This window comes from Plecotus auritus, assembly GCF_963455305.1.
Source record: "Plecotus auritus genome assembly, chromosome: 10".
Classification (NCBI taxonomy): domain Eukaryota; kingdom Metazoa; phylum Chordata; class Mammalia; order Chiroptera; family Vespertilionidae; genus Plecotus; species Plecotus auritus.
Genome location: NC_137785.1, coordinates 15,561,269 through 15,705,447, shown reverse-complemented (window position 1 = coordinate 15,705,447; position 144,179 = coordinate 15,561,269). Strand labels below are relative to the sequence as shown.

The window sequence follows — 144,179 nt, the reverse complement described above, 5'->3', positions numbered from 1 at the left end:
GCGAACCAAGCAGCGCGGCTGCGTCCATCGGTAAGATGCGGGGCGAGTGGTTATCTCTGCGCTCTACGTCCCCCCTCGGCAATACAGCGGGGGGGAGAGCACCTCCTGGGGAGGGTGGTGATTAGAAGTAAAGGAGACAGCACGTGTCCATCGCTAAGGACCGTGGTGGCAGTTGATGACGGATACAGGTCATTCCCTCCCCACTGAAGGGAGAGCGAAGGTCGGGGCTCCGAGAGCGGGAGGCCGTGGCCCTTCTGCCCTCCCCGAGACCGCACTCCTTCCGAACTGGAGTGAGTTTTCATCTCTGTTTAGAGAGGCAGCGACTCTCCCCACGCTGGTGCCTGGACGTGCCCTCGTCGGGGAGGCAGACGTGATCTCACAGCCCCCCTTCAGCCTTGCCTTCACCCCTGAATTCGGCAAGGGGAGGAGGGGGGTACTTCGGGGTCCCTCACAGCACTGCCCCCGCCACACATCCAAGGACTTTCCTGGTCTGTCATCTCCGTTTTCAGTTAGAAGGTTTCCTTCACTCAGTAAATTACAACTAGGAAAATGTTCAGATATTTGTTGCATAAACCCGAGAATGTTCAATTTGCTTCTTAATATGTATGTGTGTATTGCTACCACACACATATTTCAAATATATATTTATATTTTATTTTTAAAAAATATATTTTATTTTTATTTATTTATTTTATTTACTTTTTTTTTTTACAGAGAGGTATGGAGAGGTAGAGGGATAGAGAGTTAGAAACATTGATGAGAGAGAAACATCAATCAGCTGCCTCCTGCACACTCCCTACTGGGGATGTGCCCCCAACCAAGGTAGTGCCCTTGATCAGAATCAAACCTGGGACCCTTTAGTCTGCAGGCCAATGCTCTATCCACTGAGCCAAACCGGTTAGGGCTAAACATACATTTATATTTTAAATTTACTACGTTTTGCATTTCTTTTGTTTTCTTGTCCTCAGTTCAGTTTATTTCCTTTTATTTGCTGTCAAGGGGTTTTGACATTATGGGCTTGGATTATTTTTTTAATTTTTAAAAATGATTACCTCACTCAACAAATACTAAATTAGCATGATTTTTCATTCTGAAAAATATAGAGACTAAAAGTGTACTTAAAATTTGATAAGGCTATCCACCACCTTTTTTTAACTGTAGGCTAAGTTAAAAAGGTTATAGATTTGTTTTTTTTTTGTTTTGTTTTGTTTTTTTTTTTTTACTATAACCACTCTTCAAATTTGTCTAATCATTTTTGGGCATTTAAAAAATATTACCAAATATATTTACAAATGTTTTCTTACCATTGCTTCTTTCAGAGTTCATTTAGTCATAAATTTTCTTCAATGATGTTCAGCTAAACTGTCATTGGCTGTTTCTCCCTCATGTAAATAATCATTTAGTTGAGTGTAGAACTTAAGGTTTACAGTTATCTTCTGCATTTTCAGGACATTAATTGTCTTAGATCTCCATTCTGTTTCCCTTTTTCAGTCTAATGGTCATTTCTGTTAGGTAAACTGTATTTTTTTAGGGAATTTTTAAGGATTTTTGTTGTTTTTAGGTTTATTTAGTCCTTTACATTCCCGAGTTTCACTATAACTTGTTTTGGAGTATATTTGTTTTTATTTGTACTCTTCAGGAGTTCTGTTTATGAACTCAGCAATTATCTCTTGAAATAAGACCTTCTGCCATTGTTTTCCATTCTCTCCTCACACTCCTGTTAGACACATGTTAGGGCCTCTCAATCTGTCTTCCATGTTTCTTGACTTTTCTTTCTCTTTGCTGTGTGTTTTTCTTCATCTCCATGCACATAGGATAAAAGTTTTTTTTTACCAATAGCCTTTTCTGGCTTCATGAACTAAACTGACCCGAAATGACACTTTTTAGAAAACTAATACCAGCATCAATAAAATGTTATTAGCTGGGCAATATATTATTAGGTAAGAAGAAATTTTAAGTGAGAATTAGGGCTTCCAGAGATTAAAGGCGACTTTCATAGGAGAGCCATAATAATGAAATTTCAGGTCTTTTTAGTTGTTATTTTTGTTGGGAAGAACATTTGCAAATCCAGGTAGTCCCCAACTTATGACGGTTCTACTTGGGATTTTTTTGACTTTACGATGGTACAAAAGCAGCATGCATTGAATAGAAACTATATTTTGAATTTTGATCCTTTCCTGGGCTAGCAATATGTGGCACAACACACTCTCACGGTGCTGGGCGGCCGCAGTAAGATACCGCTCCCCGTCAGGTGTGTTGCCAGCATTTTTTGGATGTTGTGTATTGTGTTTTCACATGTGACATATCTGCAAAACACCCATCTGTGTCTCCGAATGCAGTGACTCTTGAGATGAAACTCAAGGTAAATGCGCAACTGTAGCTTGTGTAAGTGTTCTGGGCACATTTAGGCTAGGCCAAGCTATGATGTTCAGTACATTTGGTGCATTACCTGCATTTAAATTTTTTAAAATTGATTTTTAAAGAGGGAGAAAAAGAGACAGATCAATTACCTGCATTTAAATATGTTTTTGTATTGATTTTTAGAGAGAGAGAGATGAAGATCAACCACTTATTTATGCATTCATTGGTTGCTTCTCTTCCTGTACGTGCCCTGACCGGGCATCGAATTGGAAACCTTGGTGTATCAGGACAATGCTCTAACCAGCTGAGCTCCCCAGCCAGGGCTTAACTGCATTTTTGACTTACGATATTTTCAAGTTTACAGAGTTTATCGGGACATAACTGCAACCTAAGTCGAGGATATCTGTACAGTTTATGATGCAAAGTTATCTGCCCTTTTTGTAGCTACAAGATTCCTGGTTCTTAGAACTTTCCATCTATTCATTTAGTCCTGGGAACTACTGTATGGGATGGATAGAATATATGATTCTTATCCTATCATAGCGCAGATGACCGAAGTGAGGTGCAGAGAGGTTTTGTTTTGTTTTGTTAACATACCCTGCAGTTACACAGATGGTAAGTATCATTTCCAGGATTTAAACCTAGGCCCGTAAATGTATAACAGAGTGGTTCCCAACGTGGGGCACAAGTTGCTCTCAGAGGGGAGCAATTTGATTTTTAAGGGGGACAATTTGAGAATGAGTTATTAACAGTGAAGTTTTTGTATTTCTTATGGTTCTAGGGGCCTCATATACAGTATATAAATATATATTGTGACATATTTATGCATTTCAGTTCTCTATTATATGTTTTGAAACTTTATTTGCTATTTTTTCACATCACTTCATATTATTTTTTTAAACAATTTCTTAGTGATTTCTTCTTCAACTGTCCTTTCATTCTTTTATTTTTCTCTTTCATGGATGCCATGTTCTTTGGAAGCTTGTTTAGACCAAGTTAATGGCCTTTTAGGCTTCCTCCACGTTAATAGGAGTTCACTTTTTGAATAATAAGAAGTATATGTCACAGGGGGCATCAGGATTTAGAGATGCTTAGGTGGGGCATGGCCAAAAAAAGGTTGGGGACCACTGGTATAACACAATTTGAGCTTGCTATAGCAACAAAGTCTAACTTACTCAGGTGCTCTCTCTTCTATGAGATAAGCCAATATATAGACTTAGATAGTATAATAAAGAATAAGAATATAGAAAATAGCCCTAACCGGTTTGGCTCAGCGGATAGAGCGTCGGCCTGCGGATTCAAGGGTCCCGGGTTCGATTCCGGTCAAGGGCATGTACCTTGGTTGCGGGCACATACCCGGTGGGGAGTGTGCAGGAGGCAGCTGATCAATGTTTCTCTCTCATTGATGTTTCTAACTCTCTATCCCTCTCCCTTCCTCTCTGTAACAATAAAATATATTTAAAAAAAAAAAAGAATATAGAAAATAGAATAAATAAATAAACCTAGGCCCCTGACTCCAGAGCCCACTTTTCTTTAACCCTTGTGTTGTTACAGTGCCTCTCATTTCTACTCTCCCCAGGATCAGAAGGCCTTGCAGTAGGGATACTGCATTTGCTTGTGCAGGTTGTTCACTACCCAGTGGTCCCTGGCTGACAAACCCGTTCGTAGCTGCTTATCAAGCCGGATGTGGCTGCAGCTGCCTGGACGTAGGAGTGCTCTTTTGTAATTTCTTCAAAGGTCCACATGGGCTTATGGGAGCCCCGACCTGTGGCTGATGGCTTCTTCTTCTTCTTTTTAAAATATATCTTTATTGATTTCAGTGAGGAAGAGAGAGAGAGAGAGAGAGAAGCATCTATGATGAGAATCATTGATTAGCTGCCTCCTGCACACCCCCTATTGGTGTTTGGACCCACAACTGGGGTATGTGTCCTTATGGGGAATCGAACCTCTTGGTTCATAGATCGACGCTCAACCACTGAGCCACACCAGCCAGGCTCATGGCTTCTTTGTCCTTCCCCACTGTGCCTTCTCAGGACTCTGATGTTCCCCAGAAGGAGCAGGAGAAAATGACCAAGTTTCAGGTAAGTAAGGCATTCCTTTCTGTCTCTAAGATGTGATTTTATTTCTCAGAGATTAGGCACATCTTTTTTCTCTTCCTCGGAAAGGTTCATGGAAATCAACCGATCTTGAGTGCATGTTGTGTGCCAGACTGTGTGTGTGTGTGTGTGTGTGTGTGCGCGTGTTTTGTTTTATTTTATCTTTATTATTTCACAAAGTAATCTGAAAAAGACAATACAAATCTGAAATAGGCAAAAATAATTTCCATTGTTACTACCCTGTTTTACAAACTAGCTGTTTTCACTTTCTCATATCTCTTTCTCACATGCACTCATACATTTGCAAAATTAGAATTGACAGGATATACTTATACATATTAAATAAAGGCTTACTATTGACAATTCTTATTAAGGTTAGTAAGATAAACTCAAGGGAATATGAACAAAAGAAATGAACAGAAGTGCCACACAAAAAATAAAAGTAAATTTTATGTAGAAAATAATGATCACTAATAACTAAATGTGTGTAAATGTTAATAAAAACTTTACTTCACTTAGGTTGTCAAATTTTTTTTTTAAAGGAATTAATGTCCTATTTGTCCAGAGTCTAGAGATTCAGGGACATTTGTATTCTCACATGAAAGGTGACTTGGGAAAACCTTTAGAAAGGGAAATCTGCTATTTGCCATTCTGCTTTCAAATTTGTAACTTCATATTCTATTCTATGACTTTGCAATCGCTACTTCTTAGCTAATATCTCTGTAAAAGGATCTTTGCAGCATTGATTATAAATAAAAAATCTGTAATTAATTATATATTTGTATTCATGAAAGGTAAATCATCACAACAACAACCACCACCAAAATAAAAAATAAAAAGCAAAGATAAACGGTCAGTTCTAAGGAGTACTATACTCTGCAATCCCAAAATAGAACGGAAGAGTCTTTAACGATACCAGTTGTTCAAATTTATTTAGTATTTGTTATGTGCTAGGCACCATTTTAACTACTTTACATATATTCACTCATCTAATCCTTTCAAACATCTTGCAATTTACACACCATTGTAGAGAAGAGGAAGTGGAGATTGTTAGAAGTTAAGGAATTTGTCCAACATCTTATAATTAATACCTTGGCGTTTGAACTCAGCCTGTTCCTTCATCAGCTGTGGCATGTGTCTTCAAAACACAGAGGAAGAGCTATAAGCTATAGACCTGTCTTGGAGGATTGCTGAAGGCCTGTGAACTTTGCAAACGTTAAAAACAGTGACAGAGCCCAAGATCTGTAGGGAGACAGAGGTAGTGAGAGAGGCAACTGTTGACTAAAAACTGCCTGGGGTCCTCCATCTCTGAAACAGTTTTTTGGTAACCCTCTTTAACTTGTCGATGCTGCCTTCTTTCCGTGGGCCTTTTTTGCAAGATTTAAGTGGAGTGTGTTTGGTGTTGTAGGAGGCAGTGACCTTTAAGGAGGTGGCTGTGGTCTTCACCGAGGAGGAGCTGGCGCTGCTGGACCCTGTCCAGAGGAAGCTGTACCGAGACGTGATGGTGGAGAACTTCCGGAACCTGGTCTCAGTGGGTGAGGACGGAGCCCTCTGACACTGGATCTCAGCCCCTTTGAGAGTCTCTGTGTCCTCAATTGTTCAGAGCATTGGACGTTTTGAAATAGTTCCCTGACCTTGAATACACAGTTTTTCTAACCCTGGGATTACAGGCAAAGGTTTTTCTGGTCTTCCTGCTCAGGGAAAATTCTTGTCACCCTCCCTCCTCCCCGCCCAAGGACATTTGGCAATGTCTGGAGACAGTTTTGATTGTCATGAACTGGGGAAGGATGCTAGCAATGCTGCTAAACCGCTTTCAATGCACAGGACAATCCCCACAGCAGAGAATTAGCCAGTCCAAATGATCAACAGTGTCTTGGCTGAGAAGTCCTAATTTAAATGAATTATAAATGGGCAGCTTAGCTTCTGTGCTTTGTCTTTCAATTACTTCATCTTTCAAATTATGGTTGTGACCCATTGATAGGTCATGGAATCAACTTAGCACATTGTACAGGGGTAGGCAAAAGGAAGTATACAGCTGTGAGTGACAGTCTTTTGATTTAAAGCTTTTCCAACTGTACACGTACTTTTGCCCACCCCTGTATTGGCATTACTTTTTTCCCCCCATGAAATAGTTCCTATCCTTATTCTATTTTATTCTATCAGTGTTCTTTATCAAGACCTGCCTGCTCACATTGCAGCCTATACTGTGTCCATTGGCAGTGAGTGATGTGAGCATGTGAGAAATTCAATGGAAACAGACAATGGCTAAGTCTAATTTTATCTATATATTAGAGGCCCGGTGCACGAAATTCATGCACTTGGCGGGGGTTCCCTCAGCCCGGCCTGCACCCTCTCTCAGTTCGGGAGCCCTCGGGGGATGTCCGACTGCAGCAGAGGTGGGAGAGGCTCCCGCCACCACCACTGCACTCGCCAGCCGTGAGCCCGGCTCAGGACTTCTGGCTGAGCGGCGCTCCCCCCATGCTCAGTGCATGTCGAGCGTCTGCCCCTTGGTGGTCTGCGCATCATAGTGACTGGTCGTTCCACCATCCGGTCAGTTTGCATATTAGCCTTTTATTATATAGGATAGACACGAACCAGGTCACGACATAAATTTCTTTATTATTATAGTTCATGATCAAAAAGTTCTTAAAAATACCACTTTACAGGTTCTGAGGATTATGGAATTTGAACAAAAATATATTTTAGCTCTCTGCGCATCTTACATATATATATCTGCCTTTTCATAGGACATCTTCCCTTCAAACCAGGTAAGGCAACCCAGTTGGAGGCAGAAGAAAACCTTTGGATGATGGAAAGAGAACCTCAAAGAAATGGGAATTCCAGGGAGAACCACATGGCTGTTCTTTCAGGTACTGGCGAATCTGCTCACTGCATCTGCGATTACCACTCCTATGGGAGTGCTGTCATCTCTTGCCTGGACTGTGACAATAGTCTCCACACAAGCGGAAGGGATAGATGCAGAGGGTGAGGTCTGGGTGGGTTCCCTCCTGCTCCCTCTTACAAGGGCACTTACGATTACTTTGGACCCATCAGATAATCCAGGATAACCTCCCTCTCAAGAGCTTTAATTTAATCATATCTATAGTCCCTTTTGTCAAGAATATTAACATATTCCCAGGTCCTAGGGATTAGGGTGTGGACATCTTTGAGGGCCATTCAATTAGCCTACCACACCCAGAACTGTATATATACCTGTTGAGGCTTTTTTAGCCTGTATTATTAGAATCTAACTTTCCAATAAATTTTTAAGGATTTGGTGCCCTTCTCCCCCACCTTAAACATTTTAAGCCAATGGCTTCCAACCATTTTTAGTCATGACCTTCATGACTAAATATTTTACATCTTGACTCAGCATAAATATAATGTATGTGCATATTTACATATGTGCCTGTAGCTGAAACAAGCATTTCACATAGTTGTGGTACCCTTAGCTTGTGATACACTTCTCATGTTTTTATTCTTTTTTTAAATATTTGTCACAATTATGGAATCGGGTTCACAGTTCACTAATACCTCTCAGCAATTTGAATAATTCTGTCGCAGTGGTGATAAAGCAGTAAAAAAAACTGCAGTTTTCCCTGTGACCATTACATTCTAGTGTGTCTAAAACAACAAGAAAAAATCAGGAAGTATATAGTCAATCAGGTAAGTGCTGTGGGGCAAAATAAAGCAGGAAAGGCAAATCAGAAGAATCAAAGGTGTATGGGGGTGAGGAGGAATTATTTTATATTGAGTGATAAGGAAGGCCTCACCCAATTGAGTGACAGTTGAGTAGAGACCTGAGGGAACGAGAAACAGCAAGGTACACAGCTCTCCCGAGAAAGCTTTCCAAGGCGAGGAGACCTCTTCCTCGTCAGGATTGCCTTTGAGAGTCTGCCCTGTGCCCTATTTCTTTCCTTCTCCCAAGTTCTTCCCAAGTTGTACCAGATTAGTTTTCCCTTTTCCACTTCTTACCGAGACCTGATTTACTTCCAGATTTAGAACAATGAATGTTACTAGTCCAACCATTTCCCAAATTTACTCTTAGAACGTAATTTCTACCAGGACCTAAAATCCTATTATATGCCTACAGTCTGAGCTTTTGTAGCCTAATGAGGTAGAATCCCACTGGTCATAAGACTATGGTGGACAAAGTGAGCAGGCTTTTAATTGATGTCACTGTAGGTTGGAATGGGGATTATCTTTGTTGCTCTGCAGCCATCTGATTCCAGACTTCAGCTCAGGTGTTAAATGTTAGATTTATGGTTCTGAATGGGTCACCTCTACACTTAGTGGGTAAGAGTCTGACGACTCCATTCTTTGCTTCAACTGCACAGGAAAGCAAGAAATGGACAAATGATGTTGTACAGAGATGACCCTCCCCTTGGTTTATTAAGGCCTTGTCACATGGTCTAAGTGTGAAATCCTGACATTTCTGAGCAAAGTGTTCACGTGTTGTCATCTTGGAATCCTGCTTTTTCTTACAGGCAGCAAGAATCAAAATGAGGTGGAGATTCTGCAGAAAGTTGCATTAAAGTACCTTTCACATGAAAAGCTATTCTGGCAAATCTGGAAACAGATTGCAAGTGATTCAACCAGGTGTCTTCAGAGAGAGAGTTCCCAGTTACTACAAGGCAGTTCTGATCAGACTTCTGAGAGTGGGAGCAGTGTAGTGAATTGTAAAGGAGATGGCGCCTGTTGTGTTGAAAATCAAGACTGTTTCAGTGTCGAGGATGCTCGTGGGAATATACACCTGAGTGAGTCACAGAATCGGAATGGAGGTAAGCAAAGTCAAGTGAAAGATATCCAGCATGCCTGTGAAGCCATGAAGAAATCACTACTTAGCGATCATATTAAAATTCACACAGAACAGAAACCCTACAAATCTAATGACTGTGGTAACAGTATGAGTGATGGCGTCAGTCAGCATTTATCCTGCAGAGAGGAACTGTATCTCTGTAGTGAGTGTGGGAAGGGCTTCAGTTATAGCTCACTGCTTTCAAGTCACCAGACTGCACACCCAGGAGGGAAATGCTTGGCTCAGAACTCACACCTGCAGGCTCATCAGAAGACTCACCCAGGAGAGAAACTCGATAAACGTCATGACTCCGGAGATTGTTTCAATAAGAGTTCCTTTCATTCTCATTCTAATCATGCAGGAGACAAGTCCTATAGATGTGACAGCTGTGGCAAGGGATTCAGTAGCAGCACAGGTCTCACCATTCACTACAGAACTCACACTGGAGAGAAACCATATAAATGTGAAGAGTGTGGTAAATGCTTTAGTCAGAGTTCGAACTTTCAATGCCATCAGAGAGTCCACACTGAAGAAAAGCCATACAAATGTGAAGAGTGTGGCAAGGGCTTCGGTTGGAGTGTTAATCTTCGTGTTCATCAGAGGGTCCACAGGGGTGAGAAACCCTATGTATGTGAGGAGTGCGGGAAGGGCTTCACGCAGGCCGCCCATTATCACATCCATCAGAGGGTCCACACTGGGGAGAAACCTTATAAATGTGATGTCTGCGGTAAGGGCTTCAGTCACAACTCACCATTAATATGCCATCGGAGAGTCCACACTGGGGAAAAACCCTACAAATGTGAGGTGTGTGGGAAAGGCTTTACTCGCAATACAGATCTGCACATCCATGTTCGGGTTCACACAGGAGAGAAACCCTACAGATGTAAGGAGTGTGGGAAAGGCTTCAGTCAGGCTTCAAATCTTCAAGTCCATCAGAATGTCCACACTGGGGAGAAACGATTCAAATGTGAAACTTGTGGGAAGGGCTTCAGTCAGTCTTCAAAGCTCCAGACCCATCAGAGAGTCCACACGGGGGAGAAACCCTACAAATGTGATGTGTGTGGAAAGGGCTTCAGTTATAGTTCAAATCTTAAACTGCACCAAGTAATTCACACTGGAGAGAAACCATACAAGTGTGAGGAGTGTGGGAAGGGCTTTAGCTGGAGATCAAATCTTCACGCTCATCAGAGAGTCCACTCAGGAGAGAAGCCCTATAAATGTGAGGAGTGTGATAAGAGCTTCAGTCAGGCCATAGATTTTCGGGTCCACCGGAGAGTCCACACCGGAGAGAAACCGTACACGTGTGGCGTGTGTGGGAAGGGCTTCAGTCAGTCCTCTGGCCTTCAGTCCCATCAGAGAGTCCACACTGGGGAGAAGCCATACACATGTGATGTCTGTGGCAAGGGCTTCAGGTACAGCTCACAGTTTATATACCATCAGAGAGGCCACACTGGGGAGAAGCCTTACACATGTGAGGAGTGTGGGAAAGGCTTTGGTAGGAGTTTGAATCTTCGCCATCATCAGAGGGTGCACACTGGAGAGAAGCCCCATAAGTGTGAGGAGTGTGGTAAGTCCTTTAGTCTCCCCTCAAATCTTAGAGTCCATTTGAGTGTTCACCTTAGGGAGAAACTATTTAAATGTGAGGAGTGTGGGAGGGGCTTCAGTCAGAGTTCACGTCTTCAGGCCCATCTGAGAGTCCACACTGGAGAGAAACCGCACATGTGTGACGTATGTGGTAAGGACTTCAGTCACCGTTCACGTCTCACGCACCATCAGAAAGTCCACTCTGGCAAGAATCTCTAAGAATGAGAAATGTGCTCATGCCTTCAGTCAGGTTGTACATCTAGTTTCTGGAGAGTCCATGCTGGGGATAAAACACTGTAATGTTTTGAGAGTGGAAAGGGTTTTCTTCACTTGGAATCTAATAAATTCAGGAATAGGACTGATATTGAGGGGAGAAATATGTTGTAACCCTCTTGGTAAAATCCAATTGATGTAAATGATCTTTCAAAATGAGTACATGCTAAAAAAGAATGTGTGAAAAGGATATTTGCCATATACAAGCTAGTTTGGGGAGGTTTTGGATTATTTTCTCATTAACTTCCAATTTATATGTACTTACAGTGACCATTATTTTTTTACTAAAGCTTAAAAGCTATGAAAAATGAATAAAATAACTGACTAAAAATTACCTGTAGTCAAGGACTCATAATATGATTGCTTTATTTCATACAGTATATTGGATTAAAATTAAGGAATGTATCCCCACAGGTGAATCTTTGCTCTTCAGAAGTGAATTTGTGTCTGCTGCAGATATATATATATATATATATATATATATATATATATATATATATATATATAAACATTAATTGCATTATTGATTATAAAAACACATATAGAAATAATCATTGACTGTCAAAGTGTTTTACAATTCATTGATCCAGGCAGGGGTCCTCAAACTACGGCCTGCGGGCTACATGCGGCCCGCCGAGGACATTTATCTGGCCCGCCGGGTGCCGCTGCCTGTCCTGATTAGCAGCCGACTCATCCCGGGCCCGCAGTGCGCATAGGAATTTGTTCATAGTTTTTTTTAAAACTATAGTCCGGCCCTCCAACGGTCTGAGGGACAGTGAACTGGCCCCCTGTTTAAAAAGTTTGAGGACCCCTGATCCAGAGGAACACTGCAAACATCAAATGGGAGGAGGTAAATTTGTAGTAAAAGATGTTGGATGATGTCCAGAACATATTCATTTGGAAAACAAATCTTGGGATTTTCATGTGATCACATTTTTTTTTAAAAAAGGTATAGATGCATTAGCTAGGTATTCTAGTTACCTCTAAATGGGTTTTTGCATTTTTTTGTGTTTCAATAAAACTTTATTATGGACACTGAAATTTGAATTTATTATATATTTTTCAGGTGTCATGAAATATTCTTTTCATTCCCCCCCACCACACCTGTTAAAAATGTAGAATCCATTCTTGGTTATTTTTGTGGGGTATTTTTGTTGTTAATTCTCACCTGAGGATATTTTTCCATTGATTTTTAGAGAAAGAAAGAGAGCAACATTGATGTGAGAGAGACACAATGATTGGCTGCCTCCTGCACATGCCCTGACTGGGGCCAGGGATTAAACCTGAAACCAAGGTATGTGCCCTTGACTGGAAATTGAACCCACAACCCTTCATGCCAAGGCCGATGCTCTAACCACTGAGAACACCAGCCAGGGTATACTCAATGAGATGGCAGGCTGGATTTGGCCCACAAGCTATAGTTTGCCAACTCCTAATGTAGTTGATCATATTTAAAATTTTTTTTAAATTACAGTCGACATTCAATATTATAGGAAATATTATAGCAGTACAGCATAGTGGTTAGACATATAAGTTAAGAAGTGATCCCCAATAAGTCTAGTATCACCTGACACCACATGTAGTTATTAAAATATTAGAGGCTCAGCGCACAAAATTGCGTGTGGTAGCCCGCCACTGCTGGCAGCACCACTCACCCGCCCGCCGCTGCTTGCTGCACTCGCTGCCCCGCCCGTCCGCTGCCCACCTTGCTGTGATCGAAGCCTGTGGGCTGCGGGGGAGGGACTGAGGTGCTCAATGCACCTCATGGTGACCAGTCGTTTGGTCGTCCTGGTTGTCACAGACACTGGCTTTTTATATATTTATATAGATTATCAACTATACTAGAGGTCTGATGGACGAAAATTGTGCTCTGGTCGGTGGGGGGGGGGGGGGGGGGCGTCCCTCAGCCTGGCCTGCGCCCTCTTGCAGTCTGGGACCCCTTAGTGCTGCTGCAGAGGCAGGAGTGGCTCCCGCCACCACCGCTGTGCTCGCCAGCCGTGACCCTGGCTTCTGAGTGGCACGCCCCCTGTGGGAGCACACGGACCACCAGGGGCAGCTCCTGCGTTGAGCCACATGGGCTGGGCTTATTCATTTTTTTCAGAAAGAATAGTTTATGGGTGGTTAAGCCCAGCCATGTGGCTCAGTGGTGGTCAGTGCGCATCATAGTGACTGGTCATTCTGGTCGTTCTGCCGTAACGGTCGCTTAGGCTTTTATTATATAGATCCCCCATGCTGTACTTTACATCCCCAAGACTACTTTGTAACTGCCATTTTGTACTTCTTTCACCCAGCCTCCCAACCCCTGCATTTCTTTAAACATTTTTGAAATAATTTAAACCTTCCTGTAAAAATTATATAAAATCTCATATACTCTTTATTAAGAATTACCAGTGGCCCGATGTACAAAATTCGTGCACGTTAAAAGGGGATTAGAGAAAATAATTTAATATTGCTATTGGCCCTTTATAATAGAAGTGTCAGAGATGAAAGAAAATTAGTAAAATGTATATGAAAACCTTCCTCCTGTCAGAGACTGGGGCTCACCATGGGACCCAGAGTGAAGTCCCCGCCCACCCACATGCGTCTCAAAATTGTGTGAGACCCAGACCCAGCTGGCCCCCCCATTGGGCTAGATCCAGACCCGGCCAGTCCCACCCTTGTCAAGCCCTGCTGGGCAGGGGTTGTAGCCTCAGGTACCCTGGCCCGGCGCCAGGACAGGCAGGACACAGCCTGAGATCCCCTGTCAAGCCCCGCTGGATGGGGGGCATGGCCTGAGGTCCCCCATCAACCCCCGCCAGGCGGGGGGGGGCGCAGCCTCAGGTCCCCTGGCCCAGCACTGGGAGGGGGGTGCAGCCTCAGGTCCCACATCAAGCCCCACTGGGCAGGGGTGCAGCCTGAGTTCCCCTGACCCAGGACTGGGGGTGCACCTTGAGGTCCCCCGTCAAGCCCCGCTGGGTGGGGGGCATGGCAGGAGGTCCCCTGTCAAGCCCAGCCAGGCAGGGGGGCCCAGCCTCAGGTCCCCTGGCCCAGTGCTGGGGTGGGGGGTGTGGCCTGAGGTCCCTTGTCAAGCCCCACCGGGTGGTGGGTGTGGTCTGAGGTCCCTGGCCTGGTGCTGGGGTGGGGGGAGCAGCCTGAGGTCCCCTAGCCCAGCACCAGGATAGATAGCGCACCTTGAGGTTCCCCGTCAAGCCCCACCGGATGGGGGGTGCGGCCTGAGGTCCCCTGTCAAGCCCTGCCGGGTGGGGGGTGCGGCCTGAGGTTCCCTGTCAAGCCCTGCTGGGTGGAGGGCATGGCCTGAGGTTCCCTGTCAAGCCTTGCCGGGTATGGGACATGGCCCGAGGTCCCCTGGCAAGCCTGGCCAGGCAGGGGGGTGCGGCCTGAGGTCCCCGGGCCTGGTGCCGGGGTTGGGGGTGTGGCTTGAGGTCCCCTGGCCTTGTGCTGGGACAGGGGGTGAGGTCTGAGGTCCCCTGTCAAGCCCCATGGGGGCAGGGGAGGGTGTAGCCTCAGGTCCCTGCTGATTGCTCGTTAAGGCTCCTTAAGGGAACTTGGCCTCAGCTGTGGGTGCAGCCATCTTTGTGATGGAGTGATTGTCAATTAGCATATTCCCTCTTTATTAGATAGGACTAGTTGGCAATGTGTTTGAGTCATTATTCTATGCAAGTGAATTTGTACATACATTGATACTTCTGTGTACATGCACATTTTTTTAAAACTTCCTTCCCTTTCTTTTTTGAAATTTATTTTTTGGTAAGTGATGGAATTAAAATCAACTTATGGGATCTTCAAGATGTATATTGACTCTGTCAGAATTTAATTATTCTTCATAGGAATATATAGTTCTTCCTATGCCAGTTACCAAAATTTTTCCTCATTCCCACTACTTTGTAGTACCATGTTTAAAGAAAACCAGTAATCTATAATAATAAAAGGGTAATATGCTAATTAGACTGGACATCATTCCGGACGTCCTTCCTGACGAAACTGGGGCCAGAGGGAAGCCAGCCCATCCTGGGTGCCTGCGGGCAGCCCGAGGGAAGCCAGCCCAGGTCAGCAGGGGGAAGGAAGGCCTACTCTTGCACGAATTTTCGTGCATCGGGCCTCTAATCTATACATAATTATAGGTCTGTTTTGGCTTGCAATTTCCTTTGGTTGATCTATTTTTCAATACTTTTACCAAAACCACAGTACTTTAGTTACTATAGCTTTGCAATGAGTCTTTTTTTTTTTTAAATATATTTTATTGGTACTTCACAAAGAGGAAGGGAGAGGGATAGAGAGTTAGAAACATTGATGAGAGAGAAACATCGATCAGCTGCCTCCTGCACACCCCCCACCGGGGATGTGCCCGCAACCAAGGTACATGCCCTTGACCGGAATCGAACCCGGGACCCTCCAGTCCGCAGGCCGACGCTCTATCCACTGAGCCAAACCGGTTTCGGCGCAATGAGTCTTTTTTTTTAAATAAATTTTTATTGGTTTCAGGAAGGGAGAGGGAGAGATAGAAACATCAATGATGAGAGAGAATCATTGATTGGCTGCCTCCTGCATGCCCCCTACTGGGGATCAAACCTGCAAGCTAGCATGTGCCCTGATGGTGAATCGAACCATGACCTCCTGGTTCATAGGTCGACGGTCAACCACTGAGTCACGCCAGCCAGGCTTGCAATGAGTTTTGATATTTAGTAGAGGATGTGTTCTTATCTTGTTGTCTTTTAGGATATCTTGGCAGCTTCCAGGAGATACAAACAGAACCACCCATAAACTATTCTTTCTGAAAAAAATGAATAAGCCCAGCCCATGTGGCTCAGTGGTTGAGTATTCATTTCCTAATCAGGGCACATGCCCGGGTTGCATGCTCGATCCCCATTAGGGGGTGTGTAGGAGGCAGTGATCAATGATTCTCTCATCATTGATGTTTCTATCTCTCCCTCTCCTTTCTCTGAAGTCAATAAAAATATATATTTTAAAAAATGAATCAAATTGAGCCTCTAACTCTAATCATTGTTTTATAGGCAATATGGAGAAATATTTGCAATAACATGAATGTAACTGGAGGGCATTATGTTAAGTGAAATAAGCCAGAGAAAGACAAATACTGCCTAGTAGAATTATATGTGGAATCTAAGGGGGTGGGGGGAGAGTCAAACTCATAGAAACAGAGTAGAATGGTGGTGGTTGCCTGGGGGATGCAGATGGGGGTGGGGGAAGTGGGGTGCAAACCTTCAGTTATAAGATGATTAAGGCCTGAGGATCTAATGTATTCCATGTTGACTACAGTTGAAATTTGCTGAGAGTAGATCTTAAAGGTTCTCACCACAAAGTTAGCAGTGTGAGTTGATGGATGTGTAAGTTAAATTGTAAGTACATTCACAATGTACTTACTATACATATATCAATTCATAGCATACACTTTAACAAAAAATTTATTGATTGACTTTAGAGAGTGAGGAGAAGGCAGAGAGAGAAACATTGACTTGTTGCTCCACCCATTCATGCATTCATTGGTTGCTCCTTGTATGTGCCATGACCGGGAATCAAATCTGCAACCTTGGTGTATCAGGGCAAAACCAACTGAGCTACCTGGCTAGAGACTAAATAAAGGGTGTCCCTCCAAAATGTATACACACACTTTGAATAATTACAAAGGCAGTGTTTGTTAAAATACATTCCATTTTCAAAATTGAGCTATCAGTGCTCACTTCAGCAGCACATATACTAAAATTGGAACAATACAGAGATTAGCATGGCCCCTGTGCAAGGATGACATGAAAATTCGTGAAGCGTTCCTTATTTAAAAAACAAATTGACCCCTAACTGGGTTGGCTCAGTGGATAGAGCATTGGCCTGCGGACTGAAGGGTCCCAGGTTCGATTCCGGTCAAGGACATGTACCTTGGTTGCGGGCACATCTCCAGTAGGGGGTGTGCAAGAGGCAGCTGATTGATGTTTCTCTCTCATTGATGTTTCTAACTCTCTATCCCTCTCCCTTCCTCTCTGTAAAAAATCAATGAAATATATAAAAAAAAAATTGAGCTATCAGCTGTTAAAGTGTATACATTTTTGAGACACCCTAGCATACCTCAATAAATGTGCCCTAAAAAAGTTGAATTTGTTACAGTTACTTGAGTGCGATCCCATACATCCACACCTATTTTTTGAATAATCATGGTTCTTGTAGAACAATAAAACATCCTATCATATTTATGATGTCAAGAGCAGGCTGTATATAGATTATGAGACGTTTGAAGGTGAGCTAAAGAAAGAAACATTTTCAACATACATTCTAGGCTTTTCCAACTTACAGTATTTCCTTCACTTTCTTGACTGTATTTTCTTTTACTTGCCAGAAACTAATTTAAAAATGAATATTTAAAGCCAAGATACATGGGAAACTTTTGGTATTTGTTCTGTGGGGTGGTGAGAGATCACTTTTCCTTTTTGTGTGGCCAGCATTTCTGAATGAATAGCTCACACAAGATAAACTGTCAGAGATTTAGGGGCACCCAGGGACTACCAAACAGACTTTGAGAGCCTTTAACTTTGTATCCTATTCATCTACTTTTACTTTTCAGTCACACTTATTAATACTGTGATTTTTTTTAATTTAGAAAAAAGAAAAGGGAAAAAAAAAAGTCAAGCTCTAATAGTGCCTAAGAACTGACTGAACTGAACCATCTTAATGTATTGTTTTTTTGTTTTGTTTTGTTTTTTGGAAGTGGCAACCTAATAGAAGCGCTACCTTGTGGAGGATTCTGGGAAATGTAGTCCAGAGGCGCTGGGCGGTGCGATCCACTTCCGCTCTGGGAGGGAGGAGCTGTAGCCCTTGTTTCCCTCCGGGATTCTGGAGTGGGATGGGCGCGAGTCACCACGATCTCCTAGAGGTGAGTGAGGGAGTGAGAGAGGGAGTGAGTGAGGGAGGGAGGGAGGGAGTGACCCCTGTGATTCTTACTAGCTTGCGTGGGCGTGGGACCCGTAGGTGCCATCCCCGCTCTTGGGGAATAGAAGCGGCGGATGGCAGGTTTGTGCAAGGTTCGCGCGTGGTCGGGAATCTGTTTCAGTGTCTCTGGGCCGATTCCCTCGCCTCCCTTACTTCCGCTTACTCCGTACCTTTCCAGTTACATAATCTCTGTAGAGTTATGGATTTATCTGTTTCTCCTGCCTAGAGAGGAGTTGACAGTAGTGTCACCGGACAGGGACCAAGTTCACAGTAGTGTCACCCGGACCGGGATCAGGCCGCGTCACCCCCCAGCCAGCCGTGAGTGTGTGGGTTCTGGATTTCGTGTCGGTAAGATTTCACAACAGGAATCCAGGTGATTTTAAGAGGCTATTTATTAAAGCTGGGACAGGTAGCGTTAGGAGAAAGAAAATAGAAAGTTCACCCGGGAGAAGGCGTGGGCGTGCTCCAAAGAGAGCTAGGGCCGGCTTCCTGTATCTTGAGGGGTTTAATCTGCTTCCCAAAGGCGGGGTTTTTAGGGGAGGCCACAGGGGAGGGTCTCAAAAAAATATTCATCAGCTTTTCTAGGTGTGCACTTTCATGGTCGTGGTCTCCACTGACAGGTCAGCGCTGGGGCACGGGTCATTCGTCATTGCAGCTGGCCCTGGCCTCCCTGCCCTGGTTTTGCAGCTTTTCTGGGCCTGGAGCTGAAGTTCAACTGGTGCCTTGATGTTATTTCTAGAGAGGCAAAGTCAGGGAGAAGGGCTAAACCGATGACCAGCGATAGGGAACATCACCTGTGGCAAGGTCTGGCACCAGTTTCCCCAGGCTTTCCACCTGTGGGACCTCTGTATCTGGCTGTAAATCGCTCTGCCAGTTGGTACAGTTATCTGTCTGTTTTCCCATTCCACTTGCCAAGGAGTTTTCCTAGCTTCTTACTGTTCTGCCTCAGGAGGACCTCCCTAGTGGGCGCGTGGTAAGATTAGGGGAAAGTAAAAGATGTAAAAGTGCTTAGCAGTGATCCCAGCACAAGCAACTAGTGAGAGGTGGCTGGTTGTTATCAATCTATTATTTCTTTCTGAGAAGTGCTCAGTCCCTGAAAGCTTCGGTGCTGAGCCTGCATAAGGTCTGAGCTCCAGCTCCAGCACCACTGGCCCTTGTCTGTCCACTGCGGGGAGTGGGGTGTTGGAGGATTGCTAAGGACTTCCCACTCCCCCATCCTGTTTGAAAAGAAGAAGTGGGTCCTCCCCAGCTAGTTCCTGGAGGATGTCCACTGTGATTTATCCTGGACCAGAGACACGATTGTAATATTTTCCAGCCTCCTTTTCTCTCTCAGCCTGACTTCTCAAAGACGGTACAGAGAGGAGGCGGGAGTGACCCCTGGCTTGTGGTAACATTGTCCCAACGTGTGTGTCGTTTCTGTTCTCAATAGGGAAGCAGACTTCCTTCACTCATTAGCAAGTTTTCTCTATTGGGCAAACGTTCAAATATTTAATGAGTGAAGGGGAGGTTGGATGAGACATGTATTGATGAACGAGTAGCAATATTTAACATATTGAGTGACAGTCTTCTATAGGTTTTATTTGCTTTAATTATTTAATCCTCATAGCAGACAAAGGACATTGATAGGTGAAGAGTTTAAGGCAGGGGTCCTCAAACTTTTTAAACAGGGGGCCAGTTCACTGTCCCTCAGACCGTTGGAGGGCCGGACTATAGTTTTAAAAAAAAACTATGAACAAATTCCTATGCGCACTGTGGGCCCGGGACGAGTCGGCTGCTAAGCAGGACAGGCAGCGGCACCCGGCGGGCCGGATAAATGTCCTCGGGGGGCCGCATGTGGCCCATGGGCCGTAGTTTGAGGACCCCTGGTTTAAGGGAACAGGGAAGACACAGAACTGAGAATTTGAACCCAGGCAGCCTGGTTCTTGACCTTCCTGCCATACTCTCCTTCAGCCCTGAGAAATGGTAATCCCGAGGACTGAAGGAGGGAGGGTCATTTGGTAATAATTTAGGACCTTAGAGCCCTTGAAGTCTGTGCTCATTTAATTAATTCCTTGTTATTTTATATGACACTAGAGGCCTGCTGCATGAAAATTCATGCACTGGAGGGAGTGTCCCTCAGCCCGGCCTGCCCCCTCTCACAGTCTGGGAGCCCTCAGGGGCGGGAGGCGACCTGGCAATCAGGGGAAGGCAATGCCCCCATCACATCACTGCTGCTGCTGCCACTGCCGGCAGCGCAAGCCTCGGCTGGCCTTGGTTACCTGAGCCTCGGATGGCCCTGGGCGGCTGGGCAGCCACCATCTGAGGCTTGCCTGCGCCTGGGCTGGCCCTGGGCGGCTGGGGGGCTGAGGGGCCTGGGGGACTTCAGGGGCAAGTGCGTGGAGCCTTGCTGCGTGCCTGCCGCCCCAGCGGGGCTGAGGGGACAGGGTGCTGCCATCTTGTGGCTGTGGGCGCTGCCATCTTTGAGGGCATGGCAGTCAATTAGCATAGTCCCTCCTTATTGGCTGTGGGTGCTGCCATCTTTGAGGGTGTGGCAGTCAATTAGCATATTCTCTCTTTATTAGATAGGATTATATTCATACTAGAGGCCCGGTGCATGAAGTTTATGCACTGGGTGTGGGGGGGTCCCTCAGCCCAGCCTGTACCCTCTCCAATCCAGGACCCCTCGGACATCCCTCTTGCAATCTGGGACTGCTGGCTCCTAACTGCTCGCCTGCCTGCCTGCCTGATCACCCCTAACCGCCTCTGCCTGCTGGTCTGATTGCCCCCTAATTGCCCTCCCCTGCCAGCCTGATAGCCCCCTAACTACCCTCCCCTGCTGGCCTGATCACCCCCTAACTGCCCTCCCTGCCGGCCTGATTGCCCCTAACGGCCTCTGCCTTGTCCCCTGCCACCGTGACTTTGTCCAGAAGGACGTCTGGAAGATGTCTGGTCTAATTAGCATATTACTCTTTTATTAGTATAGATTCTGATTATTGAGTTAATTTGTGCTCATCATAGAGAATTTGAGAAATAGCTGAAGGAAGCCAAACATTATCCATGATCCCACATTTAGAGATAACTATAAGGATATTAATGTATTTCTCTTTAATTGTTTCTATGTATGTATATATTCTCTATGCTTCTCAAAACTTGTATCATAGTTGTCATCCTTGTGACAACTGTGATCATGAACCTTTTCAAACACAAGTGCAGAGAAAATAATATACTAATGAATTATCATGTGTGATCACAGCCTTCAACTGTTGTCAACTTTTTGTCCATCTTGTTATATAGTCCTCCCCCGTTTTCACATTTCCTTTGGTATTTTATTGCCAACTCCAGACATGGAGGCAAGAGGATGTATGTTGGATTATTATAAATATATGGAGGTCAAGGGAGAGAAGACATGAACCATTCCCAAGTCCGCACCTGGTAACTAGGAGAATGGTGGTAGGTGAGAAAGCTGGGGGCCCTGAAGAGTTCTAGGAGAATGGTGGTAGGTGAGAAAGCTGGGGGCCCTGAAGAGTTGCAGTTAAAGGGGAGGCGCTGGATTTTGTTTGCTTATTTGGAATTTAGTTTGCTCTTGGTTTCCAGCCGGTGTCTCCCCCTAAGCTGTCGATTCCTATGCTGTGGGGGTTGTGTCGTTCTTTTCAGCGTGCCCAACACTGTGACGAGGTTCGCAGAGGGAAGTTATTCAATCAGTGTTTGTGGCTGGAGCATGTGTCAGCTGGCAGCTGGAGACTAGGGCCAGCAGCCCTGAGAGATCGTTTTCTGATTTCCTGAAGGTGGATTAGGTGACAAAACTATGAGAAGGATCCATATGGGTATCTCTGGTCCTTTATCTCACTCACTCTCGGCTGTTCAGTTGCTTTTCAAAGTATTTGATACTTGATGTACAGTTATTGACAATACATTCATATCCTAAAACAAATTTACTTAGGAACAAACCCAGACTAGTGTATCATTTCTGTATAATTTATTATATAAGGACAATGATAATTAGCGTTAATTGGGAGTGTATTATGGGTCAAGCAGAGTTTCCAGTGCTTTTGTGTATTAACTCATTATTTCCTCGAAACAACATACAGATGAGGCACAGGAGGATAATTGACCTGCAAATGTGACTGAACTAGTAACTATAGCACTGGCATTGACACCATCCCTTCTAAAATAGCACCTCCCATTTGTTTGTCTCCCTTTTTTCCTGCCATATTTTTCTTAACAGTGCTATGACTGACCAACACATTATGTACTTACTCATTGATTGGTTTCCTACCTGCCTCCTCTAGTGTAATATCAGAGATTAAGGACTTTATTTTTTATCTTTTAAAATATATTTTATTGATTTTTTACAGAGAGGAAGGGAGAGGCATAGAGAGTTAGAAACATCGATCGGCTGCCTCCTGCACAACCCCTACCGGGGATGTGCCCGCAACCAAAGGTACATGCCCTTGACCAGAATCGAACCTGGGACCCTTCAGTCCGCAGGCCGACACTCTATCAACTGAGCCAAACCGGTTAAGGCCAGAGATCAAAGACTTTAATGTGCCAGGCCCATGTTAGATGCTCAATAAGGATTTGTTGAATAACTGAGTGAATGATCCTGGTGAGTAGTAATGAAGCTCTCAGTTAATATGATACAGGATGTATCTTTATCAACTTTCATTAAGTTATTCATTTCTTTTTTAACAAATCTGTCTTGAGTGCCTGCTACATGCCATGAACTGGGGAAAGAGTAGTGACCAAAACAATGGGGCTTCATTAAAAAGATGGATAAATACAAGGAAGGTAAATAACTAAACCACACAGGAGTATGTTAGAAAGTAATGACACTAAATATAAAAAGGAACTGAATGGGAGAAGAAGTGGTGGGGAATTTAAACTATATAAAGCATGGTCATGGAAGAACTCTTTGAGGAGAATGACATTTGAGAAAATACCTGGTGTGAAATCCATCAATCAACCAAGCAATCGCTTTTTAAATTAAATAAATAACTAAATAGGGTTTTGCCTTCCTGAGAAGCCCATGAATGACCCTTTTATGAAAAAGTAACTTTTAAGGATGACCTTGATGTTGTTTGAGCAAAGCCAGTGAAATATGAAACCCTGAAGATACAGTTCATCCTCTCCTCCTCCCATTTGGGAGCTACAGGCTCAGAATCGCTCAGCTCAGAGGAACCTCAGACATCAACTAGTTCACTCCTTCCTACTACCCAGTGGAGTGTGTTTTCAGCCGTTCATTGATTCCATGGCTTTTGAGTACTCACTCTATTCCAGCTGCAAAGGATAAAAAGATGTGTTAATCATCTTATAGGCAAAAGAGTTGCTTACCCACTAATTATCCCCCAACTACCCCCAGGTGATGGGAGGCTTCTCAGAGTAGCTGGCAGGCAGCAGGCTGGTGGTTGGTAGGTGGCCGGCAGGTGACCAGCTATCCCAGTGGTCGGCAAACTCAGTCAATAGAGCCAAATATCAACAGCACGATTGAAATTTCTTTTGAGAGCCAAATTTTTTAAACTTAAACTTCTTCTAATGCCACTTCTTCAAAATAGACTCGCCCAGGCCGTGGTACTTTGTGGAAGAGCCACACTCAAGGGGCCAAAGAGCCGCATGTGGCTCGAGAGCCGCAGTTTGCCGACCACTGAGCTAGCCAAACGCCCCAGACCCCACTTGCTTTCTCTCACTAAATACTGTGAAATGTCAGGTCTCCTTGCAAAACTCCATTACTGAGCAGAGCAGGAGAGAGCAACAAATGTAGGGCCAGAGCAAGGAACTGGATGTTATAAACTAAGGCTTTGAGAAGTGGATGCATTGCTCTCATTCCCACCACAGTCCTTCTGCCTGAAGTAGGAAGACCCATGAACATGAGTAGCTATCGGGTATTGCATGCTTATTTGAATTATTGACAAAGCTGGGAGCTAGATAATGGTGCTATCCCCACTTGATAGATGTGGACTAGGCACAAAGAGCTTGTGGGTCAGAAGGATCAGTAGTGGGATCCTGGCGATATGCCCCACCCAGACCTTTTGGCCTCCGAGTTTGCTTTCATTGTCATGGCCAGTACATCCCAGTGCCTTTCATTTCCCACGGTACCCAGCATGGGAGTGCTAACCCTGGGACCGTCAAGGGTCTCTGCGCTAGCCTTACTGCGTGGAGCCGGGCAGGCAGTTCACTGCACCAGGGCCCCTGGCTGAGAGGTACTGCTATGGGCCAAAGGAGGGGGTCACTTTAAAATTCCCACAGAGCAGCCATGTGTGCCAGGGCCCGTGTCTCATGGCTTCTTTCTCCTTTGCCTCTTCTGCCTTCCCAGGGTTCTGTGCTTCTCCAGGAGCAGGAGAAAATGGCCAAGTTCCAGGTGAGTTGAGTTTTGATTTTGATCTCTTAAAGATCTCTTCTCAAAGGTTAGACACAGCATCTTTCTCTTCCTCGGGAAGGATAAAAGACAGGTGTTTGTTATGTGCCAGTGACTATTGTTTGTATTGGTTCTGTTTTTGTTTTTGTCTTTAGCTTTTGGTTTTACTTTTGATCATCTTCATTTTTCTGCTCAAAAAGTGCAGAAATTCATAGATATAAAAATTTTTTAAAATATGTTTTTATTGATTTCAGAGAGGAAGGGAGAGGGAGAGAGATACCAGTAGAAACATCAATGATGAGAGAGAATCATTGATCAGCTGCCTCCTGCACGCCCCACAGTGGGATCGAGCCCACAACCCAGGCATGTGCCCTTGACCGGAATCGAACCTGGGACCCTTCAGTCTGCAGGCTGATGCTCTATCCACTGAGCCAAACCGGCTAGGGCTAAAAAAAAATTTTTTAAAGCCACATTACTAGGGGGTGGGAGTGGCTGGGGAGAGGTCAATGATAGAAAAAGGAGACATATGTAAGACTTTAAACAATGAAGAATATTTTAAAAAGCCACATTACTACACTGCTATGTCAGCTATTTCCCCATGCTGTATTTTATATAATTACAGCCACAGCACATGTACAATTTTAAATCTTAAGTTTTCACTTAATGTTAGCAGCTTTGTTGTGATTTGGCATTATTTTATGTACTTCTTTAGAAGGGTTTCTATTTTTTGTGTAAACTTCAGAAGCTACAAACATGCCCCAGTGTGCCGCTGAATGAATTTTGTTTTGATTCATAACACTTTTGCATGGGTTTTAAACTTGAAATATAATTTATTTACAAAAATTAGACATCTTAAGTGTTAGGTCGATGACAGTGCTATGCCCCATTTTGATAGTTGAATAATTACATTGGACCACCACCCAAAACCCGAAGTAGACCATTTACATTACCCCCAAAAGTTCTCTCCTGTGTCTTGGACTGGCTGTGAAAGACATGAGTTTATTAGGACTTATTTGAACTTACATGTGCACGGGGCAGGGAGCGGGGGTGGGTGGGGAGTGGTTGCCAGTGAAGTCTCTGCAACACAGGCTTTCTTAGTACAGGGCTATCTAGAGTACAGAAAACAGAGCAACCAGCCATATGTTTCACTCTAGGCTCACACCCAGAAACGTTTTCTTTTCGGCCCTTCCTTGACCGAGGCCTTGGCCAGGTTCCCAAAGTCCCATGGTATACGTTCAGATGACCTTCTTATATTCCCAAAGGGGAGAGTTGGAGGGGGCCAATGTTCTCTCATACTACATAGTCTTTCGAGTCAGTTTTCTACCCCTCGGAGGCATCTGCTGTTCTGATCTGTCATCGAATGATGAGTTTACTTGTTTACAAATTTAATATATTTAATTCGTACAGTGTGTACTCTTGTGCCTGGCTTTTTTCACTCAGCATAATGTTTTTGAGATTCGTCTATGTCAGGGGTGGGCAAACTTTTTGACTCGAGGGCCACAATGGGTTCTTAAACTGGACCGGAGGGCCGGAACAAAAGCATGGATGGAGTGTTTGTGTGAACTAATATAAATTCAAAGTAAACATCATTACATAAAAGGGTACGGTCTTTTTTTAAATTTTATTTCAATAGTTTTATTCATTTCAAACATTTTAACAAGAAGAATGTAAACACTAATTATTATAATTTGAAACTTCAAAAAATGGAGGAATCATAGCACAATAAAATACCTTATATTGAAGATGGCAAAGGCAAAATAAAATTGCCTAACAAAGGAAAGGTACAAAAGCCTTTCAAATTAAACTTAAATATAATAAAATAATTTAAAACTAAAACAAATAGAAAAGAACAAAATGTGTAAACAGTAAATGCGGTTAGTGGCCACGGTAGCGTTACTGATACCGCATCCGTATCAGCAAAAAAATGCAGCCGCAGCATGGCTAGTGTGACATGTCCTCTGTGTGTCTTTTTCCCTGCTGCGCGCGTCCGCAGTGGGAAAAAAAACTGCAGTGGATACAAGCCCTAAAAGCTGAAAGTCTTTGTTGTTTTTTTAACAAGTCATTGTGATGTACAGAATGTGGGAACAGGAAAAAATTGTGTTTGAGTAGAGCTCTTAATCTTACCTCAGAAAGGCTCTGATACTGTGCTCTCCAGGGGCGTGTCTCCTTACATCACCACGATAACGTGTCTACGCATTCCCAGGGTGATGTGGGGAGACGCGTCCGCGGGCATTACAAGGAGCCTCTGGAAGATTGAGAGGTTGTTCCTTCTACTGAATGGGCGGATATAAATCCGCCCACTCAGAAGAAGGAGCTGCAGCCGTGTTTCCCGACGTTGCCATGTTAACACTGCTGCTGGTGAAGGAGCGGAGGGGAGAGCAAGAGAACCCTCGGCTCTTTCGGCTCCACGGGCCGGATAGAACAGCCGAACGGGCCGGATCCGGCCCGTGGGCTTTAGTTTGCCCACGGCTGGTCTATGTGGTATGCATCACTACATTATTCCTTTTTATTGTTGAGTTGTATTACATTTTATGAATATATATGACACTTTGTTTATCCTTTGGAAGAAAAGACAAAATTCTCCTTTTGAAGGGCATTTGGGTTCTTTGGCAGCTTTTGGTATACATAAAAGTCCTGTGAGCATTCTTGTGCAGGTCTTCTTGTGGGTATGTTTTCATATCTCTTGGGTAAGCATCTAGAAGTGGAATGACACAGTTTGTAGGGCAGGTGAATGTAAGCAGTTACCCAAAGAGGTGGCACCATTTACAGCCCACCACAGCATCTGAGAGTTTCAGTTGCTCTACATTTTGCCATAATTTGATGTAGATCTTTTTATTTCAGTCATTCTAATGGATGGCATCTCACTATCACTGTAATTTGTATTTCCATTATGAAAAATGATGTTGGGTACTTTTTCATGTGCATTTACACCATATATATATATATATATATATATATATATATATGTATATATATATATATATATATATGTATATATATATATATATATATATATATACTTTTTGAAAAGTTTGTTGAAGTTGTTTGCCCATTTTAAAAATGGGCTTCTACTTTTTATTGTTAATGAAGGTATTCTTTTCATATTCCGAGTTCAAGTTCTTTGTCAGTTATATTTACTGCGAGTAAATATTTTTCCTTTCTGTGGTTTTCTTAACAGTGTCTTTGTAATCATTTTTTAGTTATAATTTGCATGTAATGTACATAATATAAACTTTTCTGATCAGTTTTGGCAAATATACATGCCCTTGTGACCGCCGCCCCATCTAAATGTAGACTGTTTCTATCACCACAGAGGTTTCCTCATGCCTCTTCCCACACCACTCACTGTAGGCAACAGCACTGATTAACTTTACATCACTGCAGATTAATCTTTTCTTGAGTTCATATAAATGGAATTATGTAGTACTAGAGGCCCAGTGCACGAATTCGTGCACGGGTGGGGTCCCTCCGTCTGGCTGGCAATCGGGCTGGCGGTGGGAGGGGGGAGCGGGGGGCGGGAACCACAGGATATTGTCTGGCCGCAAGAGGTGGCTGGGGCAGATGCTCAATGCAGGAGCTGCCCCCTGGTGGTCAGTGTGCTCCCTCAGTGGGAGCGTCGCTCAGCTGACCAATGGGCACCAGATGCAGGGCTCACGGCTGGCTGCTGCAGCCCGGAGACTGCGTGGAGCGGCAGCGAGCCTACTGAGCAGCAGTGGTGGCAGGCGTAGTGGGGCTGGGATGAGCAGGTGCAGCAGGTAGGAGCGGCAGGTGGCGTTGGACTGCTGGTTTCGGCCCGATCCCCGCAGGCTATGCCAAGAGACCTGGCCTGCGGGATCAGGCCAAAACCGGCTCTCCAACATCCCCCGAGGCATCCAGGATTGCGAGAGGGAGCAGGCCAGGCCAAGGGACCCCACCAGTGCATGATCTGGGCTGGGGAGGGACGCTGGAGATTGGCCAGCCAGGGAGGGACCGCGGGAGGGCTCCAGGGCATGTCTGGCCCATCCTGCTCAGTCCCGATCGGCTGGACCCCAGCAGCAAGCTAACCTACCAGTCAGAGCATCTGCCCCCCATAGCGACTGGTCGACTGTCTGCCCCCTGGTGGTCAGTGCACGTCATAGTGAGCAGTTGAGCGGACTTAGCATATCATTAGCATATTATGCTTTGATTGGTTGAACAGTCGACCGGACACTTAGTTTATTAAGCTTTTATTATATCGGATGTTCTCTTTTTGTGTATGGCTTCATTTGTTCATCATTATGGTTTTGAACACATATCAATAGTTTATTCCTTTTAAAAAAATAGTTTATTCCTTTTTATTGCTGCGTTGTATTTCATTTTACGGGCATACCACAATTGGGTTATCCATTCGCCTATTAGTTTTTGGCAAATGTAAATAAACTTCTGTGACCACTTGCAGACTAGACTTTTGGGTGAACATGGGTTTCCTTTCTTTTGTATGTTTTTTTTCTCTTTCTTTTGATAAATAACTAGGAGGAGACTCTCTTTTAAAAAATTGCCAAATCATTTTACACTGTGGTTGTATATTTTACAGTCTCAACAGAAATATGTTAGAATTCTAGTTGGCTCACATCATTTCCAACAGGATATATCTTTAAACTTTTAAATTTTAGGCATTCTAATGATAGTATAGTGATATATCAGTGTGATTTTCTTTCTTTCATTTTTTTTTCAATCAGTGCAATTTTCATTTGCATTTCCCTGTTGGCTGAGGATTTTGAACATCTTGTCTTCTTTTTGATCATTTGTATATCTTCTTTTGGAGTTGTTTGTTCAACTCTCTTATTCAATTTTTAAAATAAGTTATGTTCTTACTCTTGAATTTTAAATGTTCTTTTTAGATTCTGGATACAAGTCCTTCTGACCCACGAACATTTAGATATTTCATTTACCTCTTTTTTCATTTATTTGGGGCTTATTTCGTTTCTCTCAGTCATGTTTTACAGTTTACAATGTATAGATTTCTTACACATATTTTGTTGCTGTTGTTAATTATCACCTAAGGATATGGTTTCCACTGATTTTCTTTTTAGAGAGTGTGGAAGGGAGGGAAAGAGGAGGATGAAGTGGAGGAGGAAAAGGAAAAGGAGGAGGAGAGAAAGAGAGAGAAAAACATCAACGTGAGAGAGACTCATCGAGTAGTTACCTCCTGCACTCATCCCAACTGGGGCCAGGGATCAAAACTGCAACCCGGGCCCAGCCCTCATGGCTTAGTGGTTGAGCATCAATATATGAACCACAAGGTCATGGTTTGATTCCCAATCAGGGCATACACCTGGGTTGTGGGCTCGATGTCCAGTGTGGGGCAGGCTGGAGGCAGCTGATCAATGATTCTCTCTCATCATTGATGTTTCTATCTTTCCCTCACCTTTCCTCTCTGAAATCAATAAAAATATATCAAAAAGAAAGAAAGAAAGAAAGAAAGAAAGAAAGAAAGAGAGAAAGGAAGAAATAAAGAGTGAAAAGGAAGGAAGAAAGGAAAGAAAGAAAGAAGCTACAACTCCAGTACATGCCCTTGACCTGGAATCAAACCTATGACCCTTTGGTGTGTGGGCTGACTCTCTAACCACTGAGCCATAGTGGCCAGGCCTTCGTACACATATTTTGTTAAACTTATCCCTAAGTGATATTTTGGGTTTGATGTTCTAAATGGTATTGGTTTTGTAGGAGGTCACCATTTGATTCCCGATCAGGGCATATGCCCAGCTTGTGAACTCAATCCCCAGTGTGGGGCATGCCAGAGGCAGCCAATCAGTGATTCTCTCTCATCATTGATGTTTCCCTCTACCCCTCTCCCTCCTTCTCTGAAATAAATTTTAAAATATTTTTTAAAAAATCTGTATATATAAAAGTCTAATATGGTAAGTTTCCAACCATCTGACTGGTTGCTATGATGCGCACTGACTACCAGAGGGCATATGCTCAACGCAGGAGCTTCCATGACGCGTACTGGCCATTTACAGCATCATGAACCTGGAGCCCACAAAGCAACACTCATCTTCCCCCAAGTGGGACACGGGCCCCGCCACTACCCCAGAGCAACACCCCACCAAATCGCAGCCAACACTGCTGAGACCCCATGAGGCCCACAGCCCAGCCCGGAAACAGTGGCTGTGGGCACCAGGTAATGATGTCAGGTAGCAACTCCCGGCTTCCTCTCCTTAGCGACTAGCCTCCTTGGAGTTTCTTCAGCCCAGGAACACGACTTGCTTTATAGCCAGGTGGAAACACTTTACACTATAACCAAATGTTTTCCCATGCCTCATCTCATTTGATCCTCACGGAAGTCCTGGAGTAGGTAGATAGGAGACTCGGTGGAATCCCTTTTTTTTTTTTTTTTTTCCATTGGCTGGAAAACAGAAATTTAGAAATCTTAGAAACTTGACCCGACTGAAAAGAAGTAAGAAATGGTGGACCTTGAAAATGACTTCAGGTTTTCTTACATGCAGAATATAGTCAAACACTGCTGCAGTTAAATATTTTACCCTTTGCTCTCCCTACATGATCTTACAATAATAATCTGCTTTGTGTTGCTATTTACTGCTGTGTTGCTGACAATTACCTGAAAGAGAAGTTGGGGTGCTTTACTGGGCTGGAAAAAATTTATCTAAATCAGAAAGCAGGTCTAATTAAGCAAGTTTATTCTATATTTATAAAAGGCTAAGTTGACTTGCTCATGCATGATACACATAAAGCTCTCGCTGGCGCCAATTGCATGCGTGTGTTTTGATCTGTCATTGTTGATCGTGAATTTGACTGACACTTCTATTATAGAGAAAGGGTGAATAGCAATATTAAAATATTCTAATTAATTTCCTTTCAATGTGCATGAATTCGTGCACCGGGCCACTAGTAAAAAATAAATGGTATTGGTTTTGAAATTCCATTTCTATTTGTTTGTTGCTAGAATATATAAATATAATTGATTTTTGTATCTTGATTCTGCTAAATTTGCATTCTAGTTCTAGTAATATTTTGTGCATCCCGGAATTTTCTATATAGACAGTAAATAAAGAGTTGTACTTCTTGTATTCCCATCCTCATTCTGTTGACTTCTTTTTCTTTCTTTATTGCATTGGCTAGGTCTGCTAGGACAGTTTTGAATAGAAGTACTGACCATGTACAGCCTTGCCTTGCTCCTAATCTTAGAGAGAAAGCATTCAGTCTTTCATCATTACCTGGTGCGCTTGTTTGTTTGTAATATATTTTTTATTGGTTTCAGAGAGGGAGAGAGGGACAGAAACATGATGAGAGAGACTCAATTGGCTGCCTCCTGCAGGCTCCTTACCAGCAATGGAGCCCACAACTTGGGCATGTGCCGTGACCTGGAGTCAAACTGGTGTATGAGATGATGCTCAACCAACTGAGCCACACCAGCTGGGCTACCTGATGGGTTTTTGTAGATGGCTTTATTGTGGTTAAGTTGCTACTTAGATTTTCTGTCATGAATGAATGTTACATTTTGTAAAACACTATTTCTTTTATAATTTTTTTAATATATATTTTTATTGATTTTTTACAGAGAGGAAGGGAGAGGTAGAGGGATAAAGAGTTAGAAACATTGATGAGAGAGAAACATTAATCAGCTGCCTCCTGCACACTCCCCACTGGGGATGTGCCCACAACCAAGGTACATGCCCTTGACCGGAATCGAACCTGGGATCCTTCAGTTCGCAGGCCAACGCTCTATCCACTGAGCCAAACCGGTTAGGGCTAAAACACTATTTCTGTTCATACTCAGATGGTTGTATGACCCTTTGGTTCAGTTTGATTCTTTTGAGCTTTGTTTTTAAGCCTTGATAGGGTGAGTCTAGAGTAAGCTTTATCTCAGAGCAGTGGTTCTCAATTTGAGCCATTTTGCCCCACCATGGGACATTTGGCAATGTCTAGACATTTTTGATTCTCATGACTAGAGAGGTGGGTACCACTGACAACTACTGGACAGAGGCCAGGAATGCGGATGATTGTCCTACAACGTGCAGGAAAACACCCACCCCACCGCCTCGCAACAAATGTCAGAAGTGCCACTGCTGAGAACCTCCCTTCCAGAGAAAGGTTAGCCCTTTCACTAAAGCTGGTCCTTCAGGGGCTGCTGGTGAAGGTCCCTAGTGATCAGCGAGGGCTTTCACTTCGGCCGTTTGGAATTCAAACACCTGAGTCCTACTGAGCTCTGGGAACCATTCGGCCCGTGGCTCCCCAGCCGCTGCAGGCCGGGCCTGTGCTTTTCATCCTGTGCCTGCTCCGGGTCGTCTTGGGGGCGGGCTCTAAGGGATGCAGGGTGCCTGTGCAGGCCAGTAGTACTCTTCTTCTGCATAGCTCCCTTCCTCTGGAGCTCCGCCCTGGAATTTCCAGCTCCCGTGGCCTCCCCATCCTCTGATTTCTGCCTCCAAGTCACAGAGGCTGTGTTTGGGTTCCCCTGTCCTGCTCCTGCTGCTCAAAAATGATCTACAAGCAGAAATCTAGAGTGATCATAGGGCTCATCTCATCTGCTTCCTTTATTTCAGGGATTAAAGGAATGTGCTTTCAATGTTGAAAACAGCTGTTCCATATATTTTGTTCATATATTTCCTACTTTTTTTTTTTTTTTTTGTGGTGGGAGGGAATGTTCAGTACCAGTTCCCCTGTTCTAGCCAACAGATGTTTCTTTCCCCTGCATTTTTAATGACTATGTCATATTTCAATAAATTAATGTTTCTTTAAAAAAATCTGCTGTTCCTAGGCATTAACATGGCTTAAGGTTTTTAAAAAGTCGCTTTAAAGAGCCCTGCTGTAACAGGTTTCTGACCTATGTGCTCTGTTCTGGAGACTGCCACTTCCAGAAAGATGGAAGAGATGTACTTTCCCTAATCTTCCTGCTAAAAGGAAGTACAGCTAAAACTTCCGGACACTGAATGTAAAACAAACGTGAAAGATAGAGAGAAGGCAGACTGGCCAGGGACCTCAAGACTCAGGAGTGACATGGCATTGAGTTGCTTGGGGTTTCTTCTTGTCTCATGTAAGACTGAGTGCCGGAGAGTATGGTAATGCACACAGCAATGGGTGCAGACCCAAAAAGCCTAAAAGCCTCTGGCTAGTCAAAGAGCTAGTCAAAGGGCAGCCTTGCAAGACAGCAAACTTTTATTTCGTTTTATTTTTCTTTTCTTTTTAAAGTATATTTTTTATTGATTTCAGAAAGGAAGGGAGAGGGAGAGAGAGAGAGAAACATCAGTGATGAGAGAGAATCATTGACCAGCTGCCTTCTGCAAGGCCCCACACCGGGGATTAAGCCCACAACTGGGCATATGCCCTTGACTGGAATCGACCTGGGACCCTTCAGTCACAGGCTGCAAACTTTTAGACAGTAACTGCTCTTCCCCTGCCAAATACCACTGGGAAACTGCAGCCCCACACCCACCCTGGCCTCCCTGCCAAGGGGAAACGAGTACCTTCCAGCACGACAGTGTCCATGGAGACAAGGGACCCCTGCCACCACCTTGTGATAATGAGCCACCTGTCTTTTCCCGGCGTGGGTGTTTCAGGCAGGGTCTCGTAGTAAGTTAGAACGTTCACCATTGCCCAGAGGAATTGAGACCAAAACCCTGCCAACCCCCACCACCCCCACTGGTGAGTCAAGGCCAAATGGGAACGGTAACAAACCTTCCAGGGAGGGCAGTGTCTGCCTAGACGCAGCAAAATGCCAGAACTCTCACCCTGACCCGAAAGTAATGAACTCCTCACCCGCCAGGTGTTAACCGAGGCCAAGGGGGTGATCTGGACTTCCATCCCTCAGCTGGCAGGAACAAAGTTCCGCCTCCCTTCTCCTGTCAGAAAGGTGTCAGAGGAGGCCTAGTGAACACAGAAGGTTTAAGTGAAATCTGGAGTCTCATAACATAACACCCCAAATGTCCAAGTCTCCGTGGAAAACCACTTGGTCTACAAGAAACTGGAAAATCTCACCTTGTATGAAGGAAAACCAACAGACATACGCATGAGATGACCCAGATGTTAGTTATCTGACAAGGACTTTATTTAATGTGGTAAAGTATACATAACATGAAATTTACCATTTTAGTCTTTTTTTTTTTTTTTTTTTTTTTTTTTAATTAAGGCCAGCGAGAGCCCGAGGGTCCTTAGCACTGTGCTTACGTGGTCTTGCGCTTTCATAGTATCAGGCGCGGGGCCGGAGGTCTTCCTTTCTCTGGGCAAGTTGGCGGAGAAGCAGCAGGAGGGCTCCGAGCGTCTCTTAAAGTTGCAAATGCAGCGCGGTGGCTGTACTCTCTCCTAGGACGTGCTGGAGCCTCCCCACGATGAGTGGGCAGAACTCAGGGCACCAGGGAAGCTGCCTTGGGAGGAACCTGACCCGAGCCCTTGTGGACCTGCATGCCCAGGTTCTGCCCGCGCAGACCCTCAGCTCTGTGACTTCAGTCATTTTTAAGTGTACCATTCGGTGTCATTAAATACATTCACAATGTTGTGCAACTATCACCACCACTCGTCTCCAAAACCATTTCCATCTTCCTAACATGAAACTCTGTACTCATTAACAGTAACTTCTATCCCTTCTCTTCCTTGCCTCTGGAAACTAGTACTTTACTTTCTGTCTCTATGTGTTTGACTGATCCAGATACCTTATTAAATGTAATTATATTCATAATCCTTCTGTGACTTATTTCATTCAGCACAATGACTTCAAGGTTCATCCATCTGACAAGATTTTAAAGCAGCTACCATGCAAGTATTTCAGTAAGAAATTACACACATGCTGTAAACAAATGAAAAATAGTCAATCTTAGGAAATAAATAGAAACTATAAAGTAGAACCAAATGGAAATTTTAGAACTGAAAAATACAGTAAATGAACTTTCATAAACTAAATGGATGGGCCCACCTGCAGAATGAAGAGACAGAGAAAAGAACTTAAAGATAGAATAATAGAAATTACATCTGGCTGGAGTGGCTCCGTTGGTTGAGCTTTGCCCTGTGCACCGAAAGGTTGCTGGTTCAATTCCTGGTCAGGGCACATACCTTGGTTGCAGATTCAGTTCCCAGGACTCATATAGAAGGCAACCAATTGATCTCTCTCTCTCTCTCTCTCTCTCTCTCTCTCTCTCTCTCTCCACCCCACCCTCAGGTAAACATTCAAATAAATAAGCAAGCAATAAAGAAAAATAGAAATTATTTAATATGAATAAAAGAGAGAAAATAGACTGGGGAAGAAAAAATAAAGTCTCATGGGTCCATTGGACTATACTATAAAGTATCTAACATTCCTGTTGCCGGGGGTCTTAACCCAGCATCTAGAAGGGTTCAGGAATCTGGAGAAGGCACTGTGTGTAAATTAATCAAGAGTCCAGAGATGAAACAGAATTTTGGAAGGCATTTTGGGGGACCAGAGAAGACTTAGCTAAAGGAACTAAGTTTTCTCTGGTCTCAGGACCCCTTGCTCTTTATTAACACAATTTGTCCTAAGGCAAGGTAGATATACATATTAAAGGGTAAGGTTTGGTATACAGAATCCATTGTCAGATTGGAGAAACTGCCTCCGGCTGTTCAGGTGTTTGGCCAGTAGGAGGCAATAACATGTAGGTTAAAACGCCCTCAGCTGTCTGGCAGCAAGCAGTCATTTATGCATCCTTTTCAGGTTCGGGGAAATGCCCTTAGCCATTTCCAACAGGCAATAATATATGTGATTCAGCCCTTGCTGAGTCCATCAACCTTTTGATGAAATTCTTGCATTTATGACATGCTGGAATTGGCTTCCGGCACGTGTCATCGGAGATCCAGGAGGAGAGGAGGAAGAGGGTGTGACTGAAGAACTATTTGAAGAAATATGGTGGAAAATTTCCCTAACTTCTAAGAGACATAAACCTACAGATTCAAGAAACTGGGTTAACTCTAAGTAGGGCAAAGCCAAAGAAATCACACCAAGACATATTGCAGTTCAATTTCTGAAAACTAACAAAGAAAAAAACCTTGAAAGCAGTCAGAAATGATACCTTAACTATAAGGGAAAAACAGTTCAAATGACAGTGGGTTTCTTTTTTTTTTTCTTCTTTATTGATTAAGGTATTACATATGTGTCCTTATCGCCCCATTGTCTCCCCAACCCCCCAGTCATGCCCTCACCCCCCTGTTGTCTGTGTCCATTGGTTAGGCTTATATGCATGTATACAAGTCCTTTGGTTGATCTCGACAGTGGGTTTCTTATCAGAAACCATGAGGCCACAAAGAAGTGGAATACTATTTTTCAAGTACTGAAAAAAAAAAAAAGAACTTTCAACTTGGAATTCTGTATCCAGTAAGAATATCCTTTGGTAATAAAGGGAAATAAAAAAATAAATAAAGGGAAATCAAGGCATTTTTAGATGAAAGAAACTAAGTGTATTTGTCACTAGCAGACTTGAGCTAAAAGAATAGCTAAAGGAATGAAGCAAAAATGATAGCATTGTCTGATGTAGTTTTAAATTTATATAGAGGGAATATTTAAGACAGTTATTAGTGGGGTAGGTTAAATGGAGTTAAAGAGAGGTAAGGTTTCTACTTTTCCTTTGAACTAGTAACATATCAACAGTAGACTGTTAAGGTATGTGTATATGTTTTAATACTTATAGTAACCACTAAAATTATACAGAGAGATACACTCTAACACACTATAGATAAATCAAATTGCAATTCTAGAAATGTTCAAGTAACACACAGGAAAACAGGGGAAAAACAGAAATGAAAAAAATAAAATGACAGACTTAAGTCCTACCATAGAATAATTCATTAAATGTAAATGGCCTAAATATGCTAATTAAAAACAGAGATTAGTATTGTGGGTTTTAAAATGTGACCCAATTATCTATACACTGAGTGGCCAGATTATTATGATCTCTGAACGCTAATAATCTGGCCACTCAGTGTATATCCTATATAATAAAAGGCTAATATGCAAATTGTCCCTTCGACCAGGAGTTCGACCAGCAGACAAACTGGCCAACCTCCCATGTCCCCTCCCCCTGGGCAGGCTGGCCGGACCTCACCCATGCACGAATTCATGCACTGGGCCTCTAATATATATATATATATATATATATATATATATATATATATATATATATATATACACAAACACTGAGTGGCCAGATTATTATGCATTCAGAGATCATCATAATCTGGCCACTCAGTATATATATAAAAGCCTAAGCGACTGATATGACTGGACAATCAGCTAGTAGCTATGATGCACACTGACCCAGACCTTGCTGCTGGGGTCCTGACAGCCCCGAATCCAGTTCACCTGCACCCCGGACCTAGACAGGAGGGAGGAGGGAGCCCGATTCCTCGTGGAATTGGCTGTTGGTTAGCTTGCTGCTGGGGCCCTGACAGCCCCAAATCCGGTTCACCCACCCCCCAGACGCAGACAGGAGGGACCCCACCAGTGCACAAATTCGTGCACCGGGCCTCTAGTATGTTATAAGAAACTCACTTCAAATATAATGTCTGGGTAGGTTGAAAGTGAAAGGATAGAAAAATGAGTACCATGCAAACATTAAAAGAAAGCAGAGGTAACTAAATTAATAAAGTTTAATAAAACCCTTACTATACCAATCATAATTACAGTAATAAAAGCTAACATTCATTGAGGACCTACTGTGTGCTATGTGTACTAGTATAGCTTCTAAGACAGCGCTGTCAATAGAACTTTTGTGATGATGGATGTGTTCTGTTATTGGGCTGTCTAGCATGGTAGCTACAGGCCACACGTGGCTCTTGAGCATTTGAAATGTGCTAGTGCAACTGTGGGAGAGAATTTTTTATTTTACATAAATATAATTTACATAGCCACATGTGACTAGTGGCTACTGAATTGGACAGTACAATTATAGGAACTTACATATCCTCCTTCATTTCTGTGATTAAGAATATTCTGATATGAACACCGTCACACAGTTAAAATACGTTAAGGGATTTGTTGGTCTAAGGCCGTGGTCGGCAAACTGCGACTCGCGAGCCACATGCGGCTCTTTGTCCTCTTGAGTGTGGCTCTTCCACAAAATACCATGGCCTGGATGAGGCTATTTTGAAGAAGTGGTGTTAGAAGAAGTTTAAGTTTAAAAAATTTGGCTCTCAAAAGAAATTTCAAACATTGTACTGTTGATATTTGGCTCTGTTGACTAATGAGTTTGCCGATCACTGGTCTAAGGTCATGCAGATTGGGAGGGGCAGAGCTTTGGGATTTAAACTGAGGGATTCTGGCATGAACGCTGTCAGACACTTTGAATGCTGTCATAAATAATGTCACAGGTAGGTGGCCTGGCCTTGAGCACAGAGGACCAATTTCATTGCTCCTCAGGAAGGCTGACCAGTAGGTTTGTTAAATTGTAACGAAGTGAGAATGCCCAGGCTTAGTGAATGTGTGAGTGAGAAAGGAAAGGTGAAAGCCATCAGAGCTGTTGGGAGTAAATGAACCCAACGTTGCTGGAACAATCTGGTAGTACTAACCAAAATGTCTATCCCGCACGACTGAGGAGTTACAGTTCCAGGGTGCTTCCGTAGGAATACTCACAATGACACCGAGTGAAATAAACAGGGATTGTTTTTAATTGCACAATTTTTCATACATGTTTTTATTAATTTTTCGAGAGAGAGAGAGAGAGAGAGGAAATGAGAGGGTAAGAGAGAAACATCAATCGGCTGCCTCCTGCAAGTCCCCTACTAGGGATCGAGCCTGCAACCCGTGCATGTGCCCTCACTAGAAATTGAACCCGAGACCTTCTGGTGTTCAACCAACTGAGCCACACCAAAGAGGGTAAATTGCACACACTTTTGAAGGGACTGTGGAAAATTAGTGTATGAAATTGACATGCTGGATGGAGAAGAGGGGGAAGGTCCTTCAAGTAGACTCAGAGCCGGCAGAATCCAGGACAACTTCCCACCCATCCCCTCTGCCCCTCAGTGCTGCCCCTCTCCCCGTGGCCATTGGTTGTAAAGTTGAGGTTTCCTGTGTTTGGTGCTGTAGGAGGCGGTGACCTTCCAGGACGTGGCTGTGGTCTTCACGGAAGAGGAGCTGGGGCTGCTGGACCCGTCCCAGAGGAAGCTGTACCGAGATGTGATGCTGGAGAACTTCCGGAACCTGGTCTCAGTGGGTGAGGACAGGCGCCCTCTGCCACTGAATGTCAGCTCCCAGGAGTATTTTGATTTCAAATGTTTAAGACTTGGGGGCTCTTGAAATGTGTCCCCAAACCTGGGATCTCAATTTCCTAAGTCCTGTGAGATACCCTGTCTGTACCTTTCCTTTTTTTTGCAAATTGCAGTTACAACATCTTGGTGGGGTTTAAAATCAGTTGGTGAGTTACATCTTTATTGTATTGAACAAAATAGAATAAAGACAGCATAGCTCTTTGTCAGAACTGCATACAATACAACCAAAATTGTGAATAAATCAGGAAAGGATGGTCGTTTGATTGCCTGTTGTATTTTTTAAAATATATTTTTATTGATTTCAGAGAGGAAGGGAGAGGGAGAGAGAGATAGAAACATCAATGATGAGAGAGAATCATCAATTGGTTGCCTCCTGCATGCCCCCTACTGGGGATTGAGCCCGCAACCTGGGCATGTGCCCTTGATCAGAATCAAACCCAGGACTCTTGAGTCGGCAGGCTGACGCACCATCCACTGAGTCAAACCGGCTAGGGCTGCCTGTTGTATTTATTGCAACAAGTCAGGATCAGAATTTGGAGAAATACTATTTAGCATGCATAAGGATCATAGTATTGGAATTTAAATTTTTGCCTTTAGTGTATTCACCTTGTATATAAGCCATTTATTTTTCATAGCATATCAACCCTTCAAATTGGATAGGAAATTACACTTGGGGAGAGAAGAGTAGCTTCCGATGATGGAGACTGAAACCTCAGGAGGCGGGTGTGCAGGTGACAGCCAGGCAGCCGAGTCCTCCTTCTCTCTCCCGGAAGGGGGCCACCCTGGCCCACGCCTCCGTCATTCATTCCTCTGCTTACTTACAACAGCTCTCTCACTGCCTCCTTGCCTCTGCTTTTGCCTTCTGTAGTCTGTTCTCCCACAGCAGCCGGGTCGTGTCAGTCAGATCAGGTAACTTGTCTGTGGACTCTTGCATGACTTCCATCTCACTCATACAGTCCAAAATAGTTCCAGGGGCCTGCAGGGCGCTGCCTGACCTGGCCACCCTCACCCTCTCTGGCTTGATTTCCTTTCCTTAGCCTTCCAGCCACATAGACTGCTGGCTGTGTTTCTGACATGCCAACCGTGCTCCACCTCATGGCCTTTCTCTTGCTCTTCCTTATTCCCCCCATACAGCCTTCTGTCTCCTGCCTCACCCATCCCTGTCTGCTCAGATGTCATCTCATCTCAGAAGCCTGTTCTGAGCACTCTGCTTAAAATCCCCAGCCCCCTACTCTGCCTTATTTTGGGACTAATCATTAATTACTAGCTGATAATATTAAAGGATTACATTTTGTTTACTTGTATATTATTGTCTTTCTTTCCCCATTTGAGTGTAACATCAGGAGATCAGGGATTGTAGCTTAACTCACAGGATATGTTCATTAATTATTTGTTTGATGAATGATTGAATGGATGAATTAATGGATTAATGGATGAATGGGTAGGTGGTGCCATTTGAATGTGAGTGAAAAAGGCTCCCTCACAGCTTCTCGTAACCTGTGTTCGTTCTCTGCATTGCCATTGTGAGCAGTGCCCCATCCATTTACCCAGTGACATCATCCCTGCCTACCTTGCTCTCTCCTCCCTTCCTTTCCTTCATTTCCCCCTCTTCTTCACTCCCTTCTTCATTCACTTATTTTACTTTGTGTATCCCTCAAGTAAGCCCAGCCTAAAATACAGTAATTACAGCCATCCCTATTGGATATAAGCACAAAAATAAAAAGCTGAATCAGAGAAACAAAAGAACCAGGAAAACCTAGCTGCTTATCTGACAGATGAGGCCCTGCCTGTGGTGAGTAGTGGGGCAAAGTCTTCTCAGCCCTTTGATCATTTCTGTTCTTGTGTCTTCATTCTGCTTGAAGTTTTCCCACAGTCAGGGAGGTTAGATGCTGCCTCCATTTGACTCGCTCCCTTATTTTTCTGTACAGACCTGCCTTAGAATTACCATCCCAGCTACAACTGTTGTCTGGTTTTGCTTTATAACTGCTTTGCTTTTTAAAATAATCATTATTTTTTTAATGGAAGGCAATATTTTATTATTGATTGACTGGAGGCCTGGTGCATGAAAATCGTGCACAGGTAAGGTCCCTAGGCCTGGCCGGCGATCAGGGCTGATCTGTGGGGCAACCTGCAGGGCGATCGGGAGGCCCTTGCTGGCACCTACCTTGGCCGGCCTGGTGCTGTCTGCTCGCCGGCCCCACCCCCTGCTGCCACTGCCAGTCACCTCCCTCTGCAGGGCGATCAGTGGGGCAACCGGAGGGCCCCCTCTGTCACCCGCCTTGGCTGGCCTGGGGCCTGCGGGCTGGGGGCAGCTCCTGCGTTGAGCGTCTTCCCCCTGGTGGTCAGTGCGCGTCATAGCAACCAGTCATTCCGTAGGTCGTTCCGCCATTCGGTGGATTTGCATATTAGGCTTTTATTATATAGGATTAATTGATTTGAGAGAAAGGGTGAGAGAGAGAGAGACATCGATTTGTTGTTCCACTAATATAGGCATTCATTGGTTGATCCTTGTATGTGCCCTGACCAGGGATTGAACTCGCAACTAATCATACTAGGCAATGCTCTATCCAACTGAGCTATCTGGCCAGGGCTGCTTTGCCTTCTCAAACAAGCCTTTACTTTTATTTTTTAATTTTTGGCCAACATCTTATTGAAATATACACTGAGTGGCCAGATTATTATGATCTCTGAACGCATAATAATCTGGCCACTCAGTGTATATCCTATATAATAAAAGGCTAATATGCAAATTGTCCCCTCGACCAGGACTTCGACCAGCAGGCAGGGCAGCCAACTGCCCAGTCCCCTCCCCCTGGCCAGGCTGGCCGGACTCCACCCATGCACGAATTCATGCACCGGACCTCATATCCTCATATATATATATATATGTATGTATATATATACATACATATATATATATATATACACACACACCCTCATATATATATATATATATATATATATATATATATATATATATATATGCACACACACACACACACACACACACACACACTGAATGGCCAGATTATTATGTGTTCAGAGATCATAATAATCTGGCCACTCAGTGTATACAGAAAACTGCACAGATTATAAATGTACAGGAATTTTCAGGGAGTGAAATGACTTCTTATTTGTGTAAGTTCTTTTTATTGAGGTAACATTTACATATGCACATCCTAAGCATGCAATTTGATTAGTTTTGACAAATAGATGCACCTCTGTAACTCGCACTCCTCAGAAAGTTGAATGAATCTTATACTAGAGGCCCGGTGCACAAAATTAGTGCACTTGGGGGGGGTGTCCCTCAGCCCAACCTGCACCCTCTCCAATCTGGGACCCCTTGGGGGATGTCCGACTGCCTGTTTAGGTCCAATCCAGGCAGTCGGACATCCCTTTCACAATCTAGGACTGCTGGCTCCCAACTGCTCGCGTGCCTGCCTGATTGCCCCCAACCGCTTCTGCCTGCCAGCCTGATCACCCTCTAACCACTCCCCTGCCAGCCTGATCGACACCTAACTGCTCCCCTGCCAGCCCGATCATCCCCAACTGCCCTCCCCTGACAACCCGGTCACCCCCAAATGCCCTCCCCTGCATATTCCCTCTTTATTAGATGGGTTTTTTTATTTAGCATATTGGACAGCCCTAACTGGTTTGGCTCAGTGGATGGAGCATCGGCCTGCAGACTCAAGGGTCCCAGGTTTGATTCTGGTCAAGGGCATGTACCTTGGTTGGGGGCACATACCCAGTGGGGAGTGTGCAGGAGGCAGCTGATCGATGTTTCTCTCTCATAGATGTTTCTAGCTTTCTATCCCTTTCCCTTCCTTTCTGTAAAAAATCAATAAAATATATTTTAAAAAAAGAAACATTTAAGATTCCTCCATATCTGCCTGGCTGGTGTGACTCAGTGGTTGAAACACAGGCTGCCACCACTGGAAGGGGATCGCATCCCGGCCAGGATGAGACCCCAGCCCAGGCTGCCATCTCAGCCCGGCCAGGGATGGCGCCGCAGAAGGTGCGTGCCCCGGCCAGGCTGAGACCCCAGCCCAGGCTGCCATCTCAGCCTGGCCAGGGATTGGGCCGCGGGGGTGCGCGCCCCGGCCACGCTGAGACCCCAGCTCAGGCTGCCACCCCTGGCCAGGGATGGTGCCACGGGGGGTGCGCGCCCCGGCCAGGCTGAGACCCCAGCCCAGGCTGTCGCCGCTGGCCAGAAGATCGCGTGGCGGGGGTGCGCGGCCCTGCCAGCCTGAGACCCCAGCCCAGGCTGTGGCCGGGGATCGCACCGGGCGCTGGCACCTCCCAGCCGGACACCCTGGGCTGCCACCGCTGGGCAGGGATTGCTGCGTGGGGGGCGGACGCCTCCCAGCCGGACACCCCGGACTGCCGCCGCTGGGCGGACTGGGGGACTCCGGCGGTGCTAAGAGGACTGGGCGCCGCCATCTTGTGGCTATGGGCACTGCCATTTTTGTCACAGAGTGATGGTTAATTTGCATATTACTCTTTTATTAGATAGGATTTTGTGCACGTCTCCCTTATTAAAAGTTCCTTTTAGCAACATCAGAGTATCACAAGGTTTTACATTTTTTGGTGTCTATCTAGTTGCCTGCTCCATCTATGAGGAATGTCCTGGAGGCCTATTTTCACTGTACTAATGCACAAACTAAAGGCTTTCTTGTCTCATAATTCTTATAAACAAAAGCTCATTGAGAATGGTGCTATGTGGATCTCACTGTCTTCACTCCTGGAGACAGCTCACAAGTGGAGAAAAAAGCAGTGTGACTTAGGGATTATTTAAGAACATTATTATGCTTCTGATGACAATGATTTTTTTTTAAAATATATTTTATTGATATTTTACAGAGAGGAAGGGAGAAGGATAGAGAGCTAGAAACATCGATGAGAGAGAAACATCGATCAGCTGCCTCCTGCACACCTCCCACTGGGGATGTGCCCGCAACCAAGGTACATGCCCTTGACCGGAATCGAACCTGGGACCCTTCAGTCCGCAGGCCGACGCTCTATCCACTGAGCCAAACCGGTTTTGGCCTGATGACAATGATTTTTATGGTACTTGTATTAGCTACTTAATACCTGTATAACAAACTACTCTTAAACGTTTTTTTATGTTGATTGATATTAGTATTTCTACAGGATTTATGTATTTTTTAAAATATATTTTTATTGATTTCAGAGAGGAAGGGAGAGGGAGAGAGAGATAGAAACATCAATGATGAGAGAGAATCATTGATCAGCTGCCTCCTGCACGCCCCCTACTGGGGACTGAGCCCACAACCTGGGCATGTGCCCTTGACCGGAATCGAACCCGGGACCTTCCAGTCCGAAGTCCAACACTCTATCCACTGAGCCAAACCAGCTAGGGCAGCTTAAACTTAGCAGCTTACAACAACAAGCATTTATTTATACTTCTGTGAGTCAGGAATCTGGTGGCAGCTTATGTGGATGATAAGGCTCAGAATCTCATAAACTTGTCAAGGAGTCCAGCAGAGCTTCAGGCCTTTGAAGGTTTAATGGGACTAAAGTTTCGGCTTCCAAGATGCACTCATTCACATGATGGTTGGGAGAAGGCCTCAGTTCCTTGCCAGTGGGCCTCTACATTGAGCTCCTGAGTGTCTTCCAAACATGGCAGTTAGTTTCCCCCGCTAGTTACACCCAAGACAGTGGAAGGCAGAAACCACAATGCCTTTTATGACCTAACCTTGGAAGTGATATATTCTCACTTCTGCCATATCCTATTGGCTTCACAGACCAATCCTGATACATTGGGAGAAGGGATTTGATAGGATATAGACATCAGGAGGCAGAATCATTGGGGACCATCCTGTGTGCTGGGTACCAGGGCACCTTCTCATATGTACAAATACATATGTACAAAGCATGGAAGAGAATATTAGCTGTTCACATTGATCATAAAATTCAGCCAAATTAAGTGGCAACAATTATCTTAGGAATTTTACTCCCATAAAATATGGAAATGAGTTTTCTATTTTTTTCCAGTTGTTCACCAGTTGAATATTATCTGTCCTTTTTACTTTTGCTGAGAAAGTTCCCTGCTCTGTAGCGATCTATTTCTAATTTTGACTTCATGGGTAAGTCTTGTTATAGTTCCAAGTGAGTCTCCTTAACACTTAGCGTATAGGAGCCTACTCATCACCTCTTTGTTTTCATAGGCATGAAAAAGCCAGTGACAAAGTCCAAGCTGATCGAATATGGTCTCCCAGTGTGGTTGACTGGTGAAAATATTTTCATTTCTGAGTATATATTCATTTGTCCTCATTTTCATCTCTGAAATCTTATCCTTTCAGGACACTGGAATCAAAATGAGATAGAGACTCTTCAAGAAGTTGAATTAAGGGACCTTTTTCATGAAGACCTTGTATGCTGGCCAATATGGGAACACATTATGACTAAGTTAACCAGAAATCAAGACTTGATAATAAATCTACAAGGCGAGAAGTCTGATTTGCCAATCCAAGGCGATTCCTTCTGCCAGTTGTGGGCAACAGAATCTACTCAGGTTTTTGAAGATGAGAACTATGTAATAAAGGTTCAAGGGGAAGTTCAAAGTGACAATAGTATAAAAAATCAAGAGTTTCCAAAGAAGACCACCTGGGATTTCTGGAGAGAGTTACAGAATTATCAGAGTAGGTGTCAGCAGTTTGATGGGAAGTGTAAACTGTGTAAGTGTGATGGTTATGATATTAAAAGGACCTCTCATGACCATGATGATGATCAGGAAGTACATAAAAGTGAGAAGTCGTGTAGCCACAATAATTGTGGGAAATGTTTCATGAAGACATCATTTCAGCATAATGGAATCCATGCAGGAGAGCAAAATTCTCATAAGAATGGACAAGGCTTCAGTTTTGGCCCCAATCTTCAACTTCATCAGCAGTTACACCTAGGAGCAAAATCTCATATGTGTAGTGAGTGTGGGGATGGCATCAGTTATAGCTCGCTGCTTTGCACTCACCAAAGTGTTCTCACAGAAGAGAAATTCAATAGGAATAATGAGTGTGGTAAAGACTTCTGTCAAAGCTTACCTCTGCAAATTTGTCAGAGAGTCAACACAGGAGAGAAACCCTATAAATGTGCTGTGTGTGGGAAAGGCTTCAGTCGGAGTTCACATCTTAAAGTTCATCACCAAGTCCACACTAGAGAGAAACCCTACAAATGTGCTGTGTGTGAAAAGGGCTTCAGACTAAGTTCACAGCTTCATGCACATCAGCGAGTCCACACTGTAGAGAACCCATACAAATGTGAGGCATGTGGTATAGGCTTCATTCATAGTTCACATCTTCAAGAACATCAACAAATCCACACTGGAGACAAACCCTACAAATGTTCTGTGTGTAGTAAGAGCTTCAGTCAGACCTCAAGTCTTCAAGCCCATCAGCGAATCCACACGGGAGAGAAACCCTACAAATGTACTGTGTGTGGTAAGAGCTTTAGTCAGAAATCACATCTGCAAGTTCATCAGCGAGTCCACACTGGAGAGAAACCCTACAAATGTGCTGTGTGTGGGAAAGGCTTCATGTGGAGCTCATATCTTCATGTTCATGAGAGGATCCACACAGAAGAGAAACCTTACAAATGTGGGGTTTGTGGAAAGAGCTTCAGTCAGAGTTCACATCTTCAAGCCCATCAGCGAATCCACACTGGAGAGAAGCCCTACCAATGTGCTGTGTGTGGTAAGAGCTTCAGTCGGAGTTCGCATCTTCAAGGCCATCAGCGATTCCACACAGGAGAGAAACCCTACAGTTGTGCTGTGTGTGGGAAGAGCTTCAGTCAGACCTCAAGCCTTCAATACCATCAACGTGTCCACACAGGTGAGAAACCCTACAAATGTGAACAGTGTGGTAAAGGCTTCATGGTGACCTCAAGTCTTCATGTTCATCAGAGGATCCACACAGGAGAGAAACCCTACAAATGTAGCATGTGTGGGAAGAGCTTTAGTCAGACCTCAAGTCTCCAGACTCATCAGCGAGTCCACACAGGAGAGAAACCCTACAAATGTGCTGTGTGTGTAAAGAGCTTCAGTCGGAGTTCATATCTTCAATCCCATCAGCGAGTCCACACAGGAGAGAAACACTACCAATGTACTGTGTGTGGTAAGAGCTTCAGCCATACCTCAAGTCTTCAAGATCATCAGCGAATCCACACTGTCGAGAAACCCTACAAATGTTAAGAGTGTGGGAAAGTCTTCATGTAGAGCCTGTATTTTCAGGTTCACCAGAGGATCCACACAGGAGAGAATCCCTTTAAATGTCACCTGTGAGGCAGTACCTTCAGTCTCACTAAATCTCATCTTCAAGCTCATCACTAAGTCCACACTCGAGCAAAGCCATAAATATGTGAGACATGTATAAGGGCTTTTGTCATAGTTCATGTCTAAAAGAATACCATTGAGTCCACACTGGACAGTAACCCTACTAGTGTGCTGTGGGTGGTAAGAGCCTCAGTCAGGCATCACATCTGCAGGTTCATCAGCGAGTCCACACAGGAGAGAAGCCATACAAATGTGAGTCTTGTGGTAAGGGCTTCATTGAGATTTTCCACTTTCAAATCCATCAGAGATCTCATACAGGAGACAAGACATACAAATGTGAAATATGTGGTAAGGGCTTTAATCACAGTTCACATCTTCAAGGACATCGGCGAGTTTACACTGGAGAGAAACCCTACAAGTGTGCTGTGCATGGGGAGGGCTTCAGTTAGAGTTCACTTCTTCAAGCCCATTGGTGAGTCGACAGTGGAGTCAAAACCTACTGATGTGCTGTGTGTGGTAAGAACTTCAGTCAGACATCACATCTGCAAGTTCTTCAATGAGGCCACTCTGGAGAGTAACCCTGCAAGTGTGCTGGGTGTGGAAAAGGCTTCATGTGGGGATCTTACCTTCGTATTCATCAGAGGATCCACACAGGACAGAAACCCTATAATTGTGGCGTGTATGATAAGAGCTTCAGTCATTCCTCAAGTCAGACATCAAATCTGCAAGTTTATCAGAGAATCCACACAAAAGAGAAGCTGTAAAAATGTGAGACATGTCATAAGGGTTCTAATCACAGTTCATGTCTTCAAGAATATCAATGAGTCCACACAAAAAACAAACCCTACAAATGTGCTGGTTGTGTTAAGAGTTTCCAGTTAGACCGCAATCTCCAAACTCATCAGCAAATCCAACTACAGAGAAACACTACAAAGTGCTGTGTGTGCTAAGAGGTTCAATCAGACTTCACTTCTGCAAGTTCATCAGTGAGTTCACAGTGGAGAGAAACCCTACAAAAGTGCTGTGTGTGAGAAAGGCTTCATGTGGAGATCGTATCTTCATGTTCATCAGAGGACCAACACAAGACAGAAACCCTATAAATGTGACATGTGTGGTAAGAACTTCAGTCAGAACTCGAGTCTTCAAGCTCATCAGAGAGTCCACACAAGATAGAAGTTATACAAATGTGAGATATGTTTCATAATTAGGTTTTTGTGTTTACATATAAAATTCCTTTCTTAATATTTCTCTTTTTAAAATATTTTTTAATTGATTTTAGAGAGAGGAAGGGAAAGGGAGAGATAGAAACATTGATGAGAGAGAAACATTGATCGGCTGCCTCCTGCACATGCATTACTGGGGATCAAGCCCGAAACCCAGGCATGTGCCCTGACCAGGAATCAAATCAGCGACCTCTTGGTGCATAGGACAACACTCAATCCACTGAGCTACACAGGCTCACCTTAATATTTCTTTTTTTAAAAAAATATTTATTGATTTCAGAGAGGAAGGGAGAGGGATAGATAGGAATATCAGTGATGAGAGAGAATCATCAATTGCCCGCCTCCTGCTCACCACCCACTAAGGATGAAGCCCAAAATCCGGGGCATGTGCCCTGAACAGGAATCAATCCGTGACCTCCTGATTCGTAAGTCGACACTCAGCCATGGAACCCCACCTGCTGGGCTTAATATTCCTTTTTACTTAACTTTTTATAATAGCACTTTTTTAATAAATTTTAAAAGTGATACCATAAAAAGATTATTATTTATCATGCAGGTAGATGTACACATTCAGTAATTATTAACAGTTGGGTTACATAAACACTGTATAGGGTTTGAGAAAAGTCTAAAGAACAAGTATTATTATTATTACTAATAGTAGTAGTAACATTAATTTGTAGGTATATAGGCCTTGTTGGTATCTCAGGATGGCTGTCTATTTCTGATGTTTGGGCTTTTCATTCTTGAAAAGTCTTTGATCTCCACTGTAGATAGAGGTTAGTATCAGAATCAGGGTCAGATGTCCATTCGTGGTTAGGCACCTGATTAGGTAAGGTCTCTTCCAACACTGTTGTAGAGAGTCTTTAATTAATGTATTTACCATTGGACAAAAATCTCCAGGTTGTAAGTTATGGTCTTAGAAGTCTTCAGAGTTTTATAAATTTTTATCTAATTTAAAGATCTCTTTGGAAACCTGTAATTTAGAGTAAGTCAGAGTCTTTTTTATGGATTTTTCTAAAGATATATTTGTAAATGTATAAAATAAAATGACTGCTTGTAAATGACAAAACAAAATGGCGTGGTTATAAATTTGATTTCAATGCAAATGATAAAAAACAACATCACTGTTTTTTATAAGGTACAATATTCAAAGACAACAATTTTTTTGTAAATAAATTACACATGGCTTATTGGAAGTGTGTATTGAGCATTGGAAATAATTTATTTCCAATGTGTAGATCACAAACATCCAGAGTACTGTTGTGGAGCGAACACAAGTGAACGACCACTGGAGTCCAGACCAAATTAAAATTTAGGGAGCCTTTATTAGCTGGCCAGCTGGCCGGTTAGCCGGCTGGTGACTGCTTTGCCTTTCTCCATGCAGGGAGTCCAGAGAGCCACCCCGACCCTTTGTGCAGGACCACTTTTAAGCACATTAACCACATCCTGTTTTTGCAGAGCAAGTAACCCAAGACAAAACAGTTTTTCCCAAGCAACGTCAGAGTCATGCCATTGGCGACCATGTTATTCACAGGGTCATCCTGTTTTATAGAAAGCTGACAGTGATCTATGAAAGAAGGCCTATGTGCTGGGAAGGGGCCATGAGACCGTATCTCAAGGCCTGGCCTGGTGTCAGCACTGACAACTCTATCTGGGGCATAGTCCACGGTCTCTCTGGAATGGGCAAAAATTCCCACTCTCCAACAAGTACCACTGCCGGACACCCCCATAGAGAACCATGGCTCTTGGCTTGCCCTGTGTCACTGACAGGACATCTGCTATCCCTGGGAGCTGCCTGTTTGAACTTGGCTTTAAATGTCTGCAAGTTTTTCCCTAGGGCAGAGTGAAATATTTAGAATATCTGCCGAGAACCAATTCCAGCATGTATTAATTACAAGAGTTTTACCAAAAGGTTGGTGAAGCTTGGGGAGCTCAACAGGGTTGAGTCACATGTAGTTTACAAGTTGGAAATGGCTACAAAGCATTTCCCCCAACCCTGAATAGGATGATTGTTAACTGCCAGACAGCTCAGGGCATTTTATTGCCTCCTGTTGGCCAAACACCTGAACAGCTGTATGCTATTCCCGAAACAGACAGTGTTTCTGTAAACCCTTTGATACCGTACCCTTTGAAGTGTATATTTCCACCTTGCCTTAATAAAAAGCACGGGTCCTTGGTCAAGGATAGAGCCTTCTAGCTCCTTCAGCTGGAAGCTCCTCTGACCCCCAATGCCTATCAAAAATATCTTTCGTCCACGGACTCCTTCTTAATCATCTACGCGCAGCCCCTTTCTCCAGAATGCTGAACCCTTTGTAAGGCTGGGAAAAAGAACCCCGGCAATTGACGCACGAACGAGGGACTCCAATAAATATCCATTTTGAAAAAATGTACATAAATAGGACATTATTACTATTAGTATTAATTTTGATTTGGGAAAGCTTTCTGTGTAATTTCAAGTATATTAAATAGGCTAATTATTTTTAAAACCCTCTTTAAAAGGAGAGAGAATAGCTGAACGTCAGCCCATGAACCTGGAGGTCATGGGTTTGGTTCCCAGTCAGGGCACATGTCAGGTTGTGGGCCCGATCTTGAACTTCATCAGCATTTTCTCCTAGGAGCAAAACCCCATATGTGTAATGTGTGGGGAGACATTTAAAGCTCCCTTGTGCAAATTCATCAGAAAGTTAACACAGGAGAGAAACCTTACAAATGTAAAGAGTGTGGGAGTGGCTTCATGTGGAGTTCGAATCTTCATGTTCATCAGAGGATTCACACAGGAGAGAAATCCTATAAATGTGGTGTGTGATAAGAGCTTCAGTCAGAACTCAAGTCTTCAGGCCCATCAGTGAGTCCACACTGTAGAGAAACCCTATAAATGTGTGTGGTAAAGGCTTCATGTGGAGAATTTGTCTTCATATTCATCAGAGGATCCACAGGGGAAAGAAACCATACAAATGTGACATGTATGGAAAGAGCTTCAGTCAGAGTTCACATCTTCAAGCCCATCAGCAAGTCCACTCTGGCAAGAAACCCTACAAATGTGATGAATGTGAGAAAGGCTTTACAATGAGCTCATGTCTTCATTTTCACCAGAGAATCCATAAAGGGGAGAAATCCTACAAATGTGCTGTGTGTGGTAAGAGCTTCAGTCAGACTTCATATCTTAAATCTCATCAGTGAGTACATACAGGAGAGAAACATTACAGATGTGTTGTGTGTGGTAAGAGCCTCAACCATACTTCAAGTTTTCAAGACCATCACTGAGTCCACACTGGGAAGTAACCCTACGAATGTTAAGAATGTGGGTAAGGCTTCACGTGGAACTTGTGTTTCATGTTCATTAGATGATCCACAGGGGAGAGAAACCATACAAATGTGACATGTGAGAAAAGAGCTTCATTCAGAGTTCACATCTTCAAGCCCATCAATAAGTACTCAGTGGAGCCTTGACCGGTTTGGCTCAGTGGATAGAGCGTCGGCCTGCGGATTGAAAGGTCCCAGGTTCGATTCCAGTCAAGGGCATGTACCTTGGTTGCAGGCATATCCCCAGTAGGAGGTGTGCAGGAGGCAGCTGATCGATGTTTCTCTCTCATTGATGTTTCTAACTCTCTATCCCTCTCTCTTCCTCTCTGTAAAAAAATCAATAAAATATATTTTAAAAAAAATAAGTCCTCAGTGGAGAGAAAGTCTACAAATATGCTGTGTGTGGGAAAGGCTTCATGTGGAGCTCCTGTCTTCCTGTTCATCAGAGGATCCACACAGGAGAGAAACCCTATATATGTGGTATGTTTGGTAAGAGCTTGTGTTAAACCTCACATCTTCAAGCCATCCTATATAATAAAAGCCTAATATGCTAAGTGTCCGGTCAGCTTGTCGTCTGTTCAACCAATCAAAACATAATATGCTAATGATATACTAAGGCCACTCAGCTGCTCGCTATAATGTGCACTGACCACCAGGGGTCAGACAGTCGACTGGTCGACCAGTCACTATGACATGCACTGACCACCAGGGGGCAGATACTCAAAGCAGGAGCTGCCCCCTGGTGGTCAGTGCACTACCACAAGGGGAATTATGCTAAGCCAGAAATCAGGCTCATGTTTGGTGAGTGCAGTGGTGGTGGCAGGAGCTTCTGCCTCTGTGGCAGCACTAAGGATGTCCAAATGATGGCTTAGGCGGGCCTAAGCCAGTGGTCAGCAAACTGCAGTTTGCCGCTCTGTTGACTAATGAGTTTGCCGACCACTGCCTTAGGGAAAAACACTTAAAAAACATTTTAATAATGTACTAATGTCTTAACCTGAAATCAAAACTTCTGGGTATGGGTAATGCCTTATGCAGTGGTTGGCAAACTCAGTCAACAGAGCGGCAAACCACAGCTCGCAAGCCGCAGTTTGCTGACCACTGGCCTAAGCTGTCATTCGGACATCCTCTGAGGGCTTCCAGACTGCGAGAGGGCACAAACTGGGCTGAGGGACCTCCCCCACCCTGAGTGCACGAATTTCGTGCACCAGGCCTCTAGTACAAATATGAGAGATGGGGTAAGAGCTTCATTCCCATTTTCCCACCTTCAGACCCATCAGAAAATTCATATAGAAGACAAGACATACAAATGTGAGACATGTGGTAAGGGCTTTAATCACTGTCATGTCTTCAGGAATATCAATGAATCCACACTGGAGAGAAACCCTACATATGTGCTGTGTGTGGTAAGAGCCTCAGTAAGACCTCAAGTCTTCAAACTCATCAGTGAGTCCACACTGCAGCAAAACCCAACAGATCTTGGTATTGTCATGTTCATCAGAGATCTACACAGGAGAGAAATACTACAAATGTGCTGTGTGTGATAGCACTGCTGCTGCAGTGCTAATGAAGGAAAGATGATCACACCAATAAATGCCCATGGGGAAAAGAAATGAACCTTGACTTCTATCTCACACCACACACACAAATCAATCCATACAGTTACTCGGCCTAAAAGTGCAAGTTGAAACAAAAGTCAATATGGTACCACTGGATACATGTGACTATTCAAATTTATTTTCTTTTTAAATCTTATTGTTGAGAGTATTACAAATGTCCTCCCTTTTCCCCCCATTACCCCCCTCCACCCAGTTCTCACCTTACCCTAGGCCTTCACCATCCTATTGTCTGTGTCCATAGGTAATGCATATATGCATATAAGTTTTTTGGTTAATCTCTTCCCGTCCCACGCACCCCCCTTCCCTCTGAGATCTGTCAGTCTGTTCCATGTTTCCATGCCTTTGGTTCTATTTTATTAATTTATTTTGTTCATTAGATTCCTTTTTTGGTTTATTTTGATTTTTAGATTCAATTGTCAATAGATATTTATTCATTACCATTTTATTGTTCACATTTCTCCTCCTCCTCCTCCTCCTCCTCCTCCTCCTCCTCCTCCTCCTTCTTTCTTCTCCTTTCTCCTCCTTTCTCCTTTCTCCTTTCTTCTTCTTCATCTTCCTACTCCTCTGCTTAAAGAATATCCCTCAACATTTCATGTAATATTGCTTTGGTGATGATGAACTCCTTTAGCTTTTTCTTGTCTGTGAAGTTCTTTATTTGGCCTTCAATTCTAAATGATAGCTTTACTGTGGTAGAGTAATCTTGGCTGTAGATCCTTGCTTTTCATCACTTTGAATAGTTCTCGCTACTCCCTTCCTGCCTGCAAAGTTTCTGTTGAGAAATTAGCTGACAGTTGTATGGGCACTTCCTTGTATGTAACTAACTGCTTTTCTCTTGCTGCTTTTACGATTCTCTCTTTGTCTTTAACTGTTGGCGTTTTAATTGTGATGTGTCTTGGTGTGGGCCTCTTTGGGTTCCTCTTGTTTGGGACTCACTGCACTTCCTGGATTTGTAAGTCTATATTTCTTTCACCAGGTAGGGGAAGTTTTCTGTCATTATTTCTTCACATAGGTTTTCAATATCTTGCTCTCTCTCTTCTCCTTCTGGCATCCCCATAACGTGAGTGTTGGTATGCTTGAAGTTGTCCCAGAGGCTCCTTACACTATCTTCATATTTTTGGATTCTGTTTTCTTTTTGCTCTTCTGATTGGGTGTTTTTTGCTTCCTCATATTCCAAATTGCTTATTTGATTCTCAGAATTTTCTACTCTACTGTTAAATCTCTGTAGATTATTCTTTATTTCAGTTAATGTATGCTTAATTTCTGACTGATCCTTTTTCATGTCTTTAAAATTCTAAGATACTTGAAAGTCTCACTAAGTCCCTTGAAGCTCTTGTTAAGTTCTTTGAGTATCCTTATAATCAGTGTTTTGAACTCTGTATCTAGTTATTTGCTTGCTTCCATTTCATTTAGTTTTTCCTGGAGATTTCTTCTGTTCTTCCATTTGTGACATGTTTCTTTGTCTCTGCATTTTAGCTGCTCTCCTGTGTTTGTTTCTATAAGGTAGAGCTGCTATGTCTCCTGGAATTGATAGAGTTGCCATGTGTAGTAGGTGTCCTGTAGGGCCCAGTGACTCAGCCTCCCCAGTCACTTGAGTTGGTTACTCTAGGTGGGCCTCTGTGTGGGCTGTGTGCACAGTCTTGTTGCAGTTGAGCCTTGATTGCTGTTGGCATCACTTGGAGGTGTTGACCTCCAGGCCAACTGGCTGTGAGGACCAGCTGTGACTGCAGTCGAAGAACTGCTATGCAAGAGACACCCCTATGGGGCAGGACTTGCTTCAGTGGGGCTTTGGTGTTCAATGACTCTGCCCCTTGATTATGTCATTCATGGGTATGTAGCATTGTAATCTGGTATAGTCTGAAGCTGTCCCCCAGGTGCGCTGGCTCTGGGGCCTCTTGGGAGGTGCAAAGTCAGCCACTGCCTGGCTCCACCTGGCAGGAGCTACAGAACAATCTGCAGATGGCTGTTACTTATATTGGGCTTGGAAGTGCCCAGGTGAGGCCAAGCTGTGAAATAAGGCAGGCTGCTGCTAATGCCAGGTCTTGGTGAAGCCAGCTGGTGCTTGTTTGGGACATTTTAGGAAGGTCTGAAGCCTGAGCCAGGACAGGTTATTCATATAGAAAAGGTGCTTCAAGCAGCTTGGATGGAGCTGCAAATTTGATGGGGCCCAGTCTCAAGGATTACCAGGGCTGAGCAAACAGTGTGAACCAGGCTGATGGAAACTCACATACAGCTGCCAGCCAACTCTATGACAGGGGAGGTCTCAGCATAGGAGCAATGACTCCTGTGAGCAACCCTGTCTGGAAGAAAGCCGTCCCTGAGTTCTTGCTCCAATTCTAGACATTCCAGTTCCTCCCCTTATATCCCTGGATCCCCCTAAGCCACTGGAGCTCAGAGGGAGTTGGACCACGTATGTTTGTATACTGGCCCTTTAAGGGGAACTGTATGGAATCATACAATATGTGGTCTTTTATGACTGGCCTCGTTAATTTGGTGTAATGTTTTCAACGTTTTGTAGCCTGTATCATTACTTCATTCCTTTTAAAAAAACATCCTCACCCAAGAACATGTTTGTTGATTTTTTTAGAGAAAGCAAGGGAGAGAGAGAAATATCAGTGTGAGAGAAAAACAGATCTATTGCCTCTCGTATGCGCCCCAATTGGGGATTGAATCGGCAGCCTACTCGGTAGGTGCCCTGACCAGGAATCGAACCTGCCACCCTTGGTGAGCAGGGCCACACTCTAACAACTGAGCCACACCGGCCATGGGGAGAATCCTGTATTTTTAACATATTTTCAAAGAGGACAGGGCTAAGAAGTTTGTGCTCTACTCAGGAATCATGTGAAATATAATCCAAGCATTGTGGGCAATAGCTGAGCTTCTGCCCTGGTAAGGCAACGACATGCCAATTCTTCCTGAGGGTTCTGGGAGGTGTGGTCTAAGAGCTCTGTGAAGTCTGTGAACTTCCACTGCAGGGGGGCGGGTTGTGACAAATATCGCTCCGGGAATTCTAGAAGTATAATTCAAGAATTGTGGGTGGAGCCGAAACCGGTTTGGCTCAGTGGATAGAGCGTCGGCCTGCGGACTCAAGGGTCCCAGGTTCGATTCCGGTCAAGGGCATGTGCTGTGGTTGCGGGCACATCCCCAGTGGGGAGTGTGCAGGAGGCAGCTGATCGATGTTTCTCTCTCATCGATGTTTCTAGCTCTCTATCCCTCTCCCTTCCTCTCTGTAAAATATCAATAAAATATATTTAAAAAAAAAAAAAAAAAGAATTGTGGGTGGAGTTACTTCTGCTCCAGAGAAATGAGGTGGTGGCATTCACCCTTATGAGGAAGTTGAGTCAGGCACAGAACAGCAATGCTTTTTTGTCTGGCATAGGACCAGCTGCCACACGTCCTTGGCCTTCTGGAAGAGAATCTGTAGCCAGTGGCAGAGGCTGGGTTTGAGCCCCACTGGTCGGCGGGTTGATGGTCTCCGGTGTTCTGTGCTCTCTGTCCCTATTCCTGGACTGACGAGACAGCTGTCACCTCCTAGGGGTATAAGTGCCCACATTTCTATTTTGTATAATCAGGGGAATAAAAGTACTTGCCTAATAGAGTTGTTTGGATATTTAAATGAAATAGTCACAAATAAAAGGTTTAAAACAAGTAGTAAAAATGGGTTTATTTATTTATTTTTAAATATGTTTTTATTGATTTTTAGAGAGAGGAAGGGAGAGGGAGAGAGGGATAGAAACATGGATGAGAGAGAGAATCATTGATCAGCTGCTTCCTGCATGCCCCACACTGGGGACTGAGGTGGCAACCTGGGCATGTGCCCTGACCAGGAATTGAACCGTGATCTCCTGGTTCATAGGTCGACACTCAATCACTGAGCCACACCGGCCAGGCAAGACGGGTTTATTTTAACTAACATGTTTTAATTTCCTAAGAAATGCCCTAAAAGTTTGTATGAGCCCAGGAAGGGATCAGAGTTCCACTCAAAAAGCTACTGGCCTTTCCCCTGCTTAATCCCTGGAGGAATCTGGGCTCATCTTGGCTTCCTTCTGCTCTCTCCCTCTCCATTCTCCACTTTAAGAAGCGGGGGTGGGCCCTGACTGGTTTGGCTCAGTGGATAGAGCATCGGCCTGTGGACTGAAGGGTCCCGGGTTCGATTCCGATCAAGGGCATGTGCCTTGGTTGCGGGCACATCCCCAGTAGGAGGTGTGCAGGAGGCGGCTGATGGATGTTTCTCTCTCATCGATGTTTCTAGGTCTCTCTCCCTCTCCCTTTCTCTCTGTAAAAAATCAATAAAATATATTTTTTAAAAAAAGAGGTGAGGGTGGGAAGTGTGTGTCACTCCAGGGTAGTATATGGCGATGTTCTCTGTGATTCATGCAGAAGGGAACCACAGCTCTAATTTCTCCCAGCCTCCTTTGTTTTTTTGTGTTTTTTTTTAATTTAATAAATCTTTATTGTTCAGATTATTACAATTGTTTCTCCTTTTTCCCCCCATAGCTCCCCTCCACCCGGTTCCCACCCTACCCTTTGCCCTTATCTACCCCCACACTGTCCTCATCCATAGGTGTACGATTTTTGTCCAGTCTCTTCCTGCACCCCCCATACTCCTTTCCCCCTGAGAATTGTCAGTCCACTCCCTTTCTATGCCCCTGATTCTATTATATTCACCAGTTTATTCTGTTCCTCAGGTTTTTGATTCACTTGATTTTTAGGTTCACTTGTTGATAGATATGTATTTGTTGTTCATAATTTTTCTCTTTACTTTTTTCTTCTTCCTCTTCTTAAAGAATACCTTTCAGCATTTTATATAATACTGGTTTGGTGGTGATGAACTCCTTTAGCTTTTTCTTATCTGTGAAGCTCTTTATCTGACCTTCAATTCTGAATAATAGCTTTGCTGGGTAGAGTAGTCTTGGTTGTAGGTTCTGGCTATTCATCACTTTGAATATTTCTTGCCACTCCCGTCTGGCCTGCATAGTTTCTGTTGAGAAATCAGCTGACAATCGTACGGGTGCTCCCTTGTAGGTAATTAACTGTTTTTCTCTTGCTGCTTTTAATATTCTCTCTTTGTCTTTTGCTCTTGGCATTTTAATTATGATGTGTCTTGGTGTGGTCCTCTTTGGGTTCCTTTTGTTTGGGGTTCTGTGCGCTTCCTGGACTTGTAACTCTATTTCTTTCACCAGGTAGGGGATGTTTTCTGTCATTATTTCTTCCAATAGGTTTTCAGTATCTTGCTCTCTCTCTTCTTCTGGCACCCCCATAATTTGGATGTTGGTACGCTTGAAGTTGTCCCAGAGGCTTCTTACACTATCTTCAACTTTTTGGATTCTTTTTTCTTTTTTTTGCTTTTCCAGTTGGGTGTTTTTTGCTTCTTTGTATTTCAAATCTTTGACTTGATTCTTGCGTTCCTCTAGTCTGCTGTTGGGTCTCTGTATAATATTTTTTACTTCAGTGTATGTTTAATTTCTAGTTGGTCCTTTTTCATATCTTCGAGGGTCTCGTTATATTTATTGACCTTTTCTAGGATATTCTTGAAGAGCCTTTTAACCGTGGTTTTGAATTCTATATCCAGTCATTTGTTTTCCTCCATTTCTTTCATTTGTGATCTGTTTCTTCGTCTCCCCATTTTTCACTGCTTCCCTGAGTTTGTAGAGTAGCTTTGTGTGCTAGGTTTCCTATATGGCCCAGTGGGTCGGCCTCCCCAGTTAACCTGAGGTGGACACTCTTGGTGCACCCCTTTGTGGACTGTGTGTACAGCCTTGTTGTAGTTAAGTCTTGATTGTTGTTGGTATCACTGGGAGGAACTGACCTGCAGGCCAGTTGGCTGTGAGGATCAGCTGTGTCTACACTGGGAGATTTTTGGTGTTGGAGACAGCCTTATAGGATTAGCCTTGCCAGATTGCAAAAGCCTCTGTGCTCGGCTTGGAAGGGGTGGAGTCTGAGGGCAGAGCAGACAGTCTTGGCTTCCCATCAGCCCTGCCCTTGCATGCGCCTCCAGACCTCTGCCTTCCGCGGTTCCCGAGTTTCCGCCTTACAGTCCAGATTTCCCCCGTAAGAGCGTGGGTCCCCAGGGGCTCACCCAGAACTGCGGTTCAGTGCAGTCGGTACTGGGGTTCAGTGCCGTCAGGAGCTCCCGACTCCCTTCCGCTAGGGAAAGCCTGTGGCAACTTCCGCAGTCAGTCTTTGTGTGCACTCGCGCCTCCAGACCCCTGCCTGCCATGGCTCCCCCGGGTCTCTGAGTCTCCGTGTGCCTTTCTCTCTACCTGACAGTCCAAACTCCCCCTGTATGAGCCTGGGTCCACAGGGTTTCGCCCGGAACTGAGGTTCAGTGCAGTGGGAACTGGGGTTCAGTGCAGTCGAGGGCTTCTTTCCCCCTCCCGCCAGAGAAAGCCAGCCAGGCACTCTGCCGCCCTTCCTCTCTGCGCACGCGTGTCTCCGTACCTCAGCTCTTTGCCGCTCCTTCTCCGTGAGATTTCCTCTTTCTTTCTAGTTGTAGAATTTCCACTCAGCCAGCTTTCCTGTGGTTCTGGATGGTGTCGTTCTATCTTTTAGTTGTAGTTTTGAAATTGTTATGTGGGGCAGCAGTTTAGGTGCTTACCTATGCTGCCATCTTGGTTTCTCCCTCTCCCAGCCTCCTTTGCTCCCCAGCTCTGACTTCTCACAGAGGGCTACAGTAAGGAGGAAGGAATGAGTCTTTGGCTGCTAGCATCAAGACCTCGCCTGGGTAGGATTTACCTTCTTTCCTGCAATGTAATCTCTCTTTTCAGGGGAGAAGGGATTGCCTTTAATAATTATAACCAGCACATTCTGCTACATCAGGGGTGGGGAACCTTTCTTCTGCTACAGCAGGGGTGAGGAACCTTTCTTCTGCTACAGCAGGGGTGAGGAACCTTTCTTCTGCTACAGCAGGGGTGGAAACCTTTTTTCTGTTACATCAGGGGTGGGGAACCTTTTTTCTGCCAAGGGCCATTTGGATATTTATATAATAAAAACCTAAGCAACTGTTAAGGCGAAACGACCAGAACGACCAGTCGCTATGATGTGCACTAACCATCTCGGGGCAGATGCTCAACACAGGAGCTGCCCCCTGGTGGTCAGTGCGCTCCCACAGGGGGAGCATCGCTCAGCCAGAAGCCGGGCCACGGCTGGCGAGTGCAGCAGCAGTGGTGGGAGCCTCTCCCGCCTCCATGGCAGCACTAAGGAGCAGCAAGCTGAGCAGTAAGGAGCAGCGAGCAGCCTAGCTGGTGTGGCTCAGTGGATAGAGCATCAGCCTGCAGACCAAAGGGTCCCTGGTTCGATTCTGGTCAAGGGCACATGCTCGGGTTGCGGGCTTGATCCCCAGTAGGGCGTGTGCAGGAAGCAGCCAATCAATGACTCTCTCTCATCACTGATGTTTCTAACTCTCTCTCCCTCTCCCTTCCTCTCTGAAATCAATAAAAATAATAAATAAATAAATAAGTAAGTAAGTAAATAAATAAATAAAAGGAGCAGTGAGCAGGTGGGTGGTAAGGAGTGAGGGGTTCTGGTCTGCGAGAGGGATGTCTGACTGCCAGCTTAGGCCCACTCCCCAGGCCTAAGCCAGCAGGTGGACATCCCCCAATGGGTCCTGGACTGCGAGAGGGTGCAGGCCTGGCTGAGGGACCCCCCCCCCCTCCAGTGCACAAATTTCATGCACTGGGTCTCTAGTTTATAATATTATTCAAGGGCCATACAAAATTATCAACTTAAAAATTAGCCTACTATATTTGGTCAAACATTTAATTAAGGCATCCCTAATGCCTTGGCAGGGCCAGACCAAGTGATTTCGTGGACCTTATTCGGCCTGCGAGCAGATATTGCCCACCCCAGTGCTACATGTTCAAAAGTTTGTTGAATAGATGTGGGAGTGGGTGGGAGGAATACTTGGACATAATAGTGATAGTTAATACATAGTGCTAAGTAGTACTATTTTAAGGGCTTTCCATAAATCATTTAATCCTCATAATAGCCTAATGAAGTTATTTACTCATTTAAAGAGGAATAAATTGAGACACAGAGCCAAAGTTCCCTACCCGAGGTCATCCAACTACTAAGAAGCTGAGTTGAGAACTGAACCAAGTTATTCTCAGTCTCCACCCTTATTCCTTAATCTGTTTGTTGTCAGGTTTGGAAGGAATAGTTTGTTAAGGACTATGAAAGCTATACTAATAAGCTTTTAAAAATATATTTTTTTATTGATTTCAGAGAGGAACAGAGAGGGAGAGAGAGATAGAAACATCAATGATGAAAGAGAATCACTGACCGGCTGCCTTCTGCACGCCCCCTACTGGGGATAGAGCCTGCAACCCGGGCATGTGCCCTGATGGGGAATCGAATCATAAACTCCTGGTTCATAGGTCGATGCTCAACCAGTGAGCCACACCAGTTGGGCTGTTAACACCTTGCTGACCGGTCATGAGTTAACTCTTGTTTCCACTAACATTACTTACAACATTAATGTAAGTAATTTTAAAGTCTGAAAGCAATGTAGAGTTTTAAAAGAGCGCTCTGGACTGTTTTCTTTGTTTAGGCTCAGATTAGAAGTGCGAGATACAAGCCACTTCACTGCTCACCACTTATTTCGGCCATCCCTACTTTTTCTTTTTGTTGTGCATGTCTTTTCTTCAACTTGTCAGTCAGTATTTCCAGAGATGTGACGAGCAGTATATCTAATTCTTTCCATCCATCTTTTATTCTGACAAAACTTTTTTAAAAAGACCTGTCCTGGCAGAGAAGAACATTTGAGCAAATTATGTGCACTTTGTTGGAAGATAGTAATGAGTCTGACATTACACCATCATGAAGGCAAAAGAGAAATGTGATAGTATCCATCAGTGAAAGTGATTCTGAAGAAGATTGGGCAGAAAAAGACATTTTACCAGCCTTGGAAGATTATACAAATATTTCAAGCATATCTTCAGTTTGAAGACCCAAAGTATAAGTGAAGTAACCAATTTATTTTTTGATAAAGATTTTTTTGATCTCATTACTTTTCAAACCAATTTATATCATCACCAAATAGAAAAATACCACGAAACCTCTGCTAAAACTTCACCATGGATGGATGTTACTTACATGGTTATAAATAAGTTTCTTGGTTTAACTATATTGATGGAACTAACGAAGAAGCCAGAATGGAAAGACTACCAATCCTTTACTTGAATTACCCATATTTCCAAAAACTTTGACTGAAAAGAGGTTCGAGCAAATACTTACATTCTTTCACCTGAAAGATAATTCACGAACAACATGTAACATAGATCATCGGACCTCTTTTGGATTACTTTATCTCGAAATTTAAATCTTTACATATACCAAAGCAGCAGCTATCACTCGAAGCAATGATTCCATGGAGAGGATGCATCAGATTCAAGATGTATAATCTGGCAAAAATAATAAAATAAGGAATTTTAGTAAAGATGCTTTGTGAAAGTGAGTGTGGCTATGTTCGCAACTTCAAGATATACATAGGGGTGAAGGCAAAAAGTTACAACAGACTACATTATCTGTCTTAGGGCCTTTCCTTGGTTCTTGGCATCCTAGTTACCAAGATAATTACTAGCGTTTCTACAGCTGAACTATTACTAAAGAACAAAACACTGGTCTGTGGAACAATAAGGGAGAACTGTGATTTGCCAAACTACGAAAAGAAAAGTAGCCGGCTGCATGGGCGACATCTGGCTCGAAATAGCTGGTCAGCAAGGTGTGAATAAGCTTTTTAAGGCATCTTTCATTACTTAATTGTATTTTATTTCAAGTAATACTTAGTTGATATTTTGATTATTGAGACTATATGAAATTTGAAGAAATTTCGAATTATTCATATTCCCAGGATATAGATAACTGCTAACACTTTAATGTGTTTTTTTCCTCCAGGGTTTATGTTTATTTACCTACATTTTACAAAACAGGTGTCATGCCCAGCTGGCATTACTCAGTGGTAGAGCATGGACCTATGAACCAAGAGGTCACATGTGCGGGCTCAATCCCCAGTAGGGGGCGTGCAGGAGGCAACCGATCAATGATACTCTCTCACTGATGTTTCTATTTCTCTCTCTCCTTTCCTCTCTGAAATCAATAAAAGTATTTACATTTTAAAAGGTGTCATAGGTCTTTTCCCCCACTCCTTTGCTTTTTACTTTGGAAATTTACCAGTATAGTCAAATGCTCTAAGAATAGGATAACATTCCATAGAACCATCACCAAGCTTTAACCCTCGTCAATATTTGCTAATCTTGTTGCATCTAAAAACCTTCTGCCTACTCCTCACCCCCATCAAGTTTGCAGAAAAAAGGAAGAAGGTGCCCACGCTCACCTAATAGTATAGAATTCAGACTGACTCTCCTAAAGACTGACTATCCAAATACCGACTACCCAAAAGCAAAAAGGCAGCTTGGCGGAAAGGGCTGCCCGCAGGAGATTGGGAAGTGTAGTCCACAGGGTGAGAGATTGCCTTTAAAGCATGCACACACAAGTATACAATTCAGCATTCTATGATTGGAAGTATTTCGGCTCCAGGAAAGCGGGGTTATGGAATTCGTTCCGGATCCGTAAACTGTGAAATACAATCCAGACTCTTGGTATAACAGCCGGCACTTCCGCCCTAGGAAGGCGACGAAATGGCCTGGGAATTCTGGGAAGTGTAGTCTGGGAACACTGTAGTTGGATAATTTCCGCTCCAGGAGGCTGAGGCTGTGTTCCAGCTCCCGTCGGGAATTCTGGGAAGCGTAGTCCAGGAGGTCTCTGTAGGCCGAGTCACTTCCGCCCCAGGTACTCGAGGCCGCGGCCTTCATTCCTCTCGGAAAGGTGAGCGCTCACCTCCCCGTGTGCCTCTCCCCGCGCCCACACTGACCTTCCTTCGCTTTGCTGTGGGCCAGTGGTGAACAGGCCGTCCACCGCGAGGAAGAGAGCCCACCTGCGGCGAAGGGCGGGCTTGTGTTCCCTTTGAATGAGCCTGCGGGACTGCGGGGCGGTTCGCGCATCCCCGCTTAGGGCCCAGCCTGGGTCGTACCGCGCTGGGATGCAGGGCCTCCCGGGTTCAGTACTTTCCCACACAGTTTCCCGACCACCGGCCGGCGCTTCCGTTCCTAGCGAAATGCTATTCGGAGAGCATCTTAGTGTCTCTGACTGCGTTTCCTCTTCAAGTTGGTGTTAGTGTGTCTACCTTATTATTAAAGGTATTTTGAGAGTTAAATGAGAGTGGCGAAGTGAAAGACCGAAAGCCTGTCTTTTGGGACAAATACGTCTCTTGTTACCAGCACTTTGTCATTTCCGGAGAAGCGCCGAGTTCCCTGAAAGCTTGTGTGAACCCGGGATGGGGTCGGCGCTCCCTGGTCCTGCTCTGATCTCTGAAGGAAGCGGGGCAGTACCCGGATTTCTAATAATGCTTTTCACTTTAATTTTTGGAGAGCAGTCACGCCTGGCTGTTGCCTGGGATGTCCACTGCTAATGAATACGGGAGTTGATGATTAAGTTCTCATTTCTCTCCGCCCCTTTTCCATCCTAGCCTGGACTCCTTAAAAAGGGCTGCAGGGAGGAGGCGAGGACCCTTTGGCTCCTGGCGGCAGAGCCTCAACCGAGTAGGATTTAGCGTATTTTCTTCCTCTTCGATCTCTTAGGGGAGGAGAATTTCCTTCACTCATCCGCAAATTCTTTTGCTTCCAAGATGCCAGGATATTTGTTGAATAATGCAGGAAGGGATGGGGTGTACTTGGCATGAGTAATATCGATAATGTTTAAGCATTAGGTGCTAATATTATTCTAGGAGTTTTATATACATTAATATTTAATCCTCATAAGAGCCCAATGGAGGTCAGGGGTACTACTGTTCTTCTGTTAAAGATGAGGAAACGGAGACACTGGAGCATAAATTGTCCTAAATCACTTAGTAAGATGCTGAGCTGGGATTTGAATTGAGGCAGTTTCCATCTATTGTCTTAGTTCTTAACGTGTTTAGTATCTGCTTGAGAAGGCATGTTTTGATTTTTTGTAGAGGGCCATGAAAGCTGTGTCGGTGAGCTTTGAGTTTTTGATAAGATTTTTTTTTTAATTATCTGCAATTTAATTGTACTTTATTTGAAATTATATTTATAGTTCAAATTCTGATTATAGAAGTGATTGCACATTTTTAAAAATTAAAATAGACAAAGTATAAAGAAAAAGATTTAATTATTCAGGACCACAGGATACAGAGATAACAGTAATACTTTAATGTTTTCCTGCTCCATAGATTTTTGGATTTTTACTTAAGTTTTACAAAATAGGTATCATAGGTTTTCATTTCCCTTGAAGTGTATACTATGGAAATTTATAATCATAGCCAAATGTAATAATAAAATAATGAACCCCTTTGGAGCCATCACCCAAATTCAACCCTTGTTAACATGCCAATCTTGCATCAACCCCTCCCCTCCAAATTTTCATGTTTCGGTATTTTTTTTAAAAAATATATTTTATTGATTTTCTTACAGAGAGGAAGGAAGAGGGATAGAGTTAGAAACATCGATGAGAGAGAAAGATCGATCAGCTGCCTCTTGCACATCCCCTCCTGAGGATGTGCCTGCAACCAAGGTACATGCCCCCGCCTGGAATCGAACCTGGGACCCTTGAGTCCGCAGGCTGACGCTCTATCCACTGAGCCAAACCGGTCAGGGCAATGTTTCGGTATTTTAAAGCAAATCCCCAACGTTGAGTCAGTATGATAGTGATTGATTTATTGCCATAATTGTTAAAAATGGATTATCATACTTCGTTTATATCCAAGACCAAGAAAAGGATATGCTGGCAGCTACTCTAAGGTGTTCAGGCTTTGCCCCTTGGGGAATGGTGCTTGAGAAGGCGAGGGGGCACTTTGGCGAGGGATGGTGATGAATCTTGTCTTCTCATACCCAGTTGGACTTACCTGTGTCTTGTGGCTCTTTGCTTCTTATTTCTCTCCTTCCACACACTTGACAGTTCTTCTGTTGCTGGGAACAGCCATATCGTCCTGTGTGTGCCAGCTTGAAGTACACGGTTGGCAAGGGTTTGCGGTTAGAGTAGGTACTCAAAAGATAGCTGGCATGAGGGGTCCGCAGTTCAGTTTCTGAAATTGAAATTAAGTAGCAAAGCAGAATAGAAATGACCCTTGGAGCCGAAACCGGTTTGGCTCAGTGGATAGAGCGTCAGCCTGCGGACTGAGGGGTCCCAGGTTCGATTCCGGTCAAGGGCATGTACCTTGGTTGCGGGCACATCCCCAGTGGGGAGTATGCAGGAGGCAGCTGATCGATGTTTCTCTCTCATTGATGTTTCTAACTCTCTATCCCTCTCCCTTCCTCTCTGTAAAATATCAATAAAATATATTTAAAAAAAAAAAAAGAAATGACCCTTGGAGATGTTCCTTAATCTCCCATAGTATTAATGAGCTATGGAATTTGTTTTATTTCATTCTATTTCAGAGAATTAAAAAGTTCATGAGCAATTATTTTGATGATTTAAAACCAATTTCCTCAGAACCACATTGGTAGAAATGAGAACAGCTGACATTAATACTGTGTTTTTTGAGCGAGGCAGTGTTTCCAATGGTTTACAGATATTAACTTACTTCTCATAAAAACCTGATCTTCATTCTACAGGAGAAAAAAGGGGTGTTTTTTTAAACAGGTATCGTATAGTAAAATTGACTCTTTTTTCTTTTATCTAAAAATTCTATTAATTTTAACACATTGCAGATTAATGTAGTTACCACCATCATTGGATACATAACAGTTCCATAACCCCTCAAAACTCCCCTCCTATTTTCCCTTTATAATCACCCCTTGCTATCCTGGTACCAACCACGAACAACCACTATAACACTACAGTTTGTATTTTTGAGAATGTCTTGTAAACGGACTCATGTCAGACTGAACCTTTTTTTTAAAGGAAACAGCACCCAGTTTTTGTCAATCACACTCTTTAAAAAATTTTTTAAAATATATTATTTATTAATTTTTTTAGAGAGAAGGGAAGGGAGAGGGATAGAGAGATAGAAACATTGATCGGCTGCCTCCTGCATACCTCCCCTGGGGCTCAAACCCACAACCTGGGCATGGGCCCTGACCAGCAATCAATCTAGTAACCTCTTGGTTCATGGGTCGCCACTCAGTCACTGAGTCACACCGGCTGGGCAGAACCTTTTTTTTTAATGTTTTTTTATTGATTTCAGAGGGAGGAGGAGAGAGAACCTGCACACCCCCTACTGGGGATCGAACCCACAACCTGGGTATGGGCCCTGATCTGGAATGGAACTGGTGACCTGGGTATGGGCCCTGATCTGGAATGGAACTGGTGACCTGGTTCATGGGATGATGCTCAACCACCTGAGCCACACTGGCCAGGCCAGATAGGACCTTTTGAGGCTGCATTCTTCTTTTTTTTTTTTTCTGGTGAGTTTTATTTTTTTTTAATTAAATCTTTTTTTGTTGAAAGTATTACATATGTCCCCTTTTTCCCCCCATTGACCCCTTATAGCCTGCCCCACCCCCTGTCCCACCCTATTGTCTGTGTCCACAGGTTATGCATATATGCATACAAGTTCTTTGGTTGCTCTCTTCCCACCCACCCTCCCCTGCCTTCCCTCTGAGGTTCAATAGTCTGTTCATGCTTCTGTGACTCTGGGTCTGTTTTTGATCATCAGTTTATTTGGTTCATTAGATTCCACATATGAGTGAGATCATGTGATACTTGTCTTTCTCTGACTGGCTTATTTCTCTTAGGATAATACTCTCCAGGTCCCTCCATGCTGTCTCAAGGGATAAGAGATCCTTCTTTTTTACTGCTGTATAGCATTCCCAGGTGTAAATGTGCCACAGCTTTTTTTATCCACTCATCTACTGATGGGCACTTGGGGTGTTTCCAGATCTTAGCTGTTGTAAATTGTGTTGCTATGAACATAAGGGTGCATACATTTTTTCTGATTGGTGTTTTGGGTTTCTTAGGATATATTTCTAGAAGTGGGATCACTGGGTCACATGGCAGTTCCATATCGGATTTTTTGAGGAAACGCCATTCTGTTTTCCATAATGGCTGCACCAGTCTGCATTCCCACCAGCAGTGTACTAGGGTTCCCTTTTCTCCACATTTGAGGCTGCATTCTTTCAGTAGAATGTCTTTGAAATTCATCCAAGTTGTATGTATTAGTACTTCATTTGTTTTTATTACTGGTTAGTATAGTAATTACTAGAGGCCCCGGTGCACAAAATTCGTGCACTGGAGTGGGGGGGTCCTCAGCCCGGCCTGAGCCCTCTCGCAGTCCGGGAGCCCTCGGGGGATGTCTGACTGACAGGGAGCAGGCCTAAGCCGGCAGTCAGACTTCCTTAGTGCTGCCGCAGAGGCTCCCCCCACCTCTGCTGCGCTCGCCAGCTGTGAGCCCGGCTTCTGGCTGAGCAGCACTCCCCCTGTGGGAGCGCACTGACCACCAGGGAGCAACTCCTGAGTTGAGCGCCTGCCCCCTGATGGTCAGTGCGTGTCATAGCGACTGGTCGTTCTGCTGTTTGGTTGATTTGCATATTAGCCTTTTATTATATAGGATGGACATACAATAGTTTATCCATTCACCCATTGAAGGCTATTTGTGTTGTATCCACATTTTGGCAGTTATGAATAGGCTGCTGTAAACATATGTGTACAAGTTTTTGTGCTTATTTCCCCAAAATACATAATCAGGAATGGGATTGCTGGGTAACATGGAAAGTGTGTGTTTAACTTTATAAGAAACAGCCAAATCGTGTAATGACTTTTGAGACTTCCAGTTGCTCCACATCCTTGTCAGCAATTATTCTTTTTTTTTAATTTTATTTTAGACATTCTAATAGGTCTGTATTGGTATCTCATTATAATGTCCATTTCCCTAATGATTAATGATGACCATCAGATATATTTTCTCTTCAGCTTTTTTGCCAGTATTCCTAGCTGTAAAAACTGTCCCAATCTCTCAGGTTATTATGAAGATTAAATGAGGCAATTCCTCTAAAGCACAGGATTTGGTTCTTCTTACCACCTTTCTGCTTCCTCATTTGCCCCAGGTGCCCTCTGACCTGAAATCTCTTGGAGTACTCTGATTAGCTCTTAGTAGCTAGTACAGCTCTATCATCCTCCAAGGCTAAGATCAAGCCACATTTTCTCCACTGAGCCCATTCCAGCCCCCTCCCTTATCCAGTCTGGGTTTGAGGGCCCCTTCCATGTTCTCCCAAAGGACCCTACTTAAACTCTCCTCTGTCATCTATCAGTGTGTGGTATAATTGCTAATTATCTAATTGTTCTCTCACCCTAGGCTCTGAGCAAATAAAGATCTGAAATTTATAGCCCTTTTAGAAGGTGATCCATAAATGTTGGGTAAGTGAAAGGAAACAACTCTTTTCATTGCTAATTATGTGGCCAAGTTAATACTTGTTCTTAGTAGTTATGCATACATTTTGTGGCTTCTATAGCAGTGGCCTGTGGGCAGGAACTGGGAGGGGTGGGTACTCTACTAGGGAAGCAAACCTCCCACAGTGGGGCTAAAAGGCTCTGCCTTGCCCGGCCAGCATGGCTCAGTAGTTGAGTGACGACCTACGAACTGGGAGGTCATGGTTCGATTCCCAGTCAGGGCACATGCCCAGGTTGCGGGTTTGATCCCCAGTGTGGGGCACGCAGGAGGCAGCCAATCAATGATTCTCTCTTCCTCTCCCTTCTTCTCTGAAATCAATAAAAAATAAAAATAATAAAAATAAATAAAAGGCTCTGCCTTATTCGTGGCCCATTTTTTTAGTTCTTTGTTTTTCACAGATGATCTTGTCGTTGCCTGGGAACAGTAAATAAGGTAAACAATATTAAATATCTGTTAAGAACATTGAATTATTTTGAGGAAGAACCCAAGTCCTTCCAGGGGTTGAGCGCTGAGCCAACACTTTTCAGAGTTGAAAAATGGAGTAGCATCATGGGCTTTTTAAATCTTTCGTGCTATCCTTGTGGGAAGAGGGTGTGCTATTTGAGGCTTCTCCCACTTTAGGAAATATATTTACCAGCCATTAAACCTTTTAAAGGATGGTCTCAGTGTTTAAACATATGTTATTACTCAGGCCACAAACCAAATTATTAAGTAAGAAGCCATAATCCCTGCCACCTAGATGTCTTACAAGACACAATTGCAGGGACAGTTTTATAATGGAGAGTAGTATCTGCTTTTCTGCAGCTACAAGATAATAGGAAATGTTGGCATGTTTTCCACTACTCACGCATATGTTCCTAACAACAATCATAATGTTGGTGCTATTATCCTAATGTTGTGGATCACAGACATGAAGCATAGAGAGGTTTATTCATTTAACCATGTATTTAAATATCTATAGCAGTGTCAATATATAGTAAATGTACAGCCAAAATATAGCTATGTCAGATCTTAAAAGGAATTGTCAACAGAGTCCACTTTTTTTGTTGTTGTTGACCCTCATTGGAGGATATTTTCCCCATTAATTTTAGAGAGAGTGAAAGGAAGAGGGCTGGGGAGAGGGGATAGAGAAACATCCATGTGAGAGAGCCACATCAATTGGTTGTCTCCTGCACCTGTCCAACCGGGGTGGGGAACCAGCAACCCAGGTACGTGTCCTTGATCAGAATTGAACCCGAGACCCTTAAGTTCTTGGGCTGATGCTCTAGCCATTGGGAAATGCTGGCTAGGACAATAGAGTCTACTTTTTATTTTTTTATTAATATATTTTTAATGACTTCAGAGAGGAAGGGATAGGGAGAGCGAAAGAGAAACATCAATGATGAGAGAGAATCTTTGATCGGCTGCCTCCTGCATGCCGGCCACTAGGGATCAAGCCGGCAACCTGGGCATGTGCCCTGACCGGAATAGAATCGTTACTTCCTGGTCTGCAGGTTGATGTTCTACCCCTGAGCCACACCAGCCAGGCCAGAGTCCACTTTTAACCAGTACATTCCTCCACTTCTCCTTTCCCACATTTCTCAGGATCAGAAAGAATACCTCAGGAGCCACAAGTTGTGTGAGGACTTCTGGGTACAGCCTGGAGGCTGTCTCATGCACTCAGGCATCCTTCCGAATAGCCTAATGGTAGCTGGAATCCAGCACACACTCTGCCTGCTAAGGTGTATGTGGCAGCATCTGCCTGGGGGAAGGGACAGCCTTTTCCAATTTGCACAAAGATCTATTTCCCTTTCTCCCATGGCTTCTTTCTTATCTTGTTCTGCCTTTCCCTAGGAAAAGAAGGAGAAAATGACCAAGTTCCAGGTGAGTGGCATTTTTATTTCTGTCACTTAACATGTTATTTCATTTCTCAGTATGTGGATACCTTTTTTCTCTCCCTCAACCAGTATAAAGAATGACACTAGACATTTAATACCATTTATAAGGCATGCTTTTTGTTTCATTTGAAAATTTTTTTCTTTTAGCTTTTTTTAATCATTTTATTTCACAAATAATAGCATAAAAGAGGCTAGAAATTTAAAAAAAAAAGAAAAGAAAAACCCACAAGCTATTACTCTGCTTACAAATCATCTTTTTCCTCCCCTCCCCACCAGTGGTCATTTTTCATGTGCATTCATAACTGTACTTGAAGTAATAGATGCAATTTTGAATTGGTTTTTATTTTCAGTTAAAATTATAGCACGTAATTTTTGTCATCTACTATTACTTCAATGAATGTTCTAGCCCCCGCTCTTTAACTGTTTCCCATTCACAAATTTTTAAGTTCTCGAGGATTCTTGCAGTTTTGCACAGCAGTATCAGTTTTCTACATATAATCTTTACTAAAAAAGTAATTCTGAGAGAATTCTAATATAATTTGTCCTTGTTCCAGGGACTTAAAACTAAAAAGCATGTGTGTGTTTTTTTGTCCCTAAGGTAGTTTGTAAAAAGATTACCTAAAAATGGTTTTGTCTCACAGGATCATACTGAATGAAGATGAACTCAGAAAAAAATAGTGTTAGATGTTTTCATACAAAAAGAGCTAGTTACATCCTTTCGCCCAGGAAGGACCTGAGGCTCTCTATGTGTATGTCTGCTTGCATGCCTTTATGTGTTTCATCATTCATATATTTATTTTATTAGAGTAATATAGGTACTTAATTTAGTCATAAATAAAGTACCTGCACTTTATTCACTGCTTTGACGGGGACTTAGAATCGTCTGTACTATTATCATGAACATAGAGGTTCATGTATGTTCAGGTCCTCCTCAGGTTCTTACAGAAGATAAGCATGCGGCCCACTCCAAAGCCTTTCGCATCTGGATTAAGAATATCAGACATACTAATTGGTATAAAGAGAAGCAGAAGCTTTTAAAACCATCCACCGTTCTCATTCAGAGACCAAGACCTGAATTTGTGATGTTTGGAGTTCCAGCCAGAAATGCAGAATTAAACAGGTCTCTATTGAAAAAATTTAACTTTCCTGCCCGGCCAGGTGGCTCATTTGTTTGGAGCATCATCCTACACACCAAAAGGTTGCGGGTTTGATTCCTGGTCAGGGCACATACCTAGGTTGTGGGTTCAGTCCCCTGTCAGGGCACATAGGAAGGCAACCGGTTGCTGTTTCTCTTGTTGATGTTTCTTTCTCCCTGTTTCTCCATGCCACTCTCTAAAAATCAATAAAAACACCCTTGAGTAAAAATTAAAGAAAACAAATCTTTAACTTTCCCTATAGCAAAAAGTTACAAGACAAATAGCAAAGTAAAATGAAAAATATTTATAGCAAACATGGACAAAAATTGGCCCCCAAATTAGCATTATTACAAAACAAGAACCAGAGATAACCAGCAAATAAATAAAAAGAGAATGATCTTCATTACTAATAAATTTTGTGAAAATGTTATGAAATGACTGCTTTTTACTTCCCAAATTTACTTCTGATATTATCAAAGAATTTTTTTTTAAAGTATTCATGTCCAGTGTTGTCCAGGGTATAGAGGTTTAGGAATTTACACTTTTTGGAAGAAGAATAAGTTGGAAAAACCTTTTATTTAAAAAAAAAATTGTTTTTATTGATTTCAGAGAGGAAGGGAGAGAGAGAGAGAGATAGAAACATCAACGATGAGAGAGAGTCATCGATCGGCTTCCTCCTGCATGCCCCCCAGTGGGGATCGAGCCCACAACCCGGGCATGTGCCCCCAACCGGAATCGAACCCAGGACCCTTTAGTCTGCAGGCTGACACTCTATCCACTGAGCCAAACCGGCCAGGGCTGGAAAAACCTTTTTGAAGGAAAAACCTGCTGTTAAGATTTTAAAACTTTAAAGATGATTCTTCAAAATTACCAATTTCTACTTTTTGGAATTTATTTTAAGGAGATAATCAATAGATTTCCAGGAACTGAGTTCTCTGTGAAAGGGGATTTTTGCAAACTGTCTATAATAGATAATCTGAAACTAAGTAAGCATGCATTATTTGTATATATCAATATATTCTAGACCATCAGTTCCTTGAATGACTATGCAGCCCTGAAATGGGATGACAATAATCACAATAATAGCTAACACTTACTGGGTTTTACTATGTGCCAAACACTGTTCCTAAGTACTTTGCCTATAGTCACTCATTTTATTAACAGTGCCCTAAGGTATAGGCATGAGAACGCATGAGGAACTTGTCTGAGGCCACACAGCCAGCATCACATTCCAGTGTGAACACAGGCAGAGCTGGGCCCGAGCCACAGCACCATAAATGCTGCACGCTCCAGATGGCTACAGAGTTTGGTCTACGTACTTAAACCATCAGGGTGACTGGTGCCTTGGAAGTTAACAAATAAGTGGAGTGTGTGTGTAAAAGGGAAAACAGACTCATCACACAGGGGAGAACTAAATCTTCTCTGGAGCATTATTGATAAAATTTAAAATATTAGCAGCTCACTAAACAGATCTCATGACAAACCAATGGGGCAGGGCCACAATGTGCTCATTTATAGTTCAAAGGACAGAAACATTTTGCCTTTGTCACACAGGGATTATTAGGACTTTTAGCTGCAATAATGTCACAATTATTAGATGACATTATTTATTTATTTATTTTTAATATATTTTATTGATTTTTTACAGAGAGGAAGGGAGAGGGATAGAGAGTTAGAAAGAAACATCGATGAGAGAGAAACATCGATCAGCTGCCTCCTGCACATCTCCTACTGGGGATGTGCCCGCAGCCAAGGTACATGCCCTTGACCGGAATCGAAACTGGGACCCTTCAGTCCACAGGCCGACGCTCTATCCACTGAGCCAAACCGGTTTCGGATAGATGACATTATTGATAAAATTTCAAATATTAGCTCATGGCCCTAGCCGGTTTGGCTCAGTGGATAGAGCGTTGGCCTGTAACTGAAGGGTCCTGGGTTAGATTCCAGTCAAGGGTATGTGCCTCGATTGCAGGCTCCCAGCCCTGGTTGGGGCATGGGGGAGGCAACCAGTTGATATGTCTCTCTCACATCGGTGTTTCTCTGTCTCTCCCTCTCCCTTTCCCTCTAAAAATCAATGGAAAATGTATTCTCAGGTGAGGATTAAAAAATAATTAAAAATAAATGAATAAATAAAAAAAATATTAGCTAGTGATGCAGCAGAGTTCTACGAACTTCCCTATAGCTGTGCTGCCAAAAGGTAGCAATTTTAAGTATTAGGATTTCTTTTCTTGCAGCCCTTTTGATGGATGGAATTAGCCGTGTGGAAGGCAAATAGAAAGCAGCTCCTTAAATGTGACTCAGGTGCCTCAGAGGCCAGAACACTTTCCCATACTTAGATTTTCTCATTGCTGCTCTTCTTCCATAAACATAGTCTGTGTGTGTTTGGTGTTGTAGGAGCCGGTGACGTTCAAGGACGTGGCTGTGGTCTTCACGGAGGAGGAGCTGGGGCTGCTGGACCCGTCCCAGAGGAAACTGTACCGAGACGTGACTCTGGAGAACTTCCGGAACCTGGTCTCAGTGGGTGAGGACGGTGCCCTCTGTAAAGTCAGTGTCAGCCTCTTGGGTGTCTTTATGTGCTCAGCTGTTTAAAGCTCTGGGACCCCTGCCTTCATCCTCTGGGCTTGGGCATCTAGGAGTCCTCGTAATCCCCGTGTGACCAAGGCAAGACGTTTCTGTCCTTTGAACTGTGAATGAGCACGTTTGGCCCTGCCCCATTGGCTTGTCATGAGATCAGCGTAGTGAGCTGCTCCAGCTTCTTTGTTTCTCAGGGTGTCAGTAACTGTTTGCTAACTGGACTTTTCAGACGTACTCTGTTTCTTGCTTTAACAGTGTATTTGTAAGTAACTTTGACTTTAAAGTTACAGAACATTTACAAAAGTAAATATAGGGAACAAGAACACCCATTTAGCTTTTACCCAGATCCCCCTGAAATAACATTTTACACCTTTGCTTTATCATTTATGCTCAGATTCTTTCTCTCTTTTTTAAAAATACATTTTTATTGATTTTAGAGAGGAAGGGAGAGGGATATGGAGATAGAAACATCCGTGATGAGAGAGAATCATTGATAGGCTGCCTCCTGCACACCCCCTACTGGGGATCGAGCCCACAACCCTGGCATGTGCCCTTGGCCGGAACCGAACCCAGGACCCTTCAGTCCACAGGCCGATGCTCTGTCCACTTAGCCAAACCGGTCAGGGCAGGATTCTTTCTCTTTTATAGTTTATGTATATTCATGTAAATGTATGTATGTTCATAACATTTTTTTTCCTGAACCTTTTGTGGGTAACTTACATACTCCATCTCCCTTTATCTCCAAATACTTCAGTGTATATGCAGAGTTTGGGAGTCCCCAAGAGTACACTCTCTCAGACACCAATTGCAAGTTCCGGGGTCTCCAGTAATACCCTGAGGCTTGATAATTAGCTGGAAAGCCTCTCAGAACTCACTGAAAGCTGTTATACTCATGGTTACAGTTTATTACCTGGAAATGAAATAGTCCACCAAGGGAGGCGATGCATGGGGCAGAGTCCAGGAGAGTCTCCAGCACAGGCTTCCAGTCGTCTTCTCCCAGTGGAGTCGTGGGCAGCACTAACTCTTCCAGCAAAGTGTTGGACAGTACATATGGTGTATTGCATCCGGGCCTTGGTGCCCAGAGTTTTGTGGGGGTTGGTCAGGGAGATGTGGTTGGACACCTGTGTGGCTAACCTTAGTTTCCAGCCCCTCTGGAAATCAAGCTGATAGCACGTGGCCCAAACGCCCACCATAGTCACATTGTTAAGCTATCTGGTCTGGCCCACGGCCTCGGGGTAAGAAAGACACTCTCATTGAGTAGGACATTCCGAGGGCTCCGAGACCGCCTCCCGAGAGCTGAGGGCAAAGACCATACTTCGCTTTGGGCAAGGTTAATTCTTTGCTGAAGAGTATATTTTGTAGAAGTAAGAATATTTTCCTACATATCCCCAGTGCAGATATAATACTTTTATCCATTCTATCATTTATGCTCTAATTTTATGAACAGAGTCCATTCTCATAGCATTTTTTCTCCCTCCAGAGCAAGATCTAGTCTAGGATCTAGTCAAGTTGTCATGTCTCTTTGACCACCTTTAATTAAGAACCTTTCCACAGCATTTCTTTATTTTTTATGGCAGTGACATTTATTGTTACCTGTTCCCCAATTCTGATAGAACATTCCTAGTCTTTCCTCCTAATGAGATCCAGGTGATCCTTTCTGGCTGGCACTCTGCATTGGGAGCGGTGTGTCCTTTTGAGGCATCACATCTTAGAGACACACCACCTGTCCCTTGTGGGCGATTTTAATTTGATCATCGTCAAGACACTGTCCAGTTTCTCCACAATAAAATTACTGCTGTTTCCTTTTGCAATCATAGGCAACACTTTTTAAGACCACACTAATATTTAGCATCCAATGATGATTCTTGCCTTATTCAGTCTTTACCACGATAGTTACAAAATGATGTTCTGACTTAGTACTTCCCTCATATTTAGCAGTCAGCACTTGACGTTCTACAATAAGCAAATTCATTTATTTGTTATTTATAGGGGCTTGTGAAATTTTTTAAATATGACTTACAATTTACTGCTATAATAGCTTGGTACTAAAATTGTCCCCAACCTGGCCAGCCTTTTAAGTTGACTCTTGTGCCCTTGTAATATGCCCGTTTTCTTTTAACGCTTCCTTATGTTAATGCTCATGTTTTCCTTTGCCCCAGCTCTGGAATCAACCACTTACTTTATTAGAGAATGGTATTTAACACCAAGGTCTGGGTGTTAAGAATTATCATTGTCATTTTGTTTCTTGGTCTCATGGGATAGAGCCAGGAGGTAGGGGTGTGTGTGTATGTGCATGCACGCACATGTTCATATACATAACATATAAACTACATGTGAATATGTACATGTGAATAGATGTTCAGTTTTATTTAAAATAAGAGAGACATTGATTAAAATGTACTTGAAATACCATTTCTGACCCATGAGATTGGCAAAAATTAAAACATTTTTTGGGCAAAGCTGTGGGAAATAAAACAACTTTCATGCATTGAAAGTAGTAGTACAAAATGATACAGCCACAAAGGAGGGGAATTTGACAGTATATAACAAAACTATGTGTTAACCTGCCCTGGCCAGTGTTAGTGGTTAGAACCCTAGCAGTGGTTAGAACCTGTGCTCAGAAAGGTTGCGGGTTCCATTTCCTGTCAAAGGGCACGTGCCTGGGTTGCAGGTTCACTCCCCAGCACAATGAATGTGGGAGACAACCAATCGATGTGCCTCTCTCACATCGATGTTTCTCTCTCTCTTTCTTTCTTTGTCTCTCTTTCTCTCTCTCTCCCCCTCCCTCCCTGCCACTCTAAAACAAAATCAATGGAAAAAATATCCTCAGGTATTAACAAAACCAACAAGAAAATAACAAAAAAACTATGTATTAACCCTTTTCTAGCAATTCACTTCTAGAAATTTTTCCTGAAGAGAGCAAAGTACAAAGGACCATTAATAGCATACTATAATTTCTTTTTTTTTTAAATATATTTTTTATTTATTTGGGAGAGGGAGAAAGAGAAAGAAACATCAATGATGAGAGAGAATCAATGATTAGCTGTCTCCCGCACACCCCACTGAGGATCAAGCCTACAACCCGGGCACGTGCCCTGTCTGGGAATTGAACCTTGACCTCCTGGTTCATAGGTGGACATTCAACCACTGAGCCACTCTGGCCGGGCACATACTGTAATTTCTGTAAAGAAGAAGAAATAAGTAAATATACGTATCTCTATCTTTTTTAAAAAAATTTCTTTATTGATAAGGTATTACATATGTGTCCTTATTCTCCCATTACCCCCCACCTCCCATTCATGCCCCACCCCCCTGTTGTCTGTGTCCATTGATTAGGCTCATATGCATGCATATAAGTCCTTTGGTTTATCTCTCCCCCTTACCCCCACTGTCCCCTACCTCCCCTGAGGTTTGACATTCTCATTGATGTTTCTCTGTCTCTGGATCTATTTTTGTTCATCAGTTTATGTTGTTCATTATATTCCACAACTGAGTGAGATCATGTGATATTTATCTTTCTCTGCCTGGCATATTTCAATTAGCATAATGCTCTCCATCTCCATCCATGTTGTTGCAAATGGTAAGAACTCCTTTTTTACCACAGTGTAGTATTCCATTGTGTAGATGTACCACAGTTTTTTAATCCACTCATCTGCTGATGGGCACTTAGGCTGTTTCCAAATCTTGGCTATGGTGAATTGTGCTGCTATGAACATAGGGGTGCATATATCCTTTCTGATTCGTGTTTCTAGTTTCTTGGGATATATTCCTAGAAGTGGGATCACTGGGTCAAATGGGAGTTCCATTTTTAGGTTTTTGAGCACGTATCTCTATCTTTATAAGAAGAAACGCAAAAGGATTAATCGAAAAATAACCAAGTTTTTATGGGGGGTGGGGAGTAACAGTGTGGAAGGAATGTGGAAGAGAATCACACCTCTTAGAGTATAGCTTCTTATCTAGTTTGGACTTTAGAAAATATGTTAGTTCAACACATTATAAAAATTAAATTAGAATGCAAAGGGATGATAATCTAAAACTAAAATAAAAATGAAACAAATGAATTCAGTTTGCAATTAATAAATTGCAATTAATACCATAACCAGATTGAAGAGAAAAGAAAGAACTCATATAAGTAGCTAAGGGAACACAGTATATAACAATATACCCTTAGTTTTAGGTACAGTGAGAGGGGGAGCAGAGAATGAATTACAATCCTGAACATTTCCCAATGGGTCTGCTTTTATAGTGACATATGGAAGAAGCAGTTCTGAAACTGTTTTACATGTATTTATTTATTTATTTAGAGGCAGGAAGCGAGGGGGGACGAGATATTTGTCATCCTACTTATTTATGCATTCATTAGTTGATTCTTATATGTGTCCTGACCCGGGAAAGGAACCCTACAACCTTGGCCTATGGGGATGACACTAATCAACTGAGCTGAAACTATTGTAGATGTAGTATAGGTGCCGAGGCAATTCAGGGGAGAGGTGCAATCTTTTCAGCAGGTGGAGCAGAAACCTTGGACGCCTATATGCATCTGTTTGCATGTCTTACACCTCACACAAAAAATTACCTCAAAATAGATAAGAGATCTAATGTAAATCTAAAACTATGAAACTTCTAGAAGGAAACAGGAAAAAAATCTTCATGACCTTCAAAGAGTTCTTAGATGGGACACCAAAAGCATGATTCAGAAAAGAAAATGATAAACTGGACTTCAAATTTTAAAAATTTTGCTCTCCTTGCCTTTTTATAGGGACTCAGCTCTTCAAACCAGACCTTATATTCCAGCTGGAGAGAGAAGAAACGCGTTTGATGGTGGAGACAGAAGCCCAGAAAGATGGGTGTTCAGGTGAGAACTGTCCAGCAATAACCCAGCAGCCAAAGGGCCCCTCCTCGAACAAGTCAGAGCATATCACGTCTCTGTTTCACCTCTGAAGGCTTTCCATTCACACGTGGTAGAATCTAAAGTACTTACCGTGGCTGTTAGGCCTTCAGATTTCTGTGCCCTCGCACCCTCTAGCTTTCCTATCTTCCCACGGTCTCTTGTTTGCTATTCATTCTGTTCCAGCTACACTGTCCCACTGCTGCCCCCCAGACCTATCATTTACGCTTCTGCTTCAGGTTCCTTGTCTTGGTTTTCTCTCTGCCTTCAGTGAATGAATTGGTTAATAGACGCATTGTCTTCACTGTCACCAGTCCTCCCTGAGATAGCTAGCTGGTAGGTATAGAATAAATCAGTGTAATCAAAGGGTACTCCAGAATGTTATTTTGTCATCTGATGAATGCTTGTCCTAATTCTGTTTAGGTGTCCTTGAATATTCATAGATGGGTAGCCATTATTCCTAAAAGATTAAGAATCACTAATTAACTAGAATAAATATCAAACATGATCAATGCCAACATTATAATTGCGCTTCCCGTGCAACAATTTCACATGAGACAGTTTTGCATTGGCGATAACTTCCTTATTCATATGCCCAGCTCTTTATCTTCCCCTTCTATCCTGCTCCCCCTCCCATTCTCTAACCCCTATATAGTCTCTGTATTTAACTAACATTTTGAAGTAGACCTTTCAAGTTTGACATTTATGTGAGCACAAACATCCTGGTAATGTTTCTTCTACTCTGATCTCCTTTTCTGTCCCAAGTTGAATGTCATTCCCTACAGTGAAAAAGAGAAATAGCCGAGTTTCTCTGCCCCTGACCCACATAACCTTGTTTTTGTTTTCATAACATTATATATTTTTCCCTGTGGACTGAATTAAAACTAATTCTAAAATGATAGCTTTGTGGCATGAAATTGGATGTTGGAGCCATTGTTAATGTGGATAATTTGAAAAATAAAACTCTTACCACAGCCGGTTTGGCTCAGCAGATAGAGCGTCAGCCTGCGGACTGAAGGGTCCCAGGTTTGATTCCAGTCAAGGGCACATGCCTAGGTTGTGGGCTCAATCCCCAGTAGGGGCTATGCAGGAGTCAGCTGATCAATGATTCTCTCAACATTGGTGTTTTTATCTCTCCCTCTCCCTTTCTCTCTGAAATCAATAAAAATATATTTTTAAAAATATGAAAAATAGAACTCTTCTTCTCAAGCTCACATGAAACATGGACCATAAAACATACTTTAACAAATTTGAAAGAATAAAAATTATAAACGTTGGCTCTCAGACCACAATGGAATTAAGTAGTAGGTATTAGTAAATTAAATTACTGGAAAATCCCCAAATACATGGAGATTAAACAACACTTTTCTAAATAACACATGGGTAAAAGAAAAAACTCTCGAGAAATTAAAAAATATTTTGGACAAAATGAAAAGGAAAACAACTCGGGATCCTTTTCCCCCTCCCTACGTGGGAGTCCATTCTGTGGGGCTCTTCCCTCTCCCCATGTGGGAGTCTGTACTTGTTCTTCAATAAATCTCCACCTTTGCTATAAAAAAAAAAAAAAAGAAAAAAGAAAAGAAAAGAAAAGGAAAACAACTTATCAAAATTTTGGCATGCAGCAAAAGCAGTACTTAGAAGAAGATTGATTCCATGCATTAGAAAAGAAGGAAGTATTCAAACATCTAAGCATCCACCTTAGGAAACTAGAAAAAGAAGAGCAAATTGAATCCAGAGTAAGCAGATGAAAAGGATGAGAATTGGGGCAGAAAGCAATAAAATTGAAAATAGGAAATCAGTAGAGAAAACCAGTGAAACCAAAAAGTGGTTCTTGGAAAAAAGATGCATAAAATTGACATGCAAATGTAGCCAGGCTAATTAAGGAGAAAGAGAGGACACAAATTACTAATATTAGAAATGAAAGAGGAGACATGACTTTAGAACCCATGAGCTTTAAAAGGATATTAATAGAATACCATGGCCCTCGCCGGTTAGGCTCAGTAGCTACAGCATTAGCCTGTGGACTGAAGGGTCCCGGGTTCAATTCCAGTCAAGGGCACGTGCCTTGGTTCCAAGCTTCTTCTCGGCCCGGGCCTTGGTCAGGGTTTGTGCAAGAGGCAACCAATCGATATGTTTTTCTTACGTCGACATTTCTCTCTGTCTTTCCCTCTCTCCCACTCTCTAAAAATCAATAGAAAAATAGCATTGGGTAAGGATTTTTAAAAATAATAAAAATAAAGTAGATTTTAAAAAATAAATAAAAATAAAATAATATTTCTGAACAAACTCTCTGACCACAAATAATAACCTAGATCTGTGGTCGGCAAACTGCAACTCGTGAGCCACATGCAGTTCTTTGGCCCCTTGAGTATGGCTCTTCCACAAAATATCACGGCCTGGGCAAGTCTATTTTGAAGAAGTGGCGTTAGAAGAAGTTTAAGTTTAAAAAATTTGGCTCTCAAAAGAAATTTCAATCGTTGTACTGTTTTGTTTTGTTTTTTTAAATATATTTTATTGATTTTTTACAGAGAGGAAGGGAAAGGGACAGAGAGTTAGAAACATCGATGAGAGAGAATCACTGATCAGCTGCCTCCTGCACACTCCCCACTGGGGATGTGCCCGCAACCAAGGTACATGCCCTTGACCGGAATCGAACCTGGGACCCTTCAGTCTGCAGGCCGATGCTCTATCCACTGAGCCAAACCAGCTAGGGCCAATCGTACTGTTGATATTTGGCTCTGTTGACTAATGAGTTTGCCGACCACTGACCTAGATGAAATGGACTAATTCCTTGAAAGACAATTTGCCAAAATTTACACAATAAAAAAGAATCAATATGAATAGGCCTGTATCTATTAAAGAAATTGAATCAATAATTAATAGCCTTCTAAAACAAATTTAGAATTAATTCAGTTGTGAGAAAAAGAAGTAGAAACAGACAAAAGGTCCAATAAGGTAAATATGTTCTGTTAAAGCAAGGTAAGCCTCAGATGTGGTTAAGAGTGTAACCCACACAGCAGCTTAAGTATGAGTCTATAATGAAAACATTATTGTTACTGTATCCTCTGTCGAGAAAATGCCTTAATTTCTCTTACTATCTAAAACTGTTTAAAACAGCTATTTTTAACCGGTGTGCCACAAGAGTTTTTAAAACAAGCAACACCTGACTATTTAGTTAAGAGCACTGACCTCTTTTTCCTTAAATTATCAAATAAAAAAATGACAACAGCCAACACAACCATAGCTGTTTGGTGTGAATGATCAAAATTATACCTGTTTTGCCCTAACTGGTTTAGCTCAGTGGATAGAGTGTCGGCCTGTGGAATCAAGGGTCCCAGGTTCGATTCCAGTCAGGGGCATGTGCCTTGGTTGCGGGCACATACCCAGTAGGAAGTGTGCAGGAGGCAGTTGATCGATGTTTCTCTCTCATCAATGTTTCTGACTCTCTATCCCTCTCCCTTCCTCTCTGTAAAATATCAATAAAATAAAATAAAAATTGTACCTTTTTTTTTGTCAGATAAGCAAAAAATATATTTTTTGGCATGCTCAAAGTAATGTCCATTGCTAGCTACACATTTCCCCCATCTTTCAGGTAATTTGTGGATACCGTCCCAATAGAACTTTACTTGTTTTGAGGCAAACCATTCAGAGACCCAATACATTGGGTTTTACTAGGTGTACCAGTTAAAAATGCGGATTTTTTTCAATAGATGGAGTTACACATATGTTGATATATATGTGATTTGATATGTATGCTGTTTTGTTGTATTGACAGCAAGCTTCAAAACTTCATATGTCAAATTTGCTGAAGGTGTTAACATCATAGATATTTTTACACTTAAAAATGTCGAATTCGTGCCAAAAAAAGAGCATTTGCGGGAAGTTTTAATTCATTACTTTATTTTGAAGAAAAGTGCTGCTGAAAGTTATCGTATACTTCGGGAAGTTTATGGTGAACATGCTCCATCTCAAGATACTTGTGAACGCTGGTTTAAACGCTTTAAAAGTGATGATTTCAATGTGAAAGACAGAGAACGTCCAGGTCAACCGAAAAAGTTTGAAGACCAACAATTACAAGCATTATTGGATGAAGATGCGGGTCAAACTCAAAAACAACTTGCAGAAAGATTAAACGTTGCTCAGCAAACAATTTCTGATCGTTTACAAGCAATGGGAAAGATTTTAAAAGAAGGAAAATGGGTGCCACATCAACTGAATGAAAGACAAATGGAAAACCGAAAAGTCATTAGTAAAATGTTGCTTCAACGGCACGAAAGAAAGTCTTTTTTGCATCGAATTGTGACTGGCGATGAAAAGTGGATTTATTTTGAGAATCCCAAATGCACAAAATCAGGGGTTGATCCAGGTCAACCATCAACATCGACTGCAAGGCCAAATCGCTTCGAAAAGAAGACAATGCTTTGCGTTTGGTGGGATCAGGAAGGTGTGGTGTATTATGAGCTTCTAAAACCAGGTGAAACTGTTAATACTGATCGCTACCAACAACAGATAATCAATTTGAACCACGCTTTGATCATGAAACGACCAGAATGGGCCAGAAGACATGGCAAAGTAATTTTGCTTCATGACGACGCACCACCTCATACTTCAAAACCAGTTAAAGACACGTTAAAAGATCTTGCCTGGGAAGTATTAACCCACCCGCCATATTCACCAGACCTTGCTCCTTCAGATTACCACTTGTTCCGATCGATGGCACGCGCACTTTCTCGGCAGCACTTCGAAACATATGAAGAAGTGGAAAGTTGGGTCTCTGAATGGTTTGCCTCAAAACAAGTAAAGTTCTATTGGGACGGTATCCACAAATTACCTGAAAGATGGGGGAAATGTGTAGCTAGCAATGGACATTACTTTGAATAAAGAACTTTTGATGTTTCTCTTGAAATTATGGTGTTTTGATTACAAAATCCGCATTATTAACCGGTACACCTGGTATGACATCTTCATTATTGAATGAATTAATACAGGACTGGAATGGCTGACTTTCTCAAACTCTAAAGGATTACTAAGAAGATATAAATTCTCCTTCAAGTGATGTCTTTCAGTGCTCTTTTGTAGTGCGTATTTTCTCCATCAAAAAAAGTTGATTTATTTTAAGTTAATATGTGATCTTTTCCATGAGAGCCTGAAACTAAATGAAATTACATTTTTCCTCTCTATGCCTTTAACATTAAAAACACTGGTCAGAAAAAACTTAAATCTCTTTTGTATATTTGAGAGATTCTTATGTCATAAATTTTGTATAAATTTCTATTGAAATTTGTAAGAAATTGGGCTTTCACTAACAAGCTGCTTTCAGGTCCTGAAGCCACCATGACAGTTCCAAAAGACACGACATGTTAAACTGTATCTTTTTGGATGAATATTGAATGTTTTTGATGATACCAAAACAAAACTATAAGCATTATGATTAACTCTAGCTAAAGGCCCAACTTTTTACATATAAGCTATTTACTTTATCTGACATGCCTTCTATAATATGCCTCATTTCACCTTCAGGTGATATAATATTAATAATGGAAGATTTTCTTTTGAGAAGCCAGAAACATCACTAAGAATTTTTTTAAGGACTGAAATCTTAAAAATGTGCCATAAGTGTTACCCTGGGATCAATGCAGGGTAGTTTCCAAGTAGAAAGTCACACACTCATCAGTATGGCCTTTTCCTTTGTCCTTTTACTAATTCAAAGATAAGGAGGGGCTACAGGTAAGATTTTGTGTGAGAAAATATATAGTAACATAAAGGTTATTTTAAATATGTTTTTTGGTGGTTGTTTTTTTTGAGAGGCTAAGGGAGACAGGGAGAGAGATAGAAAAATCAGTGAGAATAATTGATTGGCTGCCTCCTGCACGCCCCCTACTGGGAATCTAGCCCAAAAGCTGGACATGTGCCCTGACCAGGAATTGAACCATGACCTCCTAGTTCATGGGTCATGTTCAACCACTGAACCACACTGGCTGGCTAAACGTTATTTTAGAAAGGAAAAAGATTCTCCTGGCCATGTGGCTCAATTAATTAGAATGTCATCTAGTACACCAATAAAGGTTGCAGGTTTGATTCCAAGTCATGGCACATACCTAACATGAAGGTTAGATCCCTGGTCGGGGCAGGTACAGAAGGCAACTGATTGATGTTTCTCACATTAATCTCTCAGAAATAAAAAATTTATCCTCAAGATTTAAAATACCTATAAGAATAAAAGCATAATATGCTAATTAGACCAGACAGCTGAACTACCTTCTGGATGAAGCCAGGGTGCTGTGAGGGCCAAGGCAGCCACTGCGGCTGCGAGGGCTGAGCCCCTTGCACAAATTTCATGCATTGGGCCTCTAGTATAAGAGTCCCTAAACATTAACTTTACAATAAAATGGTGCAAGCCAACAAAACTCAGTGTTTACTGAGTTTTGTTTGTTTGATAAGTTGCCTTAAAGGACACCTACAGGTGCCATGAAATTTGGCTCTGCTTACCTCCCTCAGTCTCCATTTTTTCTGATGTCTTTGAAATTCTGTCTCTGTTTCACATTCTGATCTGCACCATGGCCCTTGGTAATTGTGAGATATCCTTTGAAAGGAGTTAAAGCTGATAAAGGCTTACAGTGACTTAAAAGAACTTATTATTCTCATGATGATAAATACCTTATGAGAGATAGTCCACATGATGCCTCAAACATTGATTAAAGATCTATATTTGCCATCTTCTGCACAGAATTTAACAGACAAACTCAAACATTATCATGCCCATGTGCTAGAGATAAAAGAAGAAGTTATTATCAGGACAAAAAGGATTTGTCCACTTGAAAAATATTCTAATTTGAGACTATCCCCTTCTGTTTTTTCCTTGGCATCTCCAGGCAATCCATGATAATGCGTATGGTTTTACTAAACCTTTGAATAGGGCCACCACGTTCAATATCCAGCTGTGTTGCAAGTCCTGACTTTGAAACATGTATCCCCAATTATATGAATTCTACTTATATTCCTGATGTAGCCAAAGAAGAGCCATTTTCTTAAAAAAAAATAAAATAAATAAAAAAAAAAAAAAATATATATATATATCCATTCTATATAATAAAAGGCTAATATGCAAATAGACTGAACAGCAGAACAACCGAACAGCAGTCACTATGACACGCGCTGACCACCAGGGGGCATGCGTGAAACATGGTGGGCATCGGCTGCAGTGGGATGGTGGAGCAGGTGAGCGGGGGTGCCAGACCAAGGCAGGGTGCCAGTTGCTGTCATCAGGGCGAGCCTCTGGTGGTTACTGAAAATTCTTCGCTCCCACATGCGGTCCCGCCCAGCGCTTGCACCCGCTGCTGGCACCAGAGCCGCTGCTCACACCCGCTGCCGGTGCCCGGCGCCAGTCCCCATCGCTCGGTGCCATCAGTGGGTGTTAGCAGTGGCTGCTGGCTCTGATCACCCCTGATGGCTTCTCCACCTCCCCCTGCTCCTGAGGGGCGATCGAGGCAGCAGTTGCCACTTGCACCTGCTGACAGTGCCGGCCCCGCTTGCACCCACTGCTGGCACCGGCCCCAATTGCTCCGTGTCTTCAGCAGGTGTGAGCAGGCCGGTGCCATCAGCAGGTGGGAGTGGCAGTGGCGGGAGCAGGTCTGCCTGTAGACAGGAGACTGGGGGGCCATGGTGGGAGGGGCCAGGCGGGGTCGTGGAGGATGGGCTGAGATCTGCCCCTGTACCTATCGCAACCTCATGGCCCACAGTTCCTTTCAAGGTGCATGAGTTTGTGCACTGGGCCCCTAGTGTGTGTGTGTGTGTGTGTTTATTTTTTTTATTTTTATTTTTATTTTTTTTAGATAAACCTTTATTCAGATTATTACAATTGTTTCTCCTTTTTCTCCCCATAGCTCCCCTCCACCCAGTTCCCACCCCACCTTCTGCCCTTACCTCCCCCCCACTGTCCTCATCCATGGGTGTATGATTTTTGTCCAGTCTCTTCCTGAACCCCCCCATACCCCTTTCCCCCTGAGAATTATCAGTCTACTCCCTTTCTATGCCCCTGATTGTATTATATTCACCAGATTATTCTGTTCCTCAGGTTTTTAATTCACTTGATTTTTAGGTTCACTTGTTGATAGATATGTATTTGTTGTTCATAATTTTTCTCTTTACTTTTTTCTTCTTCCTCTTCTTAAAGAATACCTTTCAGCATTTCATATAATACTGGTTTGGTGGTGATGAACTCCTTTAGCTTTTTCTTATCTGTGAAGCTCTTTATCTGACCTTCAATTCTGAATAATAGCTTTGCTGGGTAGAGTAGTCTTGGTTGTAGGTTCTGGCTATTCATCACTTTGAATATTTCTTGCCACTCCTGTCTGGCCTGCATAGTTTCTATTGAGAAATCAGCTGACAATCGTATGGGTGCTCCCTTGTAGGTAATGAACTGTTTTTCTCTTGCTGCTTTTAATATTCTCTCTTTGTCTTTTGCTCTTGGCATTTTAATTATGATGTGTCTTGGTGTGGTCCTCTTTGGATTCCTTTTGTTTGGGGTACGGTGCGCTTCTTGGACTTGTAAGTCTATTTCTTTCACCAGGTGTGGGAAGTTTTCGGTGATTATTTCTTCAAATAGGTTTTCAGTATCTTGCTCTCTCTCTTCTTCTGGCACCCCCATAATTTGGATGTTGGTACGCTTGAAGTTGTCCCAGAGCCTTCTTACACTATCTTCAACTTTTTGGATTTTTTTTTTCTTTTTGCTTTTTCGGTTGAGTGTTTTTTGCTTCTTTGTATTTCAAATCTTTGACTTGATTCTTGTGTTCCTCTAGTCTGTTGTTGGGTCTCTGTATAATATTTTTTATTTCAGTCAGTGTATGTTTAATTTCTAGTTGGTCCTTTTTCATATCTTCGAGGGTCTCGTTATATTTATTGGCCTTTTCTAGGATATTTTTGAAAAGCCTTATACCCATGGTTTTGAATTCTATATCCAGTCGTTTGTTTTCCTCCATTTCTTTTGTTTGTGATCTGTTTCTTTGATGCCGCATTTTCACTGCGTCCCTGAGTTGGTAGGGTAGATTTGTGTGCTAGGTTTCCTATATGGCCCAGTGGGTCGGCCTCCCCAGTTAACCTGAGGTGGACACTCTTGGTGCACCCCTTTGTGGACTGTGTGTACAGCCTTGTTGTAGTTAAGTCTTGATTGTTGTTGGTATCACTGGGAGGAATTGACCTCCAGGCCAGTTGGCTGTAAGGATCAGCTGTGTCTACGCTGGGAGAAGTTCGGTGCTGGAGACAGCCTTATAGGATTAGACTTGCCAAATTGCAATAGCCTCTGTGCTCAGCTTGGATGGGGTGGAGTCTCAGGGTGGAGCCTCAGGGTGGAGCAGACAGTCTTGGCTTCCAGTCAGCCTTGCCCTTGCGCGCAAGCGCGCCTGCAGATCTCTGCCTTCCCCGGCTCCCGAGTCTCCGCCCGAGAGTCCAGATTCCCCCCACAAGAGTGTGGGTACCGCCCTAACTGGTTTGGCTCAGTGGATAGAGCGTCGGCCTGCGGACTGAAAGGCCCCAGGTTCGATTCCGGTCAAGGGCATGTACCTTGGTTGCGGGCACATCCCCAGTAGGAGGTGTGCAGGAGGCAGCTGATCCATGTTTCTCTCTCATCGATGTTTCTAACTCTCTATCCCTCTCCCTTCCTCTCTGTAAAAAATCAATAAAATATATTTAAAAAAAAAAAAAAGAGTGTGGGTACCCAGGGGCTCGCCTGGAACTGGGGTTCAGTGCAGTCAGAACTGGGGCTCAGTGCAGTCAGGGGCTTCTGACTCCCTTCCACTAGGGAAAGCCTGTGGCAACCTTTGCAGCCTTTGTGCGCACTGGCATGCGCGCACCTGCAGACCTCTGCCCTCCCCGGCTCCCGAGTCTCCGCCCGAGAGTCCAGATTCCCCCCCGTAAGAGCGCGGGTCCCCAGGGGTTCGCCTGGAACTGGGATTCAGTGCAGTCAGAATTGGGGTTCAGTGCAGTCAGGAGCTTCGGACTCCCTTGTGCTAGGGAAAGCCTGTGGCAACCTCTGTAGTCTTTGTGCACACTGGCGCGCACGCCTTCAGAACCCTGCCTGCCGGGGCTCCACCGGGTCCCCTCCGGGTCTCTGAGTCTCCGGGTGCCTTTCTCTCTACCAGACTCCCCCTGTATGAGCCTGGGTCCACGGGGTTTCGCCCGGGACTGGGGTTCAGTGCAGTCAGAACTGGGGTTCAGTGCGGTCGGGGGCTTCCTTCCCCCTTCCGCCAGAGAAAGTCAGCCAGGCTCTCAGCCACCCTTCCTCTCTGCGCACACAAGGACCCTTTGCCGTACCTCCAATTCTCTGTGAGCTTTTCTCTTTCCTTCTAGTTGTAGAATTTTCACTCAGCCAGCTTTCCTGTGGTTCTGGATGGTGTCCGTTCTGTCTTTTAGTTGTAGTTTTGAAATTGTGTGAGGCAGCAGTTTAGGTGCTTACCTATGCCACCATCTTGGTTTCTTTCTGTGTGTATGTTTTTAAATATAATTGATTTCAGAGAATAAGGGAGAGGGAAGAGAGATAGAAACATCAATGATGAGAGAAGATCATTGATTGGCTGCCTCCTGCATGCCCCCTACTAGGGATCGAACCTGAAACCCAGGCATGCACCCTTGACCAGAATCGAACCTGGGACCCTTCAGTCCTCAGGCTGACACTCTATCCACTGAGCCAAACCAGCTAGGGCAAAAAATATATTTTTATGGATTTCAGAGAGTAAGGGAGAGGGAGAGAAATAGAAACATTAATGATGAGAGACATTGATCAGCTGCCTCCTGCATGCCCCCTACTAGGGATTGCCCACAACTGGGGCATGTGCCCTGACCAAGAATCGAACCATGACCTCCTAGTTCATAGGTCAATGCTCAACCCCTGAGCCCCACCTCCAGGCAGAAGAGCCATTTTTTAAGTATTCTTAGAGATGTTCACAAGACTATTCCTCCAGTTCATTGAAATTTCATGTTACAACCTTGAAATATGAAAAAAAGCATTCACTATGTACATGTCTAAATTCTCTTTATCCTTATAGGAATCAAGAACCAACATAACATGAAGAGTTTTCAAGAAGTGGGATTAAGCTACCTTTCTCCCAAAGAGCTTTCCTCCTGGCAGACCTGGCAACAGGGTGCAAGTGGGTTAACCAGGTGTCAAGATTCCATGAAAAATTTTCAAAGGAATATTTCTAAGTTGCAAAAACAAGGTGATTCCCCCTGGCGGGTTTTGGCAGGAATACCAATGCAGATTTCTGAAGATGGGAACTATATATTGACTCATGGAGAGGATGAATCCGATTACATAAAAAATCAAGAATTTCCATCTTGGAGAACCCAGCATTCTTGGAGGAAAATGTATCTGGCAGAGCCACATAATTATCAGTGTAGATGTCAACAAGTTTCCATGAGAAATAATTTCTGTGAGTGTGATGGTGTCAATTGGATCTCACATCACAATGACAATCTGAGAGTACACAGAACAGAAAAAAACAACTGCCATGATGGTGGAGAAGACATTATGAAGGTGTCACTGCATAATCAAGATTTAATTCAAACAAGGCAAAAGTCCTGCCCCTGTAATGATTACAGAAAAGTCATCAGGGATGACTTCAGCTCTGAGGTTCATCAACAGTTAGACTTAGAAGGGGAATCCCATACATACAGTCCATGTGGAAAGGGCTGTAGTTTTAATTCAGTTCTTCATATTCATCAATGTGTTCATAGAAAAGATGATTGTATTTTTGAGAGTTCACATCTGCAGTCCCATCAGAGAGAACATACAGAAGAGAAGCCATGTATATGTGAATATGGTGAGAACTTGAATCGGTGCTCCTCTCTTAACATGTATGGACTTATTCACACAGGAAAGACATCCTATAATTATGAGAAAGCCTTCAGTCACAGCTTAGACCTCAGTGGTATTTTTAGGGTTAGCACTGGGCAGGAACCCCATGAATATAAGGAGAATGGGAATGTCCTTAATCATAGTTCTCATCTGCAAGTCCATCAGAAAATACACACTGAAGAGAAACTATGCACTGATGTAGAGTATGAGGAAGGTTTCATTTGTAGCTCAAATCTTAATATTCAGCATAGAGTTCACATGGAAGAGATTCCCTATAATTCGGAGGAGTGTGCTAATGGCTTCAGTCTGCCCTTACATTTTCAGGACCTTCAGATAGTCCACCCTAGGGAACAACCATATAAACATTCATGTGGTAACAGCGTCAGCCAAAATTCGTATCTTCAAGGCCATCAGAAAACTCACATTGGAGAGAAACCATATAAGGAGTGTGGAAATGGCTTCAATTGGAATTTAAAAGTTAAAGGTCACCAGAGAGTCCCCACTGGAGAGAAGCCATACAAATGCAGTGCTTGTGGTAAAGACTTCAGTCATAGATCAGTTTTTAATGTCCATCAGAGAGTCCACACAGGAGAGAAACCTTATAAATGTGAGGAGTGTGATAAGGGATTCAGTCGCAGTTCATACCTTCAAGCCCATCAGCGAGTCCACACTGGAGAAAAACCATACAAATGTGAAGAGTGTGGGAGGGGCTTCAGTCGCAATTCATACCTTCAAGGCCACCAGAGAGTTCACACTGGTGAAAAACCATATAAGTGTGAGGAGTGTGGGAAGGGCTTCAGTCGGAGTTCACACCTTCAAGGCCATCAGAGAGTCCACACTGGAGAAAAACCCTACAAATGTGAGGAGTGTGGGAAGGGATTCAGTTGGAGCTTTAACCTTCAAATTCATCAGAGGGTTCACACAGGAGAGAAACCCTATAAATGTGGGGAATGTGATAAGGGCTTCAGTAAGGCCTCAACTCTTTTGGCCCATCAGAGAGTTCACACAGGAGAGAAGCCATACCAATGTGATGAGTGTGGTAAGAGCTTCAGTCAGAGATCATACCTTCAAAGCCACCAGAGTGTCCACACTGGAGAGAGACCATACATATGTGAGGTGTGTGGGAAGGGCTTCAGTCAGAGAGCATATCTTCAAGGTCATCAGAGGGTCCACACTAGAGTGAAGCCATATAAATGTGAGATGTGTGGGAAGGGCTTTAGTCAGAGTTCACGCCTTGAAGCACATCAGAGGGTTCACACAGGAGGGAAACCATACAAATGTGAGGTTTGTACAAAGCGCTTCAGTGAGAGCTCACGTCTTCAAGCACATCAGAGGATCCACATAGAAGGGAGGGCCTATAAATGTGAACAGTGTGGCAAGGGTTTCAGTGGATTTTCAAGTCTTCAAGCCCATCACAGAGTCCACACTGGAGAAAAGCCATATAAATGTGAGGTGTGTGGAAAGGGCTTCAGTCAGAGATCAAATCTTCAGGCTCACCAGAGAGTCCACACAGGAGAGAAACCATACAAATGTGATGCATGTGGTAAGGGTTTTCGTTGGAGCTCAGGTCTCCTAATTCATCAAAGAGTCCATAGTGATACATTTTATAAAAATGAGGAGTACGGTAAGCATTATCCATCAGATAATCCATACACAAATGAAATCCTGTAAAATGGTATTTTGTTTTGAAGTCCTCAAATGGAAGCTGAATTTTCCCATTTGTCAGAGTTGTTTTTTTTTTTAACAAATTTTTTTTAATTGATATTTTACAGAGAGGAAGGGAGAGGGATAGAGAGCTAGAAACATCGATGAGAGAGAAACATCGATCAGCTGCCTCCTGCACACCTCCCACTGGGGATGTGCCCGCAACCAAGGTACATGCCCTTGACCAGAATGGAACCTGGGACCCTTCAGTCCGCAGGCCGACGCTCTATCCACTGAGCCAAACCGGTTTTGGCCCATTTATCAGAGTTCTTATAGTAGAAAAAGATTATCTTTAATGAAAATGTGATGTTTTAACCCAACCTCACAATAGGAGACCACACAGCAGATATCTAATGAGAGAGGTTTCATAAGGGTTGTATAGCATCAGTCATTGCACATGACTTTAACTAGTTGCACTAGGGCTTATAAAGTACGGTCAGGAATTTAACAAAAGTACAATGATGAGCATGCCTAAATCCATATCCACTAGAATGTAAGCTTAAGGGGAGGAGCTTCATTCACTGCTAAGACTATATCATTGCCTAACTCACTGTTGGTGCTCAGTACTTTTTGCTAAATGACAAAGTGTGTATTGAAATTTTTATTAAGCTCATCCCCCCCCCCCCAAAAAAAGACATGTATTTGGAAGACTGCAAGTAACCTTAATATAATCAAGTATTTGAAATGTGGAACATCAAGTAGTATTTCAATCTGAAATGACGAATTTGGTTGTAACCCTGTTAGGATTTATTTCTGTCCTATATGCTATCTTAAGTAGGGATGAGCTGAATTTCTTACCATCTGGTCACTTTTATATACTATCAGTTTAAATTTTAGCTGTGTGTATGTGTGTGTGTGCCAGTATGTACATATGTGCACTTTAAGTGACAGTGCAAACTGATAATGTTTCTGATTAACTTTGCAAAAATGGAACACTGCATTTTACATAATTGAATTTTTACTCCTGCCTGTGTGTTAAGGCAGAATTTTACTGTAATATTTGGAAAGTGTCAGAAATGGTTACTAACAAAAAATACTTTCTTAATAAATGTCAAAATTACATTGTTTTTAAAAATATATATTTTATTGATTTTTTACAGAGAGGAAGGGAGAGGGATAGAGAGTTAGAAACATCGATGAGAGAGAAACATGGATCAGCTGCCTCCTGCACACCTCCTACTGGGGATGTGCCCGCAACCAAGGTACGTGCCCTTGACCGGAATCAAACTCAGAACCTTTCAGTCCACAGGCCGACGCTCTATCCACTGAGCCAAACCGGTTTCAGCACAATGTTTGTTTTTAATCTCCATCTTTCCATCAAAGCCCTTTGATCTGATTGGTTTCTGAGTTATAGCCTTTACTCAATTTAACCTCCTTAGGCAGGATCTGTAATGAGTTTGGAGGACATTAATTTTGTCAAGTTTTCCATCCCCATACTTCTCCCACTCACACAAAGAAAGGAAAAATATTGAATTTTAGAAACATTTAATCAAACATACTGATTATGAGGATATGATTGCCTTTTACTTGGTGGTCTCTTTCTTCAAGAACAATGTATATTGTTGGTGGGAATGAAAAGTATAAGCTTGTTAGAGAAGAGTTAGTCACACAATACGTGTCATATATGTACTCTGGCCAGGTAGCTCAGTTGGTTAGAGTGTCGTCCCCATAAGCCAAGGTTGTGGGCTCAATCCCCTTTCAGGACAAATACGAGAAAGCCAGCTGTCTGGCCAGTATGGCTCAGTGGGTTAGAGTGTCATCCTGTGCCCTGTAATGTCCTGGGTTTGATTCCCAGTCAAGGCATGTACCTTGGTTGCAGGTTTGATCCCCAACCCCATTTGGGTATGTGCAGGAGGCAAACAATGTTTTTCACATCATGTTTCTCTCTTCCCTTTTTCCCTCCCCTCACTCCCTCCCACTTTATTCAAAAATCAATGGGAAAAATCCTTGGGTGAGGATTTTTTAAAAAGCAACCAATGAAGGTATAAATAACTGGGACAACAAATCGATATTTCCCTTCCTCAATCTCTAAAATCAATTAAAATTAAAAAAACTTAAAAATGTCAAATATACATACCCATCTGGAAATCATAAAGTAATCTACACTAATAAAAGAGAAAGATGCAAATTGACTGTACCTTTGTGACACCCACCAGCCAATCAGGAGTGAGTGTGCAAATTAGCCCAACAAAGACGGAAGGTTAATTTGCATACATAGGTGCCGAGTGGCCGGGGGTAGGGCGGGACACTTGCATTCCACACCGCACCAGCAGCTCCGGGCCTCTGGGCAGCATGGGAAGGTGGAAAGACGGCTCTGGGCCAGACTGAAGGCAGTGCCGGCAGCCAGGAGAAGGAAGGCCCATTCTTGCACGAATCTTCGTGCAATGGGCCTCTCGTTTATGATAATATAGAAAGGATGTGTACAGTGAGGGTAATTTTTTAAAACTGGAAATACATAGGAGTTTGGATAAATTTCCTTTATCTATTAATTTGGAGCTCCAGATGGTATGTAAGTGACCTAAAATGATGGGAAAGAATCATGTATGTTGTTTAGTGAAAATGTGGATCATAATAACCAGTTCATTTAAGTCTGTACACATATATGTTCATATACATGCTTAATAGATAATGTGTGAAAGATTACTCACCATCATGTATACAGTGGTTTTCTCTGGCAAGCAAAATTTTGCCTTAGTCTTTTCTTTTTTGTACTTTATTTAAAAATTGGCAACATTGACCAATTTTACCAAGGTAGTAAACTACTGCGATAGTACCCTTATAATTAAGAACTCATACTGTGATTTCTCTGTTTCTTAGATACCATTATGACCAAAATAAAGGAAGAAAACCTCTAAAGTTAATTTTCTAAATTCTCTAGATTTTTTAAAAATATATATTTTATTGATATTTTACAGAGAGGAAGGGAGAGGAATAGAGAGCTAGAAACATCGATGAGAGAGAAACATCGATCAGCTGCCTCCTGCACACCTCCCACTGGGGATGTGCCCGCAACCAAGGTACATGCCCTTGACCAGAATCGAACCCGGGACCCTTCAGTCCACAGGCCGACGCTCTATCCACTGAACCAAACCGGTTTCGGCTAAATTCTCTAGATTTTTGATACAGTTAAATTAGGTGTCAGCAACTTTATCTTACTGTGAAAAAATGTTAGGTCTCCAAGCCTATGCAGGCTAGATAGTCCTCGTGCAATTCACAAGTATTATAAATTGGTGCATCATAGTTTTTCTCTCAGATTAAGCCATGTTGGATGAATGGGGTGACCAAGGCCCTGGTTTAACGTAGCTTCTAAGGTGCTAAGTTCAAGTTGCATGGAATCAGAAATCCAGGGCTTCTAATTCGTTTCTTTACTGTTATAATTTCCAAGAGAATATCACAAGAGCTCATGGTGTTTTTTTATCAGTTAGGGTACTTTTAGTTGTAAGTAACAGAAAATGTAACTCAGAGTTGTTTAAACCAAAAATCTCAGTTCATATACTAGTGAAAAAGATACAGGTTGGTTAAGACTTGTTCTGGGTCAGGCATCAGGGCTTTATATTACTTTAATTTTCTCAGCTCTGTTCTTTGTGTAAACCTTTCTTCAGATTGGTCACAGGTGATAGTATCACCTGCTTTTTTGCTCACAGCTAAGGGAAGAAAGCTTCTGCCTCATTTTTAGTGTTATGTAGTCCTAGCTTCCCAAAATGCATAAGATTTCTGACCTCTAATACCCATTCAAGACATACTAAAACAAGACAATAAGGAATATACCTGGCCCCCTTAAATAGGCTATTTTGCTCCCAGTGACAAGCAACAGCAGGTTACATTGGGAAAACAGCAAGAATATGGGCAGAGAATTTTGTGGCACAAGTGCACAGGGACATCCAAAAACTGAGAGAGGAGCAGAAACATTGAGAAAAACTTTCCAGCACTTCAGTCACCATGCTAAGCACAAGGTAACATTAGAAAAATAACATGAGGTGATGTACTGAAGGTAACTATTGCAACAGCAGAATCCAATTCCAACCTTATTCCTGTCTAGGTTTATTCAACACCTCCCCCTAACATCCTATGCCTATTTCCAGGGAAATATACTATTTACTTCACTCTGCTTTTTGATACATGTTATCTGGCATTCAATAAAAAATTATAAGATAAAGAAACAACCATCTGCTAAGAGACATTAGATTAATCAATAAAACACACTTTAGAAATAACCATACTTTTGAAAGGTCAGAGAATTTTATGTTCCTGGTTGATGTGATAAATGTTGTCCTGAAAAGGGTGAAAAATATTCATGAACAGATGGGGGATTTCAGTGGAAATTAATCAAATGGGAAGTGCTAAAAAAGAAAATTTTATCTCAAAGGATTGAAGGCCTTGTGAAGGCTCAACATAACTGTGAAAAGTGTCAGAGAGCCCTAACCGGTTTGGCTCAGTGGGTAGAGCGTCAGCCTGTGGACTGAAAGGTCCCAGGTTCCATTCCAGTCAAGGGCATGTACCTTGGTTGCGGACACATCCCCAGTGGGAGGTGTGCAGGAGGCAGCTGATCGATGATTCTCTCCTATTGATGTTTCTAACTCTCCATCCCTCTCCCTTCCTCTCTGTAAAAAAAAAAAAAAAAATCAGTAAAACATATTTTTTAAAAAAGAAAAGTGTCAGAGAACTTGAATATAGGTCAATGGAAATCATCCTAATTAAAACACAAATATGTGAAGAAAATAGTATGTGGGAAAACTGTTTATAATCTAACCCTATATAATAAAGAGCTAATATGCTAATTAGACCAAATAGCAGAACAACCGTCCCGACGACTGTCCGGATGACCTTCTGGATGAAGCCGGGGCTGTGAGTGAAGCCCGGGTCCTGGGTGCTGGAGGGAAGCCAGTGCCGGGAGCCAGAGAAGGAAGGCCTACTCTTGCACGAATTCCGTGTATCGGGCCTCTAATATATGTATAATTGGAAACCCCAGAGGGGAGGGGAGAGAAGAGAGAATGAGAACACTAGCTGAAGAGATAATGACTGAAGTTTTTAAAAAATAATAAAAGACCTCACCCAAATCTAGAACCTCAGAGTACCCAAGAAGGATTGAAAAATGAAAAACCAAAAAAACTAGACATGTTACTGCCAAACAGCTGAAAATGAACAACACAGAGGAAATACTGAAGGCAGACAGAAAATGGACACATTGCATACATGAAACAGGTGAGAAAAAGATCAGACTTCTCATCCAAAACTATACAAGTCAGAAGACAATGGAGTGGCATCTTTAATATCCTGAAACAAAGTACTGCTAATGAAAAATTCCAAGTCAAATGAAAAAAAAATTTTCAAAAAGCAGTATGAAAACATTTTCATACAAACGAAAACTAAGAGAATTCACTACCAGGATATCTGCAGTACAAGAAATATTAGTAAAGTGTAACACTAGCACAAAACAGAGAGAAATTGGAAATATGCTGTTGTACAATATACAAAATGGCATAATATTTTAAGGAGCTAGATCTAAAAATATAAATATATATTACAATCCCTAGAACAACCACTTAAAATTTTTTAAAGTGGTATGTAAGTAATAACCCAGTAGTAGAGATAAAATGGAATAATAAAATACTCAATCCCAAAGCAGACAAGAAAACTGAACAAATGACACATGGTACAAATGGGAAGCAATTGGCATGATGATAGCTTCAAATCCCATGATATCAATAACCCCTTCTGGGGAAACCCAAGCCTCCTGTTCGCTCCGTGGCCGCAGCCATCTTGGTTGGGTTAATTTGCATACTCGCTCCTGATTGGCTGGTGGGCGTGGCTTGTGGGTGTAGCAGATGTATGGTCAATTTGCATATTACTCTTTTATTAGGATAGCCTATTTATTATTTTAAAAAATATTTTATTGATTTTTTACAGAGAGGAAGAGAGAGGGATAGAGAGTTAGAAACATCGATGAGAGAGAAACATCGATCAGCTGCCTCCTGCACACCCCATACTGGGGATGTGCCCGCAACCAAGGTACATGCCCTTGACCAGAATCGAACCTGGGACCCTTGAGTCCACAGGCCGACGCTCTATCCACTGAGCCAAACCAGTTAGGGCTATTTATTTATGTTTAATATATTTTTATTGATTTCAGCAAGGAAGGGAGAGGGAGAGAGAGATAAAAACATCAATGATGAGAGAGAATTACTTATCAGGTGCCTCCTGCATGCCCTTTACTGGGGATCAAGCCTGCAACCCAGGCTTGTGCCCTAACCAGGAATTGAACCATGACCTCCAGGTTCATAGGTCGACACTCAACCTGAGCCACACCAGCTGGGCTACTACATTTTTTTTTTAAATATATTTTACTGATTTTTTACAGAGAGGAAGGGAGAGGGATAGAGATCTAGAAACATAGATGAGAGAGAAACATCAATCAGCTGCCTCCTGCACACCTCCTACTGGAGATGTGCCCACAACCAAGGTACATGCCCTTGACCGGAATTGAACCTGGGACCTCTCAGTTTGCAGGCCGATGCTCTATCCACTGAGCCAAACCAGTCAGGGCTACTACATCCTTTTAATGGATGCACAGTATTCTACTGTTTATGTATTAATTTTTACTAAACTTATTTCATACTGATGAATATTTTTCATTCTCCTAAAATGTCAATGAAAAGTTGAGAACACCAAAATTTACACTATTTCAATTCTATCAACTCCTGTAGTAACACAAAGTAATCAATTGTCATAGCAGACTCACATGAATCATAGTTCTTAGACAACAGTTTTTAATGGTTCAAAGTATATAAATAAGCAAAAATCATAGACAGATGTAGCTTTCCTTTTAGGAAGGGTCTCAAAACCACTACAAACATACCTTCCTCACTGTCCCATTTCCTGTACTGGAATGCATTTTTGAGAATAACATCTATGATAATAAAAGCATAATATGCTAATTAGACCGGGCAACCGAACTACCTTCCAGACATCCTTGTGGACGACCTTCCAGACTAAGCCGGGGCTGTGAGGGCTGAGCCCCTTGCACGAATTTCGTGCATCGTTATCAACATAAAGTTAGGCCTACATGTAACATATCTCTTTTGAGAGGTGGAAATGAGGAAGCACAACTTTATAATTATGCACTGGGAAACATTTTGGCTTCAGGGTAACAGTGAACATTAACAATGTGTGTGATGCATGTCAGGTAAGAAACTGGTTTGGGAACTCTTAGACTTTATATTTGACTAGAGGACCTAATCGTTCACCAGTGGGGTCCCTTGGCCTGGCCTGTAGAGATCAGGCCAAAACTGGCTTTCCAACATCCCCCAAGGGGTCTTGGATTGTGAGAGGGCACAAGCCAGGCTGAGGGACCTCACCAGTGCACGATCAGGGCCAGGGAGGGACCGTGGGAGGGCTCCAGGGCATGTCCGGCCCATCTCGCCCATCCTGATCGGCTGGCCCCTAGCAGCAAGCTAACCTACAGGTCAGAGCATCTGCCCCCTGGTGGTCAGTGCACGTCTTTAGCGACTGGTCAAACAGTCGGACACTTAGCATGTTAGGCTTTTATATATATAGGTTAGTCCTTCACATAAGGATAAAGAGACTGCATGACTACTTTATTTCTCCAGCAAACCACATTTCATCTATATATATAAAAGGCTAATATGCAAAGTGTCCCCTTGGGAGTTCGACCGGGAGACTGAGGGTTTGATCACTCACTATGATGTCACTGACCACCAGGGGGTGGCACAGAACAAAGGAAGGCCCCAGCCAGCAGCTGGCAGCCAGGGAAGAAAGGCCCTGGCTGGCAGCTGGTGGCCGGCAGCCGGGAAGGAAGACCCCGGCCAGCAACTGGAAGGCCCTGATCGGCTCTGATCACCAGCCAGGCCTAGGGACCCTACCCGTGCACGCATTTTTGTGCACCAGGCCTCTAGTCCTATATAATAAAAGCCTAATATGCAAATTGTCCCCTCGGGCAGTCATTCGACCAAGAGTTGGACCAGGAGTTCAACTGCTTGCTATGACGTGCGCTGATAGCCAGGGGTCGGCGTGGAACATGGTGAGTGTCGGTGACATGGCGCTGGAAGCGGGCGGCAGTGGAGGCGCTGCCAGCCCCAGTAGGCCCTGACGAGAGCAGGATGGCAGTGGGGTGGTGGAGGAGGTGATTGGGTGGTGCCAGGCCAAGGCAGGTGTGAGTGGGGGCCCTACTGCCCCATAGATAGTGACCAGTGGCAGTGGCATGGGGCGGGTCCACCACCCAGCTCCCAGGCGCTGAGGGAGCTGCGGGGGGGCCTGATCCTGATCATTCGCCCTGCAGGTGGGATGGTGGAGCAGGTGAGGGGCCAGCGCCAGGCCACGACGGGGTGCCAGGCAGGGCTGCGGGACTGCGAAGCTGGGGGCCCAAGCTGAGGCGTGAGCTCGTGCCCAATCCCCGCAGGCTACCCCAAGCGACCCCACCAGTGCACAAATTCATGCACCAGGCCTCTAGTATGTATATAAATGTCAAATTTATTTGCAATAGGCAATTTGGACAGACTAGTGATACCAAAGAATTCATACTAACAGGACTCAATTATTCAAAACAACAAAGAGCCACCTGGAAGCAGTGCCATGCAGTGCACTCTGGAAATTAGTCTGCATCTCTTTGGGTTTCTGCCTGAATCAGTGCTTCCCATGATCTCAAATAATTGCTTGTTTCCTTTCACTTGGCTTAGAACTAGATCACTTCGCACTTTCTCTTATCTCCTCCCAGTTCAAAACGCTTGCATCTCTAATAGCCAGCGTTCTCCAAGATCTGCAGATGGACTCAACTCATTCAAACCTCAGGACAATCTTCTTTGTAGTTTTAGTCTTTTTGTGGAAAATGGGCTTAGTCTGCCCACCATAGCTACTCTGAGAGGAAATGTTATATATTTAGCAAAGTATTTGGGGCTGAAAAGATGTCAGGTTTGTTTTAAAATTGTACTGTAAGTAAAATAAAATAGTGATAGATTAATGGTAAAAACCATGTTAACTTGAATTTGGGATAGGAGTATATTGGGTCCATTTTACTATTCTTCTACTTTTGTCTATTTCTGAACTTTTATAATAAAAAGCTACAAAATATATTTTCTTCCTAGGAGAAAAATCATGGCTTCCTGGTTTCACTTGGCTTATTTAACCACAAGACACTTTATTTAATATACTAGAGGCCCGGTGCACAAAATTCGTGCATAGTAGGGTCCCTAGGCCTGGCCAGCAATCAGGGTCTATTGGGGCCTTCCGGCTGTTGGCCAGGGCCTCCCTTCGCCGGCTGCTGGCTACCGGGCTTCCCTTTATTCTGCGACGCCCCCTAGTGGTCAGCACATGTCATAGTGAGCGATCAAACTCCCGGTCTCCCAGTTGAACTCCAGAGGGGACACTTTGCATATATATATAGACTAGAGGCCCAGTGCATGAATTCATGCACTGGTGGGGTCCCTTTAGGTGGCCTGCAGGAATCGGGCTGAAACCCGTAGTCCAACGCTGCCTGCAGTTCTTACCTGCCGCTCCCGCTCATCCTGGCCCCACTGTGCCTGCCGCGGTCTCACACCCAATCAGTCCCAATTGTGAGAGGCAAGCGCTGAGCCCTGAGCCCTGCATCTGGTGCCCTTCCAAGGGGAGTGACCTGCGGGATTGGGCTGAAACCGGCTCTCCGACATCCCCTGAGGGGTCCCAGATTGTGAGAGGGCACAGGCCAGGCTGAGGGAACTCACCAGTGCACGATCGGGTCAGGGAGAGTCTGCAGGAGGGCTCCAGGGTGTGTCCAGCCCATCTCTCTCAGTCCTGATCAGCCTGACCCCAGCAGCAAGCTAACCTACCAGTCAGAGCATCTGCCCCCTCATGGTCAGTGCACATCATAGCAAGCGGTTGAGCAGTCTTAGCATATCATTAGCATATTACACTTTGATTGGTTGTTTGGTTGTTCTGCCATTTGGTATATTTGCATATTACCCTTTTATTATATAGGATTATATAGGACTAGAGGCCCAGTACACAAAATTTGTGCACTGCGGGGGAGGGGGGGTTCCCTCAGTCCAGCCTACACCCTCTCCAATCTGGGATCCCTCAGGGGATGTCCGACTGCCAGTTTAGGCCCGATCCCAAGGGCAGTCGGACATCCGTCTCACAATCTGGGACTGCTGGCTCCAAACCACCCGCCTGCCTGCCTGATTGCCCCTAACCCCTTCTGCCTGCCAGCCTGATCACCCCCAAACCACTCCCATGCCAGCCTGATCGATGCCTAACCGCTCACCTGCCAGCCCAATTGCCCCCAACTGCCCTCCCCTGCTGGCCTGGTCGCCCCTAACTGCCCTCCCCTGCAGGCCTGGTCCCCCCCAAATGCCCTCCCCTGCAGACTGGGTTGCCCCTAACTGCCTTCCCCTGCCAGCCTGGTCACCCCTAACTGCCCTCCCCTGCTGGCCTGGTTGCCCCCAACTGCTCTCCCCTGCTGGCCTGGTCGCCCCCAACTGCCCTCCCCTTCAGGCCTGGTCCCCCCCAACTGCCCTCTCCTGCAGGCCTGGTCGCCCCTAACTGCCCTTCCCTGCCAGCCTGGTCACCCTTAACTGCCCTCCCCTGCCCGCCTGGTTGCCCCCAACTGCCCTCCCCTGCTGGCCCGGTCACCCCCAACTGCCCTCCCCTGCTGGTCTGATCGCCCACACTCTGCCCTCCCCTGCTGGCCATCTTGTGACCACATGGGGGTGGCCATCTTGTGCAAGGGCATGATGGTCAATTTGCATATCATTTCTTTATTATATAGGATATCAGAAGTATGTAATGAAATGTCTGAAGCCGAACCCAAATTAGAAAACAATTCAGCATATTATATATGCACACATCACAATATTTTCTTAAATTACCTGCAATGGAGCTGCTTTTGTTTGCCATAACAACTAATTTTTTTTTAAGTTCAAGATTTTTCTCTATTACAGCCTAATCAATGTTTGTATTGCCATTTTGTAAATTCTTAGCATATTTGAATGAAGAATTTCATTCAGCAAAACATGTCAAGAAATCTTAGGTGCCTTTGGATTAGAGGAGATAAAGGAATTAAACACTATTCTACACTCCCCCTCCCTCCCTCCCTCCACTCCTGGCTTGCACAGTTTGGACACTGAAGATTGAGACTTCCTACATACTTAGCTACTCTCCCACACAGTCGTCATTACCATGTCTTCGCTTTTTTCTTTTATGTGGCCGCATTTTTTAAAATCCGCAATTATTTTTTCATAAGTTTTAAGAAATGAACAAAGCAAAAAGGAATCTAACAGTTAAGCGCCAGATAGGTGACTCAATGGGAATCCTCTCTACTCAAAATAAGCCAATGGGTGGGAAGAGAGGTCCTGCGAGCTGCATTCTGGGAAACGTAGTTCGGGAGTGCGTGAAAACTAGGCGCTTCCTCTTGGGGATTCTGGGAAGTGTAGTTCATGAACGGTGTGTAGACTGAGGCACTTCCGCTCTCGGAAGGCGAGGTTGGGGCGGAGATTCTCGCAGTTAGGTGAGTTAACTCCGCGTCCGGGCGCTCTCTCGGCACCTTCTTTGCTTTGGCGTGGGGAGAGCAGTGACTTGGTCTTCCCTCCTGAGTAGGGGAAGCCGCGGCCAGCGGCAGAGGGCGGACGTGGAGGCGGCGGCGGTGAGCATCCGCTCAGCTGAGCCTCCGAGTCGGGGGCGGGCTTGCGTGGTAATTGGAGTTTGAGGGTCTCCCGCTCTCTCTGCTCCCCCAGGTCCTCCCTGTAGGGCCCGCCAGCCAGCTCTGCCTCCTTCTCTCGGTAAAATATTGGGCGAGTTCCTTGATCTCTCCTTGCCTCAGTTTCCTCATGGCAAAAAAAGGGTTACTTCTTCCCAATGGTGTTCTTGTGGGAATTAAGTGAGGTTGTATGTAAGAAGCTCAAAAATAGTGCCTCGTGCATAGTAAAATGTTGGCCGCTAACCATAAATTTTATTGTAACACTCAGGCGCCCTGTTATTCGGAAGATTCTGTGAGCCCGGGATGGAGCGGAGCTCACTGATGATGCCTGGATGTGGGCTGTTGTTTCTGCACCTGGACCCTTTCTAGCCTCTTGTTTAGGAAGGAGAGAGAGCTTCAGCCGATCCTGGAGCAAGTCCTCTGTGGAAACAGTCGTGCAATTAGAGAGAAAAATAGTACTAACAACATGTATCTGAATTGCAAGGAAACAGTCGTGACCTCGGCTTTGCAGAGTGCCTCACCACACGTGTGTCGGGGCCTTAATAAGTGTGCAATGTTGTGTAATAAGCCCGTGTTGTTGATTTAAATGCAACAGGATTTATTAGGCTTAGGTTTTTATTAGTCATTATTTACCTTCTTGCATATGGGAGAAGAAACTTTGTCTAGACTCTTCCAGCTTCTTAACATTTGCAAGTAATTATACCTGTCAGGAGAAGAAAATCCGTGGCAATTTTACTAACAGAAGGAATTATCTGTGAGACAACCAGTCAGAATTATATTTTTCCAAGGGTAATGATAACTCATGGGACAGAACCATCATCTTTGAATTCTGAGTTTCTTAAAAGAATTATTTTCTGGAAAGTCACATTCTCTCTCTCTTTTTTTTTTTCTTTTTTTTTTTAAAATATATTTTATTGATTTTTTACAGAGAGGAAGGGAGAGGGATAGAGAGTTAGAAACATCGATCAGCTGCCTCCTGCACACCCCGCACTGGGGATGTGCCCACAACCAAGGTACATGCCCTTGACCGGAATCGAACCCGGGACCCTTGAGTCCACAGGCCGGCGCTCTATCCACTGAGCCAAACCGGTTTTGGCTTCTTTTTTTTTTTTTTTTTTTTTAAATCACATTCTCAAGGACAGTTTTTTGAATCCCAAACTACTGCTTGTCTTTAGCTGCAAGAAACAGGGAATACTGGCGTTATTATTATCCCCACTTACAGGTGACTGGAAGGAGGCACAGAGAGACAAATGACTTGCTCAAGATTTACACTGCTCATGAGTAGAAAGTAACACATAGACATGCCAGAATTTGAACCCAGGCATTTTGGCCCCATTAAGTTATACTGCCTGCCTGCTTGCCTTTCATTTCCTCTGATACCCAGGTTCAGGAATACTCTGGAAGCGTCAAGACACACTTGGGGTAGGACTGTTTTGAGTAATGTTGATGAACAATGGCAGCTGGCGGGGGTCCAGGGGGAGCTGGAGTCCAGCCCCTTTTCTCACTAAGCTTTGTGGTCACTGCCTCTGCCTAGAGAAGGGGGCACCACTTGGTGCTCCTAGGGAGTGCCCTGGGGGCTGGCAGCATCCCTAGCATCTCTCTCATGGTGTCTTTCCCTTCCCAGAACTCTGCCTTTCCTCCAAAGGAAGAGGAGAAAAATGATCAAGTTCCAGGTGAGTTGGGTCTGCCTTTCTGTTTCTTTCTTTCTTTTCTTTTTTTAAATTTCAAACAGCAGTTTTTATATAAGATGGATGCTTCATTCCCCACTGGTTTTATCTGCCTTTCTGTTTCTTAAAATGACATCTCGTTTCACAAGGTTGGACACACATTTCTGCTTGGGGAGGGTAAAAGGGAACCAAAGGCACTTGACAAATAGTTGTATGCTAGGCTCTTGCTTTTTGCTTATTTCCAAATAATAGTGTGAAAATTAATAGGTTGGTGTTTTTTTTTTTTACATTTTTGAAGTTAAATCTTTATTGTTGAAAGTATTACATATGGCCCCTTTTTTCTCCCATTGATTCCTTATAGCCTGCCCCAACCCCTGCCCCAGGCCTCCACCACCCTATTGTCTGTGTCCATGGGCTATGCATCTATGCATACAAGTTCTTTGGTTGATCTCTTCCCCTCACCCACCACCCTTACCTTCCCTCTGAGATTTGACAGTCTGTTCCAGGCTTCTATGTCTCTGAATCTATTTTGTTCAACAGTTTATTTTGTTCTTTAGATCCAGATTTTTTTTTATATATATTTAGGTGCTCCTTTATTGGGTGCATATATGTTTACCAGGGTTATATCCTCTTGTTGGATCGATCCCTTTAGTATTATGTAGTGACCTTTATTGTCTCTTTGATGGCCTTCATTTTGAAGTCTATTTTGTCAGATATGAGTGTTGCCATCCCAGCTTTTTTCTTGTTTCTATTTGCATGGAAAATTTTTTTCCATCCCTTCATTCTCATCCTGTTTGTCTTATTCTGAGGTGGGTCTCTCGTAGGCAGGATTTATTTGAGACATGTTTTCATATCCCTTTAGCTACCCTGTGTCTTTTGATGGGAGCATTTAATCCATTTACATTTAAGGTTATTATTGATAGGTAATTATTTATCGCCATTTTATTTATTTACTTTAAAATATATTTTTATTGATTTCAGAGAGGAAGGGAGAGAAAGATAGGAACATCAATGATGAGAGAGAATCATTTATTGGCTGCCTTCTGCATGCCCCCTACTGGGGATCGAGCCCACAAACCCAGCATGTGCCCTTGACTGGAATCGAACCTGGGACCTTTCAGTCTGCAGGCTGACACTCTAACCACTGAGCCAAACTGGCTAGGGCTATTGCCATTTTAATTCTCTATGCCAATGATTCTCTATTCTCATTACAACAGTCCCTTTAGCATTTCTTGCAGTGCTGATTTGGTAGTGACAAACTCCTTTAGCCTTTTTTGTCTGGGAAGCTCTTTATTTCACCGTCTATTTTGAATGATAGCCTTGCTGGATATAGTAATCTTGATTTCAGATCTTTGCTTTTCATTACCTTGAATACTTCATGCCATTCCCTTCTGGCCTGTAGAACTTCTGATGAAAAATCATCTGACAGCTTTATGGGAGCTTCTTTATAGATAACAAATTGCTTTTCTCTTGCTGCCTTTAAGATTCTCTCTTTGTCTTTAATTTTTGGCATTTTAATTATGGTTGCCTGGGCATGGGCCTGTTTGGGTTCTTCTTGCTTGGGACTCTCTGTGTCTCTTGAACTTGTGTGACTTTTTCCTTCACCAGGTGAGGAAAGTTTTCTGCTGTTATTTCTTCAAACTCATTCTCTATCCCTTGCTCACCTCCTTCTCCTTCTGGCACTCCTACTATGTGAACACCAGAGGCCCAATGCATGAAATTTGTGCAAGAGTAGGCCTTTCTTCCCCCAGCTTCTGGCACCAGCTTCCCTCCGGCACCCGGGACCTGGCCTTCCCTCACAGCCTCGGCGGCTTACCTCGGCCTTTGCAGCCCTGGCTTCTTCCAAAAGGTTGTCCGGAAGGACATCCAGTCTCATTAGAATATTACGCTTTTATTATTATAGATTGTTATGTTTCATGGTATTCCACAGCTCCCTTAAGCTGTCCTGTTTTTTAATTGTTTTTTTCTTTTTGGTTCTCTGATGGAGTGATTTTTTTCTATCCTGTCTTCTAATTCACTGATCTGATCCTCGGCTTCCCCTAATCTTCTGTGTTTTCCTTCCACTGTGTTCCTGTTAGTGCTATGACATTCTTCACAGTTACTACCTCTTCTCATGCTGTTGAGCATCTTTGCCATCATTATTCTGAACTCTGTGATAAATTTCTTTTCTAATCTTTAATGTTGAAAGTCCCTCTGTATCCCCCATTGACACCTTTTAGTCCATCCCTGCCCCCCGCCCCAGGCCTTCACCACCCTATTGTCTGTGTCCATGGGTTATGCATATATGCATGTAAGTTCTTTAGTTGATCACTTCCCACCCACCCACCCTCCCTTGCCTTCCCTCTGAGATTCCACAGTCTGTTCTATGCTTCTGTGTGTGTGGAACTATTTTGTTCATCAGTTTATTCTATTCATTAGATTTCATATATAAGTGAGATCATATGATATTTCTCTTTCTCTGACTGGCTTATTTCGCTTAGCATAATACTCTCCAGGCCCCTCCATGCTGTCTCAAAGTGTAAGAGAGCCTTCTTTTTTATTGCTGCATAGTATTCCATGGTATAAATGTACCACAGCTTTTTTATCCATTCATCTGCTGATGGGCACTTGGGCTGTTTCCAGATCTTAGCTATTGTAAATTGTGTTGCTTTGAATATAGAGTTGCATACATTCTTTCTGATTAGTGTTTTGGGTTTCTTAGAAGTGGGATCACTGGGTCAAATGGCAGTTCCATATTGAATTTTTTGAGGAAACTCTATACTGGCTGCACCAGTCTACATTCCCACCAGCAGTGTACTAGGGTTCCCTTTTCTTCACATCCTCGCCAACATTTGTCATTTGTTGATTTGTTTTAGGTAGCCAGTCTGATAGGTGTGAGGTGATACCTCATTGTCATTTAAATTTGCATCTCTTTGATGATAAGTGACTTTGAACATTTTTTCATATGTTTCTTGGTCATCTCTATGTCCACTTTGGAGACGTGCCTGTGTAGGTCCTTTGTCCATTTTGATAAATTTCTTATCTCCATTTCATTTAGCTCTTCTTCTGAAGAATTCTTTTGTTATTTGAGGCTTGTTTTCTTTTCTCTCCATTTTGACTGCCTGTTGGGTTTGTGACTGTGTATTAGGTAGATCTGCTATGCCTCCCAATCTCTAGTGCAGGACAGTGTCAGACACTGTTTCTGCTTGGCCCAGTGTACCCTGTTTGGAGCTATCAGCAATCCACAGCTTGTGGCTCCCTCTGTTGGGGCTGGGTGCCTTTGGAAAGGACCAAGATGTGCACCAAAGTCTGCTTTTCCTAGCCCCAGGCCCTGAATTAGATCAGGCAAAGACTCAAAACCTCTAGAGACCTGCCTCTGCCTGCAGTCTGATTGTATTCGGTCTTGATTAGCCTCAGGCTGTCGACCACCGTTTGGGGCAAAAAGTTTTCCAACACAGTGGGGCAATTGCTTCTGCCTACAGGCTGATTGTTTTTTTGTTTTTGTTTTTTTTTAATATATTTTATTGATATTTTACAGAGAGGAAGGGAGAGGGATAGAGAGCTAGAAACATCGATGAGAGAGAAACATCGATCAGCTGCCTCCTGCACACTTCCCACTGGGGATGTGCCCGCAACCAAGGTACATGCCCTTGACCGGAATCGAACCCGGGACCCTTCAGTCCTCAGGCCGACGCTCTATCCACTGAGCCAAACCGGTTTCGGCTACAGGCTGATTGTTATTCTCAGTCTCTTAATGGGCCTCAGAAACTCCCCAGGGTGGGGGAGGGGGTTTTCCAGTAGGGTGGGGCAATTGCCTCCCCCCCCAGGCAAAAACTGCCTGGATAGCCAAGGTCCCTCAGAGAAAGATTTCCTCTGCAGTGTGAGGGAATGACTCAGAATAGGAACCTAGGGTGTCTGCTTTCCAAGGTCTAACCCCAGAACCTCTAACCCTGGCTTATGCTCATATGGCTCCAGTCCACTCTGCCCTTCCTCTGCTGGAGCCCAAGGTGAGTGGCTGTACACAACATTTTGTGCATCGGTCCTTATGAGGTGCCTGTATTTCCAGCCATCTCTCCCTGGCAAACAGCAACCCTTCTGCTTTTCACAGCCAGATGTTCTGTGAGCACCTTTCTCTGTTCTGGTGCTCTGGACTGGGGAGCCTCGCTTGGGGTTTAGACCCCAGAGTTCTCAGTGGGAACCTCCAGAGCTGAGATCTCTCTCCGGAACTTCAGCTGCTATCTGTGGGAACCCAGTCAGCCTTTCGCTCCTCTGCACTTCCTTCCAGTCTCCATGTGGTCTCCACTTTCTGTCCATGGTTATCAGGGATCTCTCCAGCTAATCTTTAGTTGATTATTCAGGATGGTTTTTCTGTGTTTTAGTTGTAATTCCAGTTTGGTCCTGGGAGCGTGTCAGTGTAGCATCCACTTACTCCGCCACCATTTTGGAATCTTCCAATAGGTTTTTTTTTTTTTTTTTAAATAAAGAAACCAACTCCCACTCTATAAACATGTTTACTAATTTGCTGTTTATTTTTCCACATCCCTTTTTCATTACACATATATATTTGTAATCTCAGCTTACCATTTTGGATTTTTTTAAAGTTTAATTTTATATCACCTGTGACTTAAATGGCCACATCATTTTCCACAGTATACCTAAGTCAATGTAAGAAACATTCAAGCCTATAAAGAATTTTTGTGTTTGAGCCAAACCTGTTGACAATTGCTGGGAAGTAAAATCTCAACAGACTGAGAAAGTACTCTAGAGAATGGCAGTTTTGCACCTTATTTTATACATTACAAGAAAAAGATAAGACATAAGTGGGTTACATAAAAGCCACTGGTGACAGTTTAGGGAGGCAGGAGAAAGCAAAGGAATTCACTTTGTCATTGCAAAGGTGTGTTATTGCAGATGCAAAAAGACAGTAGACAGGCTCAGTTAAGGTAAAGATTTTGTCAGGGAAGATTCTAGCCTAGGACATGGCTACCTGCCATAGACTGCTTTTAGTTAAAAGGTTTTAATTTTAGGGAGACGATCCTTTGTGGTTACTTTCAGTCTCTGAGTTTTTAAGGCTGCCATGCAGGCCTCCCCTGAGCTTGTCAGGTTTAGTATGTGGCCTCTTTTCGTCTGCACCAATATTTTCCCCCTATTTTTGTGGTTTATAAATTTTACCATTTTAAAGTCGTTTGCAATGACAGTTTTCCAACATAAAACCTTTCTTCCCAAACAGAAAGTCTGCGAATTCAATATTTTTTTCTCTCCTTAAAGTTGTAGGGACTGTTTTCTGATACATGGTGCCTCACATTTTGTGGAAAAAAATGTCTAAAGTATGGCTTGATGAAACCAAGTCCAGATGATACTGAACTCAGAGAAAAGAATTTTAGTTGTTTTCAAACAACAAGAGCTACATTCTTCCTTTAATTCTAAGTTAAGCCATGTATGCATTATAGTTAAATTTCTGTTGTTGTTGTTTTTTTTTCATTGACATGTTAGCATATTTTAAAGAAGTACATCCTTGGTCTAGCACCACCAGGGACTTGCCAGGCCTTTATTCTGTGGAATAGCTGTGTGAGGATATAGATGGTCTTGTTCGCATTTTATTTTTATTAATTGATTTTAGAGGGAGGAGGAGAGAGAGAAAACATCAATTTGTTGTTCCACTTGTTTATGCATTCATTGGTTGATTCTTGTATCTGCCCGGATTGGGGATTGAACCTGCAACTGTAGTGTATTGGGGGCGGGGAGGGGAGGGAGCGCTCGAACCAACTGAGCTACCTGGCCAGGGCTTGTTCGCATTTTAACATAAACAGATTTGTGAACATTCCCATGCCTCCTGAAGTCCACTCAGACCCCCGCTGACGCCTGTTAACCTAAAGATAAAAGGCCAAAGTGAGAGGCAAAAAACTTTCATTTGAGATCCAAAAGAAACAGGTATTGGGGAAGCAGAGATTCAGGCAGAATCCCAAATATTGCTCCCACTAGGGAACCAAGGGAGGGGGTATTTATGAGAAAGGAAGGGGAATAACTACATGGATAGAAGGAAGGAATTTCTATGGGTGTTAATAAGCTAATGATAGATTTCTATAGGTGCAGATAGGATAACGCAGTGATACTAATTCTAAGGAATGTCTGGGCTGGCCAGTTAGTTCAGGTGGTTAGAGTGTGGTCCCGATACACGGAGGTTTCGAGTTCAGTCCCCAGTCACGGCACATATAAGAAGCAACTAATGAATGTATAAATAAGTGGAACAACAAATTGATGTTTCTCTCAAATCAATAAAAATAAAGAATGCCTGCTTTCCTGCTAGCTTTGCAAACAGTTGTTTGAGATACTGTGCTGCGTTTGGCCCAGTGCAAAGGTTACTTTGCCTAGCTGTAACATTCCAAAGGCTTGAGAAGTAAAACTCACAGAGCAGTTCCTCTGGATGGCTGCTCCGATTCCATTCTGAAGTGGATCTGTTTAAATTCTTTTTACACACTAAAGGTTCAGTTACCTGAGCCAGGAGTTTCAGGAATCCAAGTAAGGTGAATGGAGAGACGCAGACGAAATGAGACTGCTTTATTGAGGGGCCCGAGGCCACGCTGCGTGTATACCTGGCAGGCCTGGTGGAGGAAGGACTCCAAAAATAACATTGCCCCTCCCTTGGGGCAGCTTTCTTAGCACCTGTCTCTTCCCCACATGTGTCAACGGGTTCTTCAGTACATAGATGCTCAGAACTACAGTCAAATGAAACACAGAGATGAGCAAAGTCTTTAGATAAATAATTTTAATTTCCACAAAGAAAAATGCCATAGGCCAGCTGGAGTATCTCAGTTGGTTGAGCATCGTCCAGTCACCGGTTTGATTCCAGGTCAGGGCACATACCCAGTTTACAGGTTCGATCCCTGGTCGGGGCATGTACGGAAGGCAACCAGTAGATGTTTCTCACATTGATGTCTCTCTCTCTCTCTCTCTCTCTCTCTCTCTCTCTCTCTCTCTCTTTATCTCTCTCTCTCTCTCTCCATCTCTCCATCCCCATTCCTCTTCTCCCTCTCCCTCTCTCCATTCCTTTCTCTAAGCGTGTTCTTTTTTTTTTTTAATAAATCTTTATTCAGATTACAATTATTTCTCGTTTTTCCCCCCATAGCTCCCCTCCACCCAGTTCCCACCCCACCTTCTGCCCTTACCTCCCCCGCACTGTCCTCATCCATAGGTGTATGATTTTTGTCCAGTCACTTCATGAACCCCCCCATACCCTTTTCCCCCTGAGAATTATCAGTCCACTCCCTTTCTATGCCCCTGATTCTATTATATTCACCAGATTATTCTGTTCCTCGGGTTTTTAATTCACTTGATTTTTAGGTTCACTTGTTGATAGATATGTATTTGTTGTTCATAATTTTTCTCTTTACTTTTTTCTTCTTCCTCTTCTTTAAGAATACCTTTCAGCATTTCATATAATACTGGTTTGGTGGTGATGAACTCCTTTAGCTTTTTCTTTTTCTTTTTTTTTTTTTTAAATATATTTTATTGATATTTTACAGAGAGGAAGGGAGGGGGATAGAGAGCTAGAAACATCGATGAGAGAGAAACATCGATCAGTTGCCTCCTGCACACCTCCCACTGGGGATGTGCCCGCAACCAAGGCACATGCCCTTGACCGGAATCGAACCCGGGACCCTTCAGTCCGCAGGCCGACGCTCTATCCACTGAGCCAAACCGGTTTTGGCTCCTTTAGCTTTTTCTTATCTGTGAAGCTCTTTATCTGCCCTTCAATTCTGAATGATAGCTTTGCTGGGTAGAGTAATCTTGGTTGTAGGTTCTTGCTATTCATCACATTGAACATTTCTTGCCACTCCCGTCTGGCCTGCATAGTTTCTGTTGAGAAGTCAGCTGACAGTCGTATGGGTGCTCCCTTGTAGGTAATTAACTGTTTTTCTCTTGCTGCTTTTAATATTCTCTCTTTGTCTTTTGCTCTTGGCATTTTAATGATGATGTGTCTTGGTGTGGTCCTCTTTGGATTCCTTTTGTTTGGGGTTCTGTGCGCTTCCTGGACTTGTAAGTCTATTTCTTTCACCAGGTGGGGGAAGTTTTCGGTCATTATTTCTTCAAATAGGTTTTCAGTATCTTGCTCTCTCTCTTCTTCTGGCACCCCCATAATTCTGATGTTGGTACGCTTGAAGTTGTCCCAGAGTCTTCTTACACTATCTTCAACTTTTTGGATTTTTTTTTTTTGCTTTTTGCTTTTTCGGTTGAGTGTTTTTTGCTTCTTTGTGTTTCAATTCTTTGACTTGATTTTTGTGTTCCTCTTGTCTGTTTTTGGGTCTCTGTATAATATTTTTTATTTCAGTCAGTGTATGTTTAATTTCTAGTTGGTCCTTTTTCATATCTTCGAGGGTCTCGTTATATTTATTGGCCTTTTCTAGGATATTCTTAAAAAGCCTTATAACCATGGTTTTGAATTCTATATCCAGTCGTTTGTTTTCCTCCATTTCTTTTGTTTGTGATCTGATTCTTGGACGCCGCATTTTCACTGCTTCCCTGAGTTGGTAAGGTAGATTTGTGTGCTAGGTTTCCAATATGGCCCAGTGGGTCTGCCTCCCCAGTTAACCTGAGGTGGACACTCTTGGTGCACCCCTTTGTGGACTGTGTGTACAGCCTTGTTGTAGTTAAGTCTTGATTGTTGTTGGTATCACTGGGAAGAATTGACCTATGGGCCAGTTGGCTGTAAGGATCAGCTGTGTCTATGCTGGGAGAAGTTCGGTGCTGGAGACAGCCTTATAGGATTAGACTTGCCAAATTGCAATAGCCTCTGTGCTCAGCTTGGATGGGGTGGAGTCTCAGTCTTGGCTTCCTGTCAGCCTTACCCTGCGCGCACGTGCGCGCCTTCAGTCCTCCGCCTTCCCCGGCTCCCGAGTCTCCGCCCGAGAGTCCAGACTCCCCCCACAAGAGCGTGGGTCCCCAGGGGCTCGCCTGGAACCGGGGTTCAGTGCAGTCAGAACTGGGGCCCAGTGCATTCAGGAGCCTCTGACTCCCTTCCACTAGGGAAAGCCTGTGGCAACCTCCGCAGCCTTTGTGCGCACTGGCGCGCGTGCTTTCAGTCCTCCGCCTTCCCTGGCTCCAGAGTCTCCGCCCGAGAGTCCAGACTCCCCCCGTAAGAGCGTGGGTCCCCAGGGGCTTGCCTGGAACTGGGGTTCAGTGCAGTCAGAACTGGATTTCAGTGCGGTCGGGGGCTTCCTTCCCCCTTCCGCCAGAGAAAGTCAGCCAGGCTCTCAGCCGCCCTTCCTCTCTGCGCGCACAAAGACCCTTTGCTGTACCTCCAATTCTCTGTGAGCTTTCCTCTTTCCTTCTAGTTGTAGAATTTTCACTCAGCCAGCTTTCCTGTGGTTCTGGATGGTGTCCGTTCTGTCTTTTAGTTGTAGTTTTGAAATTGTTGTGCGAGGCAGCAGTTTAGGTGCTTACCTATGCCGCCATCTTGGTTTCTCCTCTCTAAGCGTGTTCTTAGGTGAGGATTAAAAAAGAATAAAAGCCCGGCCAGTGTGGCTCAGTGGTTGAGCATTGACCCATGAATGAGGAGGTCACCCCATGAACCAGGAGGTCACAGTTCGATTCCTTGTCAGAGCACATGCCTGGGTTGTGGGATCCATCCCCAATAGGGGCCGTGCAGGAGGCAGCTGATCGATTTTCTCTCTCATCAATGTTTCTATCTATCTCTTCCTCTCCCTTCCTCCCTCTGAAATCAATTTTTGAAAATAGGAATAAAAAGAAAAACGACATACACAAAGTTATGAGAGAAATAGGAAGTAGGAGTGGGGGTGAAGCTGAGGATTTATAAATGCAAGAAAAAAGTCTTAATATTCGCAATAGGAATCTTCCTGATGCATGAGGATATGAGCAAATGAAATGAACAGGCAATGTGTAAAAAACATATCCAAAGATGAGCTTTTTTTTTTTTTTTTTTTTTTTTAATTGATTTCAGAGAGGAAGGGAGAGATAGAAACATCAATGATGAGAGAGAATCATTGACTGGCTGCCTCCTGCACGCCCCCCACTGGGGATCAAGCCCACAACCCGGGCATGTGCCCTTGGCTGGAATTGAACCCAGGACCCTTCAGTCCCCAGGCTGATGTTTTATCCACTGAGCCAAACCAGCTAAGACCAAAGATAATCTTTTTAAAAAGTTAAATAAATGCAAATTTTTAAAAATAACTTTATCATGTACTAAATTACCCAAGATTTAAAAAATAAGATAAGATTGAGTTTTGGCTGGAGTATGGAGAATCAGAGCACTTTTCATCTCTCAAAGGAAAAGCTAATTGGGATAATTGCCATTATACTAGCAAAACAAAGGTGCATATTTTTTGGCAACACAATGGCCACTTCTTGGAACTTGGGAAGACCAGACCAGCTGGCTGAGATCTATGTAAAAATACGTTGTGTGCAGCATTATCAATCATTTAAAAGTTCAAATTATTGCATTATTTGGTTATTTGGTATGGTTAAATATATTCTAGATCATCACTTTGATGAAACGCCTGGCAGCCCTGACTACTGATAGTAATAATAGTGATGGCTGGCGTTCATTGTGTACTTCATATGTGCCAGGTACCGTCCTAAATCCCGTCCATAGTCTCACTGACTCCTTTCCAGGGCCCTGTGATGTCCTGTTAGGCACGTGAGGAAACTGAGGTATGGAGAAGTTAGGTGACTTGCCCAAGGTGACAGAGCTGGTAGTGGGCGGAGCCTGGGCGTGTGAACCGAGGCAGTTCGTCTCCAGAGCCTGTGCCCTTGACCTTGCCAAGCAAGCTGCTGCAGTTGGCAGACACAGCATGTCCCCGAGAACAGAGAATGGATCACATACCTGCTCCTAGGGGTCCTGGGAGCCTGTGCGACTGGCAGACATTGACGAAACAGTGGTACTGCCCAGGGAGAGAACGAGATAGGCACGATTACGTACTGTGGGATCTACATTAACTCAGTTTCGTACAGTAGCTGGCACTGTCAGTCTGGTTGTAAAACCTGTGTGTGCCATGGTTTAACAGTGATGTTCTAGAGGCTTTATTTATTTATTTATTTATTTATTTATTATTGATTTGAGAGAGAGAGAGAGACATCAACTTGCTGTTCACTTCTTTATGCATTCATTGGTTGATTCTTGTATGTGCGTTGACCAGGGATTGAACCTGCAACCTTGGCTTTTTGGGACGATGCTCTAACTAACTGAGCTACCCAGCCCGGCTCTAGAGGCTTCCTTTAACTACACAAGGGCACCATATTAAATGCACAAGATTTTTTCATGTTTCTCTTAGTTTCTTCCTCTCCCTCCCTTTATGGTGTGATTGTGGAAGGGGAGGAGGAGAAACTCTACTAAAATGAGGTATTTGGGTCCCTTAGAGTCTGGAACAACGTCCTGCATATCTCCTCCACCTTCTCAGTGCTGCCCTCCTCCCAGATGTGAAACAGAGGTTACATGTGTTCGGTGTTGTAGGAGCCGGTGACGTTCAAGGACGTGGCTGTGGTCTTCACCGAGGAGGAGCTGGGGCTGCTGGACTCTGTCCAGAGGAAGCTGTACCGAGACGTGACCCTGGAGAACTTCCGGAACCTGGTCTCAGTGGGTGAGACAGGTGCCCTCTGTAACGTGGCTTCGTCCATTGAGCTGGGTTTCTCAATTGACACTGTTGACATTGTGGGCCAGATAATTATTGTGGGGACTGTCCTGTGCATTTTAGGATGTTTGCTAGCATCCCTGGCCTCTGCCCACTACTTCAAGGCTTCAGGACCCCGTAGAGACCAGAGTTTTCCAGTCTATTTGGAACGTGGGGACAAGAGGTTTCTAGTCTTTGTTCCAAGGCAAACACTTGTCTTTTGTAAATTAACTATAAATGAACAGTTGAGCTTGTCTGCACCTGGCTCCTTATTTCACATCTTTTTTTTTTTAAATCCTTACCAGGGGACACGTTTTTACTGATTTTAGAGAGAGAAGAAGCAAGAGGGAGAGAGAGGAGAGAAACATCGGTTGCACCCTCCCCACCCCTGTATGCACGATCTTGGTAATGCCCTGACCGAGAATCCAACCCATACAGGACGACGCTCCACCGGTCAGAGCTCATATATCTTTTATTAAACCTGTGAGTCATGACCCATTGGTGAGTCATGAAATTAACTTGGTAAGTCGCATCAGAATGTTTGATAAACACTGTTTTGGAGGAGGGATAGAGCCTTCCATTGTAGGATTGGAACCCCAATTATTTTTTTACCTTTAATATCCCACTTAAATCTTGTCTTTTCACAGGGCATCTGTCCTCTAAACCAGATGTGATATCCCAGTTGGAGAGAGAGGAGAAGCTTTGGATGACGGAGATACAAACTCAAAGAAGTGAGCATTCAGCGGAGAACTGTGCAGCCAGAGTCCTTGAAGGTAAGAGCCCATTATTCTGTCTCTCTTCTGGGTGATCCATTCTCCACACAGCGACCTGAGAGACCCTTTGAAAACACTAGCCACAGACCCTGCCCAGGTAGCTCAGTTGGTTAGATCCGTGGTCGGCAAACTGCGGCTCGCGAGCCACATGCGGCTCTTTAGCCCCTTGAGTGTGGCTCTTCCACAAAATACCACGGCCTGGGCGAGTCTATTTTGAAGAAGTGGCGTTAGAAGAAGTTTAAGTTTAAAAAATTTGGCTCTCAAAAGAAATTTCAATCGTTGTACTGTTGCTATTTGGCTCTGTTGACTAATGAGTTTGCCGACCACTGGGTTAGAGCATCGTCTGGAAACACCAAGGTTGTGGGTTCAATCCCAGGTCCGGGCATATATAAGAATCAACCAATGAATGCCTAAATGAATGGAATAACAAATTGATCTCTCTCTCTCTGTCTCTGTGTCTCTCAAATCAATCAATAAAAAACAAACAAACATCAGTCACATTATGTCTCTCCTCTGCTTCACAACCTCCACTGGCTTTCCATTTCCCTCGGAACAATACCCCAAGTATTTAAGGGGCAGGAAGGCCCTGAAGTGTCAGCCCATTCACCTGGCTGTACCACTGGACATTTTTCTCCTTTCATTTCCCTCCCTTGATGCTGCCAACTTTACTTGTTTCTAATATTTGGCAGTTATGCTTCTGCATCAGGATCTTTTACTTCCTTTTCTCTGGCTGGAATGCTCTTTCCCATAAAACCCCCAGCCACTCTCTTACTCATTCACGTCTCTGCTCAGAAGTCATCCAAGTCCTTCTGTGACTGCTCTACTGGCCGTGTCCCACCCTGGCCGGTGTGACTCAGTTGGTTGAGTGTCGTCCTGACAGTTCGATTCCCAGTCAGGGCACATACCCCAGTTGTTGGCTCGATCCCCAGACTGGGAAGCAACCTATTGATGTCTCTCACACCGATGTTTCTCTCTCTCCCTCTGCCTTCCTGTCTCTCAAATCAGTAAAAATATATTTTAAAAATAAAATGAAATACTGTCTTCCCTTTATTCTCCACATCTTTAACTTGCATTAATTTGAGTTTAAGCATTAAAACACTACTAGACGTGTGTGTGTGTGTGTATGTATTGTGGTAAAATATACATAAAATAAAATTTATCGTTTTAACCTTTTTAAGTGTACAGTTCAATAGTATTAAGTACATTGATATTGTTATGCAACCATCAGTGCTATTCATCTCTAGAACTTTTTCCCAAATTGAATCTCTGTATTCATTAAACAATGACTTCCCATTCTCCCTTCTCCCCAGTCCCAGTAACCACTGGTCTACTTTCTGTCTGTCTTTATATATTTGACTATTCCATGTACCTCATTATAAGTGGAATCATATAGTATTTGTACTTATTTTTTTGTTCCACCCTTCCATGCATTCATTGGCTGCTTCTTGTATGTGCCCGGACCAGGGATTGAACCTGAACCTTGGTGTATCAGATGGCGCTCTAACCAACTGAGCTACCTGGCCAGGGCTAGTATTTGTACTACTTTTGGGTCTAGTTTATTTCATTTAGTGTAACATCTTCAGTATTGTAATACCATATTGTAGCATGTGTCTGAATTTCTTTTTTAAGGCTAATATTGCATTGTATGCATATTCCACATTTTTTTTCATCCATTGATGGACATTTGGGTTGTTTGTCTAATACTCAGTTCCCAAGTATTTTACTCTTTTTGATGCTGTTGTAAATGGAATTGTTTTCTTCATTTCCTTCTGGTTATTATGAATAATGCTGCTGTAAATAAGGGTGTACAGATATCTGCTCAAATTCCTGCTTTCCTTTCTTTTGTGTATATACCCAGAGTAGTATTGCTGGGTCATAGGGTAATTCTATTTTTAATTGTTGAGGAACCTCCATACTGTTTTCCACAGTAGGTGTAGGACTTACCTTCCACCGGCAATGCACATGGGTTCCTATTTGCCGCATCCTCACCAATACTGGTCTCTTCCTCCCCCGCTCGCCTTTTTGTATATAGTAGCCATCTTAATGGGTATGAAGTGGTAACTCGTTGTTTTGTTCTTCATTTCTTTAATGATTAGTGATGTTGAGCATCTTTTCATGTGCCTGTTGGTCATTTGTATATCTTTAGGGAAATGTCTATTCAAGTCTGCTGCTCATTTTTTTTCCAATTACAATTTACATGCAATATTATTTTGTATTAGTTTCAGGTGTATGGCATGGTGGTCAGACAATCATACATTTCACAAAGAATTCCCCCATATATTTTGCTCATTTTTGAATCAGGATTTTTTTTTTAATTTTTTCACTTTATTATTATTATTATTTTTAAAATATATCTTGATTGATTTCAGGGAGGAAGGGAGAGGGAGAGAGAGAAACATCAGTGATGACAGAGAATCATTGATCAGTTGCCTCCTGCATGCCCCCCATTGGGAATCAAGCCTGCAACCTGGGCATGTGCCCTGACCGGAAATCGAACCGTGACCTCCTGGTTCATAGGTTGATGCTCAATCCTAAGCCATGCTGGCCAGGCAGGATGTATTTTTGTTGTTGTGGTTGAGTTTCAGGTGTTCTCCGTGTATTCTGAATATTAATCCCATAGCAGATATATGATTTGCAAGTATTTTCTCTCATTCTGTTTGTGGCCTTTTTACTCTGTTTATAGGCCTTGTTACTCTTTGTATGCATAAAAGTTCTTCATTTTCATGAGGGCTAATTTATGTTTTTCTTTTGTGGCCTGTGCCTTTGGTGACATATCTAAGAATGCATTGCCAAATGCATTGTTGTGAGGTTTTTGCTGTTTTCTTCTAAGAGTTTTATAGTTTTTTTTTGGTTTGTTTGTTTGTTATTTCTTTCAATATATATCTTTTATTGACTTCAGAGAGAAAGGGAGAGGGAGAGAGAGATAGAAACATCAATGATAAGTGAGAATCATTGCTCAGCTGCCTGCACGCCCCCCATTTGGGACCCAGCCCACAACCTGGGCATGTGCCCTGACCAGGAATTGAACCATGATCTCCTGGTTCAAAGGTTCACACTCAACCACTGAGCTATGCCTGCCAGGTAAGTTTTATAGTTTTAGCTCTTATGTTTAGGTCTTTGATGCATTTTGTGCTAATATTTGCTTTTTAAAAAATATATATTTTTATTGATCTCAGAGAGGAAGGGAGAGGGAGAGATAGAAACATCAATGATGAGAATCACTGATTGGCTGCCTCCTGCACGGCCCCCACTGGGGACCAAACTTACAACCTGGGCATGTGCCCTTGACTGGAATTGAACCCAGAACCCTTCAGTCTGCAGGCTGCCACTCTATCCACTGAGCCAAACCAGCAAGGGCTGAGCTGTATGTAGTGTAAGGAAGGGTCCAACTTCATCCTTTTATTTTTTTTTAATATATTTTTATTTCAGAGAGTGAGAGAGACAACAATGATGAGGGAGAATCCTTGATTGGCTATCTCCTCCACACCCCCTGCTGGGGATCAAGTGTGCAACCTGGCATATGCCCTCACCAGGAATTGAACCGTGACCTCTTGGTTCATAGGTCACCGCTCAACCACTGAGCCATGCAGGCTGGGCCCTATAAATTATTCTTCATTTAAATTAGTGTACCCTTCGTTTCTGACCGGTGCTTTTTTATGCTGTTGAGGTTCTCACTAGGGTTTTGAATTCTGCATCTAGTAGATTGCTTGTCTCCATTTTTTTTCATTCTCTTTCTGGAGTTCTATTCTGTTCTTTCATTTGGGACATGTTTGTCTCCTCATTTTAGCAGCCTTCCTGTCTTTGTTTCTATGTATTAGATAGAGCTGCTATGTTTACCTCACTTGGTTGAGTGGCCTATGTATTAGGTATTCTGTAGGGTCCAGTGGAACAGCTGCCTCAATCGCCCAAGGTAGGCCCTTGAGGTGTGCCCACCATGTGGGCTGTGTACACCTTCCTCTTGTAGTTGAGTCTTTTTTTTTTTTTAAATATATTTTATTGATTTTTTACAGAGAGGAAGGGAGAGGGATAGAGAGTTAGAAACATCGATGAGAGAGAAACATCAATCAGCTGCCTCCTGCACACTCCCTACTGGGGATGTGTCCGCAACCAAGGTACATGCCCTTGACCGAAATCGAACCTGGGACCCTTGAGTCCGCAGGCTGACCCTCTATCCAGTGAGCCAAGCCGCTTAGGGCATAGTTGAGTCTTGATTACTATTGGCACATCAGTGGAAGGGGTTTACCCCCAGGCTGACCAGCTGCAAAGACTGGCTGCAAACACTGATCTCGACCTCCGACCTCAGATCTCCAAGGAGTGTCAGCTATGCAGGGTCCCACCCATAGAGCAGGACTTACCTCAGCAGGGATCTTGTGCCCGCCACGCTGCATCAGCCCCTTTTTAAAAAAAATTTAATAAATCTTTATTGTTCAGATTATTACAGTTGTTCCTCTTTTTTCCCCCATAGCTCCCCTCCACCCGGTTCCCACCCCACCCTCTGCCCTTACCTCCCCCTCACTGTCCTCATCCATAGGTGTACGATTTCTGTCCAGTCTCTTCCTGAACCCCCCACACCCCTTTCCCCCGAGAATTGTCAGTCCACTCCCTTTCTATGCCCCTGATTCTATTATATTCACCAGATTATTCTGTTCCTCAGAGTTTTAATTCACTTGATTTTTAGATTCACTTGTTGATAGATATGTATTTGTTGTTCATAATTTTTATATTTACTTTTTTCTTCTTCTTCCTCTTCTTAAAGAATACCTTTCAGCATTTCATATAATACTGGTTTGGTGGTGATGATCTCCTTTAGCTTTTTCTTATCTATGAAGCTCTTTATCTGACCTTTAATTCTGAATGATAGCTTTGCTGGGTAGAGTAATCTTGGTTGTAGGTTCTTGCTATTCATCACTTTGAATATTTCTTGCCACTCCCTTCTGGCCTGCATAGTTTCTGTTGAGAAATCAGCTGACAATCATATGGGTGCTCCCTTGTAGGTAACTAACTGTTTTTGTCTTGCTGCTTTTAATATTCTCTCTTTGTCATTTGCTCTTGGCATTTTTATTATGATGTGTCTTGGTGTGGTCCTCTTTGGATTCCTTTTGTTTGGGGTTCTCTGTGCTTCCTGGACTTGTAAGTCTATTTCTTTCACCAGGTGGGGGAAGTTTTCAGTCATTATTTCTTCAAATAGGTTTTCAGTATCTTTTTTTTTTTTTTTAATATATTTTATTGATTTTTTTACAGAGAGGAAGGGAGAGAGATAGAGAGCCAGAAACATCGATGAGAGAGAAACATCGATCAGCTGCCCCCTGCATACCTCCCACTGGGGATGTGCCCGCAACCAAGTCACGTGCCCTTGACCGGAATCGAACCTGGGACCCCCCAGTCCACAGGCCGATGCTCTATCCACTGAGCCAAACCGGTTTTGGCAGGTTTTCAGTATCTTGCTCTCTCTCTTCTTCTGGCACCCCCATAATTCTGATGTTGGTATGCTTGAAGTTGTCCCAGAGGCTCCTTACACTATCTTCATATTTTTGGATTCTTTTTGCTTTTCCAGTTGAGTGTTTTTTGCTTCTTTGTATTTCAGATCTTTGACTTGATTCTTGCGATCCTCTAGTCTGCTGTTAGATCTCTGTATAATATTTTTTACTTCAGTCAGTGTATGCTTAATTTCTAGTTGGTCCTTTTTCATATCCTTGAGGGTCTCACTAAATTTATCAGCCTTTTCTAGAAAATTCTTGAAAAACCTTATAACCGTGGTTTTGAACTCTATATCCAGTCGTTTGCTTTCCTCCATTTCTTTCATTTGTGATCTGTGTCTTTGTCTCTGCATTTTGGCTGCTTCTCTGAGTTGATAGAGTGGCTTTGTGTGCTAGGTGTCCTATAGGGCCCAGTGGCTCAGCCTCCCCAGTTACCTGAGGTGGACACTCTTGGTGCATCCCTTTGTGGGCTGTGTGCAGAGTCGTGTTGTAGTTAAGCCTTGATTGTTGTTGGTATCACTGGGAGGAATTGACCTCCAGGCCAATTGACTGTGAGGATCAGCTGTGTCTACACTGGGATAACTTCTGTGCTGGAGACACCCTTATTAGGCAAGACTTGCAAAAGCCTCTGTGCTCAGCTTGGATGAGGCGGAGTCTCAGGGCGGAGCAGACAGCATTGGTTTCCCCGTCAGCCCTGCCCTAAGAGGTCCCTGGGTCTTAGTGTCCCGCAGTAATTGCTGCAAGCACCTCTGAGAGAAAGCCACCCTCGAGTTTCACCCGCTGTCAGACAGTCAGTTTCTCCCCAAATGAGTCTGGGTCCCCAGAGTCTCACCCGGAACTGGAGTTCAGCGCAGTCTGGAGCTTTTGTCTTCTTCCCACTTGAGAAAGCCAGCCGCACACTCAGTTGCCCACCCTGTCAGTTTGATTTAGTTGTAGTTTTGAAATTGTTGTGCGAGGCAGCAGTTTAGGTGTTTACCTATCCGCCATCTTGGTTTCTTCGCATCAGCCCCCCGAGTTAGTTGCTTGTGGAGGTGGTTGAGTGGGGACGCATGCCCTTCCTACCAGTCTCGATGTGGGTTCTTCTTTAATTCCCTTGTTGTAGTACTTCCATTCAGCCAGATTTCAGGTGGTTCTGAATGATGGTTGTTTTGTAGTTTAAATTTTGATGTCGTAGTGGGAGCGGGTGAGTACAGCATTTATCTAAGCCACTAGCTTGACCGGAAGTCACACGCACTTTCTTTTATACAATATTTTTACTGTACCTTGTCAATGTTTAGATACACATATACTTACCATTGTATTATAATCACCTACACTATTTAGTATAAGAACATGCTGTGCAGGTTAGTTGCCTACTAGCAATAGGCTATACCATACAGCCTAGCTAGATTTCTGTAAGTGCACTGTATGATGTTTGTATAATGACATACCCATATCTCAAAATATATCCCTGTAAGTGATGCCTGACTCCCTGTGTGTGTGTGTGTGTGTTCCGTTTACTTTGGTTTAATATGCTCTAGTTTTTCTAGTTTCTTGGAGACCTGTGTTGTGTATAAATGTCCCTTTAAGTACTCTTTTAGTAGCAAGTCACAAATTCATTATCATTTAGTTCAAAATGCCCTTTATAATGTCTCTTTGTTTTGTGGTGCAGTTTATTTAGTAGTGTGTTAATTCTGATTTAATTCAGTTGTGGTTAGAACATGACTTGTATGACTTGAGTCCTTTTGCGATTGTTACAACTTGTTTCATGACCCAGAATATGGTATCTTTTGGAATAGGTTCCATGTGCACCTGAAGAGTGTTTTCTGATGTTTTTTGATAGTATTGTTCAAGTTTTCTATATTTTCACTTGTTTTCTACTTATTTTGCTAGTTATTGAGAAAGTAAATTTGAACACCAATTCCAGGTGTGCTTTTATGTTGCTCTGCAGCTGGCTGATATCTACCTCCTACCCTATTAGACCTGTAGTTCTAAATGAATCTCATCAATGCTCAGCCTGAGGTGGTACCAAATTTAATACCATTTTAAGTGTGGCTTTTTGTCAATTGATGCTCTCTTGTTTGCTTTGACCATTTTCAGAAACCTCACTGTTATTTTTGCTGGTCTCATTGTTTTTTTATATTTCAATGGGGGAGCAAGGACTAGGTGCTTCCTAGCCCGCTTTCTTGCTGATGTCACTCTCTGTCCTTGATTCTTTCAGGAGGCAGGAATGAAAATGAGGTGGAGACTCTTGATGAAGCAGGAGTAAGGTGCCTTTCTTTGGGAGAGCTTTCATGCTGGCAAATCAGGAGGCATGTTGTGAGTAAATTAACGAAAAGTCAAGTCTCCATGCTACATATTCAGGAAAAGAGTTCTCAGTTCCCCAAACAACGTAATTCCCCTGGTCAGGTGGGGGCAGGATTCTCCATCCAGGAAGACAGCTGCATAAGGAATCTTATAGAGAATCATTCCAGCATTAATGAAAGTCAAGCGTTTATAACAGGGAGAGATCAGAATTCTTGGAGTAACATATATCTGAATGAGACACAGAATTATCAGAGAAGTTGTAAGCAGATGCCAATGAAAAATAAGTTATGTATATTTGCTCCATGTGCTAACATCTTCAGTTGTAATTCACACCACCATGATGATGATATAGTACACAAAAGAGAGAAAGCTCACAGCAACAAAGATGGTGGTGAAGACATCTCAAATGTGTCATCTCTTGCCCAGCTCAGCATAATCCACACGGGACAGAAGACCTACCAGTGTAGTGAATGTGGAAAAGTATTCAGTGATAGCTCCAGACTTGAAGTTCATCAGCAGGCACACTTGGCAAAGAAGTCCCTTAACTGTAGTACACGTGAGGGTACCAGTTATAGCTCAGCCATTCCCCTTCAACAATATGTTCACGCAAGAAAAAAACGCTATTGGTGTCATGAGTGTGGAAAGTGTTTTAGTCAGAGCTCAAATCTGCAAACTCATCAGAGAGTCCACACGGGGGAGAAACCCTATTCGTGCGTAGAGTGTGGGAAGAGCTTTAATCAGACCTCACATCTTTATGCTCACCTGCCTATTCACACCGGAGAGAAGCCCTATAGATGTGAAAGTTGTGGGAAGGGCTTCAGTCGTAGCACAGATCTTAATATTCATTGCAGAGTCCACACTGGAGAGAAACCTTACAAATGCGAGATATGTGGAAAGGGCTTCACACAGAGGTCACATCTTCAGGCCCACGAAAGAATCCACACCGGAGAGAAACCATATAAATGTGCAGATTGTGGTAAACGCTTTAGTTGTAGCTCAAATCTTCATACCCATCAGAGAGTCCACACTGAGGAGAAACCGTACAGATGCGATGAGTGTGGGAAGTGCTTTAGTTTGAGCTTCAATCTTCACAGTCACCAACGAGTCCACACGGGAGAGAAACCATATAAATGTGAAGAGTGTGGGAAAGGTTTTAGTTCAGCCTCAAGTTTCCAGAGCCATCAGAGGGTTCACACAGGAGAGAAACCGTTTCGATGCAATGTGTGTGGGAAAGGCTTCAGTCAGAGTTCATATTTTCAAGCCCATCAGAGAGTCCACACTGGAGAAAAACCCTACAAATGTGAGGTGTGTGGGAAGCGCTTCAATTGGAGTTTGAATCTTCACAATCATCAGAGAGTCCACACAGGAGAGAAACCCTATAAATGTGAAGAGTGTGGGAAGGGCTTCAGTCAGGCTTCAAATCTTCAAGCTCATCAGAGTGTCCACACTGGGGAAAAACCATTCAAATGTGAAGCATGTCAGAAGCGATTCAGCCAGTCTTCACATCTTCAAGCCCATCAGAGAGTCCACACTGGGGAGAAACCATATAAATGCGATACCTGTGGTAAGGCCTTCAGCCAGAGGTCAAATCTTCAGGTCCATCAGATAATTCACACTGGGGAGAAGCCATTTAAGTGTGAGCAGTGTGGGAAAGAATTCAGTTGGAGTGCTGGGCTCAGCGCTCATCAGAGGGTCCACACAGGAGAGAAGCCCTATACGTGTCAGCAGTGTGGTAAGGGCTTCAGCCAGGCCTCACATTTCCACACCCATCAGAGGGTCCACACTGGAGAGAGACCTTACATATGTGATGTATGTTGTAAGGGCTTCAGCCAGAGATCACATCTTGTATATCATCGGAGAATCCACACTGGAGGGGACCTCTAGGAATGCGAGGTGTGACATGGCCTTTGGTTCGAGTTCACATCTTGAGCCCCATTAGAGAGTCTGTGCTGGTGAGTGTGGAAAGCTCCTTCAGCACTCGGATGCTTCGAGGAATGACCGCAGGAAAGCAGCTCTATAAAATGTGTTTCCATAGCTCAGTTGGGGGATGAAGTCTTTATAAACATCAGCTTTCACATGAGAGAAAACTGGTTTTATAAAATGGTACATGGTTACACCAGAGTTTTCAGTGTCCCAGTTCCAAAGAACACAACAGAAGGAGCTTCCATTTCATTGGAGTCGCCCAGAAGAGGGGGCGTATGGATGGAGATTATATGTGGCACTCGAACAAAAGTATATTTGGCAGATTTGACGGACAGATAAAATTTAAGTCAACTACAATGTAACCTCATGTAATAGAGGTGTTTTTCACCACTACCAGTATGTCTGCCTTGTAGAACTGCTTGGCTTATACTAGGTGCCCATCAGTTACTGAACAAAGTAGAGAAAACCACTATAATTAGGACAGGTATTTGAAAATTCTAGTCAGTTCCCTACCTTAAATTCATAACAGCATATGCAAAAAGAATCATGTAATGCTGCCATCCACAATAATAAAAATTAATTTCAACAAAACTTCTGAATGGCTCCCATCCCCCATTCAGCCTCAGTTTTTTGTACAGTGTATTATCTGTGTGTACAGTATAATACTTAATCATTAGTATTTTATAGACTAAAAAGTACTGTTTTTTATTAATCTAATAACATGATACTGAATTTACACAGTTAGAAATTTTGAACCCTAATTCATTAGGGTACGGTTTTACTGTAACTCTCTGAACATGTTAAAAGTAGTCACTCATGACAAAAGGTTTTAGTAAACTTGAATTGTGAATAATTGGTTTCTTCTCATTTTCATGCAAACGCAGGTCAAAGTGCCTATGCATCGCTCCTCATCCACCCCGACCTTTCAGCAGGGGCCTTGGCAGATGTCATGGGCATCGTTTTGTCCCATTCCACCCTCATTCTTCCTGCTAAAATGGGGAGGGGAGGCAGGATAAGGAAGCTTTTAAGTTTTTACTGAAATTTCACTAACTGTAACAATTTAGGTAAATTGTCATTTTCGCAGCATTCTGTGTTCAACGCTTTCTCTTGGTCAATATGTATCAAAATACCCTTCGGCCCAGCAACCCTAGCACTGGAGGTTTTGCTTAGGAGACTATAGAAAAAGTTAGATCGTACACAAAGATATTTATATTGAATTCAATAAAAGGAAATAAGTATCTGTAAAATATTTAAATTTTGTTTGAATATTATACAGCCTCGGAAAATGTGGTGTGATGGTGGTCTCCTCTTGAAGTTATAATACGCTGGACCCCTATAATTCACAAAGGATTTCCTGCTCAGTGTATTCATGTCTGAGAGTTGCACATCGAAATGAGTGGACACATCTGAGTGAACAGTGGAGATGGTGCAGGGCGGGGCGAAGGCTAGGGACAGAAGCTGTGCCCAGTCTAGCACTTGCTGAAGCCCCCAGCAGACACAATGGGGTTCAAGGATGGGAGTCAACCCCCACTGGGCAAACCAGAGGGGCAGGGACAACGATGGGGCCTGGGGGCCTGGCACACATTGAGACTGGCACAGGGTCAAGATCAGAGAAGCAGTGCAGAGGGCTGCCGCGTTCCACAGCCTGCCAGCACCACCAGACAGGATTTCACAGACATGAAAACCCACCACCCCATCCCCGTGGCCTGCTGGGTAGACAAAGTGCTGAAAACTTTCCACCCAAGGGGTCTGTACTCACTGTGGCTAAACCCCTAGGAAGGACAGAGCTGCAGATGTGTGATCCTTCTTCCCCTGCCAGCCCCTCCCCCACCCGTCAAGGTGCAGACTCGGGAGGCAGCCTGGTCCACTCAGTGCGGCTCTGCCAGTGGCTCTGGCTAACAGGAGGGCAGTGCTGGGGATACACAGGAGACCCACAGCCCAACACTTCAGTCCACAGGAGTGGTGGGCTGTCACCTTGACTGAGGTGACTGGATTGTGAAAAGGACACCCACCTCCTCAGGAACTTGGGGCAGAGCCAACACTGCCCCCCAGAAGCCCCAGCAGAGCAAGTAAGAGAAAATAAAGGCTGTGCTTCAGCACCACCTCCTGGAATAGAAACTTCTTCCTATCAGCCTATACACTGAAGTGTAAAACCCTTTAAAGTCTCCACTCCCACAGATGTCCAGGCAGAGAAATAATTCGGGCACAGTGAGTACATGGTACCTCTGCCCTGGCCGGCTACCTCAGTTGGTTAGACCAGTGGTTGGCAAACCGCGGCTCGCGAGCCACATGCGGCTCTTTGGCCCCTTGAGTGTGGCTCTTCCACAAAATACCACGGCCTGGGCGAGTCTATTTTGAAGAAGTGGCGTTAGAAGAAGTTTAAGTTTAAAAAATTTGGCTCTCAAAAGAAATTTCAATCGTTGTACTGTTGATATTTGGCTCTGTTGACTAATGAGTTTGCCGACCACTGGGTTAGACCATTGTCTCAATACGCCAAGGCAGCAGGTTGGACTCCCGGTCAGGATACATACGAGAACCAACCAGTGAGTGCATAAATCGGTGGGACAACAAAGCAATATTTATCTCCCCCTCCCTCTCCCTGTCACATCAACATATCCTCGAGTGGTGTTTACAAATAATAAAAAATACAGAGATTTCCAGAATACGTACATAATATGTTAATCCTCACCAGAGTATATGTTTATTGATTTTAGAAAGATTGAGAGAGAAAAACATTGATATGAGAGAAACACGGATTGGTTATCTCCTGTATGTGCCCTAAGCGGGGATCGAACTTGCAACCTTTTGGTGAACGGGACAACACTCCAACCAGCTGAGCTGCCTGGCCAGGGCTAGAATCTGTATTTTTAAGTGAAACAACTGTATGTTGTTTACAGGGGAAGCTTTAATGATGATACAGGTAGGCAAGGCTACAGACCCTCCCCCGCTTCCCGTTACACTCAGCCCACAGCCTCTTCTCCCTCATCCAGTTGACAAGGGTGGATCAGAACAATTTCCAGGATGACCTGCTGCTCTCCCCATACCGATGGCATTACTGGAATCAATGCTCAGCTACGATCCAACCCTGTCTGTGCTTCCTTTGGCTCAAGTAGTGACAGGCAGCCTCAGACCCATGCAGTACCAACACTGGTGGAAGTATTGATTATAAACCATCATCTATCACAAGACCACCAGGAGGTGTGGCCACTGGTCCACTCTTTGTCAATCATTAGTACCTGAGTTATAATATAAAAAAATGCAGTAACAGGTCTGTTAGTAGAGATTAATCTGTGCAAAATTGCTGGGTCTTCTGTTCCCCTCCAACCCAGTCGTCCTGTAAGTAAATTACCCTGTGATAAATTGACATATTCTGTGGAGCTGCCTGCTTCGTTTACCATTCTGAAGGCACTCACTCATTACAGTGGCCATAACACCTTTGCCCCACTATCAGACACCAGGCAAACATTAATCCAAGGAAAGCTGTAGCTGTTAGAAAAATGCACATTAAAGCTGTAAGATACCACTATCCAACCAGCAGAATAGATAAAATTTAAAAGTACTGTATTGCCCTGGCCGGTGGCCCAGCTGGGTGGGGCGTCATTCCATACACTGAAAAGTGGGCGGCGCATGCCTCGGTGGCGGTTTCGATCCCGGGTCAGGGCATGTTCGATGCCTGGTCAGGACCGATGTTTCTCTCACATCGATGTTTCTCTTTCTTTCCCCCATCCTCGCTCTAAAAAGCAATAGAAACATATCTTTGGGTGAGGATTAAGAAACAAAAATGTGTCCCAGCCGGTTTGGCTCAGTGGATCGAGCGTCAGCCTACGGACTGAAGGGTCCCGGGTTTGATTCTGGTCGGGGGCACATGCCTGGGTTGTGGGCTCAATCCCCAGTGTGGGGTGTGCAGGAGGCAGCCAATCAATGATTCTCTCTCAGCCATTGATGTTTCTATCTCTCCCTCTCTCTTCTCTGAAATCAATAAAAATATATTTCAAAAAAGAAAAAAATGCTGGCAATATCAAGTGCTAGTCAGAATGGGGAGCAACTGCATCTCTTACAAGTTACTGGTAGGAGTGAAAATGGTACCGTCACTCTAGAAAAAAGTTTGGGAGTCTTTAAAAACTAAACATACAATACCATAGATCTGGACATCGTGCGCCTGGGAATTCATCCTGTAGAAATGAAAATGTATCCACACAAAAGTCTATAGACAAATGTTCATAGCAGCTCTATTTATAATAGGCAAAATTCTAGTAAGAGAGAACATACTCAGTGGTTAGGGTTGGAGGAAGGATCTGACTAGTACAAAGGAGGAACACAGGTGGGCCAGTTCTGTATTCTGATTATAGTCACAGTTACCAAAATCTATACAAATAAATCTACACAAGGGATAAAATTTCACAGTCACATACCAGCACACACACACACACACAGTACATGCAAACACTGATGAAAATATGCAACTACCATCTGACCTTCTGACTCAGCATTTGCACTTCTGGGCATGCATCCCAGAGAAAATGAAACCCATGTCTACACAGAAACCTACACACACATGCTCACAGCAGCTTTATCTGTGACAGCCAAAAATATAACCAGCACGAATGTCCTTCAACAGGTAAGTGACTAATCAAATCGTGACACATACATACCATAAAATACTACTCAGTAATAAAATGGGCAAACTAAAGACAATTTGGATGACTATCCAGAGAACTTTGAGGCTGGGGGTGGGGGGTGGGGTGGGGGGAGGAGCCAATTCCAAAAGGTTTAATGTGGTAAGATTCTATTTATGTAACATTCCAGAAATGACAAAATCATAGAAATGGACAACAGATCAATGGTCATAACAGGTTAGGGGTGGGGTGAGGGAGTGGCAGGAAGTTAAGTGTGGTTACAAATGGGCAAGAATTGTCAATATCTTGACTGTTGTGGTGGGTACATGAATCTACACAGGTGATAAAATTGTATAGCACTTAATTAACAACTGAGTACAAGTAAAATGAAAGAAACATGATTAAGATCAGTGGATTGTGTAAATGTTAATGCCTTGCTTATAATATGCAAAATATTACCATTTGGGGAAAGCGGGCAAAGTGTACAAGATACATGTCTTTATTATGTCCTACAACTGTATGTCAACTTAAATTATCTCAATAGAAATTTCAATTAAAAAATGGGTGAAAACAAAAAAAGATTTGTAGTTTAGTTGACAACATTGTGTCAATGCCAATTTCCTGGTTTTAAAACCAGAAATGTACAGTGGTGTGAAGGGTACTTGTGCGTACATTGTTTTTTTGCAATGCCTTGTGTCTTAAAGTATTAAGAAAAGTCAAAATGGTTATATTAATATAAGACATAGTAAACTTCAGAGTAAAGAAAATTACCAATGATAAAAGGGTACATTTTTATAATGATATAGGATCAATTCATTAAGTGAACATAATTCTAAATGAATAAACACCTAACAATAGAATTTCAAAATAGTTAAAAGAAAAAGCTGTAAATCTGAAAGGAGAAATAGACAAATCCACAATTATATATGGAGACCTCAATATTCTTCTTTCAGTAATATACAGAATTATTAGGCAAAATATCAGCAAAGATACAGAAGAACTGAACTATGCCATCAACCAATTGGATATAATGGACATTTATGTAGAATCTTCCACCTGGCGACAATGAAAATGACAACAGAACAGACAATCTTTTGAAGGACACATGTAACAGTCACCAAGATAGATCATACTCCTGGGTCATAAACAAACCTCCATGAATTTAAAATAGTTAACATCATATAACATATTTTCAGAGCACAAAAGAATTAAACTAGAAACCAATAACAGAAAGGAAACAGAAACATCTCTAGACATTGGAAATGAAACAAAATACTTGTAAATAACCCATGGATCAAAGAAGATGATTCAAGGGAAGTTAGAAAAATATTAAAAGAAAATAGCCCTGCTGGATAGCTCAGTTGGTCTGAGTGTGGTCCCCGTACTCCAAGGTTGTGTGTCTAGTTAGTACATGGTCGAGGTATACACAGGAGTCAACCAGGGAGTGCATGGATAGGTGGAACAACAAATGGATCTCTCTCACTTTTTCTCAAATAAAAACCTTTTAAAAAGAAAATATAAGATAATAAAATCTGTGCAGTGCAGCTAAGCAGTGGCTTATAGCATTAGATGCTTATATTAGAAATGAAGATAGGACTCAAGTCAATAATCTAAGTTTGCATTCTGGGAAAGACAAAAGAACAAATATCAATGAGAAAAATCAAACTGAAAACTGTGTTGTTGTTTTTCTCAAAAAGATCAATGAACTTATAAACCTCTACCAAGAATGGCAAAAAAAAGAAAAAAGAAAAAAGAAAAGAAAAAGAAAAATCAGGAATGAAAGAGAGGCTATCACAACAGACACTACAGACATTAAAAGGATATTAAGGCAATAATATGAAAAACTCTGTACATATAAATCAACAACTTAGATGAAAGGGATCAATTCCTCCAAAACCAAAAACCAGTCTTTCCCTAAAATAAAACAGATAATCTAAATAGTCCTTAAGTATGAATGCATTGAAACCATAGTTTAAAAAACACTTCAAAACAATATGCACACTCAGATGGCTGTACAAGTAAATTCTATAAACATTTAAATAAGAAATAACACCAGTTATCTACATAATCTCTTCTTGAAAACAGGAGACACTTCCCAACTCATTATATGAAGCTAGCATTACCCTGATACTAAAACCAAAGAGTATAAAATACAAAACATCACAGGTCAATATCCCTCATGAACAAAATTAGTAAGAGAAATCTAGCAATATGTAAAAATAATAATATACCATAACCAAGTACGGTTTATCTCATGAATGAAAAGCTGGCTCAATATTTGGAAATGAATCAGTTTAGTAATCCATTATGTCAGCGATTTTCAACCGGTGTGCCACAGAATGTTTAAATCATGCAATACCTGACTAGTCAGGGACACAGACCTCTTTTCCTCAGATTGTCAATTTTTTTAAAAAAATGACAACAGCCACCCAGCGTGAAGAAATCAAAATTAACCTTTTTTTTTTGTCAGATTGGCAAAAAAATGTAATGTTTTCGGTGTACTGCAGAATTTTAGTAATTAGCTTTTGTGTGCCATGATATGCAAAAGGTTGAAAATCGCTGCCCTATTATTAACGGTCTAAAACAAGGGATGGCAAACTAAAGCCAGTGGACCCGATTTAGTTAACAGTTTTTAAGGCCTGCAGGCACAATCACTGAGCCATGGAGACCAAGCCGGGGTATCTTTTTCACCCGTTGCCCTCCCTGCTCCCGGAGCCTGCCTCCCTGGTTGGCAGTTGTGTCTCAGTGTGAGAAACGCTCACCTGTCCAAATTAAAACAACAGGTTCAGAGACAGAAGTGTGGCGAGAATGAGACCTTTAATATGTTCTGGAGAGCGGGTGTCTGTGGGCGGGCAGGCACACAGGGAGTAGCGATCACAGGCTGTTTATCCCTTGGGTGCAAGAGTCCCTCCTCTGGTTCCTCACTGGCTGCGTACTATGGGGTTAATAGTTTCCTGATACATTGCCTGAGTCTTACTGTCCCTGTGGGTTATTTTTGAAAAATGGCCTGAGGCCTTTTCTAGTTGTCTCCACCTCCCGTCTCCTTGAGGCCTGCACCTCGGGGTTTCCACCTCGATGCTGCTGCTCCTGTAGCATCCAGCTGTGAGAAGGAAGGGTCGTAGGGCTACTGGCTGCCTTGGAGTCTGGACCCGAGACCACAGCCGCGAAAGGCTGCGCCATGAGGAAGAAGCAGTGTGGTGCTGGGGGGAGAGAAAGCAGCGGGTTTCACTGTTTTTGTTTTGTATTTGTTTTCATTCTCTAAACCCAGAACACAGGACTTTTCAATTGCAATCACTTCAGTGCAGGGAGGGAGGCACAGACTTGGGGTGCCTGAGGAGAGGCAGAGGAGGGAAGCAGGGCTGGGAGATGTGGCCAGGGGTCCTGCATTGGGATGTTCTCAGGCTTCTAAACTGAAGCAGCCATTTCTCCCCAGAGGAGCTACCCCTCCCAGTAGCCTCAGGGCGGGAGAGACAGACTGTCACACTCTGCATTTTGAGCTTTACAGAGGAAATGAAGGCAGAGGCCAAGCTTACAGGTCTGAGCAGTTTCAAGGAGCCCTCAGTGACTGGGTTGGAAGAGGGGTCATCCCCCCCCCCCACCCCCATTCTGGGGAGTAGACTGATAAAAAACTCCAGGATGCCAGCCAAGCCCAAAGGTCTCCATACAAGGGTCTCTGTCCAACCAAGGGCAGAGTAATATTTGGGGCCACTCGAGGAGGAGTAGCTCTGGGTCAGGAAAAAACCCTCATCATATTCCCTGAAAGCAAAACGGCACCAACCCCATCTAAAGCCCTGTCGGAAACAGAGGCTTGAGTGATTAAAGCTGACAGTTGGCAGACAGGCAAAGAGAAAGATTGGCCCCGCCTGCTGGCAGCCAAGGCCTGTGGAGACAGACATAAGCAGGGGACTGGTGGATCGCTTGGAGCTTCAAGCAGGGGGCTAAAAGCCAAACGACAGTGCCTGACAGTGGTCAGCACCTAAGTACCTAACAGGAAGCCCAGAATTGGCAGACAGAACAGAAGAGTGGGGTCCTAAGCCAGCTCCCAGGGGGCATAAATCTTGGCTGAAGTGAACAACAGTTTTTAAACTAAAAAAAAAAAAAAATTATTTTTTAGTTTGTACCTTTTTCGTCTTCTCTTTTATTCCTCCCATTTTCCTTCTCCTTTCTAGTTTTTCTTTTTTCCCCCTTATAAAAAAATGATCTTCTTTATCTGCTTTACTGATATGTTATTATTCTAGTCCAGGGGTCCTCAAACTATGGCCCGCGGGCCACATGCGGCCTGCCGAGGACATTTATCCAGCCCACCAGGTGCTGCTGCCTGTCCTGCTTAGCAGCCGACTCGTCCTGGGCCCACAGTGCGCATAGGAATTTGTTCATAATTTTTTTTTTAAATTATAGTCCGGCCCTCCAACGGTCTGAGGGACTGTGAACTGGCCCCCTGTTTAAAAAGTTTGAGGACGGAGGATCCAAGATGGCGGCGTAGGTAAACACCTAAACTGCTGCCTCGCACAACAATTTCAAAACTACAACTAAAAGACAAAACGTCTATCACCCAGAACCACGGGAAAGCTGGCTGAGTGGAAGTTCTACAACTAGAAGGAAAGAGAAAAGAGCATTGAGACGTGCACAAGCGCTGAAAAGCTGAGGTACGGAGGCGCGCGAATCGGGCTGGCGACGGGCCACTGGGAGCGCTGCTTTTTTCAACCCGAAAGGAGACAAGCTCCCGATTACTCCGAACTCCAGTTTCTGGGGAGACGCGGGGGACCCAAACTCCTACGGGGAGAAGCTGGACTGTCTGCCATCGGGTTGGAAAATGAGTGAGGCTTGCTTGCAGGGCTGCGTGCAGGAATAATTGTTTACTGTGCTGGGGCGTGGGACGCGGGCGGAGACGCAGAGCTGGCTAACTGGCAGCCATCGCTGTTTGCCACGCCCTAGCCTAGTGACGCCCTGAGACCACGCCCTGCACAATCTACAAACCCACCCAAGCTCCAAGCAGCGGCTTTAGCATATGAATGGCCTGCCCTATCGCAGCTTAACCTAGCAAACTTGCAGCCCAGGTAAGACAGCTCCAAAACCTCCAAACCCCAAGCAAAGAGGAGAAAACCTGTAGTTCTCGCTGTAGCACCTGCTGGGTGGCCTCAGACAGTAGCTGACCTGCACCCCATTGGAGATCCAGAAGCTAGTGTACCTAGCGGTCAGTGTGAGACACCAGATTTCAACTCCTCACATCCATAAGTGACACATTCAAGAGGCAGACTCAGTGAGCACCAAAGCCCCACTGAAACAAGTCCTGCACCATAAGCGTGTCTCCAGCGCAGCAGTTCTTCCATTATAGACACAGCGGGTCCTCACAGCCAATTGGCCTGGAGGTAAATTCCTCCCAGTGTACCAACAGCAATCAAGGCTTAACTACACCAAGACTTTGCACTCAGCCCACAAAGGGGTGTACCAAGAGCATCCACCTCAGGTGATTGAGAAGGCTGAGATACTGGTCCCTATAGGTCACCTACCACACAAAGCCACTCCATCAACACAGGGAAGGAGCAAAATGCAGAGACAAAGAAACATATCACGAATGAAAGAAGTGGAGGAAAGCAAACTACTGGACGACATAGAGTTCAGAACCACATTTATAAGGTTACTCAAGAATCTTCTAAAAACCACCGAGAAACTTGATGAGACCTCCAAGGAGCTTAGTGAGACCTTCAAGGACCTTAATGAGAATGCCAAAAAAATGGAAAAGGACCAGTCAGAAATTAAGCATACACTGTCTGAAATAAAGAATATACAGAAACTCAACTGTAGATCAACGTACCCCAAGAATCAAACCAAAGATCTGAAATATGAGAAAACAAAAAACACCCAACCAGAAAAACAAAAAGAAAAAAGAATCCAAAAATATGAAGATAGTGTAAGGAGCCTCTGGGACAACTTTAAGCGTACCAACATCCGAATTTTTGGGGTGCCAGAAGAAGACAGAGAGCAAAATATTGAAAACCTATTAGAAGAAATAATGACAGAAAACTTTCCCTACCTGGTGAAAGAAATAGACTTACAAGTTCAGGAAGCGCACAGAACCCCATACAAGAGGAATCCAAAGAGGACCACACCAAGACACATCATAATTAAAATGCCAAGGGCAAAAGACAAAGAGAGAATCTTGAAAGCAGCAAGAGAAAAATGGTTAGTTACCTACAAGGGAGCATCCATACGACTGTCAGCTGATTTCTCGGCAGAAACTATGCAGGCCAGAAGGGAGTGGCAAGAAATATTCAAAGTGATGAACAGCAAGAACCTACAACCAAGATTACTCTACCCAGCAAAGCTATCATTCAGAGTTGAAGGTCAGATAAAGAGCTTCACAGACAAGAAAAAGCTAAAGGAGTTCATCACCACCAAACCAGGATTACATGAAATGCTGAAAGGTATTCTTTAAGAAGAGGAAGAAGAAGAAAAAGGTAAAGATAAAAATTATGAACAACAAAATGACATCAAATACATACCTACCAACAAGTGAATCTAAAAATCAAGTGAATAAAAAATCTGAAGAACAGAATGGACTGGGGAATATAATAGAATCAGGGACATAGAAAGGGAGTGGACTGACAATTCTCAGGGGGAAGGGGGTGTTAGGGGTTCAGGAAGAGATTGGACAAAAATCTTACACCTATGGATGAAGACAGTGGCGGGGGGTAAGGGCATGGGGTGGGGTGGGAATCAGGTGGAGGGGAGCTATGGGGGGAAAAAAAGAGGAACACCTGTAATAATCTGAACAATAAAGATTTATTAAAAAAAATAACAAGTTTGAGGACCCGTTTGGTTTATTCATATATCTAATTTCCTCTTCCCTATTCATATTCCATTTCCCCTTCTCTTTTCTCTTATTTCACTACTCAGTTTTTATTTCTTTTCTCTCTGCTCTTGCTCTTTTCTTCCCCTAAATTTTTAACTTGTCTCACTTCCTAATTTAGGCTTATATGCTCTCCTCTATTCTCCTTTTCAAACAAACAAACACATCTTTTAAAATTTACGTATTATTCTTCTTGTCTTCTCATTTCTTTTCTCCCTCCTCTATTCTAAACCATGTTCCTTCCCCCATTCCTCCAATTCCTTAATCTTATTTTGTTTATTTAAGCTCTGCACCTACAGATTCTGCCCCCCTCCCCCCATTTTCTGGGTGTTTTCTGTTTGTGCTTTTTGGTTTATTTGTTTGTTTTGTTATGTTTTCTCTCCATATTTTTTTTCTCACTATCATTCTTGCTCTCTTTTCTCTTTCCTAATTCTCTTTTCTCTGGGTTATGTGTCTTGTGTACATTTGTGTTCTGTTCATTCTGTGTCATGTCTTGTTGTGTTGTATTTTGTGCTTTTTGGTCAACACCTCCACTCTGGGTGGCACAACATGGTAGGGAGCGAGCCACAGAATCAGACACCTGAGAGGAGACTCCATCCACAAATGCTACAATAATATTCAAGACCCAACTACATCAGGAGAACCCAAATATCTCAATAGGGGGCCTCTCTAGAACACCCAGCCCAGGAGACCTGAGAGACTGCACCACTGGTTCCCACAAAACATTGACTACATAATACCAATTAAAAAAATCTGGGTGGCATAGCAGTTTGATCTCATACATACAATTACAAAGAAACAGCAAAAATGGAGAGACAAAGAAACAACCCTCAAATGAAAGAAAAGGAGGAATCACCAGAAAAGAAATGAAATGAAATGGAGTCAAGCAATTTGTCAGAGAAAGAATTCAGACTAATGGTTATAAGGATGCTCAAACATCTGGATGAGAAATTCACCAGGTGTAGGAAGAGGAAATGAAGAATGACATAACTGCAATAAAGGGCCCCATGGAAGGTTTCAACAGTGGACTAGAAGCTGAGAACTGAATCAGAGAGTTAGAAGACAAGGCAGAAAAATCACCCAAGCAGAGGGGCAACAGGAAAAAACAATTAAAAAGCAGGAGGAGAGTCTAAGGGAGCTTTGGGACAACATGAAATGAAACAACATCCACATAATAGGGGTGCCAGAAGGAGAGGAAGCTGAGCAAGGCATAGAAAGCCTGTTTGAAGAAATAATGATGGAAAACTTCACTGACTTTGGGAAGAAAAATGTCACACAAATCCAAGCAGCACAGAGTCCCAAACAAGATGAACCCAAAAAGACCTATACCAAGACACATCAAAATTAAATTGGCAAATGTCATCGACAAAGTAAGAGCCTTAAAGGCTGCCAGAGAGAGACAGAAAGTTACCTGCGGGGATCTCCCATTAGACTATTAACTGATTTCTTAATGGAAACACATCAGGCCGGGAGGGAATGGAAGGATGTATACAAAGTGATACTGAAGTATACAAGTGACTGAATCCAAGAATCCATCCAGCAAGGCTATCATTTAAAATTGAAGGTGAAATCAGGAGCTTCGCAAACAAACAAAAAGGCTAAGGGAGTTTATTACCATCAAGCCACCAATGCAAGAAATCTGTTGTAAAAAGAAGAAATAGGGGAGAAGGAACACAGGCATAAAGAATAAAAATGGCAACAAACAAGTACCTGTCAATAATAACCTTAAATGTAAATGGTTTAAATGTTCCAATCAAAAGACAAAGAGTAGCTGAAAGGATAAGTTATATATATGGTGTCTACAAAAGACCCAGCTTAGAACAAAGGACTCACACAAACTGAAGGTGAAGGGCTGGGAAAAAAATTTTTTAAGACAAATGGAAATGAAAAAAAAAACTGGGGTAGCAATACTTACATATGACAAAATAGACCTCAAAGTGAAGGCCATAACAAGAGATGAGGAAGGCCACTTCATACTAAAGGGATTGCTAAAACAAGAGGCTACAACTCTGATAAACATATATGCATCCAATACAGGAGCATCTAAAGATGTAAGAAAACTTCAGGAGGATATCAAGGGAGAGATCCACAGCAATACAATCATAGTAGGGGACTTTACTACCCAACTGACATCACTGGATAAATCTTCTAGACAAAAAAATCAACAAGGAAACAGCAATCCTAAATGACACTCTAGAACAGCTCTAGAACAGATGGAACTAATTGACATCTTCAGAACATTCCACCCCAAAGCTACAGAATATACATTCTTCTTAAGTACACATGGGACATTGTCAAAGATAGACCACATGTTAGGACACAAGCTAAGTCTCTACAAACTCAAGAAAATTGAAATCACATCAAGCATCTTCTCAGACCACAATGGCATGAAATTAGAAATCGGCTACAATAAAAAGGCTCAAATACATGGAGGCTAAACAGCATGCTATTAAACAATGAATGGGTTACCAAAGAGATTAAAAAAGAAATAAAAAGCATCCTAGAAACAAATGAAAATGAACACACAAGAATCCAAAATCTACGGAACACAGTGAAAGCAGCCCCGAGAAGGAAGTTCATAGCACTACAGGCCTACCTCAAAACAAACAAACAAAAAAACTGGTAATAAGTTATATAACACTACAACTTAAAGAATTAGAAAGAGAACAACAAGAAAAGCCCAGAACAAGTAGAAGGAAGGAAATAATAAAAATGAGAGTGGAAATAAATGACATAGAATAAAACAATACAAAAGATAAATAAAACCAAGAGCTGGTTCTTTGAAAGGATTAACAAGATTGATGAACCTGTAGCCAGGCTCATCAGGAAACAAAAAGAAAGGACCCAAATAAACAAAATCAGAAACAAAAGAGGTAAAGTAACA

At 43.2% G+C, this 144,179-nt stretch overlaps 4 protein-coding genes across 7 annotated transcripts in view; all 4 read left to right on the top strand.

Moving 5' to 3' along the window:
* Positions 1 to 11,443, top strand: part of ZNF227 (zinc finger protein 227) — an 11,610-nt gene extending 167 nt beyond the window's left edge. The window contains exons 1-5 of one of the 2 annotated variants that reach the window (XM_080645000.1): positions 1 to 30; positions 4,395 to 4,442; positions 5,866 to 5,992; positions 7,226 to 7,327; positions 8,945 to 11,443. The exon at positions 1 to 30 is cut by the window's left edge and continues 167 nt beyond it. In XM_080645000.1, coding sequence (XP_080501126.1) covers positions 4,428 to 4,442; positions 5,866 to 5,992; positions 7,226 to 7,327; positions 8,945 to 11,058 — 2,358 coding nt within the window. In that variant the 5' untranslated portion in view covers positions 1 to 30; positions 4,395 to 4,427 and the 3' untranslated portion in view covers positions 11,059 to 11,443. Of the gene's footprint in view, positions 31 to 4,394; positions 4,443 to 5,865; positions 5,993 to 7,204; positions 7,328 to 8,944 lie in introns of both variants that reach the window. The other variant, XM_080644999.1, reaches the window with a different exon arrangement.
* Positions 11,444 to 17,919: 6,476 nt separating this feature from the next.
* On the top strand, positions 17,920 to 50,137 carry LOC308235208 (uncharacterized protein). The gene is made up of 4 exons (XM_080643988.1): positions 17,920 to 17,992; positions 24,338 to 24,382; positions 39,381 to 39,507; positions 45,886 to 50,137. The coding sequence occupies exons 1-4, from the start codon at positions 17,963 to 17,965 to the stop codon at positions 47,766 to 47,768; spliced, it is 2,085 nt and encodes a 694-aa protein (XP_080500114.1). The 5' UTR covers positions 17,920 to 17,962; the 3' UTR covers positions 47,769 to 50,137.
* Positions 50,138 to 64,698: 14,561 nt separating this feature from the next.
* ZNF112 (zinc finger protein 112) lies at positions 64,699 to 96,441 on the top strand. Of its 2 annotated transcripts, none has more exons than XM_080643756.1 (6): positions 64,699 to 64,812; positions 70,295 to 70,356; positions 72,224 to 72,253; positions 75,798 to 75,924; positions 80,737 to 80,832; positions 91,905 to 96,441. In XM_080643756.1, the coding sequence occupies exons 3-6, from the start codon at positions 72,239 to 72,241 to the stop codon at positions 94,382 to 94,384; spliced, it is 2,718 nt and encodes a 905-aa protein (XP_080499882.1). In that variant the 5' UTR covers positions 64,699 to 64,812; positions 70,295 to 70,356; positions 72,224 to 72,238; the 3' UTR covers positions 94,385 to 96,441. The 2 variants fall into 2 exon arrangements, with proteins under 2 accessions (XP_080499882.1, XP_080499883.1); XM_080643757.1 differs by lacking the exon at positions 91,905 to 96,441 and adding an exon at positions 84,641 to 85,768.
* Positions 96,442 to 105,833: 9,392 nt separating this feature from the next.
* On the top strand, positions 105,834 to 131,858 carry ZNF235 (zinc finger protein 235). 2 transcript variants are annotated; one of them, XM_080645270.1, is made up of 5 exons: positions 105,834 to 105,911; positions 107,725 to 107,773; positions 119,214 to 119,340; positions 120,018 to 120,101; positions 127,821 to 131,858. In XM_080645270.1, the coding sequence occupies exons 2-5, from the start codon at positions 107,759 to 107,761 to the stop codon at positions 129,788 to 129,790; spliced, it is 2,196 nt and encodes a 731-aa protein (XP_080501396.1). In that variant the 5' UTR covers positions 105,834 to 105,911; positions 107,725 to 107,758; the 3' UTR covers positions 129,791 to 131,858. The 2 variants fall into 2 exon arrangements, with proteins under 2 accessions (XP_080501396.1, XP_080501395.1); XM_080645269.1 differs by having other exon boundaries at positions 105,836 to 105,911; positions 120,018 to 120,143.
* The last annotated feature ends 12,321 nt before the right edge of the window (positions 131,859 to 144,179 follow it).

Bases quoted from the DNA above. Each gene is read 5' to 3' on its own strand.
- LOC308235208 (XM_080643988.1), top strand. From the start codon at position 17,963: ATGGGCGCGAGTCACCACGATCTCCTAGAG. The intron at 17,993-24,337 runs GTGAGTGAGGGA...CTGCCTTCCCAG, and splicing joins GTCACCACGATCTCCTAGAG to GGTTCTGTGCTTCTCCAGGA. The intron at 39,508-45,885 runs GTGAGGACAGGC...TTATCCTTTCAG, and splicing joins CCGGAACCTGGTCTCAGTGG to GACACTGGAATCAAAATGAG.
- ZNF112 (XM_080643756.1), top strand. The intron at 75,925-80,736 runs GTGAGGACGGTG...GCCTTTTTATAG, and splicing joins CCGGAACCTGGTCTCAGTGG to GGACTCAGCTCTTCAAACCA. The intron at 80,833-91,904 runs GTGAGAACTGTC...TTATCCTTATAG, and splicing joins CCAGAAAGATGGGTGTTCAG to GAATCAAGAACCAACATAAC.
- ZNF235 (XM_080645269.1), top strand. The intron at 119,341-120,017 runs GTGAGACAGGTG...GTCTTTTCACAG, and splicing joins CCGGAACCTGGTCTCAGTGG to GGCATCTGTCCTCTAAACCA. The intron at 120,144-127,820 runs GTAAGAGCCCAT...TGATTCTTTCAG, and splicing joins TGCAGCCAGAGTCCTTGAAG to GAGGCAGGAATGAAAATGAG.